Source organism: Engystomops pustulosus, chromosome 2 (genome assembly GCF_040894005.1).
Source record: "Engystomops pustulosus chromosome 2, aEngPut4.maternal, whole genome shotgun sequence".
Classification (NCBI taxonomy): Eukaryota; Metazoa; Chordata; class Amphibia; order Anura; family Leptodactylidae; genus Engystomops; species Engystomops pustulosus.
In genome coordinates, this window is record NC_092412.1 from 36,359,962 (window position 1) to 36,504,140 (window position 144,179).

General features: G+C 41.9%; 2 protein-coding genes across 2 annotated transcripts in view; one reads left to right on the forward strand and one right to left on the reverse strand.

Moving 5' to 3' along the window:
- The window catches only part of FDX1 (ferredoxin 1), a 14,753-nt gene extending 8,493 nt beyond the window's left edge, over window positions 1–6,260 (forward strand). The window contains exons 2-4 of the mRNA XM_072134252.1: window positions 2,483–2,607; window positions 4,962–5,091; window positions 5,997–6,260. Of these exons, the coding sequence (XP_071990353.1) occupies window positions 2,483–2,607; window positions 4,962–5,091; window positions 5,997–6,111 (370 nt within the window). The 3' untranslated portion in view covers window positions 6,112–6,260. The remainder of the gene's footprint in view (window positions 1–2,482; window positions 2,608–4,961; window positions 5,092–5,996) is intronic.
- A 25,866-nt stretch (window positions 6,261–32,126) lies between these two features.
- Window positions 32,127–113,326, reverse strand: ARHGAP20 (Rho GTPase activating protein 20). The gene is made up of 15 exons (XM_072134253.1): window positions 112,869–113,326; window positions 96,542–96,627; window positions 77,686–77,856; window positions 74,033–74,182; window positions 64,952–64,993; window positions 62,177–62,261; window positions 55,351–55,428; window positions 54,732–54,798; window positions 53,675–53,854; window positions 43,504–43,682; window positions 39,610–39,771; window positions 38,975–39,084; window positions 37,630–37,819; window positions 37,238–37,352; window positions 32,127–36,097 (listed from the first exon to the last, which is right to left on the reverse strand). Exons 1-15 carry the CDS (start codon window positions 112,968–112,970, stop codon window positions 34,278–34,280), a joined length of 3,537 nt encoding a protein of 1,178 aa, XP_071990354.1. The 5' UTR covers window positions 112,971–113,326; the 3' UTR covers window positions 32,127–34,277.
- Window positions 113,327–144,179: the final 30,853 nt, after the last annotated feature.

A 144,179-nucleotide genomic window follows, 5' to 3' on the forward strand; every position in this document is an offset into this window, starting at 1 on the left:
GGCGATATTGATAAAAAACTCCTCCAACTTGAGGCCCGATGGATAGACCGCTTGGAAAGTTTGAGTCCGAACGGTCTAAATGAGGGTTTCACGTTTTTTGCATTCCTCTAATAAATCAAATAAGCAAGTATTGAACAGATATAGTTGCAATATGCAGCTCTAGCCAACAGGCGATATAGCCTACCTCTCACGTCTCACAGTGGCATGTCCTTAAGGGATATTGAGGTGCGTTCATCAATAAAGAACAAAATAAAATATAATAAAATAGATACGCTGAAATGGATTTCAACTACCTATATGATGGTATATCTGAGCACTACAATTTTAAGGCTGATGGACAAAACAGATATAAAACTAGGTATACTTACCTTTAGGATACTTATTGGCTATATATACTGATACAATCTTATGATACTCATTTTGATTGTATATTAAGTACTCAGAAATACTTTATGTTGATGCAACTCTTTTGTTTCCCAGTCAGTTAGCAAGCGCAGATATTAAATTCTTAGTGTAAAGAACAAAATTCCTCTATATCTGAACGCAAGCGCCCGAGAGGTCCCTTAAGACTTTGAGGTTTGAAACGAGCGCATGAGCGCCACATCTTCGTAATATATATATATATATATATATATATATTTTTTTTGTCGCACGTACTATTCTGGCGCATGCGCTCTGTTCTATCTATAATATGGGATTTCTCTCTAACACCCTGCGCAGCCGCTGTGATCCCGGCGCAACGACTTAGAACTAAGAAGTTCTCACGCATGCGCACATCCATTTGAACGATCGGAAAGCTGACCAATGGAATATAGGTAAGTTGCTCCTCCACCAATCTTAGAATGTATACCTTCACACCTCATTTCCGGGCAAGTACCTGATGTCATTAAGACAACCCAAAACAGAGGTTATATCTGTCAGCATGCTACGGTCCGCACTCACACTTAGCCCCGGCACCCCTGAGGACGCCACTAATTGTGGCGAAACATGTCGGGGGGGCTTTAGTGTTCTGTATTTTATTTAGCAGTCAGTTAGCCCAATACTATTATAGTTAGTCTAGGTTAGTGGCAAATTAAAGTGTGAATGTGTGTGTACAAAGTAGACTGTGTGTGTTTCGACCAACACACACATAATCTGCCGGTAGTGAGTTACAACCTCAGAGTGTGGTGCATACACAGATGCCTGCATCTAAATAGACTCATTAGTTACCGTTATTGGATGGATACATACACACTGTCAGGCTCCCAACAAGATGTGTTGGAACACTGCATAAAATACCAACTCAAAGAGCTATAATTACAGCTGCTGACAGACATCTACTGTCCCTAATACTCAGTATCCCTTTCTAGTCTAAAGTGAATTGGCAACTCTGTTTCCACACTACTTCCATCCCACTTAAGTGGATACAATTGAAAATGATTGACAACACACAACACACTCCAGCCACAAAGAATTATGTTTATTAATAAACTTTCAATTTGGGCTTTACTGACTGTAGATTTTTAATAAATTTTGGTAGTGCTGCCTACATTAATTTTCTTTATATTCCCCTTTTTTCTTTTTAATGCATATCAATTAAAGTTAATTTTACTAACCCTATTCCTGACAAATGGGTTCTAGTGAGGCCGCTTAGACCTTTTTTTGTTAAGAAATTGTCTGAATCTATGAGAACCCAGTCAATATCTAGACCACGAAATTGTTGTCAAGATGTTGCAAGAGTTTGGCATTGATATTTTTACAATACCAATTGACTTTTAGTCCAGGTACAATCTTCATACCTTATTCCTTGTAGATTCAGAATTTGACCTCACTTCAACTTTTGACCCTTTATTTACAACTAGGACCAAGGGGTCATTATTCACAAAATGTTGGGTTACATGTGTCGCATGCAAAGCTTAAAATTGTGGGATGTCTGCAGCGGTGCCTCCCAATCCAGCTGCGTAGGGTCCTTTAATCAGGGCTGAGACATATCTTTATGGTCACAGATGGAAGAGAGAGATAATAATTATTTATTTTTTCTTATGGCTCTAAAAAAAAAGTGCAGCGGGGTCGGACCTTATAGTCCAGATTTGCGCACAGTCGATGATGGTAGAAGTTGAAAATGTCACTCGTGACTAAGCTTGCCTTGATTTCCGTAGGGGGATGGAGTGCTTATATCTGTCTGTAGGTGACATTGGTAAATATTCACCCCCACCCCCACAATGCACTTGTAGGCTAATTTACATAATCTCAAAAAGATGATAATCTTTGCGTTGCTTCAGTTTGTGGCCACTAAGATATGTCTCCGTGCTTAGTAAAGGGTCCTACACCATACGTGAGGCATCCTGTACCTGACAGGAAAAAGAAAGCTACGAACCGGGCCTAATGGCTTCAACGGGATTCTACAACCAACCCTTTTGCTTAGTTATTTTTGGTTTATTGTGTATTTTATTATGCTTCATGGTCACAGTATGTATTAACCTGATCCCCCTTCTCCTTACAGCTCAGAAAACAAAGTTAAAATAACATTTATTAATCGGGATGGAGACTCCATTGTAGCTGAGGGAAAGGTCGGAGAATCCCTTTTGGACCTTGTTGTAGAAAAGAATTTGGACATAGATGGTTTTGGTAAGTAGCTTAAAACAACTCATTTAACCATGTCAAATGTATGTGCAGATGTTTTTCCCTGTTTCTTATCACTCTTGTGCACTGGTGTGTGAGATTTCTTCACTCAACCTAGCACAACACCGCCTCTGGGAAAGCGCTGTAGTATTTCAACAGAAGCCTTATACACCCGGGGGGAGGAGCTGTGATAAGATCTCCCTGATTGCTCCAATCCTGGAATATACATTAATTTCCCACAATCCTGCGGCTATTAATAACACACACACAAAAAGGTACGATTACACAGATCTCCAGGGACAATGTCTAACACGCTCTGAAGCTTTATAGGGTCAATATTGCTTGTAGAGTCCAAAGCCTTAGACTATAGAATAGCTCATGCAGTTGGAAGGTGATAACATACAGACACACAACACAGTGTACGTATAGTATGGGCTACTCTAATATGAGATTTGCTGAGTAACGTACAGTAAATACCCGTATGAGCAGCTGTGGGGCCTCTGATCCTTCCTGGAATGTTGCTGGACTAGTCTACAGGGCCATTCTTAAAGAAAGCGTCTTAACTGTACTAACTCTAGGTTTAGGTTTGATACCTTCATACAACATGGGACTCTTTGCCATTCAGGATCTTCTGGCATAACCTTCTCTCCAGATCTTCCAGATCTTTCATCTTTTTATTACACACTGAAGATGTTTACTGCTCCTTTTTATGAGAACAATTCTGTTCTTTTTGGATTTCTACCAGGGATAAACTTTTTTTTTTGTAATCCACATATCAAAAGTCCTGTCCAGGCTGTGTAGCCCTTTGACACTTTTACTCAAGGGTGGAGGGTAGGAAGCTTTGCTTGTAAGATTAAACATACCGTGCTGAAAAACCTCACTTCGGCTTATACACGAGTCAAGAAAAAAATAAAAACCGTAATACTCACCCTCCGGTGTCCCGATCTTCAGCGAGAGGCTCCTGATCCTCGGCGCTGTACCAGGCGGCGGCTCCTCTTCTCTCTTCTGTAGCCGGCAGATTGCATCCATGCGATCTGACGGCGGGTGCACAATAAGATGCAGCGGTGTCGCGGCTGATGACGTCATCAACCGCGGCATCATAGTGCGCGCCCGCCGGGAGATCACATGAGGGTGAGTATTAAGGTTTTTTTTTAAATTTTATTCGCTTGGCAGGGGGCAGGCTGTATACTTTATACGGGCAGGCTGTATACTTTATGCGGGCAGGCTGTATACAACACGGGGGCTGGCTATATACAACACGGGGGCTGGCTTTATACTACACCCTCGGCTTATACTCGAGTCAATAGGTTTTCCCAGTTTTTGGTGGTAAAATGAGGGGTCTCGGCTTATACTCGGGTCGGCTTATACTCGAGTATATACGGTACATTATATCCTCCTCCTTTAAAGGGGAGCTATGTCTACATTTTCCACAAATACAGCTAGTGTCAGGTTCCCGAAGAGTCCTATTAACCAAATACCACCATTTTAGCTAAAAAAAATAAAATGTGTTTCCCTCATAAGGGTTTCTGTGGGATTCATCTGGGTCCTCCGGTTTCCTCCCACACTCCAAAACATACTGGTAGGTTTATTAGATTGTGAGCCCCATGGCGACAGGGACTGATTTGGCAAGCTCTGTGCAGTGCTTCAGCATCGGCGTGTGCTATATAAATTATTATTATATCTATAAAACATCTACTTTATCTTACCTGGCATACAGCTCCATGTACTAGGGGTGTGGCTTCCTTGGCCCGGTCCAGTAGCTCCTCCCTATGCCTTTTCTCACCATTCTGCACTTTACCTAACCCTGATCACATGATCTATTCTAAGGTCCTTTAACCCTTAACATTTGCAAAATCTACCCAGTGTGTGTATATGATCGCATGAAATCACAGCAGCTTCCATGGACTTCTAGTCCTCACCATGCCTGCATGGAGACATGCTGTGATTTCGTATGATCAGATGCATACATAGGGTAAATTTAGCAAATGTTTAGGGGTAAAGGACCTTGGATGAGAAAAATTTTGGATGGGTTAATTTGAATGGCGCAGCGCTCGGCAATTTCCGTCAGCTCTGTAGAGATTAATGGAGCGGAACAGTCATGCACGACTGTCTGCTCCATTACAGACGGAGGTATGTGGGACCCCTTGTTTTCGTGATCTGTGGGGGTGTCAGCACTGAGACCCCCCACTAATCAGCAAGTTGGACCCTATCCCGTGGATAGGGCCTAACTTTTCTTCATAGGAAGACCCCTTTAAGGAAATTGATATCTTCTAGAGGGAAGCCATGGCACAAATAAGGGCGCCTATTATGTTGCATGTCACATGGTGCCATACAGATAACATGGTCTTTGTCTTCTCCAGGTGCTTGTGAGGGAACTTTGGCCTGTTCTACTTGTCATCTAATCTTCGAGGATCATATATTTCAGCAGCTGGGGCCAGTTACTGATGAGGAGATGGATATGCTGGATCTCGCCTATGGACTCACTGAAACGTAATTACTCTTCTTTCGACTAAATTTTCCATTTGGTTCAATCACACTTGACCGTTTCTGCAATGTGATCAATGGGGCAGCTGTAGAGAGTAGAGACTAATGTCATGCTGTCTCCTGTGCACCTTGAATACAGAAAATAGAAGTCCAAGTCATCTGAAGGAGAATCCAAGTAATGGTTGAGAACAGCTCCATACAGAACTGTAGGTGGGAATAAAAGATAGTTTTTGTAGCTGAATTTTATACTTCAGTCTAATGCGGCTCCTCCTCAGACATTAATGGAGAGCTGTAATCTGATACTACTATGAGCTGACTATCCAACAGCAATTTTTGGCGAAAATTTCAATGTAGTAGAAAAGGAGAAGTTCATATTCAGCCTAGATCATTTCTATGCCACTTTGTTATTCCTTCTGTGCTAGCGGGTGATTTCCAGTAGAAGTAATGTGCACACGACGGTTGAGTTGCTGGAGTGTTGCCTCAGGGTAAAATTTATAAAGGGGTTTTCCCACGAACTAAAGGGATAGGGTCTAACTTGACGATCAATGGGGGTCTCAGTGCTGAGACCCCCAAAGATTGTGAAAATGAGGGGTCAGCACATGACCGGTCTGCTCCATCAATCTCTATGGAACTGACGGAAGTTGGAGAGCGCCGCGCTCACATATCTCCATCAGTTCCATAGAGATTAATAGAGCAGAACGTCCGTCAACTCCGTTAGTCTGACGGAGCGACGGTCCGATGGACCCCTCCTTTTTGAGATCTGTGGGGTTCTTGGCACTGAAACCCCCACTGATCAGCAAGTTGGGCCCTATCCTGTGGGCCCAACTTTAGTTTGTGAGAAAACCCCTTTAATTGTATGTATAGCAAGTCCTTTTAACTCGCTAAGTATTTCCTCTTTTCTCCCCATGTAGGTCAAGACTGGGCTGCCAAATCTGCCTCCAGCCATTCATGAACGGGATGACTGTGAGAGTCCCCGAGGCAGTGGCCGATGTCCGACAAGCAATGGACATGGGAAAGAGTTCTTGAAATAAGCCAAAAATGAAGAAACTTTTTTGACCTTTTTTATATTCTAGTTCTTAATCTTATGTAATGAGATCTTTTATGCTATAGGACACCAGTTAACAAAATGTATTATTTTTGACAATTTGCCTTAAAGTGTATTTTTGTTTACTGTATGTCCGAGCGTTTTTTGTCAGGTGTAGACTGTCAGATTTATGTATGGAAATGGCATATGAGCGGCTGCAGGCTACGCTTGGTTAACAATTTTATTAGTGACCTCTCCATAACATACCTGGAGGCAGGTGGCACTGCTGAAAATACATTAATTGTATAATATACCTCAAGAGTTCTCTTCGATTTGCCACGTTGGCCGTGCCTAAGGGAAAAAAGTGCCCCGATCCTGGTGTAATCTGCAGCAAAATAATATAAAAGGCTTTGTACCACGTTTTTGACACTTTTACAACTTGTATGGAAAAGGGGTGTGGCTTCACAGAAAAGGGGTGTGTATAAAATTGGTACACTGTGCACATGGTATAACTTTTTAAAGAAGTTTTTCCATTTTGTGTATTGTATATAACGCATCCACAGGATAACTCAAAAGGCAGGAGTGTTCACTGTTTGGCCATTCAGATATATGGGAGCATTAAAGGACTTCTACCACCAGGATGAAGAACTGTATGCAAATTAGCCTAAGAGGCTACAGACTCCATATGTGTCTTTGCAAATGAGCCTGAGGGGCTCCAGGTTTCATTCAGTCTTTCATCCTGATAGTAGATGCCCTTTAAGTGTACCTAAACAGCAATATTGACATTCAGTTCAGCTGTGGGAATGGGTCAGTGGACCGCCCCCTTGCCAGAGATGGGACCCACAGTTATCCTCCAGGTAGTGACGCAAAAAAGGTCAATTGACTTAAGTGTTATGCCGGATAATTTGGTCTGAGAAGCTGAAGGAATTTCTTCAAAACTGGGAAAATCTAGTGGCTTACGAAGAGCTGTGACGCGACTAGCCAATCCTCTTATAGATATCAGTCACCGCTGATCTTCGGACGTTAGCAATGACGATTAGTAGTGAATAAGTAGCCATTCACAAAGGCGATTCTGTAACAAAGATCATGTAAGGAATGTTGATGGGTTCTAAGGAATAGGTAGAACATGGATGCCCTCCTTAGGTAGTGTGTGGTATTACAGCCTCATTCCCTTTATCACAGGAGCTGCTGTATTGGGCACAACCCTTGGGCAGCTTTGCTGCTGTGAGGAGAGAAAAGCGGCCATGTTTTAATAAACCATATCTCCTTTTATGATTATTATAGTACAGTGGTGGCGAACCTATGGCACGGGTGCCAGAAGTGGCACTCGCAGCCCTCTCTGTGGGCACCCAGGCCATCACCTAGCATAAAGTTCACCATTCAGGACTCAAGACCTCCTCCCGAAGTCACAGGCTGCCCATGAAGTGCCATGTTCAGCGTTATTTTAAAGTGCAGGAGGAGCAAGGAGGTGCTGACATAGCTGGATTATGATTGTAGACCCTTCTCCGGACCTATGATTCATTCTGTTAAGGGGACCTTAGAGGGAAACTACAGTAATAATCCAAAATTCTCCTTCTTTCTGCTGTATTGGTGTCCTCAGGGCGCCAATACGTTTGAAACCTGTGAGTTACTTTAAATTGGCATTTTGTGAAAAATATGTGGCTTTTGGTTGTAGTTTTGGCACTCGGTCCCTAAAAGGTTTGCCATCACTGTTTATAGTATTTCTCTGTCCTATTTAAAGGGGTTGTGCAGGGTTGAATAACATGGCTGCTTCCTTCAAAAATGGCTGACCATGGGTATTGTTTGATATTGCAATTAAACTCCATTTATTTCTCTGCATCCGAGCTGCAATATTGACACAAACCATGTTTAGGTTTGGCGCCATTTTGTGGAAGGAAGCAGCCATGCTTATTCAATGACTGGACAACCCCTTTAAGGGTGACCACAATTTGTACAATTTACACTGGGTTTGTCACGTTTAGAAAAAAAATAAAATAAAATTCCAGATCTTTGATAAAGTTGACGTCACATTACAAAGTTCATGTTTTTGAATGAGGGAAATGAAGGAGTTTTGTAACTTCTTTTTAAGCTATTTTGTCCTTGTTTTGTCTTTGTAAAGCTCGACAATTTGAGTAATATTGACTTTTTAGTAAGAAAACTTGGAATATAACATTCTATAACTTACAGCAATGATTTATGATGCTGTCTTGTAGGAAAAATTGCAACCAATCACTGGACAGCTTTCATTTCCTCTTCTGCTTTTGGAAAATGAAAGCTGTGCTGTGATTGGTTGCTAGGGGATACACCACATATTCTTATGTATACACCACAATTTTTTTACGATTTTTTTTTTTTTTTTTTTTTTTTTTTTCTGTTTTGTTACACTACAGTTTTGGGCATTGACTGTCATGTAGTAATAAGTCTGACAGAATCTCTGATGGGGGACCCCTGGCCAGATACAAAGTGCATACAAAACAGACCCAAATAGTTAATGTCCTTTACAGAAAATGTTCACACTAAATATGGTGTTCACAAAATCTGGCACCCCTGTCAAAAATTAAAATCTTGCAGCGCCACCATAGGATAAATAAGGTATTGCATTCGAAGTATGGCAGGATCCGTATACTATGCATTTTGTATGGAGCCCCCTAGAGCTCCTCTCATTATATCCACAATAATAAAGGGCCAATATGGTTTTCTAACAATAAAGCTATATTATATATATTTTTTTTTTTACCAATATATCTGGTCCGCATAGAATACTACATTGGTACTACTATACAATACTACATTGGTTTTAGACTTGTCAATGATGAAATGATTTTCAATAAAAAGTGCAGTTTTCAGAAGTCGTGCATCTGGATATCAGTTTCTTTTGCAAACACAGAATATTTAAGTTTTGCCCTAATAGTTGATTGATTATTTATTTTTTTTGGGGGGGGTCTAGATTTATCAAACTACAGAAAGTGAACTTGAAGACGTATTTTCATTCATTTTGTGTTCCATATTTAAGATGAATAGGATAAATTTATAAAGTTGCATTACGTTAATTTAAATGGGTTCTCAAGATAATGTGGGGGAGGGGGGGCCAACAGCCAGAACTTTAGGAGGGGTAGAATTTCTGTTGTAGTCTGTGACCAGGGCCGGCGTTAGGGGACCGCAAACTGGGCACTTGCCCATGGTCCCCTTTCCTAAGGGGCCCCCTGCATGTGGACTTTTGTAGGCAAAGGCTGTATTTCTCGTTTAATACCCCTTGGTTGAAGATGCTTGTCTATCAGTCTAGTTAGGATCTAGACAAATTATAGAAGATCTAGATCTATAGATCTGCCTGTCTAAACATTTTATCTATCAAGCTTTTTGTCTATTTCTGTCCATCTATCTTTTAATCTGTCCTTTGGTTTTTATCCTATCTATAAATAATCTACCCGTGTATAAGCCGAGTTTTTCAGCACAAAAAATGTGCTGAAAAACCTCACCTCGGCTTATACATGAGTCATGTAAAAAATAAAAAACTTAATACTCGCCCTCCGGTGTCCGGATCGTTGGCGCGGATCCCGATCTTCAGCGCAAGGCTCCCGATCCTCGGCGCAGTACCAGGAGGCGGCTCCTCCTCTTCTTTTGTCTGTAGCCGGCAGATCGCGTCTATGCGATCTGCCGGCGGGCGCACAGTAAGATGCAGCGGTGTCGAGGCTGATGACGTCATCAGCCGCGACACCGCGGTATCATAGTGCACGCCCACCGGCCGATCGCATGGGCGCGATCTGCCGGCTACAGAAGGAAGAAGAGGAGCTGCCGCGGCCTGGTACCGCGCCGAGGATTGGGAGCCTCGCGCTGAAGATCTGGATCCGCGCCAACGATCCGGACACCGGAGGGTGAGTATTAAGTTTTTAATTTTTTTTTTTTATACGCTCGGCAGAGGGCAGGCTGTATACTTTATGGGGGCTGTCTAGCTGTATACTACACCCTCGGCTTATACTCGAGTCAATAGGTTTTCCCAGTTTTTGGTGGTAAAATGAGGGGTCTCTGCTTATACTCGAGTATATACGGTAGTTTATTTTTATTATTCTGTAAATCTAAAACTTTCATATTTTATATTTTGCATAAAATCCCCCTACAGCCCCATATTACAGATGCTTACCTACTACTGTGTGTTATTATTGTGCAGGGCTAAAGGAGCCTCTTACTGACTGTGACTGTTCATAAAATAGTTTTTATTTTGGGGCCCCACTTTTAGATTTGCCCAGGACCCCACTTTGTCTAAAACCGGGCCTGTCAGTTTCTAGCACAGATATCCCAGTACAGCACTTGACTCCCTCCAGCAGCTCAGGAGAATTAATGGAGGAAGCCGTCATTCCATGCGTCATCGGGAAGGGGACCACTGTTTTTGTAGTCCAAATATAATTGATTAGCATAATGTCCCCTATTGTGTATTTTGGGACAACTCCTATTAACTTTTCACTATTAGTAGGATTTTAATGGAGATTATCTTTTCTCATATTGGATCCTTATTTAACCCATTAATGACGTGGCTTTTTTTGTGTGCGTTTCCATTATTAGCTTACCACCTTCAAAATTCTTTTTCCATATAAAGAGCTGTGTGATGGATTTTTCTCTGCGTAACAAATGCACTTCATAGTGACGCTATTTTAATATTCCATGCCGTGTACTGGGAAGCGGGGGAAAATCTAAATGCAGCGAAATTGGTGAGAAAATGCATGCATGTTTCTTGTGAGCTTGGTTTTTACAGCTTTGACTGTGCCCTCCAGAAGACTAGTCTCCTTTTTGTTCTATGGGTCGGTATGACCAAATTTATGTTTTTTTTGTATTTTAATGCATGTAAAAATGTAGCTTCGTTACAAAAGTCTTAATTTTGCCATCTTCTGCTCCAATAACTTTTTCATACAAGTGGTATTTCAGATATTTGGGAGCTACTTTTCCCTTGCAGGGTTCAACTGCGGATATAACCATTATTGTATATTGTTTGGACATTTTTGGGAGATGGTGATGCCTAACATGTTTTTTTAATTTTATTTGGTCTACGGAAAGGGGGGTGAATTGAACTTTTAGGGATTTGTAGTGTGTGTGTGTGTGTTTTTTTTTTTTTTTTTGTCTATTTCTCAGACCCCGTAAGAAACTTTAACCCTAGGTAGTCTGATTGCTCCTACCATATACTGCCCTCCTACAGTATATGTGTATTTTACACATAATCTGTTCCAGTGTGCCACAGGCACATAATGAATCTTCATAGAAGACGCAGCCTCAGGTCTTATAAAGACCCTAGGCTGGCAGGTGACGGGTTGCCGCTCCCTGATGACTTCACATGTCGGCTGCAGGTGCATAGAGATGGGTCAAGGGCTGAGCCCTCTCCATAGCCGATAAGTCTTCACTGCATATTGCAGCAAACACTTACCAGTTACATCGGTGATCGGTGCTAGCTACCTAACACTACTTGCAGCATTGCATGGTCAAAACAGCTAACAGATTCCTATTCAGCAGTCTCCAAAGACAAGAATCGGACAGCGCTGTTCTCACAGTAGTGGCTAAATGGAGTTACTGCACCTAAAAGCTGTCATTCCAATGGATAGATATTGATCTGTAGTAACCTGAGAGGACCACCACAGAGAACTGAACTTTCTCCGTCTTGTTTACCAGCTGGTGAGCATAGGGTGTTGGACAACCACAAATCTAATTTTGAGAACCTGCTGTATGTAAATGTTATCTGTATTTTTTTTTTTGCTCAGAAAACCCCTATAATAGCTCACTGTATAACTGATAATATTTTGTTCATGAAAGAAATGATATCCAGATGACGGCTGAGGCCTCTATATCTCGGTATTGTCCTGTAATGAGACCATTATGATCTAACAGCACGGGTCATGGTGGCCAATCTCCTGGGCTTTTGTAGTTTAAGCTCTCCTGAAGATGTGCCCTTCGGGAACGAGTGCTCCCCAGCTGGAATCCTCACCCTGCAGTTTTTAATTAAATGTTATTCTAGTAGTTTTATTCAGGGATTGCTGGGACACCTTCTGTATGTAGGAGGGTAACTGCTCGTTCATGACTACAACCGCCTTCCATTTTTACTGCCAATGAGCAAGACTGAAGAATTTCTCCATGGGGTCAGTTTTCCTGACGTCTAAGGCTCCACATTTCCAATAAATCTTTCATGAGCCAAACAGTGACGAATTTGGCAGTCAATAAAGTCTAATATGTGTTACATAGACTGAATATACCAGTGTGAATGGGGCCTTCAAGCACCATCAGAGGTTATTCCTTTACAGTGGTGCTTCTAGGCAGCGGCCAGGCTAATTACATCATTGTACCCATCCATTGGCCAGGCCAACCACACCAATGTGCCCATCCCTAGGCCAGACCAACTACACCTATATACCCATGCCAAGGCCACGCTTATCACACCCACATACCCATCCCTTGGCTCGGCCCACTACACCTATGTACCCATCCCTTGGCCAGATTTGCCATGGCCCACGTTACTCATCCCTTGGCCATGCTTATAATACACATGTATCCACCCCTAGGTCAGACTAAATATACCCAAGTATCTATCCCTTAGCCAGGCTAACCACATCCACATTCCCATTACTAGGTCATGCTAACTATACCCATGTACTTAACCCTAGCCCGGGCTAACCACACCCTTGTACTCATCCCTAGTTCAGGCTAACCACACCTACAGGCCCATCCCTAGCCCAGGCTACCACACCCATGTACTTCTCCCTAGCCCAGGCTACCACACCCATGTACTTCTCCCTAGCCCAGGCTACCCATACCAATGTACTTCTCCGTAGCCCAGATTACACACACCCATGTAATTCTCCCTGTTCCAGGCTACCCACACCCATGTATCCATCCCTAGCCCAGGCTAACCACATCCATGTTCCCATCACTAGGCCAAGCAAACCATACCCATGAACCCATCCATCCATGTATCCATCCATAGTTCAGGCTAACCAAACCTACAGGCCCATCCCTAGCCCAGGCTAACCACAACCATGTACTCATCCCTAGTTCAGGCTAATCACACCTATAGGCCAATCCCTAGGCCAGGCTAAACACACCCATGTATCCATCCCTAGGTCACGCTAACCACACCTTTTTCAAACACTTTCCAATATGCACATAAGTAGCTTAAAAATGTAGATGTGATTTTTTTTAGTACTGAAAATGTTGCAAAACCCTATTAGTGCAGATATTTTACACCATCATTTCTAAAAACAGAGCTGTATAATTCCCTCCATGGACAATCTGCAGATTTGTCTGTATTTCCCTGCACAGCACTTACCCAAGATCCCCAGAGTACAGGATAAAAAACATGAAGGTGCACACCCAATACTACAGCACCTTTATTCTCATGACTGCTGGGCATCCTAGACAGGGTTGGCTCCAGTTTTCAGTAGGCCCCTGGGCGACAGAGCCTCAGTGGGCCCCTCTCAGTAAACTCAAATGGTGGTATTAAAAATTCAGAAACTAAAACAGTTTTATGTTCTAATGGTTACTTTATTTACAGCCCCCTCATGGTTATTTTATATAAGCCCCCCCTCACCCCCATGCATCCCTTATGTACAGCCTTATGGACTTGTTCAATACTTTCATACACAGAACGGTTCCTGTAATTTTCGGCACTGAATGACTTCTGCCGTTCTACAGAATCCTAGTAGCTGTCTGCAGAGGAATCCTCAGAGGTCAAGAGAGGAATCTTTTCAATACATGTGTCGGGTCATCTGCACACCAGGAAGCACAGAAATATCATGAACTGTCCATATATGGTGTTTCTACATCTCTGAGGGCTTCCCCTGAAAATCATCTCTTAATTATTTCATGTTATTCAATTAAATATTTTTGTTGCCCAGACCCACAATCTCTAATCTCTGCCATAGCATAAGGATACAAACATAGGGATGCCTTTACTCAATAGACTGTGGACTCAGTGGTTGTCAATGGGAGGATTTTTACTAACTAGGAGCTTCCGTAGAGCTTCCGTAGAGTTGCACTGTTACACAAGCTTAATGCACTGGTATATAGGGATGCATCTTCTCAGAGATCTTTCTATATATCACTACATTATCCTTTTTTAAAGCATATCAATAATACAGATAAATTGAATAAAAATGCGTTTCGTCTGCAAGAGAAGCCTGGCTGCTGCATTAGCAATAGATTGGAGGGGAGAGAGTTTAGTAAGTGGAAGACCAATTAGTGTTTTAGAAGTTTCAACTGCAAGAAATGGTCGGATTCTAGAAATGTTTTTAAGCTGCATCTGGCAAGAACAAGCAAGAGATTGGGGGTCATTTACTAAGGGCCCGAATCACGTTTTTACTTCGATTTTTATCCGAATTTTACCAATTTGCCCTGTTTTTCCCTGTTTTCCCTGAATTGCCCCGGGATTTTGGTGCAGGCGATCGGATTGTGCCGCATCGGCGCCGGCATGCACACGGCGGAAATCGGGGGGCGTGGCTGTCAGAAAAACCTGTCGGATTTGGAGAAACCGCCATATTTAAAAAAAAAAAAATGTGTTGCTTGACACGCGCTTACCTGCACCTGGCAGTGCCGATAAATGGGGTGACAGGTCCTCTTTAAAGTTATTCTAGATTCCATATTTAGCATCAGATACTTTGATAAATCTGGAGCAGTATAAGGGAACATTCACACAGATGTATGCCCAGTGGTGTACATCAGGGGTACGGGAGAGGAGGAGAAGTGAGAGCTGCTCACCCTTCCCCTCTCCATAGGAAATACAGCCGCACAGTCATTCTTACGGCCAAAGATCTAACTTTTTTGCAGACACAGTTTGAAATGGTGAGACGGGGGGACATCTTTAAGGGACATATATCCAGCCGCAAAAATTTGCAGACGACTACACGTCCCTCATGCGTTCGTGTGAATGTACCCTAAGGCTGTCCAGTCTTACCGTGCAAAGTGTGTCTTACTTTTAGACTCTTTTTGTTGAAATACGTCTTAAAGGGATCTAGTAGATCCTCTTGGTAGATTCCCCAAATTTAACTCATTCCTAATCAACTTTTTTATTTTCTTAAACCTAAAGCTCATTTCACACTACATTCCTTCCCTCTGTTAAAAAAGTAAAGACTGGAGGATTAACAGAGGTTTAACATATCACTTAAAAATCCCGTTTGACATGAATGTAAATTTTTGTCATCCGTTTAGGCAGGGATCCGTTATCCATGTGTTTTTTGGATGGACCAAATTTTGGTGACTGCAGTACTTATCCTCTGTTTGAAAAAGATGCATGGATAACGGATCCAGGCCTGCCCATAACGGGTAACATCAAATTTACATGGATTTTTAACTGATACGCTACACTTTCTTTAAACCTCCACACTTTTATAACAGGGATGGAACGGTAGTGTGAATTTTGCCTAACCTTTGTGTTTTGATACTTTATTTTATGCTACTCGGGGTGTGGAGTAACCTCTGTAAACTCCTAGGCTACATCTACTTGAGTAGCCTCAGTATTGCCGCCCCCTAAATCCCAGTGTGTCGCAGGTCAGAGTGGAACTCTGTAGATGCACAGAAGCTCCTGGTCCCACTGCAATGAGGCACTGGAAGCCGCTGTGGCACTACATTCACACGTGACATGGACTCGCAGGTGGAGGCTCTGCAAAACCTACTCGGGATGCGGAGTAGTCTTAGCCCCAGAGATAACAGAGGTTACTGGGTGCCCGGAGTAGACTCTGCAGCTACATAGGTAAGCATAGCCTCCAACCTTCCAGGATTTGTTGGGACAGTCCCGCTTTTTCACCTCTTTCCCGCTGTCATGGGCAGCTGGGAGATTGTCCTGGATATTCCCTCCAGGTCCCGCACTGACTGGGGTTGTCCTGGCTCTGTGTCCCGCCTAGTAAACTTTCAAAGCCAGACCTTATGGTACTTAATGATTTCTACGGACATCGGGCTGGGAATCCTTTTGAGAGGTGTGTCGGGTTGGCGCAGAGAAGGGACCAGGTCATCAGGGAGAGATCATCATCTGTCTATACATGGTTTGTACACCTCCCAGGGCTTCCCAGACACAAGTCTCTATTTAATTCAATTAAATACATTTTTGCCCAGCCCAGGATTTGAAACCAGAACCTCCCCACTTCACCTGCCATCGAGATAGACGGAGCCTCTATACATAAAATCCTTCCATTAGCAACCACTAAGCCTATAGCCTAGTGGGTAAAGGCTTAGTCTATCTCTACAGTAGGTGGCGTGTGGAGCTTGTTGGTTTAAATCCTGGGCTGGGCAAAAATGTATTTACTATTATGGAGACAATTATTATTATTATAGAGATGATTATTAGTAATAAAGATTTGGGGCGTGATTAGGGGTGTGGCTTGTCCCTCTTTCTCTTCCGGAAATGTTGGGAGGTATGGGTAAGGTTTTAGAAAATAATAAAAGGTGATTAAGCATGAGATTTAGGGAATCTACCATCAGGATCTACGTACTAAGTAAGTAGATCCGTGACAGTAGATTTCCTTTCATATTTGTTCGGCATCTTCTGTTATTTATCTCAGAATCACAACAGAAACTCCACACATAAATGTGAACAGGGCCAAAGTATCCCATATGCCTTAAGCGTTCTGCTGCATTTTGTTGTGGTTGTTATTCTCTGAGATGTGAATAACTATTAAACTCCATCGAAACCATCCTTTTCCATATGACTTCTTAGGACACATGAATCTCATAGAAGGGAACGCAGCTTGAGGCCTCCTGCACACGACCATATGGGAGACCCTATGGGTGATGCTACACATGGCGATTTGAACCCGTTTTTGGTCAGTTTTTAAGCAGTTTTTTTGAAAACGCATCCGTTTTTTAGCGGACTTCTAAAATACGGACCAAAAACGGGCTCAAAACACCATGCGTGGCATCACCCTTATACAAATTGTGTATCACGGCTCCCAAAGAGGTCTATGGCACCCAGTCACAGTGCGGTGGGCACACATTGGGGCAGATTTACTTACTCGTCCCTGCACGAACCCCCGAGGTGTGTTCCCCGACTCCAATGCACAGTTGCCGCGATTAACTAAGATCGTGCGCCCGATATCCTGCATGTGTCGCTTCCCCGCTCAGGTCCGCTGGAGTTCACCTTCTTCTTCCTGGTGCATGTAAATGCTTGATCTTGCGACACAAATTAACAGTTAAATCCTGCGGTTTGTCCGAATCCGTTGGATCGTCTGACGACCCGCCCTCAGATTTCTGTTGCATGAAAGCCGGCGCACCAAAATCTGATCGTGTGTGACACAATCCCCGCCGCAATCCCCTCCGGAAAACCCGACGAAAATGCGGCCGCAGGACCTTTAGTAAATAAACCCCAGTGTCTCACTGCATCATGACAGAGGCGGGTGGGCGCCATGCAAATTGTGGGATATGTCCCATATCTGTCTTATGGCAGCGGCTGCTTGGCTACCAATGGAGAGGGATGAGGAGAGTTCACCCCTTCTCCCTCCATCACCCGGCCGTGTGCTTACCCGAGTTACGGCTCCCTGGGTTTGTGTGCCATAGGCCTGAGGCTTACCTCTATAAGAGAAGCCCCAGGATTTGTGGACCAGTCTGTATTCGGAATGCAGTGGCCACTACTTGCAAAATGTCGGCTAAGTTATTTAAACATGTCAAAAATGTAATGTTTGGCAGAGTATGGGTCAGGTAGATGTCACTGCACGGTTTAGGCATATTGGTTGCTAAGTGTTAACACATGTGTATGGATTTTCTTCTGTTCCCACTAGAGAGCGCTGTTGCTTCATTGAAAAAGTCAGCATGTTTTTATTATTTTTTATAGAGTGCAATGCATGAGTTACAGTAGGAATGTTATCCTGGATATATCTATATGATATAGATGAGATGTTGACTGCTCTCCCTCTCTCGTCTATGTAGTTTATCGTATATTCATACACAAGTCTTTCTTATAGTATAATAGTCCAGTTCTCCTCCAACCCACTGCCAGCATCCATGCGATGTAACCTGGAGCTCCCCTGGTTTTTGATGATATATTCCCTTTAACTCTTTGTAGACAGTACCTGCTTGCTTAATAGTTTTTTAACGCATGCGTTTTTTTCCGATTTGAAAACGCACTAGTAAAAACGGCCCAAAAACAGACTAAAAACGCTGTGCAGGAGTATGTCTCCTCTACCACCTGCCCCCAATGCACTTCCCCTCTCCCACTGCCTGATGTAATCACACACAGCAGGAGGGGGGATGTGCTCTGTGAAGCTACAACACTGAGAGCCCCTGGTTTCCCCATGTTTTATTTTAATTATATATTCCCTTTAATTCTTTGCAAACAGTCCCTGGATAGTCTAATAGTTAATCACCTCAGAGAGCTAAATTGTCAAGGGAAATATTCTATAGATATGGAAAGAGTTAATCATTAGCCTCCCTATCAGTCTGAGGTGGAGGGTGTGCTAAAATCTTTCAGATATGCTGCTCATTACTGGAGAAAGAGGAGAAACAAGGCACAAAGAAACTGATTAACTTCAAGTATATTACAAAGGTTACCACGATCAGTTGCTTAATTCATTTATGGAATTAAAAAAGAAATGCTTCATAGGTTTAGTTCCTTTTTAACTCTTTGTGGTCTGACAATGACAACAATAAACTAACTCATTAAACAAATTCTGCTCTTACATATTTTTTGCTTTGCTTCACTACTGTGGGGGAAGATTTATTGGTTTTTCAGCATGGGATGTAACTAGGAGAGGCAAGGCCCCATAGCAGACTACTGAATAGGGTAAAAAAATATACATATTTATATTCTCACACATATGAGTTACAATCACACACCTTTTATACATACATACATATACACATCACAAATACACACATACAACAAATATACACATTCATACAATACCATATACAGACATACAGCATATACACACACACACACACACACACACACACAAATACAGTATATACACACCACACACACAGCATATATACACCCAATACCCCACATAGCGGGGCCCCCTGAGACTGTGGGTCCCATAGCAGCTGTAGTTACTCCCCTGTTTTTCAGATCCAAATGGCGAATGATTCATCACCTATGGCAGTGATGGCGAACCTTTCAGAGACCGAGTGCCCAAACTACAACGAAAATCCACTTATTTACCATGAAGTGCCAACATGGCATTTCAAGCAGTAACTTATTGCTACCTGTTCTTCAACATCATTCAATTGTATTGGGTCTCCTAAGGCCACCAATGCAGTTGAAAGAAGGAGGGCAAATTCAGACCATCATTGTAGCTTCTCTCCAGGAAGAATGGTGGGTCCAACAGGATGACCTCCAAAGACATGTGTCACTTTAAAATAGAACTGAGAGCAGCATCCTTTAAGTTGTTTGGGACTGCAGGAAGATATGGTGGATTTGGTCCTGTTTAGTGAAATTGCGGCGATGGCCTGAGTGCCCAAAGAAAGGGCTCCGAGTGCCACCTCTGGCACCCGTGCCATAGGTTCGCCACCACTGACCTATGGAGTGAAAATGCAGTTTAAAGGTGGAAAGCAGTTGTGGACTGATTCTAGGGGCGCTTATAAACTTTTTATTCACTTTTTAACTTTATTTGTTGGTGAGGAATACAAAGCAATGCTGCATTTTTTTTAGTTTGTTTTTACATTGTGCATTATATTATATAGATGCTTGTGGAGATACCATATGTTTTCCTGAATTACACTCCTCATGTGATTGCTGCAATATCCCTGATCAATTCAGGCTTTGTTTGTTTTTTTTTTTTTTTTTGTTTTTTTAAAGTCATCCATCCGTTCAAAACATACGGCTCTCGGAAATGAGTATTTAGACGACTTCAAACTAAGATTGTCTTATTTAATAATGTAACGCGGCCACTATTGGAGATATTCCTCATCACATACCAACATAGATGTAACTGTACATTACTGCATGACGTGACCTCATATTTGATCATATTTAAGACAATGTTCTCCACATTACATAACACACTCTTACATAAAACCTCACAGATAGGCCAGACTCTATTACAGGCCTGTAAGTGGTGGAACTAACCTGCATTCACATGGTTCTGGTCACAAGGATGCCATGACTTCTTCTGATAGTCACAGATATTTATGTCTCATGGGCTATTATATTTTATCAGTATTTCTAGCACATGATCTGTATTGGAATTAACACATTGCACCATGAAAACCCTGTTATGTAAGGGGCCTTCAAGGAATACTGGAAAAAAAGCCTTGGTTCTGGTTCTCTTGTAAAGACAAGACTTCCGGTCTTCCGTTCCTGGAAGTGCTTGGGGGTCACTGACCCGCTTCATCCAGTCTGCGACCTCTTCATAATGACTGATGTTCTTTGATCTGAGGAGACCACGGATTGGTCGAAGGGGGTCCCTTTAAAGGAGATATACCATCAAAATCCATCAAGATAAACCAGAAATATTCATAGATCCAGGCACCATGACTGTGGTAATCAGCGCCAGCGCTGGGCATACCTGGGCAGGTGTCGGGGCCCAGAGCTGCTAGGAGGCCAATATTCTGAATCCATAGAGGTGAGGGGGGCTTTATATAAAATAACCATGACAGGGCTATTTATGATGATAAAGTAGTGAATATTTTAGGGAACAGTAGACTGATTTAGCTTCCGAATTTCTAACGTCGCCTCGTATGTTAACTGCAAACGGGCCCACTGAGGCTCTGTCGCCCAGGGGCCTACTGAAATCTGGAGCCGACCATGGTGGTAATCTTCTTATATTTGTTATCCATGCCCTCCGTCCTTCTAAAATCAACTTTTAAAATTGTCAATTGTGGCTTCTCTGTAAGTTGTTATCATAGAAAATACTTTTTCGCATAGTGTCCCTGCAGCGATGACATTTTTGGTGGACCCTCAGTGCTGTTTCATCTCTTACAGTTTAATCTTTTAAGTTGGATCTTTCTCTATGACAGGAGCTTTGGTTCCTCTGAAATTCTTTGTTGTTGTGGATTTACCAGGTGGCGACCACATGTAAGGTCAGAACCAGATAAACAAGTGTCATAGCGAGGCCTTCAGATGAGTCAGGGACGGGAGGATAATACACAGATGGTAGTATGATGCTGACTGGTGATGTACTTACATTGACGGTTAGTCATAGTGTGGCATTATTGGAAGCAGGTGATGGTTTTGATTCATCGAAAATGCCTAAGTAAAAAGGAATCTCTGAGGAAGAAACCACCATATTATTGTAATGGTATCTCTGACAGTGGACTGATGATAGAAGAGGTGGATTTTCTGGAGTATTGTGCAGTTGGGTCTAAAGGGAAGAGTATTAAGGGCAGTGGCGTAACTAGAAGCTGATGGGCCCCAGTGCAAAATCTGTGCCAGGCCCCCCGACTATAATGTATGGTTTATAGTAATAGTCTTCTCATATGGGAAAGTGACACCATAAGGGCCCCCTAAACCTCTTGGGCCCAGGTGCGATCGCAACCTCTGCACCCCCTAAAGTTACGCCCCTGATTAAGGGAATACAGTAAATGATTGGAAATCTACAGTATATTATAGCGCCATGCCCTACAGATACCTGTGCCACAGAGGACCCTGCTTGTACCTCTGTTGAACATAGAGTACTATACTCCTATCAATCAAGTGAAATGTCTTGTGACCCTTTTTCATTAGATTGGAGATCCCAGATTTAGGACACTCATTGATGGTTATATTAGAGCATACGCTAATGCTACGCCATCACATAGCACACTGGGAGGTAACAATGATGAGTGGACCCGATGGTCCAGTTTGGATTCAGGATGTCAATTTGCCAGATTAACTGTACGACAGGCAATCTGGAAATGTGTCCTGGTCGCAGTGCTGTTTCTGAACGGGACCATGGGGTCCACTCATCTCTAGAAGGAAACCTATTAGAGTATTTTGAATTACAAAAGAAACACCAAAATCTGTAGATACCCCTGCGCAATTTTTGTATTTCTTTTGCCCCAAGTGCACTGGGGGCAGTCCAATTCTTAGCAAGTGCTTTGGTTGAAGCCTTCTACGCCTGCCCTATTCATTGCCAAGCCCTGACGTCAGCCATAACTGTGGCAAGTGTGGGGATGTGAATGATTGATGCAAGGTCCTCCACGATTTACTAAAGTTTTGCAGCATTTATAATAAGACTTCAATTGTGACTGAAATAAATTGATCCAATGAAGCAATGTTTCTCTGATTTTTCTGGAAATTGGTATATTTACCCCTCAATTGCTATAAAAAAGAGTTTGGGTTTGATTCAGTGCTGGAAAATCGGCATATTTGTTCCCAACCTACGAATCAACAAATCAATTCACTCATCTCTAGTGCAGGGAAAAGTATTTTGGTGTAAAACAAGCATGTACGATCAATCAGAGTTTTGTGGGAGGAGTTTCAAGGCACTTGTTAAGAGCACTTGCCGGAGATGGGACCACCCCTTTAGCACTTAACAGCTGAGTAGCATATTGAAAAAGTCTTATTAACAGAAATCGAGTTGTTACTTTGCTAAGAAAAACAATGGGGCTTATTTACTAAGGGTTTGCGGATCGCACTTTCGTTGGACTGTTCACGGTTTTCGGGATTTGCGCAGCTTTGACAGGTATTTAACAGGGGTTTACGCTGGGATTGTGTGGCACTCGATCAGATTGTGGTACAGCTGCGCTGGCTTCCATGCAACAGAAATCGGGGCTCAGCCGTCCGACGTTTCGACTGATTCGGACTGACTGCGGGATTTAACTTTCAAGTCTTACATGCACCAGGAAGAAGAAGGTGAACTTCGGTGGACCTGAGCGGGGAAGCGACAGGATATCGGGTGCACAATCTTAGTGAATCGCGGCACAGTGTATTATCGTCAAACAATGCACTTTTGGGAACTCAACAGGACGGGGTAAGTAAATGTGCCCCAATGTGTGAAGTTGAGTGCAGGGGCGTAACTATGGCGCAGCCATAGCAGCCTCTATGGGGCCCACAGTGTCAGGGGGCCCCGTCATCCGACCTGACACAATAAAGAATGGAGGATGTGCACCATTATATCTATATTGTACTGCACGTGTCCAGCATATGTATATAACATATACCGTGATGTATATATGCAGTATCTGTGATGTGTATATTGTGTCTGTATACACTGTATGTGAGTATGTTGCACATGGCACTGTATGTGTGTGTATATGCACATGTGTATTTATATGTGATTGTAACTCGCATGTGTGAGTATACTAATATATATATTTTTTTAATATACGCCACTGGTTGAATGTAATTGTCCTGCCACATACTAGGGTTTTTTTGGTAACATAAAATCTGCTGACAAAGCCTCTGACAGAGATAAAGCAGTTTTCTCTGTATCCTGCCCCCTCACTGTCTCGGGGGCTGCCCATAATTACATTAATGAACAAACTGGTGATGTAAGTGACTTCATTATCGCATCATTTCATCTCAATTCAATTAGAATTCATTATATATTGCAGGAGAGAAGAGCCAAGTCACTTGTCAAAATATTGCTGCAAGTATTTTATGTAAAGTGTCAATCACTTCTCTCCCTATTTCATGTACATATAAACCCCAATCCTAAAAACAAACATTGCATTTCATTATGTGGATGGCACCGCACGTCGCGATCACATGGTGTTATCCTGGCCAAAAACCAATTAGTTTTGCTCTGCTTATCACAGTCCTGCAATGACAAAGCAGCCGTCCCCCGCTCCCTCCAGAGACCTCATTATCATAGGAGCCGCTCAATAATACATCTGCTTTCACCACAACAGCCCAGCAAGGGATGAGGAGCAAAAATTAAGAAGAACTCCACTCCAAAAAACTATCCCTGCTGCACCCCTCATCTGATTGCAGTGCAGACCTTTAATTGATGTGATGTCAATGATTCCTCAGCACAGCATCACATGGGCAGCTAGAAACAGATGCATCTTTGCCTGCTGGGAGAACAGAGTAATTACTCTTCTCAACAGTAAGACCTAATAAAAAACATATTTTGTAACTGAAATGAGTTTTAAAGGGAACCAGTCCCTACAAGTAACCCCCACAAACAGTACAAACAGTACCTTTAAGTGAGGCTATCTGCGCATGTTGTGTATTCTCATTGTCATGTATAGAATCTGGATCTATACGCACAATTTTTATGCACATTTTAGATGCTGATTTGTGTTATTTGCAGTGCGTTTATGATGCAGATATACATTTTTCTCAGCATTCTTTTTTTTTTAACTGTTTAGTATCATTGATCTTCTGACATCATATCAAGCAAAAATATGCATAAAATTCGTATCAGGACACTGATTTGATGCTCATTTATGTAGATTTGATGTGCAGGAAAAAACATTGCTACATTACTTTTTCCAGATTACATCCCCATTAACTCCTTAAATGGGTTAATGTCTGTGCCGCCCCATTCATCTCTGTGGAGCTGATAGAGATTGCTGAATACGGTGCTTGGCAATTTCCGTTTTGCTCCATAGAGATGAATGGGGCAACATGGACATACACAGCCATCTGCTCCGCTCATCTCAGGGAGCGAAGTGGAGTCTGACAGAGGTACATCGGACCTCTCTTCTGGTGATCTGTAGGGGTCTCATCATGGAGACCCCCGCCAATCAGCAAGTTATCCCATGTCCAGTGGCCCTCTCCATAGCAGCACCCTGGTAACACCCGCAATCTGTACAGTAGTATGGTCATATATGATAGGCGCAATCAGACTCCCTAGGGTTAAAATACCCAAGAGAAGTCTAAAAATTAGTAAAAAAAAAAAAAATAATTAAAACAAAATGTAAAAACCTAAAAGTTCAAAAACACAAAAAGCAAAAAATGGGTTATGGATACTGTGTTAGGCTACATTCACACGAACGTATGCATACGTCCGGCGCCATGGAGAGGAGGAGGGGTGACCCCTCCCCTCTCCATAGAAATGCATGGAGCACAGGTCGTTACACGAGGAAACAAAGGACATGTCCTATCTTTTCCTCGTGTACGGAGCGGTACGGTGTTGCACGTGTGCGGCACCGTATCCCTCCGCACGGCTTTTGCAGTCTATGGAGGCCGTGAATACGTCCCCCGTACGGTCATGTGAATATAGCCTTAGGTCGCGGTCACACGTACCGCTAGGCGTCCGTCATAACGTGACGCTAGCGCACAGGGGCAGGTCCTCGGCCCAAACGCACATGTGTTTCCAGGGAAACGCATGCGATTGTTAAGCCGATCGCATGCCTTTCTCTGGAAACGCATGTGTGTTCTGGCCGAGGACCTCTCCCTGTGCGCTAGCATCGCGTTATGAAAGGACGCCTAGTGGTACGGCCTTATGCTGTGTATTTTCCGCAATGAAATCTGTATGTAATCCGCAATGTGTGAAGATAGCGTAAGACTTTGATTCTAAAGATAAAGTCAAGAAGGCGGGGGAGCGCAGCCATGCAGTCAAGATCACTCGGCCTCCTCCCTGCTGCTCACACTCCTCATGGTGTAGTCACTTGACTTGTGTCTAGCGCATGCGTTTAAAAATGCATTTGACCAGCTGGAGAGAGATTTGCCTAATTAAACAGCTGTTAACACTTGCATTTACAAAATGCAAATGTTAAAGTTTGCGTTAACATATGTGTTACCATTGTGTTAGAAAATGCATGCGTTAATACCATGTTAACACATTGCGTTAACAGTTATACTTTGTAAATGCAAATGTAAACAGCTGTTTAATTAGGCAAATCTGGAATGCATTTTGAAACGCATGCGTTAGACGCAAAGTGTGACTGCCCCCTGACATCACCTTCTTCTGGCTCATGCACAGTGCACCTATGAGTACGGCCCTAGCCCTGGGCGTCACCGGCTGACTTTACAGGTGCGTTACCACGCTTTTCAGGGTCAATTCAGCGTGCATCACAGGAGAAATTCTCAGCTTTCACGCCGCAGCACAGCCAAGAATTGCTTCTGCGATGTGTACGGAAGGGGCTCATGTGCGGTGCATCTGTGAAGCCGGTCCGGGAACGCACAAGGCCAGCGCTGAACTCACAGGCGCAGGAGCCGGTCTTGCCGTCTCTTCGTTAATTGTCTCACGTTTCTTGGAGCTCATTCTTGTTCATTGTATGGTATTTTTTTTGTGCACATTAATAAGGGGTTACATCACGGCATAACGATTTGACCCACTTGTAGAAGATTTCAGCTTACTGTATTCACATTCATTATTGTATAGTAGAGCAGAATCCTAGAGGGATTTGAAACTATAAAAATTATAATGTAGGAGACAATTTAACTTGAGGTCAAATCCTTTAAAAAATGTAAGTTTTTTCAAATTTACATTAGCAGACACAGGTTTAGAAACAAAGGGGCAGATTGATTTGGGCTTGTATGCCTCAAATCTGGTCTAGAAGCCTTGAAATAGGCGCATTTCTGGAACAGAAGTAAGACGATGGGAAGGCCAGGAGTCATTGGTGGTTTCCCCTTGAGGCAGTCCCAGTGTATGCGAGACCATGACAGGTGTTATGAGGGAGGCTCGTGATGGTAGCAGCAGGCCAGGGACACACAGAGAAGAGCGGAGATTCTTAAAAAAATTCACAGTTCCTTTATTGTCAGGCTTGGAACAGCAGCAAGAAATCAGGCAGGCGGTACACTCCTGTGGTGAATGCCATTTTTTAGCAGGAATGTCAGCATGGACCACCTATGGCTGGTGACACAAGTGGCGTTTTTAGGCCGTTTTTAGTTAGTGCGTTTTCAGATTTGATAGCCCCTAGGCACATAGCCGTTGGGCTAATGACTGCTCAAAGGTGGCTAACAGTCTGGATACAATAAAAGATGTGTGGCCCCTTTAATTGGAGATTGCTCTACCCTCTCTTATCTTTATTCATCAGAGGGATGTGCTGGGGGCGTGGCTAGTAATGTGGGCGGTACAGGAGGTGAGCACATGCTCAAATACTCTGAGTAGCAGTGACTCTTTTCATCGGTTTTCCCTCCCTCCCTTTTTATATAGTTTTCGTGTATTTTTGTCACAGCGGGCGGTTTTTTAGGGGTAACACTGCCCTACATGCCCTTACATATGGCAGGCATACAGGGTGTTATCTGGTGTTATGTAAAGTGGAATGGTTAAAAGTGTGTATATATTCAAACAAAGAAATGGTTAAATTATCAATGGTTTCAATAAAGCTGTGGCCGACCCCGAGTCAACCCACAATTGAGAATGGTTAAGCAATGGTTTCTGTGTGGTTATTTATTTTTGGGGTATGCGGTATTAAAGGGGCCAATCCGGATCCGGGTTAGTACGTGTTTATTATTTGAGCAGTCTGTAAAAAACACATGCGTTTTTGACAAGTTTGAATTAAGATAAATGGTCAAACCTGTCAAAAATGCAGGAGTTTAAATTAACGCAAAACACCGGTGGCTCGTTCCCGATCGCAGGCGTTTCCATAGAAACACCGATGCGGTCGGCGCGGCTTTGTCTGCGTTTGCGTTTTCAAACCCAGACAAAGCGCTACGTGTGGCACCAGCCTATGGAGGAGTATCTCCTATGGAGCTCTATCAGCTCTGCTGCACCAGCAATGCAATCTCAGACAGAGACACAGAAATATGAATAGTGAAACAAATCCATGATATGGACCAAGAAATCTCAGAAATGAGACCCAGAGCTGTAGACAGAGGCTTTATATAATGTTTTTTTTTCTGTCTAGAGACCCTGGGGTGTCAGCCAACAAGAAAGCCTGCTATACCTCAGGAAAATACATTTAGTGTAAAAATAAAATGAACTCTTTCAATTCATATAATAATACAAATGATGCACTTATAGTGACCTATTCCCACCACCTGGTGGTAGAGTTGTAGTGGAATGCAGCCTAACTAAGGGGTTTGGACGCAATTATAGGTGTGAGTGTGAATGAGGCCCAGTCATCTTGATTACTTGAGTTGGGAAGATCATGTGGTGATCATTTCCACTAGATGCCTGGGGTATAAATTCCAGAGTAAAATTTAGTAATTGTCATATGCCAGGAAGGAGACCTATGCAGACAGGAGGAGCTGAGCAGATTATACATGGCATCCTCTATGCAGGAAGCATTGTATAGCGCAAGAGGAGCTGAGCAGATTGTATATAGTGACCTATCTGCAGGTGGCATGTTGTAGAGCAGGAGAAGATGAGTGGTTGCTACATAGTTTCTTATCTGCAGGCAGCATGTTGTAGAGCAGGAGGAGCTGATCAGATTGGATATAGTGTCCTATCTGCTGGCAACATGTTATAGAGCAGGAGGAGCTGATCAGATGTACATAGTGTCCTATCTGTAGGCAACATGTTATAGAGCAGGAGGCACTTGGCAGATTGTACATAGTGTATTATTTGCAGGCTGCATATTATAGAGCAGGAGGAGCTGAGCAGATTGTACATAGTGTATTATTTGCAGGCTGCATATTATAGAGCAGGAGGAGCTGAGCAGATTGTACATAGTGTATTATTTGCAGGCTGCATATTATAGAGCAGGAGGAGCTGAGCAGATGGTACATAGTGTATTATTTGCAGGCTGCATATTATAGAGCAGGAGGAGCTGAGCAGATTGTACATAGTGTCCTATCTGCAGGCAGCATGTTATAGAGCAGGAGGAGATAAACAGATTGTAGATGGTATCCTATCTGTATGCAGCATGTTATAGTGCAGTGATGGCGAACCTTTTAGAGACAGAGTGCCCAAACTACAACCAAAACCCACCTATAAGTGTTGACATGCCAATTTAAGCCAATTATTTATTGATTCCTGCTGTATCACAGGTTTCAATTTTATTGTCATCCTGAGGACACCAATACAATAGAAAGATGATGGAGAAATTTGGATTGTAGCTTCCCTCCAGGGTCCCCTGAAGAGGAAGGATCAGGGTATCCAGAGCAGGAATTCAAATGACAAACCATCTCTATCCACCCCTTCCCGCTCCTTCTGTAGTCCTGGCAGCCAAAGATGTTGCTTTAAAATAGCGCTGAGCGTGGCACATCCTGGTTTGTCTTGGACCACAGGAGGAAACCTTGAGTCCTGTCTGTCAAACTCTGTGCTGGGGTGAAGGCCTGGGTGCCCACAGAAAAGGCTCTGAGGGCCACCTCCGGCACCAGTGCCATAGGTCCGCCACCTCTGTTATAGCAAATGAGAAGCTGAGGAGATTGTACATAGTGTTCCATCTGTACGCAGCAATTATGGTAAAGGGGCCTTTTGCTGCAGATAAGCAGCGTCTCCCCATAATAACCATGACATCAGACAGCTAGAATAATCTTATGGTTTTGGTGGAACTGGACGAATATCAATTCTTCATCCTTTCCCTACGAATGGAGATTGTCTGCCAACAGCCTGATCCCTTCTCCCTACTGAAAACACCGAACCAAGCATCTATGTTTAATGGGGATTGGGAGGAACAGCTTCCCTACCAAAAATAATTCAGTCACAGACCGGAAGAAGGATCCTCCACTACTAGTAATGATAAGAGGGGCACTGGTGGCATCCACAGGTCCTCCATAATCCCGTACATCTGGTTTCGTTTTCCAGTATGGGCCACATGCCTGCGCTTCCTCCAGGACTCCTCGTTCCTCAGTCTCATGACTTATTGAAGATAATGTATTTTGCACAGTTGAATACAAAGGATGAATGGGGAACTTAGAATCAGGAGATGTTACTTAGCCTAATCCTTGTGTGTGTCTCCAACATGTGCAGCTTATTATTCCTCCACCCGCTACAAAGGAGACCCTTTCTGCAGCTTCATGTCATCCTAATTCCTAATAATATAATTGGGCTACATGAATATCTTCCTCCTGACCTTCTGCAATTACATACAACGACTATACGGCTCATCGGGGACCACCGCATGCAACTAAAAGTGCCATGTGACCGAGGACTTCAAGAGAGCATTGATGTAAAAAAAAAAAACAAAAAAAACATCAATGATTCTCTATGGTCATTTGTTCAATAGCGCCACCTATTGTGAAGTATAAATCAAATTGGATGACACATACATTTTATAAAATGGCACAATAAAAGTAGATAAATTTTTCATCTTTGTCACCCGTCGATGAAACTGTGTATTATAGCGGCAAAATATTCTACAAAAAAAGAAAATCATTGAGGATCAAATCATCAAAAGGATATATAAGAAATTGACACCACAGGACAAAACTAGGATAGTGAACTAAGAGAGACATCACAACTGCAGTAGAGCGTTAATTCGTGGAATACTGAATCTGTAGCTCGTTTCAGACATATATGCAGAAGTCATACATCATGAAAGTTTTGACACCCACCTTGCACCCCTCTTTTTCGTGCAGTACACTATTATCTACTTATGTCTGTGGATCTACAGCTTGTATAGTCAGTGGGGCTCATTTATCATACGCTGGTGCACTATGCATGATGTACCATTGCCCCCTGCCGGATCAGGAGGCTCTAACCTGGCATAGAATTGCGCCATAGCCTGCGCCCTCTCTGCCACCGGCTGCGCCCCCATTTGGTGTGGAGGTGGTGTAAGGCATAAAATAGGTGCACTACCTGGCCCCATGATAAATGTGCCCTGATATCTCACAGTGGCTGTCTGAGGCTTATGTCTAGAGGCAGAACATCTTAGGGTCTTTGGGCTAGTGCAGGCAGATGGATAGATGTGGGATAAATAGAAGATATTAAGCGAAGCAACGCATGAAAGGGAAATACATCATGCGTCAACATATGATCCAAACCACATCCCGGCACCTTCCGGATCCATCAGATCTTGTCCTGTCTGCCGTAAAAACTGTGCTACATCCTGTGCTAGAACCTGGGGCTAGTGGCCACTACACACCCGGCACCACCTACCTCCTCCCAACATAGAGGGCGGAGTAGTAGCAATTTCTGGCTCTTTGAATTGAGACTAAATAATCACATGTCATGATAAAACCTCCCTTTGCCGAGATATTCAGTTTATTTTTGTGTTGGTGTGCTGCTTTTTTTTTACATAGTACTGTCTTTATAAATAGATATGTTTTAGATGGATAGATAGATATCTCCTATAGATAAACTGATATATCACACAGCTACTATAAACCATTAGGATTTTATGCAACCTTAATATGAAACAGAGATGGCTACTATAGCCAGGAGAACGATAGATGGGGCGTAACAGGATTCTGAATGGGGCCCCTTTACCCCCTCTGAAAATATACATATTTGGATATTAACACATTTATACACTCTTACACACATTTATGCACTTACACAGATCTGTCCCAGTAGCTGCTGACTACATGGGGAAGTAGATGGTAGGAATTAGAGATGAGAGATACGTAGTCCTGTCATTCTGCTGTCCCCTCCCTCTCCCTCCCGCCTTTTGTTATCGGAGCTGCCGATTCTTGCTGTGTACGGTGCAAGATGTGCACTGTTATATACATATAATCTGTACAATCTGTAACATTCTATGAATATTATGGTGCACTTGCACCATACTTTAGTTTGTCAGATTAATTGCCGGGCCCCCTGACACTGCAGGCCCCATAGCAGCTTCTACCGCTATAGTTACGCCCCTGGATAGATAGACATCTATCCAATGAAGAGGCAGCACTCCAAGATAGGTGAAAGAAGGTGAGTCTTTATTCCATAGAAGCAACATTTCGGTGTTGCTTGAAAAAGGTGTACCACAACACCGAAAAGTCACTTTTATGGAATAAAGACTCACCCTCTTCCACGTATCTTGGAGTGATGCCTCTTTATTGGATATATATTTGGGACCCATGCCAGGGGATCAACGGCATAGCCTTTTGGTCCAAAAAGAAAGTCCACAGTTATTAATAGAAAAATAGGCAGCATCCAAGGATATTTTCAGTGATATTTTCAAGGATATCTTTGTCACTGAAAATATCCTTAGAGTCCTGCCCAATAGATATCCAATAGACACAACTTGTATGTACACATCTACCTCATCTCCATCCATTGTATCCATCTTTCTCTTTCTCAGTCACTGGTTTAGGAGTCCTGTAGTACAACACAAGTTTTTTTCCAAAAAAAGACACAAAACCACCCGATATACCTCGGTGTTTAAGCACAAGAATGTTCTCTTCAGTCCTCCGCTGGCGCATACAATGTTCTGTTACAATGGCTTTTATTACTCCATACAATAGAATACATATATTTATATCATTAGAATCAGTGCCATAACAAACCGATGAACAAAACCATAGAAAGGTTAGCAGCATCTTCCGCAAGTACAAAAATACACATCTTTTAATAATAGCATCGTAATGGAAATGACATCGGGACGATCTGTACAAGTTCATGAAGCAGATGAGATTCTTAAATATAACAGGACTCGTAACATAAATTACTGGAGACACAAGCATTGAGCACACAATATTGCACGGCTGAAAGAGAACGCTAACATCTACTAGCACAAATGGTTAAATTCTAGGTTACATTGAATTCTTTTCATGAAAAAGGCACCCATCAGAACGTCCCTTTATATTTTTGGATTTGTATACATACTCAGCATGGGGTACCTGGGTAGAGAAGCTCGTCTTACAGCTATAGAGCTGCTTATACTTCAGAGACCCCTGGGAAAGGACCATGTGCAATCTATGAATGTGATTGGCTGCAGCCGTCATGTGATTCATAGCACTTCCTGTCTAGGAGTATACACATAGACACCCGGATCGGGAAACCCTAAGCATATTTTTAACTCTTTCTTATGTCTCATCTCCCAGAGTTTTTTTTTTTTTTTTAAAGTGAACTAGAAAACAGTTTTAATGTGAAATTCCACACTTTTGTTTTGTTTTGTATTAAAAGGTTCAAAATTTGGTACTGAATCATTTAGAATTGTATATTTACAGCAATAAAGTGCTCTTTTTTGTATTATACATAGAATTAAAGTGACCCTTTAGTCTGTCCATTACTAAGCCTCATTTCTATTAGGGTTTGTGCAAAAACTTCCAGATGATCAACTTTATTTTACTGGTAGTTTTAATTTTCTGTACATTATTATCATTCTATCAGCTCTCCGCACACTTATGTCCTGGTAAACCAATACACAGCAGCCAATCAGAAGAAGTAAAGCTTCAGGGGTGGGGAGAGAGCCGCAGTCTGAACCAATGATGAAACAGGGGGTGTGTCTCAGACTCTCATTGCAAACGCTGTAGATAAATTGTTGTGGGCACAGCTCTGATATAATAGACCTATGCTAAAGAACAGTCAAGTTTTAAGATCTGAGAAAAATAAGTGCCAAGTAACTGTCCCTTGTAGATACTGACTTAAAGTGTATCGGTCATTTGAGATAATTTTTTATATTGTGTGTGGGGGGATGTGGTAAACATTTTTCTAATATACTTCATTAACATATTCTGCTTAGTTTGTAAAAAAAAAAATAAAAATCAATCTACTCCCTCTCATAGAGATGCATATTCCAGCCTGTATAGGGTGTGTCTATGGAGTCTGCATGAGCTCAGATATCTAATCTCCCTGTGTGTGTTTAAACAGCTCTGGCAGTGAGAATTAACCCCTTTCCTTTCTGATTGATCTTCAAAAATACTGCTCATAGCATACTACAGCCAGGGAGAGAGTAGAAGGGGTTAATAACTTAAGATAATTTTTGCAGCCCATGACTGGACCGTTGTTTAAAAAAACAGGCATTGACAAAAAAGTAATGGGCCAAGGAGGGGTTGAAGGCAATGATAGAAGTACGGTAATTATAATATTAGAACGAAAGGATAAGTTTATTGGGGGTCAGGGGATGTAGAACAGAAAATAGGGATGTTGTGGGGAACAATGGGAAAATGAGTGTTTTAAAAGATAAATTTATGGAATTTTGGACTCAAAATATAAAGAAACAGAACATTCCATAGAGAATACGATTTTTGGGAAGCCTCTTTGGAGGAAACAATATTTAGGGTGCACTTTTCTGTATACAAACCTAATAATATAAAGTATAAGACCAGTAGACAGGGAGCCTTAAACCTTATTCCCCTCCAGACAAAACATAACATACCGATCCCATATGTACGCTGGAATGAGCATCAATGTTTAGGTAAATGAAATAAAATGGAACACATAAACACATTTTCTAAGAAAGTCAAATACTGTAAATATCTCATAAAAAAACACACTACACTCATTCACATAAATTAGACACAGATGATACTCTTTCATAGTCAATGGATTCATAATATATGAATAAAACTATTAGTCTGTGTAGCCAATGAGACGTTGGGACCAACCAAAGAAGGTCGGGTTCTCTTTACCCAACCCTATACATAGGATTCTTCTGCAAAAAATCTTTGGTCAATGTCTTCAAATTTCGGGTCATTGCAACATTTTGTGTGCCAATCTCTGCCACCTTTAGCGATTGGGTCGTCACATTCTTGTGACTTTTTAATGTGTTTATGTACATCTGGCAAATGGAAGAAGTCCTCACCGTTGGTGGTCAACTTTGGAGACACGCAAAAGTTTTTCTCCAAGTCACAATTGGCAATTCTAATTCCAGTGTCCACGTTGGAAGGTAGCACTTTATTTTTTTTAAAACTACCCACACGAATGCTGATATCCCTGCTGAGTGAGGATTTGGTGCTATCCTCTTTTGTGCGAGACAAGACCTCATCAGGCTGGTGGATCGAATGTTCACTAGAAGACTTCAGGCTTGAATTGAGAAGCACAGGTTCTTCTAAGCAGCAAGAATTAGTAGATTTTCGACGGTTCCTTTGACTAAACAATGAAATATTAGGATTGAGAAAAAGTGTTTGTGGCAATTGGGCACTGTCCTGGCCGTGAGAAGATATTTCAATGTTGATAGAGACAGGAGATGGGAATATCAAAGAGCTACTACTCACCCCATTGTCACCGTTCCCATTTTTGTCAAGAACAACCTTGTCTGCTCCATATGGTTGGGGCTTTTGGCCACTTACTTCCTTGGCATCCTTACAGCCTTTGGCTTTGAGTCCTGTAGGGGGTTGTTTGGCTCCACACTCTGAACTTGGCACAGTTATGTGTTCTCTAAACAGGAAACCTTCTGAAATTTCCTGTATACTTGATGATAGTGCTTTTGTGCTATGGCTGGTATCTGTTTGGCTTCTGCCCTCATATTTGTCCATCTTTTTTGAGGACCAGATCTTTGCAGAAGATCGGCTATTTTTTAACCATGTAATGGGTGGAGCACTTACTGAAATTTTATTGTTTGGAAAATCGCCTCCATCTTTTCCATTTATAAATGTGGTACCATTAGAAGGTTGCTTGCCTTCTTCAGCCACCACAAATCCTGAAAAGGAACGGTCTCCAAGAAAATCTGGGCTGAGTTCTACTTGTTTTTTGTGTTCCCGCAATGTGCAGTCCAATTGTGAAGGCACGTCATTCAAATTTAACACTGAAAAGTCTGAGAACTGAGAAAAAGCACTGTCCAAGGAACTCAGTGAAGACCCTGAAGGAGATGTCCCAGGAGAAGACAAACTAGAACAACTAGTTCGGGAGCAAATGTTTAGTCTCAAAGCAGTGGGCGGCATAAGTCTATTGGGGATGATTTTTTTGTCACCTGTCTGCTTTTTGTTACCATTTTTACTAACGTCAATCCCCAATGTCACACTACGATTTATAAGTTTTTGGCCTTCCACTTGAAGAAAGCGATGCTGTTTGAGATAATCCTCAGCTGACTGAGAGAGAAGAGCATCACAACTTGAGTTATTCTCCTGTGGAGACTCATTAAGTTGACTGAACCTAGATGCCAAGATCCCAATAGCAGGCTCCGAGGAACGTCGGTGCCGCCTCACATCAGTAGTAGAAGAGTACCCCGAAGTATTGGAACACAGAGAGTCCTCCTCAGACTGCTCATGTAATACTGATCGATGGTGAGAAACTGCGGACATCTTCACAGGTTGTGCACGAGAAGAGCTGTAGGCCTGGTTCTCTTCATTGTAGACGTGATCCAGATCACAATCACTTAGCGTTAAAACAGAATCTCTACTTCTATTGTCATGACTTCTCTTTGTAGGAAGATCACTATATGGGGAGTCTCCATCATCATTAAGTTCATTCTCCAGGCTATCATACGATGAGTCTATTTGCTTAAAGGAACATATATCTAAAAGAAAAAGAAGAAGAAAGGTCTTGGTATCGTATTTGAATACAATTGACAATTTTAATACGGTATCTTTAGGAAGAGAATAATAATGATTGGTCCCTTGTTATCCCCCATCTATTACTTCTACTATTGGATAAGAGTTGTCCTTTTTCTGGAGGAAGGATTTTATGTTTCTATTATGTCTTACAATCCCAGGGAAGTTTTAAGGCACGCAGCAGGAAGATGCCGATTCCAACCCATTAATCCAAAACTTATGCTCCAAGCATAAGACAAAATGTAACTCTCCATTAGGCATGACCCTAACAAGGGAAGTATAAAGCCCTGATAGGGTCATCGTTATTATAGTTACCTTGTTAAAGTTCGGGGTTTGCTGCAGTTCATGTGACCCACGAGCAGCAGGACTCTGGACTTCCTTTGATGGCCCGTGTCCTGCTGTTGTTTTCGCAGAAGGAGAGTGACAGTATGGTCCAATTTGTCCGAGGCCAGCAGAACATGGCGTGTCACAGTAAGTCCAAAGTACAGCTGCAGGTCACATGACCCACAGCTCTGGGCAGAGAACCCTCCCAACTTTAACAGGTAATTTTGGGGACCCTGTTAGGGTTTTATTCCTGTGCCCTGTTAAAGTGTGAAATTAGGGACCAACCCCTTTACCCAGCAATCCCCATATTGCCCCCCTGACCAATTTCCCCCCCCCCTCCCAAATTTTTTAATTTGGCAAGCACTCCTGGTTCCAAGTTTAACCTTACCCTCCAAGTGCAAAACATCACAGAATATTTTAGAATAATTTTTGAGTGAATTCAATACTTCATGTTGGGCGTAGTCCTGTAGTCACATTCTTTCCATCACAGATGACGCTTGTTTGCATTTATATAATTAGGAATCTTTTTGGTGACTAATTTGGATTTTATAGGATTTTAGCAATTTGAGCCTATTATGGTTAAAAAGCAGTCTGTTATATGTCTTATGGCTGGGTGACATGTGCAAATGTAGCTTTGTGGTGCTCTACAATAATAAAACCAAACAAACTTGTTTTATATAAATTCCTCATTGGGTTTTCCATTTTTAAGATCGGCCTATGTGTATTTATCCCAAAACATGATGGATTTTATAATCTGCTAGTATTTACAGGTAAGTCCTTACCTGAGCTATCCTCTTGGTTATCATCTTTAGATGACAAGTTGGCATATAACAATGAGATGTCGTCTCCAAAAACCAAGCAGTAATTCTCTATCAAGAACTGCACGAGGATCGACACCTGGAAAGAAGAAGGAGGAAACAGTCTTTGAAAAGTGTTTATGTCTACATTATTTTTGTAAAAATCATAACATTTAAGTCCTGCCACCAAGACTTCCCACTTTCAGGTCAGACTTGCAAAAACTTTGCCTCTTCTCTGGCCAGAAGAAGCCACTGGAATCATGGTTGGAAATTGTAGACTGATAGAAGTATGTAATGGTGGAATAGAAAGGACCTCAGGAACTTATAATGACCAATATTTTTGACAATGATTGTTCTATATAGATAAGACATGTTACCTTTCTTGTGAATTCGGCCTCAGCCTCGGGGCTAGAAGGGTTAGGGAGCCACAGAAGACTAGGCGAGATGCACACAGCGAGATTGAAGGACGTCATCTGGTTATTCTCGGAGCGTTTCTCGATGCAATGTAAGACTCCGAATAAGTAGCGCATCAGTGTAGTGTTCACGTGAGGAAGCTTCTCAAGTAGCCTGTAATTCCACACAATACCAAATTTATAGTTTTTTTTTTTGTTTAATATGTATATGTCCCAAAATGAGAGCCATCACTTTGTTACTATTCTGTCAAAACTTTGTATTTTTTCTTAAAGGGCTTTTTCATGAATGTAAAAAAACCCTAGCGGGCTGGAGGTGGACATATAGTCTGCCCGGGATTCAGCATTGCTCCAGTACTGCCAGTTTTCAGGCCTACTCTCAACCAAAAGTTCCTGGTAGTCACTAGACCTGTTTCAGCCAATGAGTCGCCTCCTGGGTCCAGGAGATAACAAAAGAAGTGCAAACCCCTGGAAAACTAAACTAGTACAAGTAGGCCACTCATTTGCTGAAGCAGGTCCTATGAAAACCAGACGTACCGGAGTAATAAGGGAACCAGAATAGCGCAAGTATTCATTCTTTTTTTCTACACCTGCCCTGGCCCTCTAAGGGTTTTCCGGAATACTTATTTTATTTTAACAATATATAGTTTTCTTTTTTTTAATTGAATATATATATATATATATATATATATATATATATATATATATATATATATATATATATATATATATATATGATATAGATATATATATAGATATAGATATATATATAGATATCTATATATCTATATCCAACTTCCGGACTTCAAACAATTGTTTGAAGTCCGGAAGTTGGCTAGTCCCGATTTTGGATTTGTTTTAACTTATCTTAGGCAAATATTGGCGGGGCAGTTAAAGGTCCCTTTAATCTGGTAGTTGCACACACACTAAAAAAACCAGCTTCTTGGTCGTAGCAGTAAAAATACCTTCTGGGCCAGTAAAATGCCAACCAGCTGGCAACACCATCTAAAAGTCATAATGGACCCTGCCAAATATGCATATCCCTGGGTGGTATTGAAATGTTTTCTCCCTTTTTTGTTTTGGAGTGATTATGATCCCACTTGAAGATCTTTTTCCGGCAATCGGATTTCAAAAATCTTGATGGATAAAACAAGTCCATTCATGGAAAAGAAGTTTACATCCATATCAACATTTCGGATGATGAACAGTGTGGTCAAGAATCAGAGCCGGCAGGAGAATTTCACATCTCGCTGAAGGAGCTCTTTATAATGGAGTGAAATATGTAAAAGCAGTAAAATAGGTAAATACTCACTTCTTCACTGCTTTTATCTTCTCTGCTTGACTGCCTTGATCCAGCACAGAAACCCATTTATCACAGAGTTTAGATGAAAAGACACTGCCGGGAATATTCCGAAGGAAATCCTGAGAACGGGAAGAGAGAAGTTAAAATATAACAGAGGATACCAGAAAGCACTGAAGAATGTCAACGTGTAGACTGGAAACATGCCATCCATCCATCTATTTCCATCTATCTACCCATCTATTCCATCTCATATCCATCTATTTCCATATATCCATCTAGCTATTCTATCTCATATCAATCCAGGTATCCATCCATCTATAAATCTATCCATCATCTATCTCCTATCTATCTATAAATCCATCATCTATCATCCATCTCATATCTATCTATCAACCTACCTACCTTCCTACCTATCATCTACGGTATCCATGTATCCTAAGCTATCGTTAGAAACGATGGTCCTGTGTGTTTTTACAACCATATCTACTATGAAACTATGAGACAAAGGTTAGTTTCTCTGCCCCTTCTCTCCATATTAATTTACAGATGTCTCATTGGTGCCCCTCATGACACCCAACATCTGTAACGTTAACCATCATCTAACCCTTACCCTTGGGGACTCCCCTGCTTTAGGGCACACATACCTTAAACACAGATGCCGTGACAAAGATGGATTCACACGCAAAATCAACATCAAATCCAGAGTTGAGCCGTTCTTTCATCTCTTTGCAGGATTTTGCATTAGCGGAACGTCTAAAGATGCCTCTTGTGAAGGGTCCATCTTGGCAAAGGACGGATAACATATCCTAAAGATAAAGAAAATATATTTACACACAGAAGCCAAACGAGAAAATCTTTGAAGGGAGTTCCAGGATTTTTTTATCTGATCACTTTAGGATAGGCGATCAGGGGCGTAACTACAGGGGTAGCAGCCCTAGAAACTGCTATGGGGCCCGCAGTATCAGGGGGACCCTGGCATTTGGGGTATTAGGTGTGTATATGGTATTGTAAGTATGTGTGAATTTACCGTATGTGCGTATAAGGTAATATATGCGTGTGTGTATATGTGATATGTGTGTATGGTAATATATGCGTGTGTGTATATGTGATATGTGTACAGGTGGTCCCCTACTTAAGAACACCTGACTTACAGACGACCCCTAGTTACAAACGTATCTCTGGATTTTGGTAATTTACTGTACTTTAGTCCTAGGCTACAATAAACAGCTTTAACAGTTATCAATGGTGGCTGTAATTAAGGTTTATTGTTATTCCTGGTTCTTATGACAACCCAACATTTTTTAAATCCAATTGTCACAGAGACCAAAAAATTTTTGACTGGGGTTACAATAATAAAGTATACGATTCCGACATGCATACAAACTCAACTTAAGAACAAACCTACAGAACCTATCTTGTATGTAACCTGGGGACTGCCTGTATATGGTAATATATGTATGTGTGTATATGCTGTATGTATATAGTATATATCTGTGTATAAATGTGTGTATTTGTAGAAAACATGTGTGAGCATGTATGTATATTATTTATAGGGGAAAGGGGCCTCATTTGGAAGTTTGCTATGGGGCTCAACCTCTCCTAGTTACACCCCTGTAGGTGATCCATTTGTCTGCCAATAGAGATCAGATTCCAGCACCCAACTGATCAGCTTTTTGATCACCAGTATTGGTATCAAATCAAGTAAATGGGACTTTGTTGCAACAACATTGGTAGGTAAGAAGTAAAGAGGTAGTAGCTCTAGTCACAACACTACAGACTTTTCAAGTACCACCCATCTGATATTAATCATCATTCCTGGATGGGTGATGGTCTAGGGGAGTATGGGAGGGGATACTCAATAAAAAAAATCCATTTAACTTAATTACAAACAAGAGAAAAGTTGTCTAAACCTAATATTTGTCGTAAAGTCGGGTACACCAATTGTAACTCTTTTGGGGAAATGATCAGGCATGTTGAAATTTCCACATGTCTGATCTTTTGTCCTTACTGGAGATGATGAGGCTTGACTAGAGTTGACCTTAGCCACAACAAGATGGAGGATCATTCAAACTTGAGTTCCAATGGAGGTCCAATTTGCCCAAACAGACAAAACCTCGATACTCTTTGGATTTTAGGGCCGAGTTCCCCTATAAAAATGACCTTCACATGTGCCGGAAAGCAGAATATGGACGTGTAGCTGCATCATGAATTGCAGTTAGTGATGGTTGGACCTGCATGTGCCTGTACGTGCTCGGCAGTCAGATCTACAGTGCAATACATTGCCCTTGTACTTTGGGCTATGCTTACATTGTCACGTACAGACAGCCTAGTCATACATCATATGACACGAACGTTCACAACACGCAATGTATAATCAAAGATTATGTCTACACCGTGCCAGTTCCTTAAAGCCATGCTAACGTTTAGCAGCCACATTTTTTTCCGAACACGTAGAACACTGTAGAAAATGACTGTAAATGAAGATGAATTTCTCCTTTTACAGACACTTTGTTTTACTTACATAGCGCAAGTTACCGCCGGATCTGTTCTCATGTGTGAAATGATCATTTGTCTTAAAGGGGTTAGGACTGATCTTGAGTGGTTAGCAAGGAATAAAACATGTTTCGTGTAGACTATGATCTACTGCAGCCCTCAGCCACCGGGGGGCCCCTAGGCATTTATCAAGTCAGTGGTTACCTCTTTGTGGCCAAAAGTCTATGCATCAAGACTATAGCATTGGAGAAAGGAAAATCTATAATATAAACCAAGCATAATAGACCTCACTTACTCATAGATCCAGGCACCGAGACTGTGGAAATCCTCTTGTATTTGTTATCCATGGTCTCGTTTTTTTAAATGATCCTGGGGGTGTTACCAGAGCCATTCTGTGTTGCAGCTTCACAGGCTGTTACAATGGTCTCCCCTCCTCCCTCAGCACTTCCCACTCCCACTTCCTGATGTCAGCTCACTGCAGCACAGGAAGTTTTAGCACACAGTGGGAAGGGAAATTGCTCCTGCGTAGTGTAACAGCCTGTGAAGCTAGAACACGGGGGGGGCTCTGGTAAACCATAAAACTTTGTTAAATCATAAATCACTCTCCGTGCAACAGCCACTAGTTGAAGCTTGCTAAAAATATGAATGCAGCTCCCAACAAATTCATTATAAACGTTATACATCTGCAGCAGTTTATGGTGGGTAGGATTGAATAAAAGGAACACTCCAATCACAGCGGATTCATTGAATTTTAACTTGTGCAGGGTCTGAAGGGGGAAGCAGGACTCCAGGTTCTAGCAAGGTTCTAGGAATACAATGAAAATGGGTCCTGCTCCCCTCATCAGACCATACACCATGTATTATTCAATGAATGAGCTTTGACTGGAGTGTTCCTTTAAGACTGATAAGGACCCTGGGCTGCATGAAAATAGCGGACCCCCAACAGTCGATTTTTGTAATGGTTTGACACTACCTTCATGGAGTACTTTTGTAAAGGGATAGTACCTTCTGTAGGCTCTAAGTTCATGGACCTTTGGGGGTCCTGGAATGACTCTTTGCCATTTTTGTGGTTTATGTCAAAAGCCAGTATACATGTTGGAGGAGTAAAGTGTTGGTGGCTCTCTATAGGGCAGCATCAAACTTGGTGAGTGGCCATAAGCTTTTGGAGCCTTGGGCCCCAGGGGGCTACATTGACCACCCATATTCTTATCTACTACTATGTACCATGGGCTTCTCATTTATTGGACCACTGAAGGTGGTAGTATATGTTCTTTGGTGGTGGATGCATTTTCACTCATTGTGGTTTATTGTAACCAGTGACCAGCAGGGGTGTAACTTGAGTTGCAGTTGCAACTGGGCCCAAGAGGCCTAGGCGGCCCATGTGGTGTACCTTATCTATATCAGAAAACTAGTACTCCAAACAATACATTATAGTTATAAAGGAAATCTACCATTTGTTTTTATGCATTGTGAACCAAACATACCTTGAGAATTCTGTAGCCTCACTGATGCAGAAACATATCTTGTTTAATCCCTAAACTGAGTGATTTTGATGAAAAAACTATTATAAATTTATGATAACAAGGCTCTGTCGCTTCTGTGTCTGACTTGGCGCTTCTTCTCCTCTTACCTTAATTATGCACTGCTTCAGAGAATGTTGTATTCGCTGTGTTGTCACTGACAGGCAGAAGTAATCAATCGCTGCACCATCCCCACTGTATATGAATCATCCAGCTCAGGTTAATTTGTCCTGTCTGGACACTCCAGGAAGCTCAGTGAAACAGTAATTTAGAATTGTTTTTGAGCAAAACCACTCAGATCAGGGATTAAACAAGATATGTTTCTGCATCAGTGTAGCTACAGCATTCTCATGCTATGCATGAAAACAAATGGTAGATTTCCTGTAAGTTACACCACTGGTGACCACCCACATTTATACAAGTGCCCTGTGATTTATATGGCATGTATAGAAAAGTCCCATGTTTAACCATTTATACAGCTGACGCATTTCCAGTTCACCAAAACGATACAGAAATTGTGCTCACCATGACAGCTTTGGGCAGGTTATCATTCTCACATATGGTTGGCAAAGAAAGTCCAAAAAGCTTTCCAGGAGTTAAAGAGGTTGGAGAAAGAGGGATGTTATCCAGCTGAGAGCTTGAACCGCGCCAGAAGGTCCAGTTTATGATCGAGCGTTTCCGTTTAAATGGCTTCTGGCTTGGATCTGGAGGAAAAAAAAAATGAATAGATTAAATTGAAGATTTATACTGCGCCCCTTATTTTGGACAATGACCACATTTATGTACAAAGTAACAATTCCTCCCTTTGTTTGTTGGGTCCAGCAATCCTCTGCGCCAATAATGATGACATGACGCGTTCCAGAGACTGTACGCCAAAAACTGACCACAACTGTGCACAACATCATGGGGGGTTTGTATTACAATAGATCACGTTCCAAAAGTCTGATAGATGACATGACTTCAGGGACAGGGACAAACTGAGAGCAGATGTTACATGATATTATTATCTTGCGCGTTTTACCTGCTGGATGTCCGTCGCACAATAGCAACAAATAGTAGAAAATTCTGGTTTTTATTCGCTCTCAGCACGTAGAGTTATAAATAGGACTGGCAGCGCTCCAATAGCTAGAAAACTGCTGTTATTGAAGAAACATTTAATATCTGACGCGTTTTAGGTCAGAACAGTGTTGTATTGATGTTCTTTTGCTTACATTGTTTCTCTCTTTGCTTTTTTTTTGTAGCCAAAACCTGGGGCTTATGCAAAAACAAGGAATTTTTTCCTTCATTATTCCAAATGCATCAAACCTACAACAAGTTTATGGGCCTTTTATAGGAAGTCTGTCAGGTTCGAAATTCATGGCAAACCACTAATTGTTCCACATAAAGCCCTCTACATGGCACTAATAAATAGTTTGTGCCCATTGAAATTTAAAGGGAACCTGTCAGCAGAAATTGAGCTAATAACCCACTAACAGTAGGTTGCCAAGCAGCTAGACACGATCATGTTTCTTTCATGGTCCAGTGTGGTGGTTGTATAAAGTCAAGGAGGTGGAGAGTTTTAACACTGAAGTCAAGCTCTCTCTTCCTCAGAAAGCCCCCTCCACTGTAATTGATGCTCCTGCGTCTAGAGACATCACTAACCAGATCTTCTGAAGACTTATATCAATCACAGAGGAGGAGGCATTCAGAGCTCACCACCTTGACTTCAGTGTAAAACTCTCCGCCTCCTTGACTTCATACAAGCAATTTACATCCCAGTTCAAAGTTGATTTTGTGGAGGATGCCACCACACTGGATCATGAAAGAAACAAAAACTAGAAGGTTTTACATTGCTGGACAATATACTGGTAGTGGTTTATTTGGCCAATTGCTGATGACAGGTTCCATTTAAAGACAGTGCAAGGAAATTTTCTTCTCTAAGCAAACCATACCTAACTTGTAGACCAAAGGTGGTGATTGGGATGACCCAAGATTGATTGTTACCCTCTATCCACAGGATAACAATCTGATTGGTGAGGGTTCAACTGCTGGAACCCCAACTGATAGGGCAGCACTGTGGCTCAGTGGTTAGCATTACAGCCTTGCAGCGCTCGGGAACCTGGGTTCAAGTCCCAGGGTCAACATCTGCAAAGAGTTTGTATGTTCTCTCTGTGTTTGCGTGGGTTTCCTCCGGGTCCTCCGGTTTCCTCCCGCACTCCAAAACATACTGGTAGGTTGATAAGATTGTGGCCCCATTGGGGACAGGGACTGATTTGGGAAGCTCTGTGCTATGCTGCGTAATCTGTGTGCACTATATAAATAAAGGAATTATTATACAAGGATGTGAGTTTTGTTCTTACTAATTGAATCTCCAATGTTCCCATTGTACAAAATGGAGCAGCAGGATGCATTCTCAAGCTGTTTTTCCATCAAATAGTGAGAATGGGATTCATGTTCTTGTGACAGTTGGATAGGGGATTACCCTTTTAAAGGGAACACATTAGGGGCTTGTACCTGTGGCTTAGTATATAATAGCCCAAATAGCCTAAATCTTGTGCCGCAAATTAATAAAACAAGCCTTGATACAGATAATTTACCCACAAATCTTTGTTGCTGGTGACACTTGCGTGGGGGTGCACTGGAGCCTGGGAAGAATACCTTGCTCTTCCGGAATATGCGGGAAACCAAGAGCCAGCCAAGTGTTAACGATTTTATTAAAAGGAAACCTACCATTTCCTTTTAAGGATTATGAAGCAAAACCATACCTTGTGAATGCTGTAGCTACACTGGTGCAGAAACATATCTTGTTCAACCCCTGAACCAAGTGGTTTTGCGGAAAAAAACAATTATAAAATTATGATATGAGGCGCTGTCGCTCCTGTGGCTGCCTCGGCGCTCTCCTCTTACCATAATTATGCTCTCTCTAGCCTTGTCCTGCCCAGCATACACAGAGAATAGGTCATCACTGTGTTGTCCCCGACAAGCAGAAGTAATCAATTGCTGCACCATCACCATGTTGTGTATCCAGTTCAGATTGATTAGTCCTGTCTGCACAGTTCAGAAAGCTCAGCGTGTAATTGTGCTTTCCCAAGGTCCTGAATTTAATTGTTTTTTGAGCAAAACCTCTCAGATAAGGTATTAAACAAGATATGTTTCTGCATCAGTGTAGCAACAGCACTCTCAAGGTATCTTTGGTTCATAATGCATGAAAACAAAATGGTAGATAAGGCTATTTGGGACAATAAGAAATCTATTTAATGTCACAGAAGCCCCTGGTAATAGCAGGAGCCAAATAGGAGGATTAAATATTTTTTTTTTACAAATAGGAAGATAAAAGGTATGCACACAATCTATTAAGCAATTTTTTATTTTATTTTTAAGAAAAAAGCCATGTTTTTCAACCTTTTTAATTTTCGGGGAACATGACCCTATGTCTTCTTTGTATTGTCAACGATATGTCTACTTCTCCAAAACGGACCATAAAACTAGCGCTGCTGACATGTAAATGCCTTGTCCTGGGAGAGCACTTAGGCAACACATGTGTAAAATAATCATCACTCTTCTGAGTGTAGGAAAACAGCCCCACCAAAGAAATGCTGGCCCTGCACGGCCCAGTATATTGTTACAGCCAGGCCATACGCTGGGAGGAAAACACTACCGGATTTCTTTAACCCCTCTCACGGCCAAGGGCTTTAACGCAACTTTATTTTCATGGATAGAAGGGTCTCAGGTTGCACATTCCCATTTTCAATGACAGCGCAGGAGCCATATGTAACTGATAAAGAATTCAGGGATCTGGGTGTGACAGCTCCGATATGACTTATAACAATTGCTGCCTGTTTCTTTTTACTTTTATTATTCTATATATTTCAGCTTTGGATCTGCACGATCCCCCCTGGGACTGGGTGGAAAGGCTTTGCCGAAGACTTTAACTTATAAAAATATTTCTCTACATAACCCTTCAGTAACCCTCCGACTTCTCATCCAAGGAGAGCAACTCCAATGTGAATACATATAGATGTTATGTTATATCTAGAATGTGTATGTGTATATTCATGTATGTATGTATGTATGTATGTATATATGTATGTATCATATACAGTGGGTATGGAAAGAATTCAGACCCCTTTAAAATTTTTCATTCTTTGTTTCATTGCAGCCAATTGATAAGATCAAAAAAAGATCTTGACAGAAAAAAAACGGAAATGTAGATATTTTTACAAATTTATTAAATAACAAAAACTGAAATATCACATTAGACCCTTTGCTCAGTAGCGAGTAGAAGCAGTTTTGGAGCTAGTACAGCCATGTGTCTTGATACAACAAGTTTTTCACACCTAGGGGATCCTCTACCTCTTCCTTGCAGATCCTCTCCAGTTCCCTCAGGTTGGATGGTGAACATTGGTGGAAGCCATTTTCAAGTTTCTCCACAGATGCTCATTTGGGTTTAGGTCAGGGCTCTGGCTGGGCCAGTTAGCAATGGTCACAGAGATGTTCTGAAGCCTCTGCTTTGTTATTTTAGCTGTGTGCTTTGGGTCATTGTCTTGTTGGAAGGTGAAACTTCGGCCCAGTCTGAGGTCCAGAGCACTCTGGAAGAGGTTTCTTCCAGGTTGTTTCTCTACTTGGCCACATTTATCTTTCCTTCAATTATAACCAGGCGTCCCGTCTCTGCCCCCATAACATGATGCTGCCATCACCATTTTTCACTGTTGGAATTTTATTTGTCAGGTGATGAGCAGCGTCTGGGTTTCTCCAATGCTTAGAATTAATACCACAAAGTTCAGTCTTCATCATATCAGACCAGAGATTCTTATTTCTCATAGCCTGGGAGTCCTTCATATGTCTTGCACTGAGGAGAGGCTTCCGTCGGCACACTCTACCATAGACAGTTCCTTGGGCAGTTCTTTAGACCTTATGTTTCTTATGTGCTCTGAAATGCACTGTGAGGTGTTATATAGAAAGGGGTTTGCCTTTCCTAATTAAGTCCAATCAGTTTAATTAGCCTGTGTGAGGGCTTATTTTCTGAGTAACAAATTTTACTTCTGAGTGACATTATTTATTATTCCATGCCGTGTACTGGGAAGCTGGAAATTTCCAAATGTGGTGAAATTGGCAAAAACTGCATTTGTTTCTTATGGGCTCAGTTTTTGCAACTGTGCACTCCAAATGATACATCTGCTTTGGTTTGGATATCAAATTCATATAGGTTTTATTGTGTTTTAATACATTCTCAGGGTCAGAAAGTACGAGTTCTCCTTATGGAGACTTTGCCAATTAAGGCCACCTTAAAGGCATGTGGAGACTTAAAGACATGGACGCTCCACTAGGGAAATCTGGGAAGTATGCAAATACATTTTCCAAGGTGTTAAATGGAAAACAATGCCTCTTTTTGCTACCTTGAAAGGCAGCCACCTTAACACCAAGTATGACCTACCTACAAGAAGTCTAAAAACATGATTAAGGAGAACTCTTCCCTTCTGACTGACCCTAATCCATAGCCTCTCTCACAGCCAATCCAGTTCCCTACGCTGTACTGAGGAGAACCAACCAGGTCGAAATATTGCTGTCTACAGTTGGGAGACTTCTTGTAGGTCATACTTGGTGTTAAGGGGGCTGCCTTTCACGGTAGCAAAAGGAGGTATTGTTTTCCATTTAACACCTTGTAAAACGTATTTGCATAATTCGCAGAATACATTCGCAAAAATTATAACAATGTGTATGAAAAATAATAGTTTCACCCTATTTTGGCACTAATAACTTTTTCATACTTCGGTGAACAAAGCTGTGTAAGGCGTCATCAAAAGATGGTGAAACTAATTTTTTTTCGTACACATTGTTATCATGGGGCTGGTTTTATGGTTATATACAGTATAAGGGGCTGAATACTTATGACCATGTGATATGGTTTAATAAATTAGGAAAAATATCTACATTTTTTTTTTTTTTTGTCAAGATGGGGTGCAAAGTGTTCATTAATGAGAAAAAAAAAGAGAGTGAAAAATGTAAAGGGGTCTGAATACTTTCCATTCTCACTGTATGTATGCATATATAATTATTCACATTTTAAAAAATTTTAAATTTATTCTCAAGGTTTTGCAATTTTTATATGGAAGTGGTTTCCTGGCAAACAACCAATAGGTTGGGCTTCCAGGTATTGATGACTTATCCATAAGATGGGATGGTTTTCGAAGCTCTGCTCCTTCACTGCCTCCAGCACCACATTCAACACAGAGAAAGGGGCCAAAAAAACAGCTGAATCTTTAGTATAGTGGCTGGACCAGGGTACTGCATCCAAGCTCCTCTTTCCAAGTGAATGGGAATTGAACTGTAGTAACACAGCTCTGCCACTATGAGGAGGATGGAGCTGTTCTCTCTGCAAAATTTCTGTGTTGATTCCACCAGACCAATGTGATAATGATTTAATATCCATAGGGTCAAACTCCTAAAAGGCCTTTATATGTACAGGAGGCAGTTTTGTAGAAAACAGTAATTTTGTTAAATTGGTAAGTGCCAGAGTAGCTAAGTTTTCTGGGTCTATTTTTTTCTCATTTTTAGGATTACCTAGGTGACACTTCGTCTAATAATGGGACCCCCAAATGAATGGAGCAGCAAGTTGTGCAATGACTTCTCCATTCACCTCTATGTGACAGGTGGTGATAGATGAGCACAGCTACTGGCATTAAAGCTCCTGCAGTCCAGTAGTAATTGGGATGAATAGAAACAAGAAATATATATTGTGAAAAAAAGCCAAAGTTTTACAGTTTTGGGGAAGTTAATTCAATGTTTATGCCTCCTTTGGACCATCAATCTTAAGGTACCAAACTGTATCTATGAGGGGATATGTTCAATCCGGCTGAACTCGGACCTGGAAATAGCTGTCTATGTTCTGGAGAAGGGGACTCTGACTCAAGCAGGTTATGAAAAATTTGTGGGACTTTTGGTATAAAGATGTAAATTTTGGTCAACCCGTTAATTAATTTGAACACAATTAACACTGGTCTGATAATGACGTGAAATGTATCAAACGGGGATAAAAATTGGGGTTGCAGAAGTGGTAGATACACCAGAACTTGCCCGATTTGAATCCTGTTACAGATTTTTGATGCCTGGGATCTGATTTTAATTTTCTGTAAATCATTTTGTGGGGTTTATAGCGAGGCTTTTCTTCTTCTATATATAGAAATGACCTGTGTGTGACAGTGGGCTTTACAGATCAATCTCTGCAGACCAGGCTATTATTAGCAGACTTGTGAAAGCGGCTTAGCTGCTTCTATAGGCCGGGCCCTGGCTCTTTAACCATTCCACCCACTCAACAGCGCACTTCATACTAGGGAAGCCTTCTGATACTAGAGGATTTACATATGACTGCATAGTGTATACTACATAGTGTTTAACCATCTGATCTCCTTTCCAGGTAGGGCCGGCGCCAGAGCTGGGCATACCTGGGCAAGTGCTGGGGTCCAGAGCTGCTGGGGGGGCCCACATAAGGCTGTACATAAGGAATCCATGGGGTGAGGGAGGCTTATATAAAATAACCATAATAACCATATGTAAAATATCACAATAAGTATGATAAACTAGGGAATATTTTAGGGAACAGGAGACTGTTAGTTTCTGAATTTTTTAAATCGCTATGTGAGTTAACTGCAAAGGGGCCTACTGAGGCTCTGTCACCCAGGGGCATACTGAAATCTGGAGCCGACTCGGTTTCCAGGACTGTGATCTTCTGGGAGATGTAATAGACAAGATAGAGAGAAGTGCCTGCTGGGAGTTGTAGTTTAGAACCATTGGAGAGTCCTGAGTTTTGGATATCCTTCTTCAAGATGACATCAGTATCTAGTCTGTGAAACCTTATCATCAAGGTTTGCCTTATACCGACTACATTTTCTGTAACCTGAAAGGTAGCTTAGTGGTCTGATAAACATTAGACCACATGCAAACATCACTCGTTACAGTTTAGCTCATTTGAGACCAAGGATCAGGCATGTTGAATCTGAACATGCCCAATTTTCTTCCACCTATTCATGCCAAAGGAACATTGTACTAGGTCCTCATGGTTCTCCATTGGTGATAGATATTAAGGGGAAGATAAGGATTGGGCAGCTGGATTTTAATATGCCTAATCTTGTCATTCTCAGCAATGTCGGCCACCAGCAAATGTATCTGCTTTGCCCTTTCTGCATGTGGCCCTGGCTGAGCCATCAGGAATGTGTATGGGGTAAATTGGGTGAGCTATCCGTTGTTTGGCCGACAGCTGTCTAGAGAGTATGTGTGTTTTCTGGCCACGGATAACAAATATAAGAAGATTTGTAAAGCTCTACGGAAAATGATGGCGCTATATAAATAAAGAATAAAGTATGTATTTAATATGCTGGATTTTGATGGTACCGTATATACTCGAGTATAAGCCGATCCGAGTATAAGCCGAGGCCCCTAATTTTACCACCAAAAACTGGGAAAACCTATAAGCCGAGGGTGGGAAATGCATTGGTCACAGACACCCCCAGTATACAGCCAACCAGCCCCCTATAGTATACAGCCTGCCCCAGTATACAGCCACCCCAGCCTGCCCCCAGTAGTATACAGCCAGCCCATCTTGCCCCCAGTAGTATACAGCCAGCCCCATGTAGTATACAGCTAGCCCCATGTAGTATACAGCTAGCCCCATGTAGTATACAGCTAGCCCCTTGTAGTATACAGCTTCCCCCAGTAGTATACAGCTTCCCCCAGTAGTATACAGCATCCCCCAGTAGTATACAGCATCCCCCAGTAGTATGCAGCATCCCCCAGTAGTATACAGCCACCTCAGCCTGACCCCAGTAGTATACAGCATCCCCCAGTAGTATACAGCCACCTCAGCCTGACCCCAGTAGTATACAGCATCCCCCAGTAGTATACAGCCACCTCAGCCTGACCCCAGTAGTATACAGCATCCCCCAGTAGTATACAGCATCCCCCAGTAGTATACAGCATCCCCCAGTAGTATACAGCATCCCCCAGTAGTATACAGCATCCCCCAGTAGTATACAGCATCCCCCAGTAGTATACAGCCACCTCAGCCTGACCCCAGTAGTATACAGCATCCCCCAGTAGTATACAGCATCCCCCAGTAGTATACAGCATCCCCCAGTAGTATACAGCCACCTCAGCCTGACCCCAGTAGTATACAGCTTGCCCCCGAGTAGTATACAGCTTGCCCCCGAGTAGTATACAGCCTGCCCCCAGTAGTATACAGCCTGCCCCGTGTAGTATACAGCCGCCCCAGCATAAAAAAAATAAATAAACTTATATACTCACCCTCCGGTGGCCCCGATTCGCAGCGCTGCTCCCCCGATGTCCGCGTCGCTGGTCTTCAGGCTTCTGCGCCCGTCTTCCTTCTTCTGTGGGGCGCCGCCATTGCTCTCTCCCGGGCCGGCACCTAGTATGACGCGCCGCTGCCGACGTCATGCTAGGCGCCGCCCGGGGGAAAAACAATGGCGGCGCCGAGCAGAAGACAGAAGACGGGCGCGGATGCCTGAAGACGAGCCGCGCGGACATCGGGGGAGCAGCGCTGCGCATCGGGGCCACCGGAGGGTGAGTATATAAGTTTATTTTTTTTTTAAGTAATTTTGACTGACTGACTTCTGTATAAGCCGAGGGGACGTTTTTCAGCACATTTTTTGTGCTGAAAAACTCGGCTTATACACGAGTATATACGGTAATTTTCCTTTAAGCCATCTCCATAGACTCTACATGTAAAACAAACGTAACTCAGTATATAGAAATACACTATGTTTAGAAAGAAGGGTAATGATCCATTATAAAAGATAATCCATTTTGAAATCCAACATATTCCATCCCTGTCCACAATATCCCCTATGGAAGAGCCAGGGGCGTAACTACAGGGGTAGTAGCCATAGCAGCTGCTATGGGGCCCACAGTGTTAGGGGGCCCGGCATGTTGGATATTGGATGTGTATTGGGTGTAAATATGCTGTATGTGTGGGTGTGGTGTATATATTCTTTATTTGCATGTGTATAAACTCTGTATGTCCTGTATGTATAAATGTATATGCTGTATGTATGTATATGGTATTGTATGAATGTGTGTATTTGAGGTATGTGTGTATATGTGATGTGTATTTGCTGTATGTCTGTGTATATGGTATGGTGCATATGGTAAGGTATGTATGTGTGTATATGATGCATGGGTGTGTATGGTGTATATATATGTATATGCTGTATGTATGTATATGTGGTGTGTTTATAAAAAGTGTGAGTAACTTACATGTGCGATTAAATACATTTTTAAGGGAGAAGGGGACCCCCATTCAGAAGTCTGCTATGGGGCCTGCATCTCCTAGTTACGCCCCTAGGGACAACCCACAAACATTACACTATCACAACATGAACCCCATGTACTATTGTTGCAATGGCACCAGTCCTATTGGAACGTGCAACAAACCCACCTCCACTATATCCACGTACAATACCAAAGTATTTCAACATATCCCAAATTTTTGTTAAATCAAATAAAGAAAAAATCTCTGTTGTAGTCATTGAAAATTGCCCAGGAGGACGATTTCCTGAAAATGTAACTTTGCTCAATATGTGTAAACACGCTGTAGATTCTAGGAAAATACCTCAGGCGAGTGGAATGTGCGCTCCGACCCTCTCATTATGTCAGTAATAACAGACTCCAGAGGCTGAATGAGCCCTCTGTAAGGTGGAGGACTCACCGGCGAGCTGCTGACATACGGCCAGGCGGCTGGGCTTCAGTATGAACTGACACTGCATCTCCCGGGGCAGCTGCTCCATCAGGAAAGGCCCCTCTAAATTGATGGAGTCTTTTGTCCCTTGGATCTGAGGCAAAGCATCACGAATGTGGCTCATTTTAATCCCAAATGGATATTCGTGTCCTGAGGCAAAAGAAAAAAAAAGCTTAAAGAACTGCAAATTAAGTTCTATTACAGAAGCATTATAATATTATTTAATATGTATATGTAAGAAATCCTTCTAGTCAGGGATCAGTGGGACTGATAGGTGGCATTATTACAACACTTCTTTCATTTTTATTCGGTTATATTTGGAAAATGATATTGCAGAAAGAAGTCCTGAACTATAAAACTTCTATGATTTCAGATTACATGCAGTCCTATCTGCAGGCAACATGTTATAGAGCAGGGATGGCTGAGCAGATTGTACAGTGTCCTATCTGCAGGCAGCATGTTATGGAGCAGGAGGAGCTGAGCAGATTGTACATAGTGTCCTATCTGCAGTCAATATATTATAGAACAGGAGTAGCTGAGAAGTGTCCTATATGCTGGCAGCATGTTATAGAGCAGGGAGAGCTCAGCAGCTTTTATATGATATCCTATCTACAGTCAGTATATTATAGAGCAGGAGTAGCTTAGAAGATTGTACTTAGTGTCCTATCCGCAGGCAGTATGTTATAGAGCTAGAGCAGCCAAGAAAATTGTACATAGTGTCCTATTTGTAGGCAGCATTTATATATGAAGGAGAGCTAAGCCGATTGTACATAGTATCCTATCTGCAGGCAGTATGTTATAGAGCAGGAGGAGCCGAGCACATTGGTTAATAACTTAAGACACCTTTACAACATACATCCTCAAAGGATCCGACCCATTAAATCAATGGACAATAGCAGCCCGAGCCATATAGATTGCAGAGACCGGCTATGAACACATTCCTATCATATCACCACAATGTTGATTTTCTGATTGTCTCCTTTGAAGAGCTTAAGCTAAAACAGTAGTTGCCATTCCTTTAGCGTACCAATAAGAGGATAAGGTGCATCATCTTTGCCCGAGGTGACCCACAACTGGTAATCTCCTTCTGAGCCCTGCGGAGAGAGAACACAACACAGGATGAGCCGAGTGATGCTCATTGTCCTCAGGCCGTATGACAAGACGGGGATGGTGAAGAACCCATCATAAGCTGCTGACATCACACAGGCCGTAATCCTGTCAGGGTCAGGAAAACAAACTGGGAGAGATGAAATTTATCATCAGGTTTTACCGAGTAATCCCCACTGCACATTACATCATGGCTGACGGATAATATCATATTATGTAAAATTCTGCTCTGATTGGAATCAGGGCTGATGGGTAATAATGAGGAATCGGGCAGACTGCCGAGAGTCGGGAAAATGATATGATCCTAATGAGAGAGAAGAAGATTGACAAGACAGGAAATATTTATCCTACGTGCTTACTGACATGAATCCAGGTCCTAGACTAATGAGGCCATTGAGGAACTAGGGGGAGGTCAGGTCCGAAAGGAAATGAGTGACCACAAAATAATATTCTAATAGGATGGATAGCATTTTTCGGGATTCTACTTAATGCGACTGGCTACTTACGGTACATTTTATTAAAAGTTGATAACAACTTACCTCCACATTAAATAGCTGTAAGGCTGTTTTGATGACATCAGTCACCGTATCTTCATTGGACACAGTCAGAGTTTTTGACTATGACAAAAAAAAAAAAAACTTGAACATTAGTACCTCTAGAATCAATGGTTTAAGTTAAAAGCTCATGTTTATATTTTTTGATTTTAAGAAACTGACCCACAAAGTTATTGGTAGAATAAAAACACTTAAGCCCCACCCCCGAACTTGTAGACTGCCAGCCCCCGCCTAATCTGGGAAGGGCTTCCTTACTTTAGGGAAGGGGTTTTGTAAGCCCTTTGCTCTTTCTGAACCCAATGTGTGGTTCTTCCAGCCACCTTGGGATATTTACAAAGTAGGAGGTTGTGGGATTATATTTTATTCTCTTTACAGCAGTCCCTGGGTTACATACAAGGGCATCTACCGCCAGGATGAAGGACTGTATGCAAATGAGCTAGAGGAACTCCAGATTCCATAGGCGTTAATGGAGCCTGGAGCCTTAGGATTTGCATACAGTCTTTCATCCTGGTGGTAGATGCCCTTGAACTTGTATGCAAGTCAGAACTGATATATTTTGTAAATGTAACTCCAGACAAAGTATTTTTTGAATCCCTGTGAAAATTGGATTTTCAAAATTCTAGGTTGTCATGGGAACACTGAGTAACAATAAAGCTTCATTGCAGAAACTTTTCATAACTCTTATGTTGACCATATCAGTCTGGGGTTAAAGTACAGTAAACTTTCAGCATCCAGAGAGCTTCATTAGAGATCACAGTGGGCAGAGAGGTCTGTATGGAACAAGGGGTCATTTAGAAGTAAAAATATTTTTTTTGCAGTGGAATATGATGGTACTATAGACATACAACTTTTTATTATTATATTCTTTTATATAATGGCAGCATCTTGACCACCAGGAACCAGTAGAGTAAGAGAGGGAGTAAGAAAATCTACCATTTGATTTAATGCATTATGAACCAAACATACCTTGAGAATGCTGTAGCTACACGGATGCAGAAACATATCTTGTTTAATCTCTGAGTTGGTTTTGTTGAAAAAACAATTATAAAATTATGATAATGTCGCTTCTGTGCCTGTCTCTGCACCATCCCCCAGCTGCTGTGTACGAGTGATCCAGCTCAGGTTGATTAGTCCTGTCTGGACAGTGCAGACAGCTCGTTGTAACATGTAGACTGAAGGCAACCCAGTTTTCCGAAGATCCTGAATTTTATAATAGTTTTTTCAGCAAAACCACTCAACTCAGGGATTTTACCTGCATCAGATATGTGCCTGCATCAGTGTAGCTACAGCATTCTCAAGGTATGTTTGCTTCATAATGCATTAAATCAAATGGTAGATTTCCTTTGAAAAACCAAACATACCTCGAGAATTCTGTAGCTACACTGATGCAGGAAAATATTTTGTTTAATCCCTGATCCGAGTGGTTTTGCTGAAAAAACTATTATAAAATTCAGGACCTTGGGAAAGCTGGGTGGCAGGCTGGCTGTCATTCATAAACACATCAGCTTCCGGAAGTCTCCAGGCGGAACTAATCAATCTGAGCTGGATAAACAGCAGCTGGGTGATGGTGCAGTGATTGCTTACTTCTGCCTGTCAGGGACAACACAGCGATGACCTAATTTTCTGAAGCAGTGCATAATTAGAGTAAGAGGAGAAGTGCCAGGGCAGCCACAGGAGCAACAGAACCTCATTATCATAATGTCAAATGTTTTTTTAGCAAATTACACTCAGTTCAGGGATTAAACAAGATATGTTTCTGCATCAGTGTAGCTACAGCATTCTCAAGGTATAATAAATAATAATAATAATTCTTTATTTATATAGCGCACACAGATGACGCAGCTCTGCACAGAGCTTGTCAAATTGGTCCCTGTCCCCATGGGGCTCACAATCTAAACAACCTAACAGTATGTTTTGAAGTGTATGTTTCCTAATGGATAAAAGTAAATGGTAGATTTCCTTTGAGAATAAAAATACTGCAAAAAGGATTCATCAGCTTCTTTCCTGAATGTTCAGCCCACCCATGCCTCCAAATGTATATGCAGTATTTGTGCTTCATCATTCCTAAAATTGGAATATTTCATGGCAACTCCAACTAAGCACAACCAATGGAAGTGTAGTGTCGCTGAATAAGTTGCACCCTAATAATCGAATGTCAGAATGCACGGATTTCTACTCTTTCCAGATCCCACAGTCACAAAAGATGTAATAGTCGTTCCAGGTTTGTTTGGATTGTAGTGTAAATCTTTGCAAATTAATATGGTGTAAGATTCTCTCCCAGCAGCAGAGCCTTCAGCTTGTGGAGAACCGCTCAGAAGATAAATGACCATGTCAGCCCGGAGTAAATATCTGGGGGGATTATAGAGTAGAACGCGTGCCACAGAAATGCAATATCCCCCCCCCCCCAAGGTCCACCATATGATTGGGTCTGTACCAGGTCACCGCTTTCCAATTTAGCACCAAGAAAAGACAAGTTTTATGCCTCATTTTTATTGCTGATCTCAAAAAAGCCTGTGGTCAGGGTGCGGGATGAGAAAATAAAGGCTGCCATACCCTAGATTAGCCCTCGCTAATAGATAGCTGTCAGCAGGCACTTACCACTTCACTTCTAAGGGGGCAATAGACTAATGCAGCTGCCACTTTATTGAGAGATTTCAACAAGGAGGCTAATTATATGTGTGTCATTTAAAGGCAAAAGACAATCTTCCCAAACCCCGATAAAGGGTCAAGAAAATGTACAATTCTACTGAAAAAAAAACTCCTTAAAAAGGAACCAGTCACCAGATTTTACCCCATTAAATTACTGCCCCCTTCAGGTAGGGCATAAAAATGTCCTTTCTAGAATTCCTTCTTATGTGAAATCTCACCCATTCACCTTTATAAAAAAAATTCTCCTCCAAATTTATGTGACAATGAGCAGAGAAGAGTCAGATTTAGAGGCTCTCGGGGCCCATCTTCAGTACTATAGCACCTAGAAACATGTTTTTAGAGTCATGTTAAAGATAAGAATCTCATCTTTCAAATTCCATCAGATCTACAGAACCAGAGATACAGACAGTTAAGGACATAGTTGGAAATATGAGCTGCAGATGAAGATCTAGTTCCCGCCTATTTTGTGTCTCCAATTCTTTAGCTCACAGAATCCTATAAGATTCTATATTCTTATAGAATGCATTCTACAATGTAACTAGTGGTGTTTTTTACTGCATTCCCAGGCAGTAAAGGTGAAAATACACAGCTTCCTATATAGTATACTCCTAAAGAGTATAGACAAGAACATATTTAAAGATTTCTTTACTCAGCTTCTTCTCCATTGCAATACAGCCAACCAATAAAATACTAAACTCCCTCCTGTGCAGTCCTGGAAAGATATTCTATCTGATCAAGTCTCTTCTAGTGCACACCATGGCAATACAGGCAAGCAAATAATGCAAGATTTGCAGCATCGGTTCTGAGTATGGTTATTATATAACATTAGAAGCAATCATAAAGATATATGTTCTGCATATTAAATAAAATCTTAATAATTATTTTAAAAAATCTAAATAAATATAAATTGTGTGTCTGGCATACCTATTAAAGGGAACCTGTCACCAGGGACCCCATTTTCACTAAAGACAGGTCATTACAGCTAAGCATTTGCATTACAATATAATTATTTAGAATTACCTTGCTACCTGACAGAATCCTCTGTTTAGTCCCAAGGGTTGGGCTTTGGTTTGGATACATTAAAAAAACAACACGTGACTTGTCTGTGCTACAGCCCCCACCATTGTGCTCCTGTACAGCTCGTTCCCATATACCTCAGTCGGACCCCTTCTCGCTCTGGGAGATTAAAGGAGCAGACTGCACATGACCGTTCTGCTCCTTACATCTCAATGATGGAAATTGCTGAGTGCCATGCTTGCCGATCTCCTTCAGCTCCATAGAGATGAATGGAGCAGAACAACGGTGGGAAAAAAACCTTTAAATTAAAGACTTAAACACTGAAATTCCTATATTTTATATACTACAAATCCCAGTACTAAGGGCACATCATCATTTTTATGTAACAGTCACTTCTGAGCCCTGATGGACTATTTTTATAGGACTCTGCGAGTGAAGTCAGGAAGATTATCTGTAACATAAACTGTCTGTGACCTGTCATGTAATGTGGGATAATTATCAGCAAAGGTCCCCACCCCAGAGCTAAAGATAGTTAAGTATCTGTGAAGTAGACAGAAAAACGTTAATGCTAATTCCATAAGGAGAAAGCAAATCTCACTGCATGTGTACTGCGCCTCACACCCAGACGAAACATATGGCTGCACATCTGTGGATTGGGTGAGGCACGAGGTGCTGCACGGCATAGCCTTCATCACTAATTACTGCAATATTATGTGATAAACCTTAAAAAAAGAAGGGGTCCAGAGAAACAGATGGTCGCCCTATTAGGTTTGATGGGTTGACCGCCAAGTCTCCTCCCTCCACAAGGTTTTTTTTACATTTTTGGTGTAAATTATAATATATTTTGGACACATCCCCTCACACTAAGCCTTGCCCCCTTTTCTTTCCCAAAAAGTGGCAAAACTTCCAAAATTTTGCTATATAAAAAGTAGCTCCATTTATCAAGCTTTTACGTTTTTAGACACTGTTACGACAAAAAGGGGTGCGGCACAGACAAAAGGCGGGGTCTTGTGATGAAAGGGGGCGTGCATCAAAAAAATATGCAAACGTGCCAGTATTTTGGTGCTGTTTTCTTTCATAAACTTAGTCCACTAATGCATGTAGGTCTAGACAATGTTAAAACATACCAGATTAAATTTGGAGTAGTATAAGATTGTCTCGTATTGCTATGAGCCTTTTTTTTAATAAATCTGCCTCAAACTGTATGAACATGTGAGACAGACGCTAAATGACCCTGCAGCATAAATCACTAGTAATCCTGTAACCCTGGGTCAGGGGTAGGATAATGGCTCTAGACGTGGTTAGTTAACTACAGTTTTAGGATTCCAGTCCATGAGTCAAGCATATAATGTACAATGAATAATGTGCAGAACATTCCAGCTGTGGACATTTATTAGGAGACACGGCCGTATTATTATATAGTATTATATGCTACCTGAGCATGGAATTCAAGATATGCAACAAAACAGCAATTGGATCAATTTACGTTCACAATTGTAACTTCTATTTATCCATCTACCCCAAATATATCATATATCTATCTATATATCCCATATCTATCTATTTAGATAGATCCAGCAGCACAACAGAAGTATTGATAGGGTACTGATAATGGGTGCACACTCAATAAGACCGAGCTAAAGGTCCTACCATAAATAGAAACAAAGAAAAATAAGATGTAAAGTAGATGGTATGGCAAAATACCTCTGTGTTCTCTTTATTTTATAACCTATATTCATCTATCATCAACCAACACAAAGAGATGATATAGTCTTAACTAAGAACCTTATACCTTTATATATGTTCTGGCACCAAAGATCCAAGACATCAATCCATCCATCCATCCAATCATCTATCTATCCTACCAATTATCTATTTATCTATCCATCTATTCAATCATCCATCCAATCATCTATCTATCGATCTATGCATCCAATCATCTATTTATCCTACTAATCATCTATTTATCTATCCATCTATTCAATTATCCATCCAATCATTTATCTATCCTACCAATCATCTATTTATCTATCCATCTATTCAATCATCCATCCAATCATTTATCTATCCTACCAATCATCTATTTATCTATCCATCTATTCAATCATCCATCCAATCATTTATCTATCGATCTATCCATCCAATCATCCATCATTCCATCCAATCATCCATCATTCATCATTCCATCCAATCATCCATCATTCCATCCAATCATCCATCATTCCATCCAATCATCCATCATTCATCATTCCATCCAATCATCCATCATTCCATCCAATCATCCATCATTCCATCCAATCATCCATCATTCCATCCATCTATCTAAATGAAAATCCAAGTTTGCAGTGTTGCAGCTCCTAAGGCGGAGAGGTGCAGCGCCCACAGGTCCTGGCCAAACCTCTAGTAGTCAAATGTAGAAATCCAGGCAGCATCTATACATACATAGCATCTATGTAACTCATATCTATCTATGTGATATCTATGGCTGACATTATCTAGACCTGTATGCGCTTAGGAATTACGACTATTTCCTCCCTTACACCACTTTCATGCCAAGTGGGTGTTAATGGACCCGAATGAGGCCATGCCCTGTGGTGTGGGCAGGCATAGGGCATCCCTGATCTGCACACTAGCCATAGCCTGTGCCAGGAAAGAGGACAGGTTATAGCGCAGTTCTACACCAGGCAGGACCTGGCACAGAATTGCCCCCTGAATATATAAGGAGGCTGGAGCCTCTAGATATATGTTGTAAAGGGGTCGGGGTGACATCATACACTGGTGTATGATAAATCCCACCTGTCTGTCCATCTATATCATATCCATCTCATATATATTATTTATTTATCTCTATTTATCCAGCAACCTCAGTAAATTTCAGTACAATACATACAACTCAAACCTATATTATAAGAAAACTTCTATTCAGCGCTGGATATTTGTACCAACTGCAGCGCATATTGCGAAATGAAGCTAATAAAGCTATAAGACATCCATCACACCACCATAGAGAAACATAGCAAGCAATACAGCACGTCCTGAGAACATGCCTGCAGCGCCATGTGATCCTGAGAAATATTATCCTAACCCGGGTGAAACGTGTCATAATAACCGTGTGCGATATAATGTGGTCGCCCCAAACACTTACATAGGCACAGTTCCCAATATCCTTTGTAATGATCTTCAGGGGGATTACTTTGGGGTGGTCACTTTCCTTCTCTTCTTTTATGTATCTAAAAATATAAAATATAATAATGGTTAAGGAATACGATTTAATGGTTAAGATCTCTTTTTTGTTAGTGGAGGTCAGAAGTTCTGTCTGCTTGTTTAGCCCTTATAGATGAGTTCACAAATTCATTAGTGCAGTACTTATAATAAAAAAAAATAATTATTAGTTAAAGAGAAGCACAAGTGCTCTTGGGGGGTTTCACCAGATCTCCTCTGGGCTCAGGCCTCTCTAGATATTACAGGCCCCCACCGAAGCCCTTCCCAGCATTCTCAGCGCTCCCCTCCACCGCTGCCTACTGTAATCTTGCGGTAACACAGGCAGGACATACTCACAGCTCCCGCAAGAATTGGGGGGGGGGGGGGGGGAGTACCGAGAGAGCAGAGAGGACACTTATGCTTCATTTAAATATCAAAGTTAATTTTACTAAAAATAAAAAAAGACCAAAACTCCTTATAAAACATAGGGCCGTATACACCCTGCTGGGGGCTACCTAGCAGCATTAATGACAAATTCACCCCCATCACAGTGGTAGATTTCGTTTAATAGCAAATTTGCAAATTTGTTCAGTTGTTTGCAAATTCTAGCAAATAACTATTTGTGTAATGTAAAGTTACAGAGTTTTCCAATATATTTTCTGTATCAGAAAAGTCTCTGCTTGCTGCCATTCTATAGCAAGCTTCTATGTTTATTTCCTGTCCCTGGTCATGTGATGTCACACAGGTGCATGGCTCATTATATCTCTGGTCATGTGATGTGACACAGGTGCACGGCTCATTATATCCCTGGCCATGGGATGTCACACAGGTGCATGACTCATTATATCCCTGGTCATGTGATGTCACACAGGTGCACGGCTTCTAATATACCTGGTCATGTGATGTTACACAGGTGCACGGATCATTATATCCCTGGTCATGTGATGTCACACTGGTGAACGGCTCGTTATATCCCTGGCCATGTGATGTCACACAGGTGCACGGCTCGTTTTATTAGGGTTCCGACGTTGGGGTTCACATAATTTATGATAGAGCACCGCTGCTTAATACATACAAAAGTGGGTGCTTGCCATAATTTCCCCACATAATACAAAAAACGCCCCTAAAAACGGTGTTAATTAATAATAATTAATAATAATTTCTTTATTTATATAGCACACACAGATTCTGAAGCGCTACACAGAGCTTGGCAAATCTGTCCCTGTCCCCAATGGGGGTCACAATGTAATCAACCTACCAGTATGTTTTGGAGTGTGGGAGGAAACCGGAGGACCTTGAGGAAACCCACGGAAACATGGAGAGATCATACAAACTCTTTGCAGATGTTGACCTGGATGGGACTTGAACCCAGGACCCCAGCGCTGCAAGGCTGTAGTGCTTACCACTGAGCCACCACGCTGGTGGATTTATTCCCTTGCTATGTTTCGGCCTCCATAACTGAACCTTTGTCATAGCTCCAGTAACGGAGGATAAAACATAGCATCATTTTCCCCCCCTACTATTGGACTTCTCTTCGATCCAAGCAGGTTTCTCTGCGTACATATTGGAGGCCGATGTCATTCGTGATCAGATTTAAATTGCCTTCTTGATATCAATTCTCTTTAAGTTTTATCAATGATACCAATGAGGCCTATTTACTATGACGTTATAGTTAGTATATGGGATATAAGCTGCCATTATTATTATTATACGGCATCTTTGCTAAATTTACACATTTTTACCACAAAAAATCCTTTAAATTTCTCATTTAATAATCCAGAATCTCCAATAATCTGCTTTCCTTATTACATGATTAAAATTGTACTGCGTGATAATAATATTTAAAAGAATTATTTACTGTAATGTCTTATTTTTTACAAGATATATGCTCATCTACTATACCAACAACCCCCCCCCCCTCCCAAAAAAAAGCTTAAAATGTCTATTTTGCAATTTTAATTTTCATTTGTAAGGAAAATGAGAAACTGATACTTCTCGTTCTGACACAACAATAAAAATGTGGACTTCAGTTTTTCAACCCAAACACCACAAATTCCCCAGACTGTAAATGTAGCCAGAAAGACCACAGGAATCTAACACCAGCCGACTGTCCAACCAGGATCTCCACATCACAATAAGAGCATCCATCATCTGCCTGACAGGAAACATTTGTTCTTCAAATATGATTTATTCCGAGTGCCGAGGAACCCAATGGTTATTATTATAAGCTACGACATTGAGTACATGGCTATTTGTCTGGTTACATGCTAGGAAATCCATGCTGGCAGAGCGGGGGCTCATGCAGGACACTAGTGGGGGGCCAGAAGTAAGGTCATTGAGTGAACCCTCAATCCCAAGCACAAAACATGTGAATGCAGAGCGAACACATTTTAGGAATGAGTGAGATCAAATTTTTAATAGGACTGCAGGCTGGTTAAAGTGAACGTCCTCACAACAACTCTCTCTTAGTTCTAGAGCAACTTTGTGCTATTAAAGGGACACTCCACCCAAAAAACCCAAATACGCTTCATTACAGACACTTTACAGCTGATCATTGCAGCCTGGGACTATAGTAAAAGCATCCAGAGAGCTTCAGTAGAGGTCACATGGGGCACAAGGGTCCGTCTGTACCTAGGGGTCGTCTGTAAGTCGGGTGCCCTTAAATCGAGGACCACCTGTATATAATAAAACATGTAGATTATAAAAGGGATCTTCCTACCTCTCGAAAAGCATGAGCCACTTGTCCTTCTCCTCCGCAGTGCTGTAAGAGAGAATAAAGCAATGTATAAGAAATTAATGTATTGTGATACATTAGCAATCATAAAAGTAAACAATCAGACCACAAAAACCTTTATAAAAGGGGGGCGTCCAGTTATTTATTTATTTTTTTTTTTTTTGTGGGATCTCCTAAAAAAATATTATTGTGGGAGGTTCTAAAAGTAGTAAAGAAGTAATACACCCCTCTGTCTGGAACAGAAAGCTTTGGTGTCCATGGAAGGCAGCCTCTGATGGCTGAGCAGTAACATCATCATAAATATACAGATACGTATACAGGCAGTCCCCGGGTTACATACAAGATAGGGTCTGGAGGTTTGTTCTTAAGTTGAATTTGTATGTAAGTCAGAACTGTATATTTTATCATTGTAATCCCAGCCACAACTTTTTTGGTCTCTGTGACAAATGGATTTTAAAAATGTTGGGTTGTCATAAGAATCAGGATTAACAATAAAGCTTCATTACAGACACCTGTGATAACTGTTACAGCTGTTTATTGTAGCCTAAGGATAAAGTACAATAAATTACCAATATCCAGTGTTCCGTTTGTAACTAGGGGTCGTATGTAAGTCGAGTGTTCTTAAGTAGGGGACCGCCTGTACACTAGGAAGTTTGGGGCCCCTGACTGGCAAACTTTTTGGCTCCGTCACAGATAAACTGGCCCTGTGTGCCCTGCACACGGGAAGGGAGGAGGGTTTTCTGTAACTTCAGGCCCCTTCTCCTTCTCAGGGCCCCCTGAACACAGTAACACTAAATCCCCCCTGATGGCGGCCCTACGTATACATATACAGGTAACACAGGATCACATCTTGATGAAAGGTGAAAGTCACAGCTCAGTAAGATGACTGGAGCATGTTATTCCACCAAAAATTAATGAAGAGACCGACAACACTATTATTCTTTAGTCAATTGGCTTTGTCTGAACACGGTCTTAAACTGTTAGCATTAACAGTAAAACCCAGTTGCCATTTATACATATATCTGCAAGTAATAACTGGAAATCAACTGAGAGTTGGTTGTCCTGAGATGACCTGTTCCTGATCACTGAATGACCACAGTCAAATCTCCTCAATGCTGCTTTAAAGTCTATGAAACCGAGAAGCCTCCATAGATTGACCACTCTACAACATCCTTAGGTCCAGTTATTAAGGAAAGGAGCTTTAAGATGGATGGCAAGGGCCTGGAAATACCATATAATGTTATATACTGATATGTATGCTGTGTATATAGTATATACATATTTATTCATACACCCTCATCCACAGGTCTAGAGGAATAGCACAGGAGTAGCATCACACTAAGACTGGAAGGGGATCAGGGCTCCTTACTGTGTTATTTAAGGAAACAATCTCCTCTTGCCAGTTTTCCAGCTCCGAGCACGGACTCTTGATAAACATTTGGATTTTGTCGCACACGTTCCTAAGCAGGTGTTCTTGGCAATCAATCTTTTCCTGAAATTGCTCTCTCTCTCTACTGTATTTAGTAGGGTTATGCCGCTGTGCTGCTAATTGTTCTTTCTATAGGAGTACAGCTTCCCGAGAATACAGCTATGTATGGCGGCGGCAGTGTATGGCAGGGCTACATTGTTATCCTTCATAACAATAGACAGCAAGAGTCTAAAAACTTTTATAGTGTTAGAAAATACTGCCTCAAAATATGTTTTGTACTACTTTAGTGGTCTTTTCTGGGTACTGAATTTATATAGGGGGTTTGGTGTTGGATCTTGATTTAGATAGGGATTTGATCAGGGTTTTAAATTTATATTGGGGTTTGGTCTGGGGTCTGAATTTAGATGAGGTTTGAGCTGATATGTGAATGTAGATGGGGGGGGGGTTGTTCTGGGGTCTGAAATAATAATAATAATAATTCTTTATTTATATAGCGCACACAGATTACGCAGCGCTGCACAGGCATGTCAAATTGGTCCAATGATATAGAAGTTTGATCTTAGGTCTGAATTTAGATAGGGATTTGATCAGGGTTCAGAATTTATATAGAGGTTTGGTCTGGGGTCTGAAATGATATAGAAGTTTGATCTTGGGTCTGTCTGAATTTGTATAGGTGTTTGGTCTGAGGTCTGATCTGCTGTGTGAATGTAGATGAAGGGTTTGTTCTGGGGTCTGAAATGATATAGAAGTTTGATCTTAGGTCTGAATTTAGATAGGGGTTTGGTCTGGGGTTTGAAATGATATAAAAGGTTGATCTTGGGTCTGTCTGAATTTGTAGAACTGTTTGGTCTGAGGTCTGAATTTAGATTTAGAGGTTTGATCTTGTGTGTGAATTAAGATAGGGGGTTTGTTCTGGGGTCAAAAATGATATAGAAGTTTGATCTTGGGTCTGCATTGATTTATATTTTGGTCTTGGGTCTGAATTGATTTATATTGTGGTCTGGGATCTCAATTTTCATGATATACTGCTTGAGGGTATAAATTTATGGAGGGTCTTGGCTAAGGTTTATGTATCTATTATGTCGGGTCTATGTCTCTTCTTCCTACTTATGTAGCTTAGGTATTGTACCACTGTTTTTACATGTTGTAATCACTTTTCATGTCATTTTTGGGATTGCACTTTCACCAAAATTATGTGTTTTTCTTCCTATTGCAACTGAGATACAAAGTGTCCCCTTACCCTAACTTATGAGTACATGCCTAGGGCTACGTTTGCTACGGCGCCAAGCACTTTTTAGTTGCACCTATGATAAACTTCTCTTTTAAACTTTTGCCTGGAAAACAAGATTTGGTTGAATTCCCAAACTTCTGCTCCTGGATCAATACATGGAACTTAATGCAACACTAAGATCCAGTAGACGTGCTAGAAAGAGATGATCTAATACTGAAACCCTTTGTTATTGATGGAAACATCTCATGAGTAGGTGCTACAAACTGTTGGGAGCGGGGCAGCCAGAATCCATGGAACTCATCATACCGGCCCAGGTTTTGCAAAATAGAAAAAAAACCTTTGTATAATATATATGCCCAGAGGGTATTTTTCTTGATTTTTGGACCAAAATCCAGGGCCTGCACCAGCACGGGGCATACCTGGGCAATTGCCAGGGCCCAGAGCTGCTGGGGGGTCCACATAAGACTGTACATAAGAAAACCATGAGAGTAAGGAGGGTTGTATCTAATAAATCCTTAAGGGGTGAGGGGGCCTTATATAAAATAATGAGGAGCTGTTTAGTATGATAAACTAGGGAATATTTCAGGGAACATGAGACTGTTTTTGTTTCAGAATTTTTTATTGCCACGTGATTTTGCTGCAAAGGGGCCTACTGAGGCTCTGTCGCCCAGGGGCCTACTGAAACCTGGAGCCGACCCTGCCAAAATGTATAGTATCTCATTGTGCCACTTAGGCTATAAGATCTTCTTTATGTTTCTTACAGAAGTAACAACCATTTTGGATTAAATCCCAATACACATGAAATTGGTTCTTCCACTGGAACCATCATGTTCTCTTTCCCAATTCTGTCATGTACATGTATATGATAAAGGATTTAGGCAGCTTTAATTATTTAAGTGCATCTGTAAGATATGAAGAGAATATTATCTGTAATCGGAGGGAAATTGGAAGATCCCATAAACAAATAGTGGTTGCAGTAACAGCTTCTAGCCAGTACAGAGTGTGTGGCGCTGAACATACCTATAGGCTACCCATTTACCCCATTAAACTATAAGCTCCCTAAGATAGGGTATGAAATGTCCTTTCTAGAAAAGGACATGTGAAAACTCACCCATGTACCTATTTAAAAAAAATCTCCTCCAAAGTCATGTGACAACGAGCGGAGAAGAGTCATATTTTGCCTGAGATTAGTCGCGTTTAGAGGCTGCAGGAGAGCACCACTTCAGATGCCCCCCTATCTTAATTTCTATAATGGAATGTAATGACTTTATATATCTACAAATACATAGACAATTTGCATATATCCAGTCCTGACTCGACATACAGTATAAACTTATATATTGTCCGAGGTTTTGTATTATAATGGAATTTATTGTACAACTACTTTCTGTTTTTTGTTTGTCCTCTAACTCCTGCTGCACCAGGACTATGTAATAATAATGATAAGCGATTTCTCTCTTTTAAATTGCAATTTTATTAAAAACTGTATGTTTTTTTTCCACCCTCCAAATCCAATGTTTACCAAGATTCCTGGATACTTCGGCCTCATTATTAGCCCACGTTTTGGGCTTTAATCTCTCGCAGTCCTTTGGATGAACTTTCACCCAGCCATAAAGCCGTGATCGACAAACCATATGTGGTTTTTTTTTTTCACTTTTACTAGAGGGTGTTTTAGGACAACCCATGTTAAAATGTTTTAATCCTTCACAATGTAATTTTTTACTATTATATTGGGGAAAATTTATAGATACAGAATTTTTTTTTTAAATACAGGCGGTCCCCTACTTAAGAACACCTGACTTACAGACGACCTCTAGTTACAAACGGACCTCTGGAAGTTGGTCATTTATTGTACTTTAGTCCTAGGCTACAATAATCAGCTATAACTGTTCTTAAAATATGTCTGTAGTTAAGTTTTATTGTTAATCCTGGTTCTTATGAGATTCCAACATTTTTCAAATCCAATTGAGACTGAAAAAAATTTGGTGGGGGCTACAATTATAAAATATACAATTCCAACTTACATACAAATTCAACTAAAGAACAAACCTACAGGACCCATCTTGTATGTAACCCGGGGACTGCCTGTACTAACAATTGTGACATCAATATTAACAGTTTCAATCCATTTACTCACCTTATTAAGAAATATTTTAGGTCATTTGTTAAATACCTGTTGTCTATTGTGGAATGTTTTCTGTAATGTCCCCCAGATTATTTGACAAATACACCCTTCAGTGACCCCTCATGTACGTTGTCAGTGATATCACTCCCAAAGATATTTGTTAAAAATTAAAAAAAAAAGTTCTTTAGAAACAGCGCCACTCTTGTGTGCAGGCCATGTCTGGTATTGCAATTAGATGTCTACTAATTATTTTGTGTGGTTCATGTACATGTGCCGGAAGGCATGGCACAATGTGGTATACCAACTAAATAGTTGGCATATGCCGACAGTGTGGGCTTTTATGGGCTGACACCTAGACTGCCTTTAGTTATAAAAGTAATTTGGGATCTGAGTAGTGGCATCTTCTTTCACCATGCTGGTAGCTATATATTATTTGGGAAGGTGGTAGACTGCCTTTAACCATTTATGAACCAGCATTTATAATATAATTTAGTAAGGCTTTAGATCGGGTAACTTTTTCTACCAATATGCTGGAGCACCCTTCTCCTTAGTCCATCTACATATGTACCATGGGTGCAACCCATGTATCAGTGTGTGATGTCCACTCAGATATCAGTGACAATCGTGTCACACAGAGACATGGAACCTAAACTCACGATGGTCTCATTGAAATAAATTGGACCCTGTGTTTAGGGGTGTAATTAGGAGAGGCAGGGTCCCATAGCAGACTTCTGAATGGGGCCCTCCTTCCTGCTTTAAAATATGCATATACATACACACACACACACACACACACACATTTATATACCTATATACAAAAACATACAGGTCTTCACTCATACACACACATTTATACACTTACACATATAGAGCATATACACACACACACACACACACACACACAGACATCATATATACATACATAGAGCATATACACATCACAGATACATATACAGCATATATACATCACATATATGTTGTATAGATATTATACTCTATAATGTGCAGCATAATGGGGCAGATTTACTTACCCGGTCCATTCACGATCCAGCGGCGCGTTCTCTGCGGTGGATTCGGGTCTTCCGGCGATTCACTAAGGCAGTTCCTCTGACGTCCACCAGGTGTCGCTGCTGCGCTGAAGTCTGCTGAGGTCCGCCGGAGTTCACGATCCTATTCTTGGTGAAGGTAAGCGCGTGTCCAGCGACAATTTTTTTTAAAAAATGTGGCGGTTTCTCCGAATTCATCGGGTTTTCGTTCAGCCATGCCCCCGATTTCCGTCAAGTGCATGCCGGTGCAGATACGGCATAATCCGATCGCGTACGCCAAAAACCCTGGGCAATTCAGGAAAAATCGGAAATATTCGGGTAACACGTCGGGAAAACGCGTATCAGGCCCTTAGTAAATGACCCCCAATATGTATATAATGGTGCACAACCTCCATTCTTTAGTGTCAAGTTGCTTGACGGGGCCCCCTGACACTGCGGGCCTCATAGCGGCTTCTACCATTATAGTTACACCCCTACTTATTTGTTGAAACCACAGAAAGCACACAAACCAAAGTTCAAAGCACACAATCAAAGTTCATGTGTAGGGGGCCATAGACTGTTACTTGGAAGCAAGGGAAATATGAAGAACTCATGGCGTGGATCACACAGATGTCTAAATTCCAGGCTTGGGTGGGATTGCTCATTAAACTAGTCACCAAATGGAAATAGATCAGGATTAACGACGTTCAGATTTGAGAACTATAAACACTTCGGAAATCTCATGTAGATGGCTAATACACAGACTATGGTATATTAATATATATATCTGTCTGTAAGCCATACAATCTATAGTAATGCATGCGATTAAAGTTTATAACGCGGATAATAAACCAATTGTCATAGCAAGGGTTAACCGCAGCGGCCGCGTGACTCACGTAACAAGCCCTCATCACCACTCACACAGCTCCGGGATAGAGCCCCAGCCAAAATATTGCTTGTCAGGAGAGTAGTCACATATGCATGACTGCTACACTTATACAAAGGATTCTTCAAATACCAAATTGTTAACATGGAATTAAACAGATATATATTATGTGCGGAGACAAAAATGATTCAGTGTATAATCTGGAGCAATGGGTCATACATTCCTGAGCGACTCTGAAGCGGAGACTTCTATTTCATCAAGGTTCTATGGGACCTTTGATGGGAAGAAAACGATCAATTTGAACATTATGTAGGATTCATAAAATTTCATGAATAGTAACTTAGAAGGTAGATATTGTTATACATGTCAGTCCATGTCAAATATATCCTATAGGACAGTGATGGCAAACCTTTTAGAGACCGAGTGCCCAAACTACAACATAGACCCACTTATTTATCGCAAAGTGCCAACACAGAAATGTAATTTGTGATTTATACTCCCTTCTCCGTCACAGTTTTCATTGATACCAGTGCTCTGAGGACACCAATAAAGCAGAAAATAGTCCCAGGTAGAGCTGTCACTTTAAAATAGCTCTGTGCACAGCAAGTCCTGGGCTGTCTGGGACTGCAGAAAGATACCTGGAGTCCTCTCTGGTGATGGCCTGGGTGCCCACAGTATGGGCTCTGAGTGCCACCTCTGGCACCAGTGCCATCGGTTAGCCTTCACTGCTATAGGAGGTACAAGGTAGTAATAATAAAGGCACATGAATGGCACATCAGCAGGATGGGTAGGTCAGCTAAAACTCTACTGGTCAGAGGCAGGAGCCCAGAGCAAATTTCAGAATGGGGCCCCCCTTCAAGCACACACACACACACACACATCTGTATACCTATATTCATAAGCCTACAGTTCTTCACTCATACACACATTTATACACTCTTACACACATATGCACATTTAAAGCATATACACATCACATATACACTCATACAGTGCCATATACAGACTTACAGCATATATACACACATACAGTATATACACTTTACAGACATCATATACACATACAACATATACACACACACACAAATACAGGATATATACATCAGATATATGTGATATAAATTTTATGCTGTCAATGTGCCATATATATCTCAGACACAATCTCAGACACTCCTGATAAATATATATATCACATACATACACACATATATATTATGTGTTATATTATAACACTGCGGGCCCCACTGTAGTTATGGCCCTGCTACTGATGTCTACAATTGAAGGCAACAACAAAATTTGCATCAATAAACAGTAAAAGCGACTACTTGAAACTTAGCTTAGCTAACCAGAGGAAATCACTTTTTTAGATTTTATATTCCTCCCTCCTTTGTTACTGATCTGCTTTCACTCTGAAATGTCTGCTGAATTCCATCTTGCAAGCAACAAGACAGAAGCTCACAGAAGTGTCAGAGCTACAGAAAGTTATTTGCAAAGGGGACAGTGAGTTACAGCAGCTAGATCTTTATTCACCAGCACAAAGAGGACTGAAAACTACAGATACCTACCCCAGATCTCCTAGAAATTCTGAGCACAAAATCACATAATGACCAGAAATAGTGTTACTCCTCATGTATACACTACTGATTTCTGTAGATTCAGCTACAGTAGTATAACTCAACTTTCAAAAAAAATTGCATACAGGAATAGTGCAGATGATAATAAACCTTGTAATATTTATTATAGAATTATGTTCCTGTATAATTCTTTTTCACCTCTTTTCCTCCCTATATAAGCAGTTTGTGTAAATCATCTTTCTGTCCTGTATCCACTGACAGCTGAGAGATAAAAGGAACCCGATGAAGTTTATAATGACTTAACTATTTACACTGAATAGTGTCATCTCCTTAGAGAGCTGAATCATAAAGGAAAACTATGCTCTAGGTATGGAAAGAGTTAATCATTAGCCTCCTTATCTGTCTGAAGAGGTCATACCTCAGAAGGCTTTCAGATACACTGCTCACTGCAGGAGAAAGAAGCATAAAAGAGAAACAGAGAAGCTGCTTCACTTCATGAAGTATAAAAGTTTGCTTTATAAAAAAAAAAAAAGTGAGTCAAAGGTTTTGTTGCTCTTTAATTTATATGGAAATGGAAACTCCTGGAATTACTGCTGTGCAAATCCTACAGCCATTCTATATTGTGTGCTGAGGGTTTAGCTATAGTGGTTGCTCCCTAATATGTGTAAATACTGCATTACTTCAGAATTTCAATAATTTTTTGAATATACATTGGATGGAATTTAGTTAAAATATATCTTCAAAATTAAAAACTTTATTCTGTTTGTCATCAATACAACACACAACGACTACACACCTGAAAGTAGCAACACAGTTGGTGATTGGCCAGCCGATGACAAATGACCTTTCAGGGTAAGTGCTGCCTTCACAAACTTCTTCCATGCAAGACGCTATCCACATCTCGCTCACCCGCACGTGGTGCTTCAGTTTATAGTGAGATGGAGACCTGAGGAAAAGAATAGAGCAGCATATGATGACATAGTCACGCTCGATCCATAATGTTCTATATCATTGCTGTAATGTATATTTATAGTACTGGTACATTGGGGTGGACATGACTTATAGAAATATCCCTAAAGGGTTATGTATTATATTTTCAGGTAATTAAATAATATAGATTATAAGATCCCCCATTGAGATTTTTTTTTCTCCAAATGCTCTGATGTGGCTTTACGTCATGTTTTTTGTGATGTGTATGTAAGTGGGGGGCAGGATATTAGGTGGTTTTCCAATATTAAAAGTTCTGCTCCGCTTTCTTGAGATATAAAGTGAAGCCTCCTGTCTTTTACCTCATCAGCCAGACATTCCTGTCCATAAAATGGCCGCAGATGGAGGGTCACGTGATCTCTGTCCAAGAGCAATTGCTCTACCAGGACCTTATGATAGTAAGCGTGAATATAAGATCAAAGGCCCTGACAGGGCGATTGTTCATGAACAGTTAGAGGTCACATGACCCTCCATCTGCGGCCATGTTATGGTCAGGAATGTCTGGCTGAGGAGGCTTTACTAATTAGGAAAGGCTTTTACATATGAAGAAAGGATTTTAGATATCAAGAAAGTAGAACTTTTGATAGATGTATATTAGTAAATTACCTACCTTATATACTCGAGTATAAGCCTAGTTTTTCAGCACAAAATTTGTGCTCAAAAACCCTAACTCGGCTTATACTCAAGTCAACTAAAAACATAAAGACAAAAATCCCCTTTCTGACGTCACCCATAGGTCCTCTTCTGTCTGAGACAGTCTGAGACAGAAGAGGACCTATGGGGGACGTCGGAAAGATGAGTACAGTGTTATTTTTTTTTCCTACTACAGGGGCTGGGCAGGCTGTTTGCTATAGGGGTTGGGTAGGCTGTATGCTACAGGGGCTGGCAGACTATATACTGGGAGGCTGTAACCAATGCATTTCCCACCCTCGGCTTATACTCGAGTCAATAGGTTTTCCCATTTTTTTTGTGTTGAAATTAGGGGTCTCGGCTTATACTCGGGTCGGCTTATACTCGAGTATATACGGTAATATCCTGCCCCCCACACTAATACACACATCACAAAAACATGAGGTAAAGTGGCCTTTAAATCAGATCTCTAATGGATACACATTCTTAAACCAATTACCCCTAGCCCTATTTTTCCATCCTCAGGAAACTCCTTGTGACAGGAGCATTATTGAAATCCAGTGTCGAACTTGTAGACCATTACAAAAAAAAAAAAACATGAGGTACAGTGGCCAACCCCTTTAAACTTCTTACCATTATAAACCTTTTTTTAAAAAAACTTGGTCACTTCTTCCATTTTGGAATTCGACAGACTATTTAGAAATTTCCATCGGGCATAGAAACATGTAGAATTGAATAGACAAAATACAAAATTGTATTCAGCAATAAAAAAATATAACCAAAAACGTAATAAAAAATTTCCACATTCTCCTAAATAATTGAATCTCGAAAATTCCTTTGCTCTATCACGGTATGAAAAAAAAAAAAAGAAAAAGAAAAATGGATGTATAACTTTACTTTGCAACAAAACGGTCCAATACGGGAACAGCGTGTGCTGAAGTCTCGCCTTTCCATTAGCAAAAAAAACCTAACAAAACAGCCCGGGAGAACACGTGCAGAAGTCGTTAGAATTGATCTATTCAGCCCAATTCTTCCCAGTACAGCCTCTCCTCTGCCGGGGAAGGGAGTATCATGTTCACGGCAAGAACATCCAGTGACTTCCTTCACCGACCAAGGTCATATTTATTATATCAGGTTTATAAATAGTGACCAAGTCCAACAGGAACATCATATCCTTAACCCATAAACTTAGCACATTCTTCAGTAATAACCATCGCCACGTCGGAGAAACGTACCCATCTGCTTGTCACAAGCCATCGCATATTGATCCCATCTCACTGTTTATTTAATAGTCATTATAGAATAGACCAAGGCTGGAAACATTTTACCCAAGTCCCATTGTTCATTTTCCTGAGGATTCCCATTAGAAAAAAATTTCTCATACAAAAAAACAACAATCTCGACTTCCTGAAAAACAAATAGTGCTGCCACGGTTTTACTTACATGATAAAAAGGAAAAGTCAACCTGGCAGAGATGGAGGATGCCCTCCCCGCTAAGTAATCTTGTTGGTGACCAAAGGAGGACAACAATAGGCTCTCAAGGTCAGATTATATTACGCAACTGTCGGCAAGATTGTATTTTTCCCATTCAGAGTCAGCCAAGTGCAGTACAATATTTATCGCTGCTAGGATATTATTCACACATTTAGAGGGAACAGAATAATTAAGCCTTTTGGATTCCTGAAGTCTCTTTCAAGACACAAATTGTAAAAAAACATTTTAAAAAAAGGGGCATAAACATGTGACTTAGAAAAGTCGGTGGGTGGGGCTTAATGCAAGGGGGCGGGGACTTTTGAGGGGATATATTTTGATTTTAAACAGCTAATGAAAATTATAGTGTATTTCTATGCAGCTTATATAATTGGTAGTTGTATTACATTTCCTACTGCATTTATTGTCATTATCCTTTTAGTAAATCTGATATCCATAGATAAAGAGTCCAACACCATGCACCCCCATAGATCAACTGAAAAACAAAGAACCTAAGAGAAAACAGACAGCTCCATTCTCTGTTTAGTGGCCAGGCCAGGTTACTGCATATCAGTTTGCATTCACTTGGGCAGCAGTTACTTAATCGACCACTGCAATGAGAATGGAGCTGTCTGCTCTCCGTTTAATTCTTCATAGACTAGAAGCTCTTGTGAGCAGGGTCCTCACTCCTATTGTTCCATATAATGTAATATTATATTTGTATATGGCCCCCGGGTCGGCTCCAGGTTTCACTAGGCCCCTGGGTGACAGAGCCTCAGTGGGCCCCTGTCTAGTGAACTGACATGGTGGCATAAAAAATTCAGAAACTAAAACTCCTGTTCCCGTTAATTATTCACTAGTGTAACATACCAAACAGCCCCCTTGTGGTTATTTTATATAAAGCCCCCCTCACCCCATGGATTCCTTATGTACAACCTTATGTGGGCCCCCCCCAGCAGCTCTGGGCCCCAGTACTTGCCCAGGAATGCCCAGTGCTGGCGCCGGCCCTGTATGTCCCCTATGATTTGTAACACTCCAAGATGAAGTATTAAATCAAAAGTCTTCCTTTATTCATCAGAGGCATGGTGCAACGCTTCGACAATAGAGGTAATAAAGATTATTGTTATTATTATTTGATTCTCAGATGCCTAGAACAGGAAACATGTGGGCTTGCTGAGCAGCGGACCCCCACCAATCTGAAAATACTTACAATAGCTCAAAATTTTTAGGTCGGAATAACTAAAAGAAATTTTGGAAAATTTGGTAAGTTAAGGGTGGAGATATGTGAGCGTCTTCAGGCTATAATTACATGACTTATTATTATTATTAATAGAGATTATAGTAACGTGAAGTCTTACTTACTTTGCCTTGGCAATGACGAGGATGTCAGTGAAGAGGAAAAGATGGCGCTCCTGGGTCTGCAGGCCGGTCTTCAGCTGAACATGACTGTGCATAATGAACGAACGGCTGGGACAGACAAAGGCTTGTACCAGAGGACACGATTCGGGACTCACAGGTGAAAAGCATCCGTCCCTGTGACAATGAGAGAAAACTATTGAATGAGCTTGCCATATGCCATGTCCAAGGAGCTGGAAATGGCCAAACACACACTGTATGGCATTGTAATAAATGTCTAATTAGATGGGTTGTACCAGGTTTGATTGATATCCCCTATCCATGGGATAGGGATAACAATCTGTATGGTGGTGATCCGACTGCGGAGACCCCCCATAATCATGAGAACGAACCTCCACGATCATGTTCCCTTTATAATTGATGGAGGTCGAGCATGCATCCCAACACGCCATTCAATACTATGGTAGTGTTGGAAAATACCAATAGAGATTGATAGGGATTAGAGAGAATCAGCGGGACAATGCCTTTAAACGGAAGCCAATAGTTGGAGCTGGCGTAAATGTAAATCCATAATGAAAAACAAATGACACTTATAGATCCGGACACCATGACTGTGGTCATCTTCTTATATTTGTTATTCATGGCCTCCTTCCTAAAATCAACTTTATAAATTATGCTAACAAGTCTGAGGGGCAACCCTAGGCCTTCTGTGATCTGGCTTTATAGACCGTTATACTGACGCGTCCCCACTTCCTCAGCACTTGTTCAGTGATCACTTCCTGCTGTAATCTTGGTGCTGAGGAAGCAGGGGGACGGTGACACAGTGTAACAGCCTGTAAAGCCAGATCACAGAGGGCCTAGGGTAGCCCCTAAGACTCATTAGCATAAGTTTATAAGAAATATAAGAAGATCTATGGGTAAGTGTTAGAGATGAGCGAACACTAAAATGCTCGGGTACTCGTTATTCGAGACGAACTTTTCCCGATGCTCGAGTGCTCGTCTCGAATAACGAACCCCATTGAAGTCAATGGGAGACTCGAGCATTTTTCAAGGGGACCAAGGCTCTGCACAGGGAAGCTTGGCCAAACACCTGGGAACCTCAGAAAAGGATGGAAACACCACGGAAATGGACAGGAAACAGCAGGGGCAGCATGCATGGATGCCTCTGAGGCTGCTTAAACGCACCATTATGCCAAAATTATGGGCAACAGCATGGCCATGACAGAGTGACAGAATGAAGCTAGATAGTATCTAAAACATGCAATAATTGACCCTGACACTATAGGGGACGGCATGCAGAGGCAGCGGCAGCAGGCTAGAGAGTGTCATGGCGACATACCCTAAATGGACTCAGGCTTCAAACCAATGGGTGGCAGAGAGGAACCAAAGGAGGTGAGCAAGAAGTGCTCAAATAATATCGGTACATGATAAAAGTTTGCCAGTATATTTTGTGGATTACACAGCAGGGTGGCGACAAAGTTAACATGGAAGCCATGAAAACAACCCAAAATTCTGCCTGACACAGCTCGTTTGATAAGGGGACCATGTATGGAGGCAGTGAACTAGTAGTAGATTAAAGGTGCTGCAGTTAAAACTATGTTAGTTGGATCTTGGCATGGAGCTGGCGCTCCGCTGCCAGACGAGCTTTCGCCAATCCAAGCCCCTGTCTCTAGGCTACTCCCCAAACAGCACTTTTGTATAAGATCAAGTGTAGTAGCGTTCTTATAAGTTTAGGATATGCCGGGTGAGGGGAATGTAAACAGATGCGCAAGAAGCGCATGATGCGCATGGAGCTGGCGCTCCGCTGCCAGGCGAGCTTTCGCAAATCCAAGCCCCTGTCTCTAGGCTACTCCCCAAACAGCACTTTTGTATAAGATCAAGTGTAGTAGCGTTCTTATAAGTTTAGGATATGGCGGGTGAGGGGAATGTAAACAGATGCGCAAGAAGCGCTGAAATAATATCCCTAAATGGTAAAAGTTTGCAAGTATATTTTGTGGATTACACAGCAGGGTGGCGACAAAGTTAACAACTTTGATGTGGAATGCCCTGTAATAGCTCTTGGGCGGTGTGCCTTTTATCGCCTAGGCTCAGCAGTTTCAGCACCGCCTGCTGTCGCTTAGCGACGGCACTGCTGCTGTGCCTAGAGCTACCGACTGATGGCGCCATGCCCACGGATGGTAATTCGGAGGAGGAGGAGGTGGAGGAGGGGTGGGAGGAGGTATAGTAGGCCTTTGAGACCTGGACCGAGGTAGGCCCCGCAATTCTCTGCGTCGGCAGTATATGACCAGCCCCAGGGTCAGACTCGGTCCCAGCCTGCACCAAGTTAAGTGTAGTAGCGTTCTTATAAGTTTGGGATATGGCGGGTTAGGGGAATGTAAACAGATGCGCAAGAAGCGCATGATGCGCATGGAGCTGGCGTTCCGCTGCCAGGCGAGCTTTCGCCAATCCAAGCCCCTGTCTCTAGGCTACTCCCCAAACAGCACTTCTAAGAACCTTTTGTATAAGATCAAGTGTAGTAGCGTTCTTATAAGTTTAGGATATGCCGGGTGAGGGGAATGTAAACAGATGCGCAAGAAGCGCTGAAATAATATCCCTAAATGGTAAAAGTTTGCCAGTATATTTTGTGGATAACACAGCAGGGTGGCGACAAAGTTAACAACTTTGATGTGGAATCCATGAAAACAACCCAAATTTCTGCCTGACACACCTCGTTTGATAAAGGGACGATGTATGGAGGCAGCTATATGGACGACTTTTGGAGGTAGCAATGGAGACAACGTGTGGAGGCTGCTATGGAGACAATTTAATTTGGATAGTGCCTGTATGTGGCAGTCCCAAACATTTTTCAAACCAGAGGAGCAGGTAGGTGGCCCTCCAGTAAAATGGAATAGATTGAGTGCCTGTATGTGGCAGTCCCAAAAATTCTTCAAACCAGAGGAGCAGGTAGGTGGCCCTCCAGTAAAATGGAATAGATTGAGTGCCTGTATGTGGCAGTCCCAAAAATTGTTCAAACCAGAGGAGCAGGTAGGTGGCCCTCCAGTAAAATGGAATAGATTGAGTGCCTGTATGTGGCAGTCCCAAAAATTCTTCAAACCAGAGGAGCAGGTAGGTGGCCCTCCAGTAAAATGGAATAGATTGAGTGCCTGTATGTGGCAGTCCCAAAAATTCTTCAAACCAGAGGAGCAGGTAGGTGGCCCTCCAGTAAAATGGAATAGATTGAGTGCCTGTATGTGGCAGTCCCAAAAATTGTTCAAACCAGAGGACCGGGTAGGTGGCCCTCCAGAAAAATGGAATAGATTGAGTGCCTGTATGTGGCACTCACAAAAATTGTTTCAAACAGAGGACCGGGTAGGTGGCCCTCCAGAAAAATTAAATGCATGAAGTATAGCAAGAGCCAGTGGGCCCTGTCAAAAAATAGCCATTTTCCTCTGCTTTACTGTACAAAGAGGAGGAGAAGGAGGAAAATGAGGAGGAGGAGGAGGAGTGGATCAATTATTCAGGTTGAGCTTCCTTCACCTGGTGGAGATTGGAAATTCTGAGAAATCCAGCCTTTATTCATTTTAATAAGCGTCAGCCTGTCAGTCGACAGGCGTGTACGCTTATCGGTGATGATGCCACCAGCTGCACTGAAAACCCGCTCGGACAAGACGCTAGCGGCAGGGCAGGCAAGAACCTCCAAGGCGTACAGCGCCAGTTCGTGCCACATGTCCAGCTTTGAAACCCAGTAGTTGTAGGGAGCTGTGTGATCATTTAGGACGATGGTATGGTCAGCTACGTACTCCCTCACCATCTTTCTGTAAAGATCAGCCCTACTCTGCCGAGACTGGGGACAGGTGACAGTGTCTTGCTGGGGTGACATAAAGCTGGCAAAAGCCTTGTAAAGCGTACCCTTGCCAGTGCTGGACAAGCTGCCTGCTCGCCTACTCTCCCTCGCTACTTGTCCCGCAGAACTACGCACTCTGCCGCTAGCGCTGTCAGAAGGGAAATACTGTTTCAGCTTGTGCACCAGGGCCTGCTGGTATTCATGCATTCTCACACTCCTTTCCTCTGCAGGGATGAGAGTGGCAAGATTTTGCTTGTACCGTGGGTCCAGGAGAGTGAACACCCAGTAATCGGTGCTGGAATAAATTCTTTGAACGCGAGGGTCACGGGATAGGCAGCCTAGCATGAAATCTGCCATATGCGCCAGAGTACCAACGCGTAAGAATTCACTCCCCTCACTGGCCTGACTGTCCATTTCCTCCTCCTCCAACTCCTCCAACTCCTCTTCTTCTGCCCATACACGCTGAACAGTGAAGGACTCAACAATGGTCCCCTCTTGTGTCTCGCCAACATTCTCCTCCTCTTCCTCCTCATCCTCCTCCACCTCCACCTCCTCCGATATGCGCTGAGAAACAGACCTCAGGGTGCTTTGGCTATCAACAAGGGAATATTCTTCCCCCGTCTCTTGTGACGAGCGCAAAGCTTCCGACTTCATGCTGACCAGAGAGTTTTTCAACAGGCCAAGCAGCGGGATGGTGAGGCTGATGATGGCGGCATCGCCACTGACCATCTGTGTTGACTCCTCAAAGTTACTCAGCACCTGACAGATATCAGACATCCACGTCCACTCCTCATTGTAGACTTGAGGAAGCTGACTGACCTGACTACCAGTTCTGGTGGAAGTTGACATCTGGCAGTCTACAATCGCTCTGCGCTGCTGGTAAACTCTGGATAACATGGTCAGTGTTGAATTCCACCTCGTGGGCACGTCGCACAACAGTCGGTGAGCGGGCAGTTGGAGGCGGCGCTGCGCTGCCCTGAGAGTGGCAGCATCTGGGCTGGACTTCCTGAAATGCGCACAGATGCGGCGCACCTTCGTGAGCAAATCAGACAGATTGGGGTATGTCTTGAGGAAACGCTGCACTATCAGATTTAACACATGGGCCAGGCATGGCACATGTGTCAGTCTGCCGAGTTGCAGAGCCGCCACCAGGTTACGGCCGTTGTCACACACAACCATTCCCGGCTTGAGGTTCAGCGGTGCCAGCCACAGATCAGTCTGCGCCGTGATGCCCTGTAATAGCTCTTGGGCGGTGTGCCTTTTGTCGCCTAGGCTCAGCAGTTTGAGCACCGCCTGCTGTCGCTTAGCGACGGCACTGCTGCTGTGCCTAGAGCTACCGACTGATGGCGCCGTGCCCACGGATGGTAGTTCGGAGGAGGAGGTGGAGGAGGGGTGGGAGGAGGAGGAGGCATAGTAGGCCTGAAACACCTGGACCGAGGTAGGCCCCGCAATCCTCGGCGTCGGCAGTATATGAGCAGCCCCAGGGTCAGTCTCGGTCCCAGCCTCCACCAAGTTAACCCAATGTGCCGTCAGCGATATATAGTGGCCCTGCCCGGCAGCACTCGTCCACGTGTCCGTGGTCAGGTGGACCTTGTCAGAAACGGCGTTGGTCAGGGCACGGATGATGTTGTCTGACACGTGCTGGTGCAGGGCTGGGACGGCACATCGGGAAAAGTAGTGGCGGCTGGGGACCGAATACCGAGGGGCGGCCGCCGCCATGAGGTTGCGAAAGGCCTCGGTCTCTACTAGCCTATAGGGCAGCATCTCCAGGCTAAGCAATCTGGAGATGTGCACATTAAGGGCTTGGGCGTGCGGGTGGGTTGCACTATATTTGCGTTTCCGCTCCAGCGTCTGGGGTATGGAGAGCTGAACGCTGGTGGATGCTGTGGAGGATCGTGGAGGCGACGATGGGGTTTTTGGGCCAGGGTCCTGGGCAGGGGGCTGACTAGCAGCTGACACAGGGGAAGGAGCAGTGGTGTGCACGGCCGGAGGTGAACGGGCTTGTTGCCACTGAGTGGGGTGCTTAGCATTCATATGCCTGCGCATACTGGTGGTAGTTAAGCTAGTAGTGGTGGAACCCCTGCTGAGCCTGGTTTGGCAAATGTTGCACACCACAGTCCGTCGGTCATCCGGTGTTTCCTTAAAGAACCTCCACACTTCTGAAGATCTAGCCCTCGCCGCAAGAGCCCTCACCACGGGAGCTTCACTAGTTGACAGTGGCGCTGATGCACCAGCTCTGGCCCTGCCTCTCCGTCTGGCCCCACCACTGCCTCTTCCAACCTGTTCAGGTCGAGGACTCTCCTCCGTCTCAGAAGCACTGTGTTCACCCGGCCTCTCAACCCAGCTTGGGTCTGTCACCTCATCATCCTCCGATCCCTCAGTCTGCTCCCCCCTCGGACTTCCTGCCCTGACAACAACTTCCCCACTGTCTGACAACCGTGTCTCCTCATCGTCGGACACCTCTTTACACACTTCCACTACGTCAAGAAGGTCATCATCACCCACAGACTGTGACTGGTGGAAAACCTGGGCATCGGAAAATTGCTCAGCAGCAACCGGACAAGTGGTTTGTGACTGTGGGAAGGGTCCAGAAAACAGTTCCTCAGAGTATGCCGGTTCAAATGGCAAATTTTCCTGGGAGGGGGCAGACTGGGGGGGAGGAGGCTGAGGTGCAGGAGCTGGAGGAGTGGGGATTTCGGTGACATGGGTGGACTGCGTGGAAGACTGACTGGTGGTGGACAAATTGCTCGAAGCATTGTCAGCAATCCACGACATCACCTGTTCGCACTGTTCTGGCCTCAACAGTGCTCTACCACGAGTCCCAGTAACTTCAGACATGAACCTAGGGAGTGTAGCTCTGCGGCGTTCCCCTGCTCCCTCATCAGCAGGTGGTGTCTCACCCCGCCCAGGACCACGGCCTCTGACCCCTGCAGTAGTTGGACGCCCACGTCCCCGCCCTCGTCCTCTACCCCTAGCCCTGGGGTTAAACATTTTTAAAATGAGAGTTATAACTTTTTTTTTTTTTTTTACTTTTTTTTGGTTTTTTTTGTGTTTTTTTGTGTTTTTTGTTTTTTTTTGAGTTTTTAGAACCAAACAATCCTATCCTATTGCTATGGCTATTTTCTAGCCAAGTATCAAAGGAAGCACACTACTATGCCAGATGAGATGACACTGAGTTAGTGCCTAATAGAAATCCAACCCCTACTGAATTTTCCCACTTCAGCCTTTGCTATGGATATGTGCGCCACTAAGCGCAGAACACAGCGGTCGCAAGTCTCACTACAAATTGCTCAGAATTGGCAAGTACATGCACTGCAGAAACTACAGCCACCAGCAGATCAACCAGAAATCAAATATATAGAACGCTACTGTAGGCTTCAAGAAGCTATTTGTATTCTCCTATGGCTATTTTCTAGCCAAGTATCAAAGGAAGCACACTACTATGCCAGATGAGATGACACTGAGTTAGTGCCTAATAGAAATCCAACCCCTACTGAATTTTCCCACTTCAGCCTTTGCTATGGATATGTGCGCCACTAAGCGCAGAACACAGCGGTCGCAAGTCTCACTACAAATTGCTCAGAATTGGCAAGTACATGCACTGCAGAAACTAAAGCCACCAGCAGATCAACCAGAAATCAAATATATAGAACGCTACTGTAGGCTTCAAGAAGCTGTTTGTATTCTCCTATGGCTATTTTCTAGCCAAGTATCAAAGGAAGCACACTACTATGCCAGATGAGATGACACTGAGTTAGTGCCTAATAGAAATCCAACCCCTACTGAATTTTCCCACTTCAGCCTTTGCTATGGATATGTGCGCCACTAAGCGCAGAACACAGCGGTCGCAAGTCTCACTACAAATTGCTCAGAATTGGCAAGTACATGCACTGCAGAAACTAAAGCCACCAGCAGATCAACCAGAAATCAAATATATAGAACGCTACTGTAGGCTTCAAGAAGCTGTTTGTATTCTCCTATGGCTATTTTCTAGCCAAGTATCAAAGGAAGCACACTACTATGCCAGATGAGATGACACTGAGTTAGTGCCTAATAGAAATCCAACCCCTACTGAATTTTCCCACTTCAGCCTTTGCTATGGATATGTGCGCCACTAAGCGCAGAACACAGCGGTCGCAAGTCTCACTACAAATTGCTCAGAATTGGCAAGTACATGCACTGCAGAAACTAAAGCCACCAGCAGATCAACCAGAAATCAAATATATAGAACGCTACTGTAGGCTTCAAGAAGCTGTTTGTATTCTCCTATGGCTATTTTCTAGCCAAGTATCAAAGGAAGCACACTACTATGCCAGATGAGATGACACTGAGTTATTGCCTAATAGAAATCCAACCCCTACTGAATTTTGCCACTTCAGCCTTTGCTATGGATATGTGCGCCACTAAGCGCAGAACACAGCGGTCGCAAGTCTCACTACAAATTGCTCAGAATTGGCAAGTACATGCACTGCAGAAACTAAAGCCACCAGCAGATCAACCAGAAATCAAATATATAGAACGCTACTGTAGGCTTCAAGAAGCTGTTTGTATTCTCCTATGGCTATTTTCTAGCCAAGTATCAAAGGAAGCACACTACTATGCCAGATGAGATGACACTGAGTTAGTGCCTAATAGAAATCCAACCCCTACTGAATTTTCCCACTTCAGCCTTTGCTATGGATATGTGCGCCACTAAGCGCAGAACACAGCGGTCGCAAGTCTCACTACAAATTGCTCAGAATTGGCAAGTACATGCACTGCAGAAACTAAAGCCACCAGCAGATCAACCAGAAATCAAATATATAGAACGCTACTGTAGGCTTCAAGAAGCTGTTTGTATTCTCCTATGGCTATTTTCTAGCCAAGTATCAAAGGAAGCACACTACTATGCCAGATGAGATGACACTGAGTTATTGCCTAATAGAAATCCAACCCCTACTGAATTTTGCCACTTCAGCCTTTGCTATGGATATGTGCGCCACTAAGCGCAGAACACAGCGGTCGCAAGTCTCACTACAAATTGCTCAGAATTGGCAAGTACATGCACTGCAGAAACTAAAGCCACCAGCAGATCAACCAGAAATCAAATATATAGAACGCTACTGTAGGCTTCAAGAAGCTGTTTGTATTCTCCTATGGCTATTTTCTAGCCAAGTATCAAAGGAAGCACACTACTATGCCAGATGAGATGACACTGAGTTAGTGCCTAATAGAAATCCAACCCCTACTGAATTTTCCCACTTCAGCCTTTGCTATGGATATGTGCGCCACTAAGCGCAGAACACAGCGGTCGCAAGTCTCACTACAAATTGCTCAGAATTGGCAAGTACATGCACTGCAGAAACTAAAGCCACCAGCAGATCAACCAGAAATCAAATATATAGAACGCTACTGTAGGCTTCAAGAAGCTGTTTGTATTCTCCTATGGCTATTTTCTAGCCAAGTATCAAAGGAAGCACACTACTATGCCAGATGAGATGACACTGAGTTATTGCCTAATAGAAATCCAACCCCTACTGAATTTTCCCACTTCGGTCTTTGCTATGGATATGTGTGCCACTAAGAGCTAAACACAACGGTAGCAAGTCCCCCTGCTAATTCCTCACAAAATGGTAAAAGATGCAAATTAAAATAAAAAAAGTAGAACGTTATTGTAGCCCTAAGAAGGGCTGTTGGGTTCTTTGAGAATCACTCCTGCCTAACAGTAAGCTAATAGAACACCCTAACGCTTTCCCTGACCAGCAGCAGCTCTCTCCCTAGCGGCATCCAGAGACAGAATGATCCGAGCAGCGCGGCCAGCGGCTAGTCTATCCCAGGGTCACCTGATCTGGCCAGCCAACCACTGCTATCGACGTGTAAGGGTACCACGTCATGCTGGGTGGAGTGCAGAGTCTCCTGGCTTGTGATTGGCTCTGTTTCTGGCCGCCAAAAAGCAAAACGGCGGGAGCTGCCATTTTCTCGAGCGGGCGAAGTATTCGTCCGAGTAACGAGCAGTTTCGAGTACCCTAATGCTCGACCGAGCATCAAGCTCGGACGAGCATGTTCGCTCATCTCTAGTAAGTGTCCCTGGTTTATCATGATATGGCAGATTTCCTTTAAGTATGGACCACCTTGTACCTCTGGCAATACATCATATGAAAAATGTCTCCATTTCCAGTAAAATGAACATAATCCAATTTCTAATTGTTATCTTTCTTCTGTAAGCAGGCGCCATGTCCGGAGCTTACTAAATATTTCCAGATAATCTTCTTCTAGGTGTGATGTAACAAGTGCCGAGTGCGGAGATAGGGCCTGACAGGGTGAGGATCACTGCCGCTGCCCATCTCCAGGAAATCACTACTTTTCTATTTTTTGGCTTAAATATGATTCCTGAAAGCATACAGGGCGAGGGGCCAATCCCATTAAAGTGACGTCACATTATCTGTATAAGTAACCACATAGATATCACATACCACAAAAATCCACAATAGCCAACTACCAAATATAACGCTAGTTGACCAAAACATTAAAGGGAATGTATCATCTCACACATTGCCTACACACATTGATTTAATTAGATTTCCAGACACATTGGGGCACATTTACTTACCCCCGTCCCTGAAGTTCACTGAATTCACTAAAATCGTGCGCCCGATATCCTTCCCCGCTCAGGTCCGACAGAGTTCACCATCTTTTTAGTGGTGCATGTATGTGCTTGGGCTTGTGACACAATTTGAAACTAAAATCCAGTGCTCAGTCCGAATCAGTGAGATCATCCGACCGCCGACCCCCAACTTGTGTCGCACGGAAGCCAGTGCAGCTGCGCCAAAAACGGATCCCGTGCAACACAATCCCAGTGCAGACGCCTGTTAAATACCCGTCCAATCCCCAAAAAAGTACAAAGTCCAACGAAAGTGAGCAGCGCGACCCTTAGTAAATTAACCCCAGGGTGAGCTGTTTCCGGCGCTTATCTCCGTTATGTTTTTAAACAGTTTGAAAGTGTTAACAGTTTATTAATGTTTATATCCTTACTAGCTTCCCCGCACCGGGGTCCGCGCTCGGCGCACCATGCGCGCTACCACTTCCTATTCAGATGCACGCACGGTCGCGCGCATGGTGCGCCGAGCGCGGACCCCGGTGCGGGGAAGCTAGTAAGGATATAAACATTAATAAACTGTTAAAACACTTTCAAACTGTTTAAAAACATAACAGAGATAAGCGCCGGCACCAGCTCACCCTGAGCTGGTGCACGGCATGTCCAGCTTATAAGCCCTATCCGAAGTGGTGGGTTTCCTTTAAATTACTAGTGTATATTATATGATATATGTATATTTATTATTTAACCCATTGAAACATTCCAATACATCATACAGTTAAAATCATTTCATGTCATTTTTGTACAATGACATACCACCAGGATGAAAGATTGTAATCCAAGCACACTAACATACTGGTGTGTGCCCCCTCTGCATTATCTGCTCTTCTTTTAGCTTCTTATACTATGGTTTTTACAATAAAAGGCTTTTAGAATTATGCAAATGCATCTCATTTGCATATTTTTTTAAGTGTTTTTTTTTCTAAAAGAGCATAAAGCCTAACAAGAAGCATAGAGAAGAGCAGATTCTGCCAGGGGGGGGGGGGGCGCACACCTGTATGTCAGTGTGATTGGTTTACAGTCCTTTATCCTGGTGGTCGATTTGCTTTTTTATAAGGATGACGCCAATGAACCTTGCAGTCCTAAAACTGTCCTGGATGACCTATGAGAAATGATGTACTGACTCCATCTGGACGGATAAAATTATTTCCCTTAAACAAGGCTGCGCTCCATCCAGGACTGTGCTATTGCTAATGCCAGGGTTTATTCATCTATGAAATGAGTCCTTACACACAGTCAAAACATAGATAATATGTATTGTATGACAATTTAGCACTATTATTTTAGCACTGATAGAAGTGTTGAACAGAAGAGCGCCCCCTACTTGCCGTCCGGAGCTTCACTTTTTGAACAGATTGGAGTATGAAATCCTATAAATACATAGTCTCCTATCATCGCGGTGATGGGAACACAACCAGTCTGTCAGTAGATGATGGTGAAGACTACGTCTGGCACAGGAAGCCCCCATCAGCCAGCGCTCATTACATTACTACAGAATATGGAAAAACACTGAGACAGATGGCAGGCAAGAATCATTAGGCCCACGTCTATTTATCAGAACATTTACACCGACGGCTTGGTTTCTGAGTCAGTTTGTACCCTGTAAATGCTTACTCAATGATTTTTATAGTTTGACTTTTCTTAACCCTAGCACCTTCCCACACGGTCACAGATCACTATCTATCCAGACCCAAGAGTAAAGGGCAAATAATTATCTATCAAGACCCACTTTTTGGCTATAGAGGGTAGTACCATGTCACCCAGTGCATACAGTACACAGCCTTAAAAAGGTACCAATTCTTTGCCACACATGTTCTCAGCTGTCATGCTACTTTTTGGCATATTATTCAAAGCACCTTCAGTACTGATCATTGGGCAGCGATGAATGTAAGGAAAGTCTGTCGTGTTAATGGGAGTCTACCACCTCCCTGAGCCTTTTAATCTGCTGGCAGTATGTTGTAGAGAAGTGCATTATAATTTCTAAAATATATTTAATATTTCTGAAAAATTCCCATTTTAATCTATATGCTAATGAGGCAGTTGGTGCACTCAGATGTGTCCTCAGCAACTATTCCTCTCTGTCAGATAGGCAGGTGAATTTTCTTGTGAGAATCATGGTGTTACAGTGTAAGGAGGCAATAGCAGAGCTCTGGGTGCTGAGGGCATTATTTGGGTGCACCAGCTGTCTATTTAGCATACAGATTTAACTATAAATATCTTGGGAATGGCATAATGGACAGAAATAATAAAAGGTATATCGGAAATCACATTTCTCCACAACATATTGTAAGGCTGGGTGGGGACACCTTGTGCCAACAAGGTTTTTGATCTCACTGGAGGTCCAATCACTGAAGTGTGAAAATCACTGACTAGAAGAAAGGGGGTTCTGTGCCCCCTGTTTAAGTAAGGTCACAAAAGTGTACTTCTTTATTGAAAATCTGAGGAGGACAGCTAATAGTTTGGCCCCTTCTAGACAATAGATTGGCAGCACACATGTAATCATTCCATTTAAAGTAGGGATACACAAAGGATCCCTTTTTTTCGATCAGCGGGGTCCTAGTGATTGGACTTCGTTCATTTGCCAACCCCTTAAACTTCTTACCAAATGGTATGGTCTCTCCAAAACTACCTTTACTATTAAGAGCTTTGATTGGCTGCCTGCTGATGATATTTACTGCTCCCCCTACTTTCAGGGCGGAGAAGCCGGACCAGAGGACATATCCCACCATGTGATCTTATAGTGGGATAGGCTGCAGCACTCCATTGTAAGGATATATTGGTAATCGTCCATTCATATTTGTACAAAGGACCCCGAAAAACAAGGTATTAATGTAGGGGACACGTGATCTCCTCGTTCTGATGATCCCATCTGTGTATAGGAATAATTGTCCATTATCAGAAAACCCCTTTAAAGAACATAAGTCCAAAAAATAAGCGTTCCACACCAATTGCCTTGTTATGTTTATGTATTTTGTATGTGAAACTTTGAATACTTTATATACGCAAGCGTGAAAGCTCAATACGAGAGATGTACATGAAAATATTACCAGCACAAGCGGATATGTCAAATTAAAACAGGATTCAAGATACACGATATCCAACCACTGACATGGAATTCAGAGAATATCTTAAAGGAAACTAATTCAGTTGCGGTTAACAATCATTTGTAGAAATCCTGTCATCAAACGGTTATTTACTTTTCATTAAATCTGAATGTTTAGATTTTATTCTCTCGGAACATAATGAAGAACATGACTGAACTAAAGACTGTGTTATGTACTGTATATACTGGAGACCAGGACAAGTTATGGGGAGTGCACTTTTTATTCTAAATGTTACTTGTGCAAAGAGAGGGATGTGATGAGGGGCACTACACAGTAATATTCACATGGATCCATGCATCAAATTTCTGGCAAGAAAAAACAATGCTATCTTGTAATGCTAGCCAGCCAATAGTGTGAGTAAATGTGGTGCTCTAGCTCAAATAGTAAGTCCAAGGAAATACAAGTAATCGTAAAAAATAGAAAGAAAAAATAGAGCTGGCACTCACCAAATAAAATACAATTCTTTATTCCGGCACTTTAAAAAACATCGTTGCGGGAGGGAGCAAGACTGCGGGGAACTGACCACGGGCCGTGGTCAGTTCCCCGCAGTCTTGCTCCCTCCCGCAACGATGTTTTTTAAAGTGCCGGAATAAAGAATTGTATTTTATTTGGTGAGTGCCAGCTCTATTTTTTCTTTCTATTTTTTATTCTAAATGTTAGTTTCCACTTTTTATTAAAATGTCTTTTAAGTCTAATATCCGACAGTTACTATCTTTATAGAGGAGAGAGTCCCAACCACTCTGTGTACAGGTGGACAGTCAGTTTCTTAAAGAAAAACTTCCCCACTAGAATTATGGCAATCAATCAATGGACTCATTTGTTGACCACATTCCCAAGAATTTCTTGGCAGCTTCAAAGAAAAGTGGAGAATCAAACCTGGACACCAAAGCCAGAAATGGGTAGGATGGCAGAAGCTGGAGGATTTTCAAAATGTATTCACAAGTCTATATGGAGAAAACATTAAAGGGGTTGTGGCCCCTTCCTTTATCATCTATGTTCTTTATCAAGCTTGAAACGTTGCTACACATCCAATAAACTTCCCCTTTAAATGAAACTTGAACCTATGAACTACTGCCACTATACTGTGCGAATTTGGACTTCTCATTTGTTCTTAGATATGAGATAGATAGATAGATAGATAGATAGATAGATAGATAGATAGATAGATAGATAGATAGATACACACACTAATCTGATTTATCTGCAACTGTCCAAACATATGGATCCTATAGCTTTCTCTACTTGATGAATGTCCATCCGTTTTATATAGTATTTCATATATATAATACTGCATTTGCTTCTCCAAATTTGCTTTCGGCTATGGCTACCAAGATCCTTATTGTGCTGATAATTTATTCACTGTGGTGGCTCCTTTTTTAAAGGTGCTTTGTCATATGTGTCAGCCCCTTTAATGGTGTCTTTTAAGGATTACCTTTGGTCACATATAATAAATGTAAGATGCTAGCTATAGACCAACTGCTCGGATAGCACTTAGACACTCTGAAGTTGGTGGTATATGCATATATATGGTATATAATCCTCATTATATTTTACGTCATATTAATAAATGTATCTGAGATTGTAAGAAGAAGTGTCAAAACAATAGGCAGAGCTCGTGCAGCCAGTGCCTGGAAGCTAGAGCTCTGCACGCGATACATGAACTCCGTGGAGGTAAGAAAGTGATTTGGGGGATAATATTTGTGTATATTTTCTCTGAAGACGATGGTAATGTACGATGTTTGGCTTGGAGCGAGGCCAGGGCTTAATTCCTCTATAACGCAGTCACAAATGTTATACATGTATTCTCATAGTAAGACCCTGCCGGATAGTTACTGACCTTTCATCAGCAAGAATAGATCTATTCAATGTGTCACAGCAAGTACAGGCCGACACATTGTTACAGAATTCTTGTCCTTGATTTCAGCTGACGGGAAAGTTACATGGAGAAGATTCAGCAAAAAGCTTGTATCTTATCCCCCCGTCACATGTTCCTATAATGGTAACAACACTAGCACTTATGGTATACGGATATTGTAATACACTAATAGCCAGCACAATAGTATAAAAGGCAACATGTCATCTAACCTGGTGACAGGGCTGCAACTAAAGGCCTAAAGTTACTTTTCTTCATGGCCATCAGTATCTGATGTGCAAACTGCACAGGCCCAAATATATGTCTGCTCTCATCTCCCCAAAGATCAGCTAATTTTGGAACTCGAAAGATAATCATATATTCATCAATACAAGGCAGCTTAGATACAGCAGCTCAGCTCTGTATCTAGGCAGATGCCTATATAATGGCAGCTTAGATACAGCAGCTCAGCATCTAGGTATATGCCTCTATAATGGCAGCTTTGATACAGCAACAGATGCCTATATAATGGCAGCTTAGATACAGCAGCTCAGCATCTAGGTATATGCCTCTATAATGGCAGCTTTGATACAGCAACAGATGCCTATATAATGGCAGCTTAGATACAGCAGCTCAGCTCTGTATCTAGGTAGATGCCTATATATTGGCAGCTTAGAGACAGCAGCAGATGCCTATATATATGATGGCATATTAGATACAGCGCCTCAGCTCTATGTAAGGTAGGTGTCTATAGAATGGCAGCTTAGATACAGGTTCAGATGCCTATATGATGGCAGCTTATATACCGTACATCAGCTCAGCTCTATGCAAGTCAGATGCCTATGTGATGGCAGCTTAGATACAGCAGCAGATGCCTATATAATGGCAGCTTAGACACAGCAGATCAGCTCTATGTAAGGCATATGCCTATATAATGGCAGCTTAGATACAGCAGTTCGGCTCTATGCAAGTCAGATGTCCATATGATGGCAGCTTAGATACAGCAGCTCAGATCTATGTGTGATAGATACTGTATCTCTATAATGGCTTACAAACTTTGTGAATGACTGTATGCAAATGAGCCTTAGGGGCTCCAGGCTCCATCAACACCTATGGAGCCTGAAGCTATTCAGGCTCCTTTGCATACAGTCCTTCATCCTGGTGGTAGATGCCCTTTAGGGTACATTCACACGGCATTGTTCACACGGCCCCATACACATCCCCATAGACTGGTGTGTGAACGCATCCTTAAGGTGAGGGAATAAACAATAATGCACATACACCTACAGACAATACTGGGAGGAAGTGTATATATTCAATATGGCTGCTCCACTATTTAAAAAATGTTTTTGTTCTAATAAAAGCATAAACACATCATTACCTCTCCTAAGTATTCAATGTCTTCTGGAGCTCTTTATGGCTTCTAAATATATTTACGTAAAAACTCCTGATGACTAGTGAAGAATTGAAAGTGAACTGTGGAATTTGCGGATTAAAAAAAAAATATTTAAAAAAACTAGTCTGATCTTTGTCTATTGATTTATGGACCTCAAAACAGCCAATGTTTGTAGCACCTGAACTTGTGCCAAGCTGGTTCGCCAGCCTCTCGCCCTTCATGCCCTCATTATAGCAAAGGGATGTGAGGTTTGTGCCAGGCTTCTCTTTGTGCCTTGCTTCATCCAGCTTGTAGAGAGCCAGGGAAAGTTCTTACCAGGGCCTGCTCATTATTATTTACCTGGGACTAGTCACTACTCCTCATACTGTGTGTAATATCTTGTTCTATACTCTTGTCCTCTATGCACAGGGGGCTCCAAAGTCCCATGACACCTTTTTATTCCAGAAACTAAAGGGAAACTAACATATCTGCATACTCCAACAAGCAATGGGTGAGGTGCCTATTTTTTAGGCTATGTGTGGAACATGGCCGCCATCTTGGAATAAGGGCAATCTTTTCCAAAGGGGAAGACTAGATTTATCGATTGCTACAGCCAGATTTCTAAGAATACAGGTTCTAGTGTGGGTTCCTGTCAATTATATCCAGCGCCTTCAGCTCTGTGTTCAGCACCATGGACAACACGTCACATAGCTGTGCATCATGGCCGGTGCCAACACTGGGCATACTCGTGCAAGTGTCGGGGCCCAGAGATGCTAGGGGGAGCACATAAAGCTATACATAAGGAATCAATGTGGCTGAGTGGGGCTTGATATAATTAATCCATAGGGTTTAAGGGGGGCTGTATATAAAATCACCATGAGAGGGCTGTATATAAAATCACCCTGAGAGGGCTGTTTGGTATGATAAAGGAATATTTAGGAAACAGGGGACTGTTTAAGTTTCTGAATTTTTAATGTCACCATATGAGTTTATTGCTCTATCCGGCTATCATTGTTTATCAGGCTCTATCGCCCAGGGGCATACTGAAACATGGAGCCAACCCTGCTGTGCATTACAGGGAACATACCATACCAGTTTTTCTACAACCTTTTCTCTTGAATTACAATGGATATTGTAAATCTCATTGAGGAGATGCAATAAAGGGTTTCAGACACCCACCAATCTGATATTGATGACCTCTTCAATGGAACAGATCCAGAAGCTGGAAAACCCCTTTAAGGAGGGGTTTCAGAATACAAGTGCTAGTCAGGACAGTGGAGCACACTGGCTACCAAACAAATCAATCCCAAATCTGGAGATAATGGAGTTTATGTAGTGATGGTCATACCCAAGAAATGACAATAGGAAACAGGATACACTTTTCTCCATAATCAGCGCCATTCTTCACCAAGGGTTAGATTTGGTGTTGGAATTGAGCGAGCATGAGCTGCAGTACCAATTATGGCCTATGGACAAGAGTGGTGCTGTTCTGAAATTTTAGATATATATATATATATATCTTTCTTCTAGGAGAAATCTGAGGCCAGTCTTCATGGTTCTACCCTTTCATTATAGGAAAATTACTTCTTCGTCTACTTAATGGAATAGTCTTGAGACCTCATATGTTTTTAGATAAGAACTTGTGTCTGACTCTCAGCGTTGGCAGGGTCTACCCATAAACCTATAGGATAATTGTGCAGTAAATGTTTGTATGGACGACCATATTTTATTTCTGCAACATGGAAAAGTGGCATAAACACTGCGGTTCGACTCCACAAATAGGTAACAGATGCAGATCTTGGCAGGAGCGAAGTATCCTGAGATATTTTACATGAAATGAGGTTCTCCAAAAAGTAGACACCTTTAATCAACCAGGCTGGTTCCCCTGTAAGATACCTCAGCCGATTGATGTAGCGAGACATGTATACATGTTACTGAAAAGCATAAACATTTACATCGACATATACACAAGTGCGGGATTTGTTACTAAAGCAAAACTACAAAAATTTACTGTCCGTCGATTTCCATCCATGTATGGAAGGCAATCGCATCTTGAGTAAGAACGATCACTTACTTGCTTATGGTCCTTGTCTTATTGAGGGCTTTACTTAACACAAGTGATGGAGCAGATTGACGTCTTTGTGCCAGGCTCTTCATTTTCTGTAATAGATGAAAGAAAGAATTGAGTTTTTTGGGGGTAAATTATTCATGATGTTTTATCTGTAACAAAGGACCGTATCCACCTACTAAGAATGTATATAGGCTCCTAATCATTATAATTTATTGTGTAAGACATTTATTCCACCATCCAGGTCAAGGTTGTATAAAGTAGGCGGAGAGTTTAATACTGAAGTCAGGGTGGGGAAGTCTGAACGCCTCCTCCTTTGTGATTGACATCATGCATCGGACTTCAGGAGATCTGCTTCTTGATGCAGGACTATCAATTACAGTGAAAGGGCTTTCTGAGGAAATAAGACCTTGACTTCAGTGTTAAAACCTCCGCCTCCTTGACGTTTTACAACCAATTTACATCTCACTTCAAAGTAGATTTTCTCAATTCCACCACACTGGGTCATGAAAGAAACATGACCTGGAACGTGTTCGGCTGCTTGGCAACATACTGGTAGTGGTTTATTAGGTCATTTTCTGCCAATGGGTTCCCTTTTGGGGTATTTGTATATGCATCCCCTTTTAACAGAGTAGGACATAAAATACTTTAAAAATGTGGTAGGGCTGCAAATACCTCACGTAAATAGATGGTGGTAGACAAACTTGAGTATCCCAGAAGTCCCGTAGCAGTATATGAAGCAGTGGGAAAGTATGAGCATCACACTGCTTACATGGGGCACTTATATTGCATCTAAGCTGTTGTGCCCCCAGCAATCAGTTGATTATCCTTTAACCCAACCATAGGAATTATAAGTCAATAGTGGGAAAAAAACATTAAAATTCCACCTAAAGCTTGTTCAACCAACAAACCGCTACCTAGTTAAGCATACATTGGGGAGATCTCCATGTGGCCAATAAGTGGTCTCCAGGGTAGAGATGAGCGGACCCGATGGTCGGTTCATCCGCCTGACCCAGACATATTGCTGGATTGGTGGCCAAACAGCCAATACAGAAAAAGGATACCCCCAGCAACTAACCACAGACATGGCTAGTTTTTAGGGTCATCAATTTGCCGTACTGGCTGTTCAGCCACCAAACAGACAATATGTCCAGGTCAGGCCACCAAACCCGAACGCTGTACCCGACCATCGGATAAGCTCATCCCTACTCCTGGGGACAACTAAGTAAACAATGTCCTGTGGAAATAGATAGTGACGTCTGATGAGGCCATTTACTGGCTGAAGCAGGTCATGTGATCCCACCCCATCCTCAAAACTTCCAAATGGTTAAATGGTGAAAGTTTCTTGTACCAGGGTCAAGTAAAAACTGGGAAACGAGGAGAGAGTAGGCGAAGTAAACTTTCTTATATTTAATTTTCTCCTAGTCCCCACAAGGTTTTCCAGAATTGCTGAAGAAAACCCTTTAAAGGGTCCTATATAAACTAGACGTATCGTATCCCCTTGTAGGTGATGTGTCTTGAGAACATCTGTGGCCTAATTGATAAGAAATCGTCAATGTTATTTATATGCTAATTACCATTTAAGTGTCCTATGGGTGTGGCCAAGTAGCTGACAAGTTTCGGTCAAAGTTTTTCTATTGACTTCTTCTGGATAAACACATCAATATTACAGATAAGCCACAAAAGGTATTGTTTGAGAGTTGAAGAATTGGAAACTACATCTCTAAACAGAAATCGTCTGAATCCGGATTCTGAAATCTACAAGAATCTGACAAAAACTTGCATGGGAAATATTTGACAGCTGAATGACTGACAGTGGATGGCTCGGTCAAAAAGGGAACCACACAGTGGTGGGTCCAAAGTAAGAAACCTCCCCTGTATAATGTCAATATGCCCAACTGGGCCATTTGGATGGAGGTTTGCTTCATACCGCCACCCCTTTAACCTCACTAACTATGGGGAATTACATACCACAATATTCAGGTCAATCTTCATATCGGCAGAGCTCATTCTCTTCCTCTAGACATAACTATGTTGTCTTTACTGAGGAGAATCAAATCCTAATGTATATGAACAGAAACAAGTCTTCACTCCACTAATATTTTGTCTATAGGGTTAAGAAAACGCTCTCACTTAAATTCTCTGTCCAACCCAAAGCAAGAATGTGCAGGGAAAACAAATGTCCACATGGAATCCAAATGGGCCTTTAGTTTTGATTGGTGGATTGGCAAGGTTTGGTGTATTTTTATTCATCTATGTTTTTCATAATTGATCTTATGCATTTGATAGATATATCCTACAATTGTCCTATAGATGTGTGTGTGTGCCATTACTTTTAAAGATTCTAAATACTTTTGGCTAAGTGGCTTGGTAAGAGGGGAGTAAATTAAAGGGTGCAAAAGTTGAGGATGCATCAGGACCCAGGGACCTTAGGGGTCCTTGTGCTCTTTTATACATTGTCAGTAGTACATGAAATGCACACAGTGATGCCACAGGACAGGAATAATACATACAGTGATGCCACAGGACAGGGATAATACACACAGTGATGTCACAGTACAGGGATAATACTGTGATGTCACAGTACAGGGATAATACACACAGTGATGTCACAGTACAGGGATAATACACACAGTGATGTCACAGTACAGGGGTAATACACACAGTGATGTCACAGTACAGGGATAATACTGTGATGTCACAATACAGGGATAATACACACAGTGATGTCACAGTACAGGAATAATACACACAGTGATGTCACAATACAGGGATAATACTGTCATGTCACAGTACATGGATAATACACACAGTGATGTCACAGTACATGGATAATACACACAGTGATGTCACAGTACATGGATAATACACACAGTGATGTCACAGTACAGGGATAATACTGTGATGTCACAGTACATGGATAATACACACAGTGATGTCACAGTACAGGAATAATACACACAGTGATGTCACAGTACATGGATAATACACACAGTGATGTCACAGTACAGGGATAATACTGTGATGTCACAGTACAGGGATAATACACACAGTGATGTCACAGTACAGGAATAATACACACAGTGATGTCACAGTACAGGGATAATACTGTGATGTCACAGTACAGGGATAATACACACAGTGATGTCACACTACAGGTTTAATATACACAGTGATGTTACAGTACAGGGATAATACACACAGTGATGTCACAGTACAGGTTTAATACACACAGTGATGTTGTAGTATGTAGATAACACACACAGTGATGTCCCAATACAGGTAGAAATCACAGTATGATATCATAAATCAAGAAATATCACCATCTGTGCTTTGATGTTAAATAAATATCTATCTACCAAGGTAGTTATGTCCATGGAGATGAGAGTCCATCATCTATCATCAGACAGGGATAATCCATTGTAGATTTCAGACCAAAGCCTCCCTGCCCCCACAGACATCAGATCCATCCATGCTCCTGAGCTTCACAATCCTGTAGTATTATTATTAAGTATTCATTATTCAACCAGAAGCACCACAGGGGTCCTCATCCACCCCTTGCAGAGAAGACATGTACAGCTGATCCCCCCAACGGAGCATTTTTTTCCACAAGTGCAGATATGTTTCCTGTTTGAGAAGTCTCATACTTCAGGAAGAGAAGCCAATTCATTATCATTATGGCCACAGAGAGGTAATGAGATGTGACTGCTACATCCAGCTATTGTGCATTAATAACCCTGCCTGCACTTCATTGTGCTCCTAATGAGCCATGGCTACTGCACATCTATTGGAAGGCATCGCGCTCTACATCTGTCTCATCCATGTTGGAGTGTTCAAGACCTCCAGACTTAAATGAATATACAATGTTCCACCATTAGAATAAAAAATACAATTTAAAATGTAAAAAAACCCCCATTTCTTTGCTTTGTGGATGTGCCCTCAAAGTCTTGTTCACCTTCTTTTGCTCGTTTTACAATGGGAATAGTGCACTATTAGGTTACCGCCCCCTTGACTAATATGAGCATATTCTCATATACATATATTTTCAATGGGTGGATGGATAAAAATAAAACATAAGGGGGGCATTTATCGGGGCTTGTGCGCCAGTTTTCTGATATACGAGCACTGAAATACTAGCAATTTCTGGTTCATGGTTATGGTTATGCCACCTCCACACCGAGTCATCATGGAAAGGTGTGTAGGGAGGCATGCCCAGTGGCGGACTGGGCCAGATCACTACTACATGGTTCACTAAACAGTTATAGTGGTCATTTTGCTTAGTGATGGGGACAGTTATCCCTACACCATCAGATAGGGATCAACGCCTGGGGCTCCACACCAGGGACCCAGTAGATGACCCTACACTTGGGTTTATCAGACTATTTACTACACCCCAAGGGATGCTCCTCTACATTGGAGACCCCATGTTTTATTGATTCCACCGCAATCCCTCTGAAGAACCTACAGCAGGAAGAAACGCATCAGGGAAGGGGAATGCAGGGTGTTTTTTTTTTTTTTTTTTTTCCTAAACTAGGGCAAGTTATTGGGACTGCCCTTGTCAGGGCGGGAGCTAATCACACCTGGGGACAGGGACAGTTGTAGCCTTGTTACAGTTCGTGACGTTTTTGGTTCTAACATATACAGGTATGTCCTTTACCATCTTAATGCTCCCGTCAATACACGTACTTTGGAAACAGCACAGCTGACCACTGGACACAACTACAGACCATTACCAGTTGTGGTAAGAACCATCTTTTATTTCCTCTTTGCAAGGTATTTTTTGGATGGTATGGTGCATGGCACCGTGATTTACAGGTACGTGGTATCCCCATTGTTTGATCCACAACCGTTGGGGGTTGTGGTGATCAGTATAGTCGCCTAGGTCGGCGTCTATAGTACGGATTGTTGTTGTTTTTAGAATTCACAACCTGTGACCTTTGTATATTTTAAGGTATATCTAATAAAAATATAAGTTTTAGTTCACAGCCATGCTGATAAATTTTGAATATTGAGTGAACCAGAGGCAAAAACGTCCTTGATTTTGGGCCATAATAATACATGCTTTGTGTTTCATTTTGCTTAGAAATGTAGTCACATTGGGGCACATTTACTTACCCGGTCCTGTCACGATCCCAGATCTGGACTGTCCGACGAGGATGAAGTCCGGCGCGATTCACCAAGATTGTGCATCCGAGATCCTTCATGTGTCGCTTCCCCGCTGATGTCCGCAGGAGTTCACCTTCTTCTTCCCGGTGTATGTGAGTGCATGGCTTCCAACACAATTTGAGATGTTAAATCCAGCGCGTTGTCCGACGGCCTGCCCCCCGATTTGCGCCGATGCGCCAAAATCCGATCACGTGCGCCAAAAACCCCAGTTAAATGCGGCACAAATTGGAAAAATTCGGAAAACCCGACGGAAATGTGTTCCGCGGACCCTTAGCAAATGTGCCCCAATGTCTCACTTTTTGACAACCCACTCCATTTTTTACTTCCAACGTCTTAGGCCGGTCATCCACAAGCGAGCCCCTGCCCCTGGTGCTGCCGAATACAGGACGCTCCATTCTCCTGATGTACTGGCTGCACTAGTGTACAAACCAAACCCAGGCCAAACCTCTATGTTAATTCTGAAATGCAAGATACGCCAAAGACACCTAAAAACAATAGAATAAGATACCTTCCTAATAAGAGTAGATGGATACATACATCATATACACAGTCAATTGATTTTAATAAGCCTGCTGTAATACCTCTATTCCCCTGTGGAGGAGCTGCAGGAAAATGAAACACATACCTCCCCTCAAATTACAGTTGACCACTAGGACTATTAGCAGTGAGTCACCATTAATTTTAGAGGGGAGTTTCAAACAAAGAGGGTTTATTTAGTACTGTTTTTCTCAAAATCAAGTAAAAATGTTGCCTTTTTACACCTCCGCCCTTTCCCTTTAACGTACATGGAGCACCTGAGGTTGAGAAGCATTTAATGCATACCATAATAATATCATACATTTTTTTTCAATATAGCTGACTTGGAAGAAATCACAGACGTATTTTATTTCCCTGGAGATCAACTATTTGGCAGTAAAGTGGAATCAGCAAAAACAAGCATCCAAAACATACATCAGAGCAGACATCTGTAGATACACTGACCAATCCACAACTCTCTTTAAATTATGGGTAAGTCTATGCTTTCTTGTTCCCCGTGACCTGTGATGAACTATCCACCATTATTAGGGTTTGGTTTGTCATTCCTTGACTTTATCCAATAGGGAATCACTCTAAAACAGGCTTTACTATGCAAAAATCTGAAAATATAGATACATTTCGTTAAAGGTATTTCTATGGTACAGTATACGTCTAGGACCCCACTAGAAGAAAAGAGAAAGACATCCAATAGAGGAGGATAGCCGTATTGGAATTCACATTACCTTGGCTTGTCTGTCATCAGCCTAAAGACATGGCGAGTTCCATCGATGGATTACAAATTCTACTTGCAACCTGAATTCCAAAATTTATATATGAAGTTGTATAAAGATATTGGAGCACATTTATCACCTGAAATCTAGTCATGCCAGTCTTGATGCCCCTATTGCCCTTGTGCATTGGGGAGTGGAGTTAATTGAAGTGGGGGGTTTTCCTCTGCCCTGAATAAGCAGTCAAATCTCACAAGCTTTATGAAGGCTCTCCAATTTTTTACAAGTTATTTGGACAGTGCACATGCTATGGCACCACTTTTTAGGGTGTAATTTAGAAAAAGGGGCATGGTAAGATACTCTCCATGACAATACCTTCAGCATCTTATTGTGCCTTTGTGTGAAAGGTTGGACTCTTTTGTGTTCAGTTATGACCATAATTAGCAAAGTAAAGAAAAAAAAATTTACAACCCCTGTACAGTAAAAAAGTCAAACAAGCATATGCTTCCCCATTACAAGATGTCAATCATATGGTAAAACACAATCCACAGTAAATTCACAAGGATGCCGGGAGTTTACAGAAGGTATTGAGAAGAAATCCCAGGTTTAAGAACTGAAATCCTGTCTTTCTAGTAAGGATCTGACTCTACGCTAAAACTTCAAAGTCCTGAAATAACTTCTATCTCTAGATGTGTTATTATGTGTTATAGTATCTGTCTAATAAAACCCCCAAATCTGCATTTTACAATCACCTCTGTCCCAAGATGGAAGTTGGAGATTTAGTTTTTTTTCCCATGGGGCACCGCCTGTAAGTAAGTATCCATATATTTACTGGGTCTCTTCAATTCATGCCAGGACCCTCCACATATACCATACTTGGAAATATTTGGTAGGATTTAAAGGCAAAGGCTGACCTGCCCCTTTTTAGGACGTAATAAAGAAGTGAATTAAGCCTTAAAGGGGTTGTGCTGTTTATTGATATGTATCCAGTATCTAACGAATAGGGGATAAATATATGATTATGTGGTATCTCGGCTTTTGGACACCCCATAAAAACAGCAGAATGGGGAATTACAAGTTCCTCTTGTAAAACCCAGAGCATATAAGGGGAACTTTTAATCACCTGCTCTGCTCAGTGTGGAGTCCTGAAATATACATTTATTATTAATGGCACAACCCACACAGCACCATATTTTCTTAAAAGGGACTGGAGACAGTGATCAATGGGGGTCAGCTGTTGGAACCACCAGCAATGGAACACATATGCCCTTTCCTGGGCATATGTTATATTTAATAGATATATCACGTATATAGGAGTATTTGGGGGTTACCTTCATATAGATCATTAACAGGCTTGGATAGATGAGTCCTACTATGGGCCATCTAGATAGATGGACCTGTAGCCCTTACACAAGAGATACCTTGTGCTTAATGCAGTTCATATAGATAGATGAAGTATATAACATGGGGAAGGGCTAAGAAGCAAGCTACTACTACTACAACTACTACTACCAGAAAGTTGTGTTTTAGGAATAAGCGAATAGTAATAGCATAATTGATCCCCAAGAATGGATCTTACCGATAGGCCATAGGTAACCCAGTACAATTGTAATGGCCATTACAAAGTATTTGTCCTATGAGATTTTATGTGTCTCATTGAGCCTGATCACCTCTGTGTGCCGTCTACTGTCTATAATTGTTATTGCAGCGAATGTTTACTAATTAATCTTATATTGTAACAAAAGCTCCCGGTTGAATAAGAAATTTGCCACCTCCCAAGGGAAGTTCATAAAACCCCTTGAAGCTGGAAAGTTCTAAAAAGAGGACTGTCTAGGCCCAGTCTAGAGAAGAGGTCTTTGGAGATTGATTCCTTAGAAGCAGATGTGTCTGGGACCTGGTGGCTACAACCTCTCCAGTCTGATGCTACCTAAAGCAGGCTGGGATCACCCTTTGCCAGATAGATCCAATAAGAAACTTTGGACCAGTTGAACTATTATCTTGACCTGTTGCCTTTGCCGTGTTCTAAAATAAAGGATGTGAACATTAACTCAAGGTTCCATTGTCTTAGTGTGATCCTTGGGAGCCGCATACAATCATGGGCCTCCCCTCTACCATCTACCCTAGGGATCCTCACATAAATCGGGAGTGCCACAAGGAGAATGGTTTCCATCCATCCGTGGCATCTCCCTCCTTTACTTGCAAACCACCTGTCGAACACTAAGCCACGCTCAAGCCAGCCACTCAGGTACCAGGGAAATCCAACTGTCCCCAAGCCAAAAAGGTCAGAACCCAGTGGGGAGAATGTTTGACAATGTGAACAGATCCTTGGGGGTTTAACAAGGGACATAGGGTATAATATAGCATGAGCCACAGTACCAGCCAAACCATCCAGAGTCTGCAGCAGTAGTAAATCCTGCACCAGCCCCGATCCATGTATCCCAGGCCAGCAGCACAACTTTACAGAAAATCATTTAAAGGGAAATGTTTATCCTGTAGCTGCGCTAAGCTGATGTGTAATCACATATTTCTTGTTAAATACATTACAGGGTGAAGTAAACAGATTGATTCTGTCTCCAAACTTATTTACTTCAGAGCAGTTATATGGAGACTGCATTACATGTGTTTGTCTCTTGTCTACCAACTCTGATCCCCTCCTGTCTGTTTACCGTCTTCCTGCGGGAAAGTCTTAGCTTCTTGCGTAAACTTTTTATGTGTTACATATTTATTTAGGACCTTCAGACTCCAAACATATTCCATAAACCCGTCACATGATGTCAACTAATGTCCATCATGGAGGCTGCGTTACTATAGATGTTAAATAGCTCTTAGATTTGTTGGCTATATTTAGGAGCTGAACACTTTATGATCATTTTGTTAATATAATATCCATGTATACTCTTCAGGCATATGCACATCATAGCGGGGGCATTTCATCGTAGGATCATAACCTATTACACTATAGTAAACATGACAACTAATTACATTAAATGCTTGTTCAGTACTGGCCAATTATGTGCTGTCCCTAAAGATAATGGGGTTGTCCACTTACACCAAATAATTGATATGGTTTGTGTAATGAAACGTTATCAATTTTCTAATATACTTAAATGTATCAATTCCTCAAGATTTTTTAGATCTCTGCTTGCTTTCATTCTACAGGAAGCTTCATTGTTTACTTCCTGTGGATAGAAATATGTCCCTGGTCATGTGACTTCACACACGGCTCTGATTACAGTAATGAACTGTGAACCTGTGAGACATCACATGTCCATGGACCGGGTTTTTACCACAAGGTTCTGCCGTGTTTTGTAAGATCCGACAAAGAACTGGACCTGAGCTGTGGCCTACTTGATGGTTAGAAATAAGGCACCAATCTGTGTCTTTGTAATGCAGGATTTGGGTATAGCCAGGTAAAATAATCAGACAGAGCCATCTATCTGTATTCTATGTATACATCTATCCTTCTTCTATCTACCTGTAGGGAATGGAACATACTCTACTATACGGCTGATAATGGAGCACATACAAAGTGGTTGAAAAGTTTCATACAAAGTAAATCATTTAGTCCTGTGTAGGGGTTTAACTTGATGCAGTGCAGAGTGTGTGATTGCAAAAGGGCCCATGAGCCTCAGGGAACCCATAAGGTGTCAATTTTCCATATGAGAAGACTAGTACTATAAACCATACATTATAGTCGGGGCCCACAGACTATGCACTGGGGCCCAACAGCTTCAAGTTACACTGATCCTATGTCATGATATAGACCAAACCGGTGCATTGTATGGCCCGTGGGCCACATCCAGCCCTCTACCTATCACTGAGCTCATTGAAAAATTGGATCTCCCCTCCCGTTTCATTAAATAAAGATGCAATTAGGTCCTCCAGATTTTCATTGAATCATTGTAATGTTTTATTTATAGTTTTTCTAATGTAGGGATAAGTTATATACTGAATACACAATATACAATATATATTGGGTAGATCTGAGTTAACTATATTAGTCTGACCATCTATAACCATCTCAATTTCTCATGTGGCCCCATTGGAAAATAAAATGCCCACACCTTTACTATACGAAATAATCATCTTCCACAGATAATGCAGCCAAGTCAATGAGACACAATTTATTGTTATGCTTCACCGTAAAGAACGGGAACAATAACTAATCCATAAAACAAGATCCAGATGAAGAACCTGAGGCAAAAACCTTATAAAGTGTTAGATGGTATCATGGATCATAGGCGGCAGGTGTAAACTCTCTAGCGGCTCTGGATGTTATTTTTAGAAATTTTTGTCTAACTTAATATAGTTATAAACTTACTGGAATGGGAAGAGTAATATGATCAACAGTGAGAAGCTACTTGAACAGATCACTTTGACTTCAGCATCAATTTCAATCCCATTTTTGCCCTGAAGAGTTTTTCTCCGTCCATGTAAGACCCAGATAAGTGCAGGAGAAACTGTCTGGGCACAACTGATATATCTGTCTTATTTACATTGCTCCGGAGGTCTTGGCAAATCTGTATAGTGCATGGGCAACCCGTTCATCTCATTGGAATTAGTGCAATACTTCCTTTTTCCTGCGGGGGCACTGCACACTTTCTGCAACTCCAATTATAGCTGATAACTGGTGCTTCAGCAATGTATGGTCACTTGGGGTCTCAAAATTTTGCTCTTTGGTGCTGTAGAAGGTGTTTAACATGGGGCACGTTCCAATCTACTGTTACAGTGTAGCTGTGAACCATATGTGGATGGTTAATGCACAGGGTAATGACTAGGTGGCACCTCCTGTTAGATAAACACAGGTTCACTACCAAATTTAATTAAGCCAAACAGGAGAGAAAAGCAACATGAAGATCACAGGAGAGGTATACACGGCATAAAGGTGCATGGACACATCAGGTAGAACAGGTTCCCTTCCAGACAGGTGAACATAATATAAGTGACATAAATGAGGAAGTGTCTGACAAACCCCTCACTTTTATCCACTACAAACAATATATGAAAGTCTTGTGGAAAGCCAGGGCTGGGACATCCCGAATTTGCAGAGGACGCTGATCATCACATGTTAAGTGTCTATAATAAAGCAGCACTAAGACTCATCAAAGGTCTCACTATCACCTAATGGCCCATTATCGATCCAGTAATCCCAGCGCAGCAGGTAATGTCATGTACTTATATTGGAAATGGCAGCTCTGTATAATACGTCTCGTATCACATCATCGGACATGACTCATGGACTGTGATTTCAATCAGGAGCAGAAAACGGACATTTTCTATCACTTTGGAACCATTGAGGTGGCAGCGGATAGACCACGGATGGGCTGATGAATCACTTATATAGATTTTCCAATATCAAAGTGCATAATTATAGCAATAACAAGGGAACAGGATCATAATGTACCAACCATAAAGGTGCATAATGTAGCTGCTATCTGGGCCTAAGGGTCAATTAATGCTATAAGTACAGGAAGGTAGGTGCTTTCACAGGCTGGAACATGCGTTTTATTGGCTGGAACATGCTACCACCCCCTGTGTGCTAGCGTCGCGTTATGAACGGACGCCTAGCGGTACGTGAGACCTCAGCCTTAGTTGACTATGATGCAGTGAGTTCAGGGCCATAGGGTATGGTCACACATACCGTTAGCGCTGCGTTTAGCGCAGGGGGCCGTGCTTGGGTCCAATCACATTAGCGCTTCCGGCGAAACGCATCCAATTGGTAACCAATCAAATGCATTTCACTGCAAATGATTTTGGGCCGAGCCACGCCCCTATTGCGCTAACCGCTCTAGTGGTATGTGTTACCGTACCCGTAGGTGTTTTCCAATGACTGGTAATCTGAGAAAGCTAGTCCCAGCTGGTTCTATCTCTATGCCTGGGGAACCTGTGCTGTACCCCCTTTCCAAAAAAAAAAAAAAATTACATTGTGGGCACTCTAGAAAGTAAAAAAATTGACATGTGACGTTGGTGTGACGTTTCCAAACCCAACGCACGGACTCCTCCTGTGATCACCTATCTTGCTTACTAAACGCTACGCAAACGCAATCTTATTTCAGGTGATCGCAGGAGGAGTCCATGCTTTGCGTTTGGAAACGCAACTCAAACGCCACAAGTGAACGCGGCCTTAGGGCGCATTCACACGATGCATTGCGTCGTGTTGTGCGTTGCGTTTTTGACGCATTCCACTGGCTTCCGCCTTCATTACATGCTAAAGTTACATTGCGTTTCCACTGCATCTACTAAAAGCATGTAATCAAGGCTGAAGCCAGTGGAATGCATCAAAAATGCAACGCACGGCCCGACGCAACGCATCGTGTGAATGTGCCCTCAGAGATCATGCACATGGAGTGTTTGCCTGTGGAAATTGACTTAACCTGCTGAAATTTGGAAATCTGTAACAGAATATTAGCTCGCTACAGATGTGGAAACAGAGTAGTTCTAAATTGAACAAAATTCTTATAAGTATCAACGCTACAGTTTCACCGGTAGGTTTTTCTTTCTCTTAGGCTATATTCACACTGCCGTTGCCCGCCCGTACCGTACCGTAGCGGGCAACGGCAGTGCACGGGGAGAGGAGGAGGAGGTGAGCGCAGCTCACCCCCGCCCCTCTCCATAGAGATACATGGCGCACGGCGCCGTATTACGGGAAAAGATAGGACAGGTCCTATCTTTTTCCCGGGTACGGAGCGGTACGGTGCCGCACGTGTGCTGCACCGTACCGCTCCCGTAGGGCGCCGTGCGCCCATTGCCGTCTATGGAGGACGTATGTCGGCCGTATATACGTCCTCCATACAGTAGTGTGAATGTAGCCTTAGTGTGATGCCTTACTGAAATATTCTTTTCAATAGACTTTTTCACACTGTTTTTTTCCCTGAGCAGTAGAAAAAATTGAGGCGGGGAAAAAAAGGAGTTGTGTCCTTTTTTGTTCATTGAGATCATTGGTAAAAATCTGATGTGTGAAAAAGCTGATAGAAAAAACTGTTTCAGTAAGACATCAGTGAAAAATCACTGAAGCAAGAAGAGAAAACCAATCTGTATGTGTCCAAAAGCCGAAATAGCTTCAGTGAAAAAAATCACTGACATTAAAAAAAACGCCAATGTGAAAGAGCTCTTAACGCGAGAGGGCAGATTCCCACGTAGCGTTTTTGTTGAGTTTTTAAACACAAGTGAGTGGGGGTTTGGCCAAAAAGCAGATGCGTTTACAGTGCAACACATGACTCCTATGCATTTTGGCTAAGCCCGATCCCACCTAAGTTTTGGATGTGTTTAAAAAGCGCAATAAAAACACCACGTGGGAATCCTCCCAGAGGATCCTCAGCAGAATCTGCGTTAAAATGTGCAGTGAATCTAAGTAGAATACATGGGATTGCACAGGGGGTGCGTTCACGCGTTGTGTTTTTGACGCATTCCACTGGCTTCAACCTTGATTACATGCTAAGGTTACATTGCGTTTCCACTGCATCTGCTAAAATGCAATGTAACCTCAGCATGTGATCAAGGCTGAAGCCAGTGGAATGCGCCAAAATTGCATCGTGATTCATTTGCGTTTTGAAAAGCAATACAGGCAGTTCCTGGGTTATGTACAAGATAGGTTCTGATGGTTTGTTCTTAAGTTGAATTTATATGTAACTGGGAACTGTATATTTTATTATTGTAGCCCCAGGCAAATGTTTTTGGTCTCTTTGACAATTGGATTTTAAAAATGTTGGATTGTGATAAGAAGCAGGATTAATAATTAATTACAGACACCATTAATAACTGTTATAGCTGATTATTGTAACCTAGGGATAAAGTACAGTAAATTACCAACATCCAGAGGTCCGTTTGTAACTAGGGGTCGTCTGTAAGTCTGGTGTTCTTAAGTAGGAGACCGCCTGTACAACAGCTGAGGAGAGGAGATTTGCCTAATTTAATTGCAGTTGACATTTGCGCTTAGAAAATGCAATGTTAACAATGTGTTAACATTAATGTGATGTGTGTTTTCTAAAGAAAAATGTTAACAGCAATTTAACAAGGAAACTTTTTCCTGAGCTGTTGTATTGCGCTACAAAACACAACGTAAACGCCATGTGTGAACGCAGCCTCCTCGGGATCATGAATAAGCGGATAGGAGGGGTAAACAAAGCTAAATTATTAAGTATGTTGGGAAATCTGCCCGCATAATAGAAATAGATATATAAATAGGTTAGATTACAAGTAGAGACAGGAGCTCTAATAGCTACCTGTTAGGGCGCATTCACACGATGCGTTTTTGACACATTCAAAAAGCTTCAGCCTTGATCACATGTGGAGGTTACACTGAGTTTTATCAAATGCAATGGAAATGAAATGTAACCTCCACATGTGATCAAGGCTGAAGCCTTTTGAATGCGTCAAAATCACGTTAAAAAACGTGACACAATGCATCGTGTGAATGCACCCTCAGTCTTCCTAGGGAGTAATACTAAAATTTGAAAACTTCTAAATGAGGTTCTACAATCTCCATCTTTATAGGAAAATATTTTACAGGCAGTCCCCGGGTTACATACAAGATAGGGTCTGTAGGTTTGTTCTTAAGTTGAATTTGTATGTAAGTCGGAACTGTATATTTTATCATTGTAATCCCAGACAGAACTTTTTTGGTCTCTGTGACAATTGGATTTTAAAAATGTTGGGTTGTCATAAGAACCAGGATTAATAATAAAGCTTCATTACAGACACCAGTGATAACTGTTACAGCTGATTATTGTTACCTAGGACTAAAGTACAGTAAATTACCAATATCCAGAGGTCCGTTTGTAACTAGGGGTCGTATGTAAGTCGAGTGTTCTTAAGTAGGGGACCGCCTGTACTTGTTTCAAAGCAAAATGACACAGAATCCCAAAGGTTTAATAATCTACCATCAAAACTGCATTAAAAGATTTTTAAAAACCTATATCTGATATTCAATAAATCTAAAACACATTATAAAAACTGATGTATTATTATGGGGGAAAAAAAAATTAAGGGTTAATATTAAATGTGTAATGTATCGCTAGATAATATTGTATGTTGTATTGTGTGATACCAAGTAATGTCTGGACACTTCTGAGTTAACAGCATCACACAGCGTGCCATCATACCGGAGCAGCCTCTGGATACAATTTCCCTTTTTCTATCTCATTGGGGAAATGGATTTGCTAATCTTACGCTTATACATAAAAAAAAAAAAATCTCATTAAAGATAGATAGACAGCTGAGAGGAGTTTGCTATTAGAACAATGGAGTATCATAATATGTAATGTGTATTCTGATGATATTAAAGGAAACCCATCAATGACAGGTTCAGCTCTGCTACATCTAAACTACATTTAATGTGTGATTAGAAATATGATTAAGTGTTGTGTTCATATTCTGATCCATAAACCTACTACACAATGAGTTAAACAACACATTCAGCACTGCTACATCTGTCATTAGATGGCGTTTCCCTTTATTAATAGGGAATTTGCCTGTTGTAACAATGTTGCCTTCATTCTGTTGTCTGATTTAGGATTATGGCACAGAACAGCAATGAGTTAATTGACAACTTGGACTCTGCTACATCTCTGCGTCCATGCTCTATAAATATAACACCCGCCCGGCGCTGCATGTGAGCGATCGTGTTCATTATATACTCTCATCAATATACAAGTCACCATCGGACTCATTTATTGAGTATGTGACATGTAGCATCACCGCCAGGATGAATGACCCTCCAGAGAGTAACATCCTAATACACAACCCCCAAGCAGAGGCATCAAGCATAGCTGTAATAATCCCTCTAACCGTAAGGGCACTACAAATCCCAGCACACCCCAGAATCCCCTTTCAGGTTCCAGCTGATCTCTTTTTCCTCTCTGAGATACAATGTTTCCCTCTCCAGAGAAATCTCTCTATAATGATCCACCATGCAAATCAATTACCTTTCGGTTTTCGTTGCCCCCAGATATTTTGGGTTCCCCGGTCAAGGATGACGATCGCGGCTGTTGTCCTACATTGTCCTGTTGAGGTGACATAGCTTCCATTAAGATATTTCCAAATAATCCCACAATTGGTCACTCATGCCCCGCAGCTTGGATGTAGGGAGCGCACAGCTTCATTGACACTCGAGCAATGATAGTGTTAAAAATAACAGTTCTTCTCCTTTTTTTTTTTTTAACTCTTTCCTTTCCAGGTTGCACGGCTTAAAGGGATTGCTAGGAGCTGGCGGAGCATGGGGTGCATAGACATTGCTGGCTGTGGTCTGAGCTGCTGCTGGGGAAGGCTCACATTCTAGTACTGCATGAGCCGCCCCTCTCCTCCCCTCCTGACGCAGGACTTAGAGCTGCTGTGTGCTCCACTAATCCGTCCCTGACTGCTATCAGAGCCCATAGGCACATTATACATTGCATTTTATAGCATCATTACCCGGGACTTTATAAATGACCCTGTCCCGGATTATCTGGGCTGCGCTAATGTGTCTGTATCTAAATCCTGCATGCAGTGTGATGAATGCCCGCCTATGGTTTATTAATCAATGCCTTACGAGCGACTCCAGGATCTATGGAATAGTAGAGCAGGTGCTTAGGACAACCTGTCTCCTCTCAGTTTTAGTAAATACTTGTATTCCCCATATAACTACCCGTATAACTCTGATTTGTGGCGTGCCTGTGTTATTAATCAAGGCAGTGCAAGTGTAGAGGGCGCGTTCACACGTTCAGTTTTTCAGATGCAGTTTTGAGGGGGAAAAAACAGGTGTGGATCATAATGGGTGAGAAATATCATTGAGTGAAGCTGCTCCTTCTCTTTTTTTCACTCCACTCCTGACTTGGTCATCGGAAACTGCATCTGAAAAACTGAACGTGTGAATGCACTTTTAGGCCGGTGACACACGTGGCGTTTTGCTTGCATTCCTGCTGCATTTTTAGAGTGATGGCATACGTTCAGTTTTTCAGATGCAGTTTTTGAAGCCAAAAGCAGGTGTAGATCATAATGGGTGAGACAAGTAATTGAAAGGTGCTGCTCCTCCTCCTACTTTTACTCCATTCCTGGTTTGGGCATCAAACACTGCATCTGAAAAACTGAACGTGTGCCATCACCCTTAAACGCATTGATAACGCATGCGTTTTTCAAATGTTTGCTTGCTTTTGCGTTTTTAAAAAACACAATGCTTGAAGTGTGTTAGCTGCATTCAGCTGAGTCTCTTGGAATTTGTAAAAACACAGTGAGGCCGGCGGCACATGTGGCGTTTTGAACCCGTTTTTGGGCAGTTTTTAAGCAGTCCGTTAAAAATTGCATGCATTAAAAAACACATGCGTTTTTTAACGGACTGCTTAAAAACACGCCAAAAACGGGTTCAAAACACCACGTGTGCCGCCGGCCTGATGAGTGATCTTCTTCTCCATGCTGTTTTTGCATGTAATTACATGCGTTTCTAAAGGCAGACTACAAGCGCATGTGTTTTCAAAAATGCAACCACTTTGAAAAATGCAATGATAACACACCTTAAAAACACAGACAAAAAAAAGCCAAGTTAAGACACTTTAACCAAAAACCCATTAAAAAAGCCAATATGCACATATGATGCGTTTTTCAAAAATGAATAATTATAATAATTTCTTTATACAGCGCACACAGATTCCGCAGCGCTGCGCAGAGTTTGCCAAATCAGTCCCTGTCCCCATGTGGCTCACAATCTAATCAACCTATGAGTATGTTTTGGAGTGTAGGAAGAAACCAGAGGACCTGGAGGGAACATACAAACTCTTTGCAGATGTGTACCCTGGGACTAGAGTCCAGGTCCCCAGCGCTGCAAGGCTGTAATGCTAACCACTAAGCCACCGTACCGCCCATAATGGAAAAACACAATGAAAAAATGCAACAAAAACGCCACGTTTTTTGAAAATGCTTCAGTTTTTTGACAGTTTTTGTCCGTTTTCCAATTATCGTCATTAAGATAATTGGGGAAAACGGTCAGAAACGGATGCGTTTTCAAAAGCTTTTTAACGGGCTGCTTAAAAACGGACTAAAAATGGGTTCAAAACGCCACGTGTGCAGCCACCCTCATCTAACCATGTTATTACTTTGCAACTTCTTATTTTTTTTTAATATTTCGCTTATGATCTTTTCAGAGCTTCAGAATATGAGTGTGCTTTATTAATATAGAATTATTATTATGACTATTCATGTAGCAGCTTATACACTTTACAATGGATCTTTGCAGCAGGGTGAAAAATTTTATTTTCCTACTGTCTGTGGTTGTTATTGCTTTGTGTGAATTTCTTGTGTTTTATTGTTGTTTTTTTGTTGTAAATATTGATTTTTTTGGCCCTTTTTTGGTGCGTTCATAAGTTTAGTTTTTCAGGTGCAGTTTTTGAAGCCAAAATCAGGTGTGGATCATATTGGGTGTGAACGTATAGAGAGAAGCTGCTGCATCTTCTTTTTTCACTCCATTCCTGGTTTGGACATCAAAAACTGCGTCTGAAAAACTGAATGTGTGGACCCACCCTTAGATCCCCCTTCTCCATGAGGATATTGTAAATGTGATACTACATGACATCAGATTCGTCATGTGCTCATAGTGAACACTACAGGTTAGCGCAGATACTAAATTATACATCGGAAATCAATCACACAATAACTGGATTAGGAATGTTTTGGCTGGAGTCTCCCTTAAAGATTACACAACTATTGTCCCCCATGGACTGATCTTGATGGTGACTTTGAGGCTTTTTCCACAATGATTGTTTGTTTTCTTCCGCCTTTCTACTCTTATTTGTTGTTGCCTCATCCTCAATAATTATTTTAGAAAGTAAACACTTGTAGTTATGTGTACTTCCATGAGAAGGAAACGTTGTGGGATGAAGACTTTCTGAGGAAGACTGGTAAAACTTCTGGGTGATATATTGGGGCTCATTTACTTACCCGGTCCAGTCGCGATCCAGCGGCGCGTTCTCCGACGAGTATTCAGGTTCTGCCGGGATTCACTAAGGTCCGTGCGCCCGATGTCCACCAGGTGTCGCTGCTGCGCTGAGGTCCGCCGGAGTTCACCTTCTTCTCTTCGGTGCATGTAAGTGCGTGTCAAGCGACACAAATAATTTTTTTAAATACGGCGGTTTTTCCGAATCCGTCGGGTTTTCTGGCGGCCACGCTCCCGATTTCTGTTGTGTGCAAGCCGGCGCCGATGCGACACAATCCGATCGCGTGCGCCAAAAACCCAGGACAATTGAGGGAAAAAATGGTGCAAATCGGTAATATTTGAGAATCCCTGCGATTTGGGCCCTTAGTAAATGAGCCCCATTGACACAGGTAGTAGTGGATTATAACATGGGCAGTTTTGGCCTTGACCATTCTAACCATCCCCCAAGTTTGATATTGCCCCCTACAGACAATAAAGAGAGGGACCTCCAGTCATGATTGCCTGTTCTCGACGCACATGTATACACGACCCCTTCCAAGATCTTTGAAGATCCTACACTGGTCTTAAAGTGCATAACTGTAAGCCAACAGTAGGTGACAATGATAAAAATTAGCAGACTCGATGGTTGGGTTCGGATACCCCCTGGCCAATCATAGCCATGGCGAGTTGCAGTGGTGTGAATTTTCCAGACTCGCTGTTTGGCCACCAGTGCAGTAATTTGTCAGGGTCAGCAGCTGAGCCCGATCCCCACCATTGGGTACACTCATCTCTAAACACTGATCCTTTCCAAAGAAGCTTAGTTATGGTACCATTTGTGTCAAACCATTAAAAAAAAAAATTATACAACCCAGAGCCTATGGCAGTCTTAATCTGCCCTCTGGGAGCAGGTGACTAGAGTATAAAGAGTATGAATATCACATGGTAGGTTGTATTTGTATTGGGACTTGATGCTTAAAGGGTTTTTCTGGCCTACTGTTTGGATAGCTCTCCAATATAAGATAGGTGGGGGTCTGAAACCAAGTACTCCCATGTGGGGGTTACAGAATTCAGTTTAGTGCTGTAGCCTCTTTATTGCTTACCAAATACAATACCGCAGATGGTAAAGTGGTGGTGCTTGGTATTGCAGGTCATTGGTTCACATGTATATTTATTTTGACTTGTTTTGGGGGTTTATGCACTTTTTTTTGCGCCTACACCAGGATGTTAAGACGTTTGCCGGTGGGGTGTCTGTTGCAGTGTTTAATGCATCTTTGCAAGATGTTGTGTCTTTTTCGTCACCTATTTTTAAGACTTCTTAGGCACCAGTCAAACCACAACTGACTCAAACTTACCTCCGTTCATGTCACTGCAGGGTAGCTGGGGCTTAATATGTACATACTTACTGTATACACTGCTATACTGCAGTCCCAGGAAATTACACTACAAAGAATAAGGATGATGCCACACATGGCGTTTTGAACCCGTTTTTGGTCCGTTTTTAAGCAGTCCATTAAAAAACGCATGTGTTTTACATATAAAGCTTAATTACAGACACATTTGATAACTGTAACAGCTGTTTATTGTAGCCTAAGGCTAAAGTACAGTAAATTAACAACATCCAGAGGTCTGTTTGTAAGTAGGGGTCGTCTGTAAGTCAGATGTTCTTAAGTAGGGGACTGCCTGTATATGAGCAGCAGGATGTGGCCATGCCTTTGGGTTCACCTGTTTTATTATTTTTAGACTGTCTCTCTAAAAGAGATGTTAGTCATTGTGGGAAGAGGTGATACTGGGTGGTACTCAATAGCATAGACGGAAGAAAATAGGTGCAAAAGTAGGCCCCATCCCTGATAATCTCATTTGCATATCAATAAATCATCTTTATTTTCTCTAAAAAGACAAAATATTAGTAAAAAATAGTATATTGATGGGTGACTTGGGATCTGGTAGACCCCCAAATATAATATTTGTAGAATAATTCATATAAAAAGAGAATAAAAACTGACATCTGTCTTTACAGGTTCCTCAATGGGAGATTTTTGGATTGTGTATTGTCCAACCTAATAACATCTAAACTTTATCTTCTCAACATTTCTAAATCTGAAACTGCACCCTTTATGCTGGGCCCTTTAAGAGCGGACATTATTGTCCAGTATTTAAGATGCTTCAGATCTTCAGGTTTCACACTTTTCTGAGGAATGTAGAAATACATACAGCACATTCCAGGATTTGGCTTGATGTAGTAGGGTTGGTATATTTGCAGACATTGTTCATTTACAGTATAAAGGAAGCTTATGTTCAAGTGAAATATTTGGCCAGACACTTACTGAAAGTAACACATTTCTCAATTTCTCCTGAGACCTGAAATCTGTGACATAGACTGCTCCAAAAGCCAACAAGTCATTGGTTGTGAGCTGTTAGCTATACTTATAGCCTGCGCCTGTCTGCTTCTCCCATATTCTCTCTGCTTAAATCTATAATACACCTATAAAACACATTCCAAAAAGAATATAGCGCTTCCAATATCCCCTGCTCCTGCAGCCTTCCAGTAATGGAGCTTCAAGGAATGTATCTGTTATTCCACCTTTACATATAGTAAAAGGCTTATGTCTGACTCTTTGACCTTTTTGTATTTTTTTTTTTACGCCATTTTGTATTTTACATATAAATAAAGAGAAACAAAAGAAAATATATTGGAATTTTCAGACTTAAAGACTATTCTTCCTGTCTTCAAAAGGGGGGGCTGAGTTTTAAAAAAAATCTAATGGCCTTAAAATTGAACCTGTCACCGGGTTTTACCCCACTAAAGTACTAGCACTGTCAGGGAGGATACAAAATGTCCTTTTTAGAATTTCTTCTTTTATGTGAATTCTCACCCTTTTACCCATAAAAAAGTCATGCTAATATTTTCAAGTCTAGTGGTTGCAGGGATTGTGCCACTTCAAACGCTCCTCTCATCTGTTCTATACTAGCTAGAAACATGCTATTTTAAAGATACAGTTCTCATCTTTAAGATCACAACAGGCTTATGGCTTTGAGAGCTACAGAACCGGAGATACAGACAGCTAAAGACATAGGGGCAGATTTACTTACCCGGTCCATTCGCGATCCAGCGGCGCGTTCTCTGCGCTGGATTCGGGTCTGGCCGGGACTCACTAAGGTAGTTCCTCCGCCGTCCACCAGGTGACGCAGCTGCGCTGAAGAGCATCGGAACGCACTGGAATACACCAAGCCGAGCTGAGTGAAGGTAAGTGCAATTTTCGCAAAACAAATTTTTTTTAAAAAATGCTGCGGTTTTTCCGAATCCGTCGGGTTTTCGTTCGGCCACGCCTCCCGATTTCCGTCGCGTGTATGCAGGCACCGATGCGCCAGAATCCGATCGCGTGCGCCAAAATCCTGGGGCAATTCAGGGGAAATCGGCGCAAATCGGAAATATTAGGGTAACACGTTGGGAAAACACGAATCGGGCCCTTAGTAAATGACCCCCATAGTTGGCACAGCAAGCTGCAGATAAATATCCAATTCCTGCCTATTTTTTAACTGCCTGTATTTCCAGTATGTTTGATGGGATCTGAAAGAAGAGATCCTTCTCTTTACTGTGACAAAAATACTAGTTTCTATGTGCTATTTATTCAAAGATAGAGACTTCTGATGGAACAATACTCCTGCAACCACCAAACGTGACTCATTCCATGTGAAAATGGGATGAGAAAAATCATATTTGCCTGATTTTGGGAAGATTTGTTTTATAGGTAAACAGGTGAAATTTCACATAAAAGAGGACATTTAGGATATTTCATACTCTACCTAAAGGGGACTAAAAGTTTAGTTGGTTAAAACCTAGTGACAAGTTCCCCTTAAGTAAAATGACATGCCCATTGATGACCATCTTCCACCATAGGAACCTTAGGCCACAGTTGTAGTTTCCACGTGCCATGTAGCCCATAACAAACACCAGGAACTGATGGACCTGATAAAAAATAAGGCGAGTTTTATTGATGAATTTTATTAATTTAGCAAAATGTACTTATTCTAAAAGAAAACAATTGAATTCATTAGGAGCCTAAAGATTGTTTTAATTTTTATAGTTGAACCCAGTATTATAATCCAGTGCCGAAATCACAATTCTGTTGGACAATCTTGTCAATATCTAATCTCAGTTGCAGAAATGTGTGTATGGTGCAAACATGAAACAAACTGAGCGGAAGAAAATGAGAAAATAGACAAAAATGTATTATTACCTGTCCACCCCTACCCTATAGTCCAGCTTTTTCTCTACACTGCCCTCCCAGTTTCTTTATACATGCTCCACTCTTAGCTATTTCGGGCTTGTATGCCAAGTTTTAGGCTACATTCACACTAAGGTGGGCCCGTTGTACCATAGTACGGGCACACATCACCACCGGGGAGAGGAGGAGGTGGTTAGCGCTGCTCACCCTACCCCTCTCCATAGAGAAACATGGGGCACGGTGCCATATTCTGGGGAAAGATAGGACATGTCCTGCTCCCGTATGGCGCCGTGCACCCATATTCCGTATTTACGTCGGCCGTATATACGCCCCCCATACGGCAGTGTGATTTGTAGCCTTAGGCGTACAAGACCGGATAAATGTGAAGCCATGTATTAGGTCTAAACTGAGAGAGTTTATTTCCGCCTTATCTATTGATAATAGAGCCTTTTTGTAAGTATAGGTGCTGGAGAGCAGTCATGTGAGAATTTTAAGACTGACGTTTAAAATGAATTCCCCCCACTAGTTCCATTTTTTCTGACCATATAATGGCCAGTCCCGTGTCTTCCAAGCGGAAGCGTTTGTCCACATGATCCAAAACGTATTGAACCTTCCACAATATGAATCTTTATCAACTGAGAGATTGTTCATAATTAGAAAATAGCTATGCGTGGCACATACAGCACTGATCATGGTGATTTATTCTGCATGATTTATAATTATATCATCTCTTTCACCCTATAAGCCAGGGGCGCTTCCTCTGCTGTGAAACGGTCCTTCAATCTGTGCCACTGCCGCCATAGGAGTTCCCCAAGGCCACAGACTCTTCATGCAGTCAGCCAGACATTATGCCCGATCTACAGGGATTCTCAGTCACAGTGTATGCTGAACCAGGAATGGGGTCAGTGATTATGTATTCCTAAAGACTAGAATTATATCATAACTCTGCTCTTCTAGTAGCCTTAGCTATTTTTGGCACTACCATTGAGTACAATGGAAAGCGCGCAGTCAGTTCCAACTACCACTCCCTTCGGCTCAAGCTATAAGATCTCCGTTCTCAAGATGACATAGAATTAGATTATGTATTGGTGCCAGTGCAGCTACGAGTAAGAGACCCTTACCTGGAGCCTTCCCTGATGCCAGTCACATATTGGGAAAAAGGATAAAAACACAGCAATCTAAGTCCTGCACGGTAACTTGTAGAAGGTGCTGCTCGAAGTTCTGATGCTCACACCCAAAGTCAGGAAATATCGATGGAGGAAGCCACAGCACCCGAAATCTTTATTCATGCTTGATAAAGATTCATTGGAAATCGAAACATCGCATTTTTTTTATGCCTGGATGATATGTGAATATATGTGGAATTCAAATTTTCGGGTGCTGTGGCTTCCTCCATCAATAGTTACATATTGGGGTTGTCAGAAAATCTAGGTTACTCCGCAAAGATCTAGCCACAAATGGACTCAAAACATATTTGCATGCACAACCCCATTTAATCATGGGGCACTATATGGAAATTAATTTTTATCAGGGGAACAGTGAAGCCAATTTACAATTTGAGCCACTTTATAATTTATAAAGTTACCTCCCCCTTGGCTAGTATGAGATATTTCACTAATTTATGGTTGTCTAAGTGAAAACCCCTTTAAGTTATGGATAAATGAATGGGTTGGCATTAATATTTCTAAGGATCTGTTCACATCTGTGTCGCAGGTTTCATGATCAGCTTCCTTCATGGACTCCTTGATTTTAGATTAGCGTTGCAGCTGTCCGATGGCTGTCATGCCGCATTGTGGTAAATAGCAATAACCACAACAAGGTGCCGCTCCGAATTTTAGGCGTAGCATTCACATTACTGCTACTAACCTGCTGCCAGTCACTATGTCACTAATCTGTAGTAATGTAATTTCTCCCCTGTGTAATTTATCTCATTAGTAAAGAGATTTACGCCGTTCTGTAATTTATTAATGAAGCTGCTACTGTGCGACAGGCTTTATAGAGAGTGATTCACTGAGAGATAGATATAAGATATATAGAAAGATTTAGCTAGATGTTAGATAGATATAAGTTATATAATGTAGCTGTATATATATATATATATATAGAGAGAGAGAGAGATCTAAAAAAAATAGACATACATATAGATACCCTCCATTTGCTTGATACACTGCATTTGTTGCAAGTTTTTCCACCTACAAAGAATGGAGAGTCATGTTGTGACCCCCTCACATTGTGGCCCTTGTTACATCTTGGATTCCCTCATATTGTGGTCCCCTTACATTGTTTCCCCCTCATATTAAAGCCCATCATAAATTGTGGTCTCCCTCATATTGTGGAGAGTGGAGATGGAGTTGAAGTCCCGGGAAATACCACCTCCCAACAGGGACAGCAGGGAAAAAATCTGAACAGAGTCAACAGCTTTCAGGGTGCCTAGATAGATAGGTGATTGATGGATAGATAGATCGATAAATAAACAGATAGAATATTGATATTTCCACTAACTGTATGTTAAAAACAAAATATACTTTATAGGAGGCATCCTCACTGTAGGCTAAAGTAGATTATAATATAAGAGGTTTAGGAGGTAGCCTGGGGCCTATGGCCACCCAAACCACCCACCAAATTTTTACTGAGAAGGGCCTTCACCTATTAAATCCTTGTACATCTATTTTTGATCTCAATACACATATACACAAGAAACCATTTCAGGACCTTTGAAGGTCCTCCAAAGGTCCTGAAACTGCAGATTGTAAGCAGCAGAAGGGAAACATCCTCCATTCCTCAAGAAGCTGATGCTAGTATCGTATGTAGTAAGTGATTCCAGAATTGTAGGGGCTATAATATGCATACAGCCCAGGAGAGATACTTCCCTCTAACTATTGCCAACACATTCCTGTCCAGGTGTATGGGCAGTAATACCCCAAGAAGTGGGCATTCATTTTGTTCCTGGTGCACCAATCTTGATAAATACAGCATAGACGGGTGTGTGGGATTCTTGTTATTCTGAATTATTGTTATACTAATGCCCGGGTACCACATGCCAGCCATAATCATTGATTCTAAGGAAATAAAATCTGGCTTTGTTTGTCCTTACGTGTCAGAAACCAGGAACAGATAGAGCCATTATGTTATCACCAGGATCCCCACTGGAGCTGAAGTATTTGCATAGTGTGAACAAACCATACATTTATTCCTTTGTTGCACGCTCCTATAATAGGCTTTTCATGGATTGTATTAGTAATATCAGCCAGTGCTACAAACCAGCAAACAATGTGTCCACTCACTTCTCTTTACACAAGAATTAATAGATCCTCAGCTGGGCCGATGGCCAAGGTGGTATCCAATGCCGAGGGCACCAGTATGATATAAATAATCGGTGGTTTTAATATGGAAATAAAACAGTCATCTTGTTTCATAATGTTTAATTATCACGATGGGACCTGGGGGTCTTCAAACCAATATACTTATAAAATCCTCACAATTGTCTAGATCTCTGCTTGCTGTCCTGCGAAATCTGTCCATGGTCTTGTGATGGACACGCAGGTGCACGAGCTGTTAGTATCATTAGTCTCTGTGATACAGATAGTGCACCTGGGTGTCCATCACAAGAACATGGACAGATTTCTATCCACTGGAAGTAAACAATAAAGCTGTGAGAAAGTACATTGGAGAATTGTATAACTTTTAATTACTTAAACTATATCAATTGTTTGCTGAAAGTGGACAATCCCTTTAATCCATGCAATGGCTTGGAGATTAGGAGGCCTCACGTAGTGGTGGGATGTAGTCTTTTTTCCCAGACAAGTTGCTGGATGCTGTTCCTTATGCTTTAAGCTATCTTCATGGGGATGGTCATTCAGTGTAATGCAATGGTGTTGCCGTTCTGGAGCAGAACAATGCATTGGGGTGGTCCCTGGACTTTGCTTGGGTCCTTGAAATGGCAAATCCGTCCCTTGTTGAATTTGTGATTTCCTAATTGTCACGGATTGTCTAATCCCATTTAGTTGGGTAATTACTCTTAAAGATGTTGTACCAAGTTCCCTATCCAAAAAACAGGTGATAACAATTTGACCAGAGGGGATTTAATCCCTATCAATCACAATGGTCTCCCATTGATCACAATAAGGGCGGTCCCATTCTCACTAATGAAATTAAGCCACAGGTCAAACATATGTCCTCCATTGAGTATTATGGGAGTGTCAGAAATTGCTGAGCACATCGTGCAGGTATCTCTGCCAATCACATTGACTAAGAAATGAGTTCACAGATTTCTGATGCTCCCATAGAACTAAATGGAGCGGCAGGACCAATGCTCATCTTGCCACTTTTTTCAATTAGTGAGAACAGGAACCTGGAGGGCGCGTTCACACGATGCGTTGCATCAAATTTTTTTAAGGTGTTTTTGACGCATTCTAAAGGCTTCAGTCTTGATCACATGCTAAGGTTACATTGCGTTTCCACTGCATCTGCTAAAACGCAATCTAACCTCAGAATGTGATCATGGCTGAAGCCTTTGGAATGTGCCAAAAACTCATTAAAAAAAACCTGACACAATGCTTTATGTGAATGCGTCATCACTGCAGTTGCGCAGTTGCAGATTGTTATGCATTGTCTTGTGGATAGGGGATAACAATAACACTTGGTACAACCCTTGATGGTCCACATACACATGGTCAAGTGTTATTATAACAATAATCAGAATTACAATGTGTCTGTGAGTATGAGGGAAAACTTGATGCAGACATCGGCAACACTACCAATACATGTTCAATGGCTTCTCTGGATATATATGGTTCCATAGATGTTTTCATGTATATTGGTAGCAGAAGGTAAAGTAGGAGATATCCACAATGTCCACAGTGGCTGAATCACTATGTGACCAGTAGTACCAAACCAAATGGACCAAACCTTCTATTCATATGGGATGTTTCAGTGGATTTGCGGTCCCCATTCTTGCTTCCTTAGTTGGAAAACACCTTTAATACATTCTCCTGATCTAGATTTCCAAATAATCTACAGAGTCATAGATCTGAATATATACAGGCACCACTAGAGGGAGCTCAGGAGCAGACTATGTACTATATATTTTCTGTCCATTATTTCAACATCAACAAAGAATTCAGTTGTCAAAAATGTTTCTAACAAGAAATAATGATGTTGATTGGCTAAGTGGACATCTCTAGTCACTTCATGTGTGTCCGGAGACAGCAGGAAACCAATTTCCCATAGGACTGTGGGAAATCAGGGTAATACTGTCAGGCTGATAGGAAAGTATTAGAATTTGGAGCTCGAGAACTCTTAAAATCATACCTTTCATATACTCTAGAATTGTAACTTCTGCAAGTGCACAGGGAATCTCATTCAGTTGTGCTTTTAGAGTTGCTCCACCACCCATCCCCTATGAGTAAATACTATAGTAGATTTCTGGTGGGATACTATAGGTGTCACTCAGAGAAGAGGGGAGATCCTGCGGAGCAGCACAGCATATAGAGCCAATGGCTCTTCAGTATAGGACTTCCTCCAGCTGCACTTGCAGAGCTGCAGCCTTGGATTAATGTAAATACCCTCATCCATAATCTCAGACCTTTGCTCCAGCAGTGACTATAGGTCCAGCAATGGTTCATGGTCTCTGATGCTTACAGCTATGTCGGACTGGAAGAGACGGCATCATGTAAACTGGGGCACATTTACTAACAACAGTGCAGTCTGTACTACAGTATGTGCAGTTTGCCTGTGTAGTGTGCAGGGGGCGCCAGATTCAGGATTTCTGTTGCACATTCTTCATGAATCTGGCGTCCCCTGCACTGCTCTGGTAGAGTGCCTGACTTCTTTTTTGGTACACCGTTAACATGGGGCGTGCGACACAATTCTGTTAAACTTACATGTTAAATCTGGTGCACGGTGCAACTGAGCACCAGAACAACCTCTAATTTGTGTTGCATGATGACTAGTGCAGCTGCGCCACAAAAGGGTCATATGGGACACAAATTTGGCACGGGCACTTCTTAATTACATGTGCAAGCAGTTTGCACTAGAAAGAACATGCAAAGTCCGACAGAAAATTGGTGCCCGGCCCTTAGTAAATGAGCCCTAATGTGTTATTGACACAGAGGTTAGGTGGTCATTGAATGTGATGGCACTGGGAGCATCACAAAGTTATGAGTATGTTCCTATACCACTCAGTGTGTGTATATATATTGTAATGCTACCTGTATACAGAGTATATTAGAAGTCTTTTTGCTGCCTGATTTTACCACGGAATATAAAGCTTTTCTACATAACATTCATCATTTATCAGGAGAAGATGACAACAGAGAAGAAAAATATCAGATTTTCTGATCTTTGCCATAAGACACACAGAGCAGATTTTGATCCAGATGGAACAAAAGCTGTTAAAATCAGAAATAATTTATTTCAAAGGCAGGAACACAGTGAAACGAGTGGTAGAACTCAAGCCAAGCTGGAATCATGTTGTTTTCCCTGGGAACACATCTTTATTATGTACATCTAAAAAAATAAATGTGGGTGTTGTGAATGGTCTAATTGTCTTCTCTCTGAGACTTTGCCGGCCGTCCTGTTGAGTCTAAGTAACTGCTTCTTAGGAACAATGAAATACACTTGACAGCCCACTTTGATTTTTAGTAGACACCTTCAATCATGTGTTACACTACCACAACGCTGCAAAGTTAGGAAATACAATATTTGGATAAAAAAGTTTTATACTAACTATTAAAGTTCAGTTGAATTGTGACCACACATAAGCTACGACAGTTATCAAAGAGGATCCGTCGCTTTTGCTGATTTTGGTATATGCAAATCATTCCCATCAAATATTAAATCTATAGCCCCAGGTTTGTTTGTTCTTTAGATTTCTATATTTTATAATTGTAACCCCAATTTTTTGGTCACTGTGACAATTGGATTTTAAAACTTTTGAGTTTTCATAAGAAACACGATTAACAATAACCTTTGATAACTCTAAGCTAATTATTAAAGTACAGTAAATTACCAATATTCAGAGAGCCATTTGTAACTAGGGGTCGTCTGTAAGTCGGGTGTTCTTAAGTCGGGGACCATGTTTGTAGTTACATTTTGTTGTCTAGATGGAGGATCACTAGGCTTCCCTTTAAATTTTGATATCCCGATAGGGCTAATGACTGTCTGCAGGGAATGTTGAGTAGGGAATGTTGATGGAGAAGTGGGAGCAGGCGCAGTATGGCCCCTTTAATTTAAAGTTATTTGTTCCCGGGCACGTGGGCTATGTGACAGGGGGTGGGCTACAGGTCTGGGTATATTTGTTGTAAGTGTTTAATAAAGCTGTGGCTGACTTCCTAGTCGTCATACCACTAGTCGAAACGTTAATGGTGTCCGTGGTCATTTCTGGTTTTGGAGTTAATGGGGCAATTGGGTGGGGCGGGGGAGAAATATGAAGGCAGTCATACTTTAAAAAATAAATTTAATGTGCTGTCGTGTAGTATTATTTGATGGGATTGTTTGATTCTCATGGTCATTTATGACGCACTGATCCATAATGATCTCAGCTAGTGCAGTCTTGTATGTTAGAAAAGTAAGAAGTTGAAACCTGTTACTTATGGAAGTAGCGCTTTATGAGGCCCTGGGACTAGGTGTAAGCAGCCCTGTACGGAAACCATGTAGGTCAATATAACCCTTATCCCACTTATCCTAAAAACCTCCCATGACAATGAAAGCTCTGGTAGATATTGGCAAACTGCTCACTGGTTACAGCACCCTACAGTAACTTCCATGGTGCAGGGGGCAGCATATGATATTCACAAGGTACAGTGCAACTGGATACACACCATTACTCAGGAAGACGTGCACAGTAATGACATCTCTTGCTGGCAGCAGATAAAAGTTCTGCAGCGTGGGGGAACTTGTTTTTCTTTGACTATTTTCTTTATTTGCTTTCATTTGTTTACTGTTTCAGGAGTCATCCAATTCCCCTCGGGGGATGACAGTGTCACCTCTTTGTAACAAACAAGTCTCCTCAATCGTAGAATATTAACCTCCTGATGGCAGGGAACATTACATTATGCAACATTGTGTGAGGTTCCTGTCTTCAGGAAAAAAAAGAAAGGCAATATAGAGCAAAAGTGGAGAAAAGACATCGTTCCATAACCTAAATATGTTGAAAGAGACAGAGGCCAAAAAATGTCTTCCTTACTCAAAATATGAATGAATGACAAATCCCTGTATCAATGTCCCTTCTCGGGAAATCTAGTTCCTGTATTATGTAATATTAGTACTTTAAAGCAAACTTGTCACCAGGAATGTTTAGCTGGTGACAGGTCCCAATAGCCTATGCTGTGCTGATCTTAAAAATGCCTTTGTCAGTATTCTGAATTATTTCAGTTTATAAAATTTCAGTTTAAGGTTCACATTACCTGGCTCTCTGCCAGAAACATGTGGTGAGTCCCAAAATTGGGGGGTTGCAGCCTGTGTGTGCCTATGTCTCAGTCTCCGCCTCCCCTGCCATGTGCATTACGCAGGCACTGAAACACAGACACACAGGTTGCAATTCCCCCAGCCCCGGGACTCACCACAAGCTGCTGGCACGGAGCCCGCCAGTACTGAAATGATTCAAAATGCAGATAAAAGCATTTTTAAAGTGAGCACAGCGTAGGCAATTGAAACCTGTCACCAGCGAAAGATGACATTCCTAGTGACAGGTTCGCTTTACAGAAAGGCATTGTAACAGTGGTAATGTGCCCGCTGCTATCACTTGCTGTTCCCTTGTGTAGCTGTCAATGCTATTCCCTTGCTTCTCAGTGTCTGGCCTTCCTGCATAATCATGTTCCTGGCTGTGGGATCCAGGGTTCTAGGGAGAGGGTGCATGAACTCATCTGTTCAGTTTTGGATTTTCGAATTTTGACCCCAGCCCCTTCCCTGAACTACAATCCTAGTTCTGTATTCCCTCTGTTGCTGACCTTGGCTTGACCTGACTGTGATACATAACTTCCTGTTCCGACCTCTAGTCTGTACTTTGGACTTTGTTTGCTGCCTGCCCCTGACCTATGTGTAGATATTTGGATTCTGCTGCATTGCCAAATGACTTGATAACTGGACTTCCTTTGACTACACATACCTGAGCCCTGGTAATTGTGACACGGCTTAAAAAGGTGCCACGGCCATGAGGTGGCACCAAAGCGCAAATACTTTGTATCAGAGATCAGAAAGATGTTGGAGAAATCAGCCATTAAAAAACTTCAGCCAGACATGACATAAATCTTCTTTAGAGTACGAGAAGTGACAACTTAAAACTTTGCACTAGACAAAAATGAGTAATTCTTTAATTTACTATAATTAGCTATCTGCAGGTGTTTAACAGCTAGCAGAGATTTTACTTTGTCTACTCTCCATTTGCCATACTTCCTGGTAACCATGGAAAACCGTATAGAACAGCTAGAGACAACAGGAGGCTTGTTAGGAGGGGGTGTAGACCTTTAGTGATATCACAAGCATGTGACTGATCACATGCTTCAGATCATCCAATTACAAACATGCTGTCTTGATTGACATGAAATCCTTCAACGCTAACCCTTAACCCTTATATCTCAGGTCAGTAAGAAGCCAGCAGCATGATACAGGTATTGTTGGAATTGTTGTCAAAGTCTCCCTCAAGCTGTGCTCCCTCAAGCATGCATTTTTTACATCTGCCATTTTTATGCTAACTGGTTCCTTGGTCAACTCTACTTTCTTTGCTACTGATCCCCTACATCTTGTAATCTTACGATTACTGGTTCTATCTTCTTACCCATAGATCAGCTACATCTGCCATTCTTATGCTTACTGGTTCCTTGTTAAACTCTACTTTCTTGCCCAAATATCCCTATATCTGCTATACTTAGGCTTACTGGTTCCTTGTTAAGCTCTACTTTATTCTCTAAAGATTTCCTACATCTGCCAATCTGATGCTCTCTGGTTCCACACTTATTCCCTTTGTCCTGCCTCAATTTGGAAGATTTTTTTAGGAGATTCTTGGGAATCCAGTCATTGGCTGCAGCCACTGACCTGTCTCAACCAATGATTGGCTACCAGTCATTTCCTGTGTTTTTAGATGGGACCAGTAAGTAGAGTACAAGGGCTGGAATGGCAGCTCCTCAGCTCCCCCTAGTGGCTGCTAGAGGTTTCCAAAAACCAATGAAGATTATTTAGTACATAATTTTCTATATGAAAATGAAATTATGTTAAATCATCTTTTTGAAGAATACAACAGAAAGGGATATGGGTTTTTGATCTGTAGCACAGTAGTCACCCCTATAGTAAATTTATAAACTACATTTCTGAGCTTTATCTCCAGAGACAGGAAAATGTTATGACCTTCTGTTTATGTCTTTAGGAGAGTGATGTGACTTTCAGAGGTAAAGTGTATAAAGCCGCTGGAGGGGTAATGTGTGCATGTATGTAACGCTCCCCGTCACAGAGGGGCATGATGGGAGTGGAACACAACATTGCCACAGGCTGGGAAACAAATCAGCAGCGCAATGAATGAGGAAACAGCAGCAGATGGTTAGGGGGGATTTATTGCAGCTGATGTGTATGTGGGTGATGGGGACACATAGGTTCAGAGCTACTGAAATACTGAAATCAACATTGCCATCCAGTTAAGTCCAAAACTTATAGCTCCTATCAGATGTAGCAGAGCTGAGTTTGTTATTTGGAAAAACCGTGTTTTCTTAGGGTTTTACATAGGACTGCCATAATACCACCGACCGAATACATCATTTACATAACGTTTTACCAAGATAGACAAAATATTCAGTTTCCAATAAATAAATATAAAATTCTTCTCTGCTATTCCGTAAATATTTACACACCCAAGAAAATATATAGTGAAGCGAGATTAAAAATGTAAATATCAGCAAAATATACAAATTCACTATACAGTCAGTCCCCGGGTTAAATACAAGATAGGGTCTGTAGATTTCTTCTTAAGTTGAATTTGTATGTAAGTCGGAACTGTATACTTTATTATTGTAAACCCAGCCAAAATTTTTTGGGTGTCCGTCGCAATTGTATTTTAAAAATGTTGGGTTGTCATAAGAACCAGGATTAACACTAAAGCTTCATTGTAGACACCAGTGGTAACTGTTATAGCTGTTTATTGTAGCCTAGGACAGTAAAGTACAGTAAATTACCAACATCCAGAGGTCCGTTTGTAACTAGGGGTTGTCTGTAAGTATTCTTAAGTAGGGGTCCGCCTGTAATATACAGTACAATTCACCCAAACCCTCATCCCAGTCCATAGATTCTGATTGCAACATTAACATAATCCAGAATCTTACATGATCTCAAGAAGAAGATTGAAAATGAATTCACACAACGGAAAAGAAAAGTTAGGAAAATGAAATTTATTAGAGTTAATCTGCACCTTCAGGTCATTTTGGTGACAAGTATTAAGATTTCTGCAAATAATAAAAAATGTATTGTTCATGGACAACCACTTTCCATTCATCAGAGACGTGAGCATTAGACCAAGTTCACACCTCTGCCCAGATACTTGCAGGAGATGCAGCATTTTCTTTCTCTTAGAAAAGTTATAAACGCAGGACAGAAGGGAAACTTCCATTCTTGTGAGTATAAAGCCGCTGAGGGGAAACAGGGGGTGTCCATTTATTGATTTCCATTATTTTAACAAAAGAATAAATGGAAATCAGGGACAGAGACTGGGCTTAGATTTAGGCTTGAGGGATTTAGGGCTCATTTACATGTGGTGTTTGCATTTCAAAGCACTCACATCATCTATTGAAGAAAAATGGTGTGAATGCGGGCTTAGGCTGGGGACACACTGGTCAGGTCTACTGCAAAAATGTCATTGCGTGCAATCTGCAGCAGCTTTCTGTCTATCTATCTATATACTGTATCTAGTAGCTACTATATCTACTACTATCTGTCTACTGTATCTATCTATCTAACTACTGTATCTATCGATCATCTATCTATCTATTGTATCTATCATCTAGCTATCTACTGTATCCATCTATCTATCATCTATCTACTGTATCTATCATCTCTCTCTCTCTCTCTCTCTCTCTCTCTCTCTCTCTCTCTCTCTATATATATATATATATATATATATATATATATATATATATATATACTGTATCTATCTATCATCTATTTATCTACTGTATCTATAATCTATCAAAATATGTATATACTGTATCTATTTATCTATCTATCTATCTCATATCTATCTATCTATCTCAAAAGAAACAGCAGGAGAGCAGCACTCCGTGGTGATTAGTATTTATTCAAACACCAGTGGTGCAAATAAGCAACGTTTCGGCTAGCTCCATGCAGCCATTTTCAAGCCATTGCTTGAAAATGGCTGCATGGAGCTAGCCGAAACGTTGCTTATTTGCACCACTGGTGTTTGAATAAATACTAATCACCACGGAGTGCTGCTCTCCTGCTGTTTCTTTTGGATCCCTCTGGTGCCTCGAGTCGGGCCCCAAGAGCTTGCACCCACCTGGATTTGAATCCACTTCACAGTGCCGCCCTCATCCCTTTTCTGGCTTATCTATCTATCTCATATATATCTCATATCTATATCTATCTATCTATCCCATATCTATCTACCTCATATCTATCTATCTATCTATCTATCTATCTATCTATCTATCTATCTATCTATCTATAATCTATCTATATATGTATATACTGTATCTATCTAACTACTTTATATATCTATCCATCTATCTATCTATCTAACTACGGTATCTATCTATCTATCTATCTATCTATCTATCTATCTATCTATCCATTTATCTCACTCTGTCTCTATAAGCGGAGCACATTTATCATTTTTCTCCTGTTTACGTTAGCTTTTTTGGTGCAAGTCACTTTTTTCTTTTTTTTCCAACTTTTTGTGAGTCCTTCAAAGTTACCTGTGCACCATTAAACCTGGTTTGCGCCATATTTGCCTAAGTTCCTTGCCTTCATCAAGATGTTGGCGCACAAATTACCGCACTAATGAATTGCGCCAAAAGAGATGTAAAAGAAATCATCCTCCACGAGTTGTAGCCACAACTTTCAGTGGGTTGCACAAAAAAGAGCAGCTTCACTAAAACTAGCGGCAAAAAAGTTGCAAAAACTGAAGGATGAATTATCACACTACCAAAACCATCTATGATAAAACAGTGGGGTAGAAAAGCTCAGAATAAGAAAAAAAATGGCATACGGCACCGGAAAAGATATATGTGCCCCTCTATCTATTATCTAGATACACATATAATATCATATCTCTATGTTACAATAAGCTCTGGTGCTCTGGTGTGCCCATTACATGAGCAGCTTTTCATGCATCCATTCAATGATTGCAAGCAGAGATCTTGGAAATCATGATTAATTAAATTTTGCCACCACTGCTGCCCTTCCCTATCAGACGCGTCCTTCCCTATGCTGGAGGACCTGCCGTACAGAATAGGCTTTTGTAATAACATTGGCTGTGCTGTAATCACTGATAGATGCCGTATGGTCTTCCATCAAGTTTGTTATATTTGGCTAAACGTTATGAAGGGAAAAATGTGTTTATTCTTAGAGCTCCAACCACAGATCAGAAGATCTCTGCTCCTGATTTATCATTTAATTATACTTCTGCTGTCTAACAATGATAAGAAAACTGACAGACTGTGTTTGCTGCATGAAATTCCACTGAGCGACACTGGAAAAAAGAGATCATACAGTATTATAATCCTGCCATAACAAAGAGAATGTACTTGTATTTGTTCCATGCGTGACAAAGACTAATCACCTATGAAACCTATATGTTTCCATAGTAACAGACTACAACATTTATGTAGTCTGATCCTGGTGTCAATCAAAGCCAATCCCTTATTAATTCGGTAGGTTAAATAAAAGAAGATATTGGGTAAATATGTCTGAAATGTTGACTGCCATGTATAAGGCACTAATATCATTTATCCAGTGCTGCGTCACTGTTCTGCATAGTGGTGGCAGCATTTTGCTTGGGGGATGTTTTTCAGCAGCAGAAATTGGGAGACTAGTCAGAATTAAGAGTAATCTTATGGAAGCATCATAGATAAAGCCTGGATCACTCGAGCGAAATAATTTCCTCACACCAGGGGGTCACCTATACCTTAATATGCCTTCTTCCCACATCATCTTCTCCTGCTGTATGGTGCATTTGATTCTACAGTTGTATTGTGTTTGACCCATGGCTGACAATGTGCTTGATGCTTGATTACTTGTTACTCACTTACGATCCTGTGCAGCCTGCCATAACCCATTACTGGTTCTATGAATTTGCTAGTATACTGCTTACCCTGACCTTGGACTGCCACCGACCATTCCTGTGCCTGATGCTTTGGTGCCTTGTACTGCTGTCCTCTGCAGTGCTGGTGCAGATGCTATTCACACCAGAACTGCACCTAAAGGTAGCAGCCTGCCATAACCCATTACTGGTTCTATGAATTTGCTAGTATACTGCTTACCCTGACCTTGGACTGCCACCGACCATTCCTGTGCCTGATGCTTTGGTGCCTTGTACTGCTGTCCTCTGCAGTGCTGTTGCAGATGTTATTCCCACCAGAATTGCTTCTAAAGGTAGCAGCCTGCCATAACCCATTACTGGTTCTTTGAATTTTCAAGTATACTTCTTACCTTGATCTTGGACTGCCGCTGACCATTCCATTACCTGATCCTTTGGTGCCTCGTACTGCTGTTCTCTGTCACATCAGGACCACTTCTAGAGGTAGCAGCCTTGAAATCTGCCTTCAGAAAAGGCTGGCTACCTGTATGAATATAAACCAGGCAGATTTGGGATTGAACAGCATGATCTGTCCACAGCCACCAGTTGTATTGCATTGTTATCTCATTCTTATTTCTAAATTGGTCAGCCCTTAGTACTGCTAGTAAGAAAACATCTGGATGTAACACTAGTTGATAGAGAAGAGCGGACCAGAAGTATAGGTTTGGTAGCAAATCTGGCAAATTAATGCCCCTAACAACTATCCATGACTATGGTTGGCCAGGGGGATACCCTTAGCTTAGAACCTAGAACAGCAATGGCGACCCTTTTAGAGACCGAGTGCCCAAACTACAATCAACACCCACTTATTTATCGCAAGGTGCCAACATAGAAATTTAATTCGTGATTTATACTCCCTGCTCTGTCACAGCTTTCATTCATACCCTGAGGACATCAATAAAGCAAAAATAGAAGAAATTTGGATGATCATTGTAGCTTCCCTCCAGGGTCCCATAAACAGGAAGAATTGTCAGGGCCGGAGCAGGAGCTACAATGATAATCCAGATATGTCCACACCTTCCCACTCCTCCAGTAGTCCCAGATAGCTCTGTGCACAGCAAGTCCTGGGCTGTCTGGGACTGCAGGAAGATACCCGGAGTCCTCTCTGGTGATGGCCTGGGTGCCCACAGAAAGGGCTCCAAGTGCCACCTCTGGCACCCGTGCCATATGTTCGCCACCACTGACCTAGAACATCTTCGTTGGTGGATAATCTTCTCTGAGACAAATGGAAGAGGCATGATGGGTATTGATCCATCTTTCTCCCAACATCTGCCATCAGTAGATAAAAGGGATGCTAGATAAGAAGTTGATCCCACCAAAGTATGTTTGGCCACTATTAATCTAATAGGAATGTCCGCGCTTTGATAATATTACAAAATTTGAATTAGTCATATCTAATTCTGTTCAATTACTGAGCATTTCCTATTTTTGAAAACGAGCTGACAACATAACTCAGGCGCTCCTGGGATGATCTGAAGGATCTGATCAACATCACGAGTGACGCATTAATATGATTAACTCGCGTCCATCCCAGAATAACCGAAAAAAAATGTTCAGAATAATTGGAACTAATACGTCCTCATTTCCACATCGTCATGTGATTCTTTCTACTAATTCATTTACTTTATTCACATTGACATCCGTTAAATATTTTCTTTACTCTCCAAGTCAGTTCTAACATGATTTTTCGGAATAACCCATATTACGCAATTTCTTTTGGCGACGTCTCTTTACTTGTGAACCTTTATAGGTTTTGCCACTGGTTTCCATCTCATGCAAAGGAGTCTGAAGAAAAAGTGATAATGTAGTCAAACAACAAGAGTCACGTTTTATGGAAAGACATCAAGAAATGTTCAGGAGCTGAATTCTTCAGCTGGAAGCTTTAGGGGGAGATAGCATCATGTAGCGCTGTTCTCCTCCTCTGTTCTGCTCATCACTCTTCCCACGTGCTGCCTTCTGAGTGTTAGCCAGGTTTGCTGACTCAGCTAAGTGTTATATTATGGCCAATTAGAAGATTTCCACAATACAGACACAATGCTATGTAGGGGATGATATGGTGAGCACCATTATTCCTTGAAATAGCCCAAGTGCACCATTAAAAATAATGAATTTTAAGAATATATGCAGATGAAGTGTAATGGGTGGGGGGGGACAAAACTTCTATAGGCTCTTGATGGGAAATACCAAGGGGCATGTGCAATAATTCAGCAATGGTATTGATGTGGAATAGGAAGAGGCTGTTACTTTAAGGAAATTTACCATCAAAATCCATCATAATAAACCAGGGGAACTTACTCATAGAACCAGGCACCATGACTGTGGTAATCTTCTTATATTTGTTATCCATGGCCTCCTTCCTACTAAAATCAACTTAAAATTAGGCTAATGAACCATAAGGGCTACCCTAGCCCCTCTGTGCCCCTACAAACAGTTGTTACAATTGGCAGCAGCACATCTCAGTCTCCCCTTCCCCCCTGCACTTCCTGTAATCTCAGCAGTGCCCTCACAGTGGGAGGGGGGAAGTGCCCCTTTATACTAATCGTCTTCGCAGCTACAACACAGAGGGGCACGAGTATCCCTTCTGGCTCATTAGCATAATTTTAAGTTAAATTAAGTTAAAATAAGTTTTAAAAAAATTTGATTTTAGATGGAAGGAGGGCAAGGATAACAAATATAATAAGATTACCACAGTCATGGTACCTGGATCTAGGAGTGAGATCATCAGGTGAACAATTTTCTCTCAAATGGAGTCGTCCACACTTAAATCTATGTTGGCCATAGCACACAATTAATCTTGAAATATATTTTATTGAAACATGGTCAAGATCCAAAATTGAGACATTTCTAAGAATATTATTTCACAAAAAAAGTTTTATTAAAAATAAAAATTTTTTTGACAAGTTGAGAAAACTTATTGTTTAACATTAAAGGGGTTTTAATGTTTTTTGATCACATGACCCTCCACCTGCCGCCATTTTATGGTCAGGGATGTTTGGCTGATGATGTAAAAGACAGAAGGCTTCACTTTATATATCAAGATCATATCAAGCGGAGCAGAATTATTAATACATGTATATTGGTAAATTGCTCGATATCCTGCACCCCACACTTAGGGCTCTCCCACATTGGCATTGTCTTTCATGTCCGTGGTTCAGTGATTTCCACGGATGCCTCCCAGTGCCATTGTTTTCAATGGGTGTATCCACATTGGCTTGTATTTTCAATGATCCATTGTTTGTGGAAAAATTATGAAACACGTCCTGAGTTTAGTATGGATGTGGATATAGATGCGGACTACGGAAGCCCATAAAAATCAAAAAGAAACTGATGAAACGCCCATTTTTTTCACTGATGTGACTGAAAATCCAGGAGTGATGTTTTCCAAGCAATGTTAAACCTTCAGTTTAAGCAAAAGGGAAGCAAAACAGAAACAAAACAGAGACACAACGGAGACAAAACCCAATGGATACGCAACACCAACGCCAATGTGAAAGAGCCTTTACAAACATATTACCAAAAACATGAGATAAAGTGGCCAACCCCTTTAAGATGGGTGTTATTATTGGGTAATCCAATCTTAAAATCAGTTCTTGAAAGACACATCATATCCCTGCTGAGACTGAGGTTCTCTCTATCTTCCTTTTCTACTGTAGCTCAGGGTAGGGTTGGCTCCAGGTTTCAGTAGGCCCCTGGGCGACAGAGCCTAAGTGCGCCCCTTTACAGTGAACTCATGTGGTGGAATTCAAAATTCAGAAACTAAAACAGTCTCCTGTTCCCTAAAAAATTCCCTAGTTTACCATACCAAACAGCCCCCTTATAGTTATTTTAGATAAAGACCCCCTCACCCCCTATAGATTCATTAGATACAGTCCCCATCACCCCCCTGAATTCCTTACCTACAGCCTTATGTGGGCCCCCCCAGGATCCCTGGGCCCCGGCACTTGCCCAGGTATGCCCAGTGCTGGCGCCGGCCCTGGCTCAGGGTATTGTGATAGACTGCTGTGTATAAACACAAGCCCAGCACAAATACATTAGGAAGTCAGAATAACATTATCCATTGTTTGCGGACCATGATATGCACATGTCCGTCACTGGAGGGAAATATACCCTGATAATTCCCTACATGTATTTTTATTGTGGATAGTGAAGTACATTTGCAGCGTATACCACTAATGATACCCAAAACTTTAGCAGGAGCCTGGTGTCGGACTGCTATATTTATATGGACATAGGTTTTGAGCCAATGGAAACAAGGGCTGTGCAATTTTAGAAAATTACAATGCACTAGCACCAGGCAGTAAACCATCTACGCTGTCAGCCAGTTGCATAGCTGTGGTTTTTGCTGTGAAGCCACATACAACCCAATCACATTTATAGAACAGTTTACTGACTTTGATTTTAACCCAAAAAAATTTCTTACATTAATTCCCCATGTGCAAACTTTGAAGTTGATTTGATGACTAATGACGGTTAATTGCGCATCTTCTTCTGTGCAGACAGAGGGGAAGATTTTTTTTCAGGAATAACATCTGATGGTGATTACTGTTACAGGTTTGGAGCGGCTGCATCACAAAATATGAAAAAAAGAAAGATAGAGACAGGAAGGAAGAAATAAAGAGAAGGAAGGAGTCAGAGAAAGGATTGACGAAAGAAAAGATAATGGGGCCAAAGGAAGGAAGGAAGAGGGAGGATGTCAGAAAATAGAAGGAGAGAAGAGAGGGAGGGTGTCAGAAAATGGAAGGAGGGAAGAGAGGGAGGTTGTCAGAAAATGGAAGGAGAGAAGAGAGGGAGGGTGTCAGAAAATAGAAGGAGAGAAGAGAGGGAGGGTGTCAGAAAATGGAAGGAGGGAAGAGAGGGAGGTTGTCAGAAAATGGAAGGAGAGAAGAGAGGGAGGGTGTCAGAAAATAGAAGGAGAGAAGAGAGGGAGGGTGTCAGAAAATAGAAGGAGAGAAGAGAGGGAGGGTGTCAGAAAATGGAAGGAGAGAAGAGAGGGAGAGTGTCAGAAAATGGAAGGAGAGAAGAGAGGGAGGGTGTCAGAAAATGGAAGGAGAGAAGAGAGGGAGGGTGTAAGGAAATAGAAGGAGAGAAGAGAGGGAGGGTGTAAGGAAATAGAAGGAGAGAAGAGAGGGAGGTTGTCAGAAAATAGAAGGAGAGAAGAGAGGGAGGGTGGGTGTCAGAAAATAGAAGGAGAGAAGAGAGGGAGGGTGTCAGAAAATAGAAGGAGAGAAGAGAGGGAGGGTGTCAGAAAATGGAAGGAGAGAAGAGAGGGAGGGTGTCAGAAAATGGAAGGAGAGAAGAGAGGGAGGGTGTCAGAAAATGGAAGGAGAGAAGAGAGGGAGGGTGTAAGGAAATAGAAGGAGAGAAGAGAGGGAGGTTGTCAGAAAATAGAAGGAGAGAAGAGAGGGATGGTTTCAGAAAATGGAAGCAGGGAACAGAGGATATGATTTGTGTAATAAAAAGTTATACAATTTTCAATTTACTTTCTGTATCAATTCATCTTGCTGTCATTACTACAGGAAGTTTCATTGTTTACTTCCTGTGGGTAAAAATACAGCTAATATTGCTATATCACACACCTGTGTGACACCACATGACCAGGGATATAACGAGCCGTGCACCTTCGTGACATCACATGACCAGGGATATAACGAGCTGTACACTTGTGTCACATCACATGACCAGGGATATAACAAGCTCTGCACCTGTGTGACATCACATGACCAGGGATATAACGAGCCGTGCACCTTCGTGACATCACATGACCAGGGATATAACGAGCTGTACACTTGTGTCACATCACATGACCAGGGATATAACAAGCTCTGCACCTGTGTGACATCACATGACCAGGGATATAACGAGCTGTGCACCTGTGTGACATGAACAGGGGCCAGTTTTTATCCACAGGACATAAACAATGAAGCATTCTATAGAATGTCAGAAGGCAGAGATCTAGAAAACTGCACGAAAAGTATATTGAAAAATTGTATAACTTTTCATTACACAAACAATATCAACTATTTGCTGAAAGTGGAGAACCCGTTTAAGGAAGGGAAGAATGATGAGACGGTGGAAATCAGATAAAGAACAGAATTGAATAGAGAGGGGAGGGAGTGAGAGGAAGGAAGTTGTAGATACAGCACGTAATTCAGATGTCTTTAACCAAGTCTCCTAGGAATGAAGGAAAGACCAATGTAAGGCAATGGACCTGGAGGAGAGGTTGGCTGAATTCTAGTTGCAGATTTGAAAGAGTTAAAGGGATTTCACCAAGTTTGATTGTTATAACCTATCCACAGTATAGGGGATAACATTGTGATAAGTGGGGGTCTGACTGCTGGTAACCCCACCAATCCCCGTTCCCGTGGATGAGTGGAAGGTTGAGTATGCATCCTCCATTTAGAGATAGCTGAGCTCTGCAATTTCCAACACTCCCATTGTATTGAACAGAGGGGTAGATAGTATGTTCAAATAGTAGCAATGGGGGTCTATTCTCATAATAGGTGGAGGTCTCAGCAGTAGGATCCCCATTGATAATCTTGCTATCCCCTATTAAACTATACTTTCCATTTAAAAGTATCATGTGATATACAGTTATTACCACGTTTATTACTAGTACACAGGATAGAGATACATTTCTGCTCGCTGGGGGTCTGATCATTAGGATACATTGCAGTCACAAACATGGGGGGGGTTGGTGGCTTTAAATGTCCAATGTGAATAGAGAGGTGGTGAAAATTCTCCTCCATAGCTCCAATCACTTGCATAAAAACTTTCACCAAGGTGATCGCTAAGAACCAATATAAGTGACTGGAGAGTTGGCCGGGGCACCACTGCTATATCAGGGGTCACCATGAAGCAAATGCCCCACACATTCCCTAAAAATCAACCAAGTTTTAATTTGCGAGGCAGGTGATTTTTAATAATACACTGTATACTGATGCAAGCGCAGACTATTAAACAACATCTCATTCAAACCATTTCAAAAAAATTTTCCACAGCCAAAAGTGATGAGGAAATAATTGTCATTGGCAGCAAACCTTCCATTCCACTCCAGGAAGCATCATATCTATAAATCGGAGCCTAGGGGGTGCGATCATGAAACCTTCATATGTACTCTACACGTGATGTACTGCCCCAATAGCGATGATGTTACCATGTTATACCGATGCTGCTCAGGTTACGCCAAGAACTTTCATATTCCAAATAAGTTCACATATCTTCTATTCAACCTCCAGGAGAGATGCACAAACTTGTCCACATATACAAGGGAATCCCTGGTTAGTAAGGCTCATTACAAAAATTATTCACTGTTTTTTTAATTTAAAAACCATGGCTTTAAATAGGACACCGGTTCTGGAGCTGTTAAAATCACTTTATCTAAGAACCTTCCCCAGAAAGCCTCAGTACCCTCATGAGTCCTTGTCAGACAGAAGGGTTATAAGACACTCCGGGAAGCCCTCTTCTCATGACGAGGGGATAGCTTCCACCCATTCTATATGGATCACACAATGGTGCCAACTTACTCCAAACAAAATGAAGACATCCAAACTTATAGTTGACCTGTCCGGTCAATTTTGGACCTGTGGTTTAGGGTTCCAAATCAACCTTTATGAAGTAATTACAGGCAGTCCCCAGGTTACATACAGGATAGGTTTGTTCTTAAAGTAAAGTAAGCAGCTCCTAGTGCTTGATCAAACGCCGAAGTGTTATAGTCATAGCGTTACCGGAAACCTCCGGTACAATGTACTGCTTTCAAAGCTGTCCGATGTATTCATGAGGGGGCGGTCCAAGGCGCTGCCTCTTCCCCGGACCGCCCCGCTCGCTCCATAGGCCGGCAGTGACTGCCGCGCGCTAGTCGGCAGTCACCGCCCCTAGCCACGCCCCCAACCCAGCCCCCTCATGAATACGTCGGACAGCTTTGCTAGCTGTCCGACAATTACATTGTACCCCACCGGAGGTTTCCGGTAACGCTATCACTCTAACACTGCGGCGTTTGATCAAGCACTAGGAGCTGCTTACTTTAGTAAGCAGCTCCTAGTGCCGATAAATTGGGTGACAGGTCCTCTTTAAGTAGGGGACCGCCTGTATATGTAACAAAAATAAAAAAATAAACTTAAATACTTACTTGGATGTGAGTCCGATGAGGGACATTGGATACACATCAGAAGCTCCTGCGCCAGTGCATCTTCTCTATTGCGCAGTGAAGCCGAGGGGTAATACTCCAGGTTCACTTGCTGGAATATGTAGGTGCTGAGGGAATGATGGACAAGCTGAGTATATACGTTTTTGTTTTTTTAAAATAATTCCTTTATTTATATAGTGCACACAGATTACACAGCGTTGCACAGAGCTTGCCTCACAATCTCCAGTCATGAGTAAGAGCACAGTTCAATGCTAGAAACACGTTGACAAGACCCTGTTTACCTGTCTATCGCTGTTGGATGCCATGTTATGATGAATAAAGGCAGTTTTATCCTTTAATGAAAGCTGGATCCATGGATTCTTCTGTTTTCTTGCCAAATCAGTGCCTGTCCCCATGGGGCTCACAATCCAATAAATCTACCAGTATGTTTTGGAGTGTGGGAGTAAACCGAAGGACCAGAGAAAACCCACACAAACACGGAGAGAACATACAAACTCTTTGCAGATGTTGACCTGGATGGGACCCCAGCACTGCAAGGCTGTAGTGCTAACCACTGAGCAACTGGACTTGTGGGTGGTTTAGTGTCCCAAATCGCCCTGACAGGTTTCTATTAACTTTTTGCAGTAGACTTTTGTAAGCCCGAAGGCATATAGCCATTGGGCTAATGACTGCGCAAAGGGGGATTTAGATAGCGGGAGTTAGGTGTAGAACATGGCCCCTTTTGAGTGAGGTGATTTCTTCTTCCTATTGCCTGTCTAAGTTCTGGTGATGAGGGCTACGTGACTAGGGGCTGGGCTAGTGTCGTGGGTGGTACAGGAAGTGAGCATAGCTTAAATACGGGCTGCAGCCTTCAGTCACCCTCTTTTGGATCGCCTTCCCCACCCGGGCATTGTTGTCACTGCTGGCGGATAGGTTGGGGTTATCGGCCTACATGCCCACCGGCTGGTGGGATTTTTGCACTTTATGTTATGGTTTATATAAATATGTTTATTTGTTCAATAAATGTTTTACAAAATATACAAAAAAATTTATATATATATATATATGATGGTTAAATTATATAAAAGCTGTGGCCGACCCTCATGTCAACCCACAAGTTCAACTTTAAAAAAAGTCTGTGTGTTTATTACCGGTGGGTATTGGTTCAGTGTTAAAGGGGCGTGCGATCCTGGTAGTTGGGCTTAACGTTATTTGTGCAGTCATCTAAGGCTACATTCACACTGCCGCATGGGGGACGTATATACGGCCGACATACGTTCCCCACACGTGCGGCACCATATCGCTCCGTACCCCGGAAAAAGATAGGACATGTCCTCTTTTCCCGCATTACAGCGCCGTGCGCCATACATCCCTATGGAGAGGGGTTGGGGTGAACAGCGCTCACCTCCTCCTCCTCTACCCGCCTGCTGCCGCGTGCCCACCGTGCTACGGTACGGCGGGCAACGGTAGTGTGAATATAGCCTAACACAGAAGATTTTGTATGTTTAAACTGTCTGGTCATATTTCCTACAGGCAGCACACGTCCCAATTCATAGCCCCTTGCATTAGCCGACTGCCCAAGATACAGAAGATAGAGCAGGCCCTGTGTTTGCAACCTGCACAGTCTTTGTTCATTGTCATCAGCAAATGGTTGGAGAAGGTCTGGTTTATAATATTTACTTCACTTCCCAAATGTTTTTAATGCGGTTGAGGTCC

Excerpts from the sequence above, each read along its gene's own strand:
- ARHGAP20 (XM_072134253.1), bottom strand. The coding sequence starts at position 112,970 with ATGGAAGCTATGTCACCTCAACAGGACAATGTAGGACAACAGCCGCGA. Across the intron at positions 74,183-77,685 it reads CTCGTCATTGCCAAGGCAAA|GTCTCCATCTCACTATAAAC; the intron begins GTAAGTAAGACT and ends TCTTTTCCTCAG. Across the intron at positions 39,085-39,609 it reads TCACGGCATCTGTGTTTAAG|GATTTCCTTCGGAATATTCC; the intron begins GTATGTGTGCCC and ends TCCCGTTCTCAG.